Raw genomic sequence first — 144,179 nt, forward strand, 5'->3', positions numbered from 1 at the left:
ATTTCTGTGGGCGCAAATGACAAGCATTTTGGAACTTTTAAAGAATTCATAGATAATGGCTAGAGAGTTGGCTCAGCCTTTAGGAGTAATGGGTACTTTTCCAGAGGACCCTTGTTCAAGGTTCAGGGTTCACATGTTGATTCACAAGCTTTAACTCCATTCCCTGGTGTCCTGATGCCTTCTTCTGGCCTTTGTGGGCATTACATGTACATGGTGCATAGACACACATGCAAGTGAAGACTCTTACACAAGAAATAAAAATAAAATCTCGAAGAAAGAAGGAATTCGTAAATAAATGCATGGATGGATGATTAGAGCAAAAGACTGTGGTTGATGAGGTTCATTTACTGTAAGAACATTGTAGTGGTTTGCAGGAGAAATGTCCCCCATAGTCTCAGGTATTTGAACATTGAACCCCAGTGGGTGATGCTGTTTGGAGATAGTTAGAAGACGTAGCCTTGTTAGAGGAAACGTGTCACTAGAGAGAGGCTTTCAGAGCTTATAGACCCTCATCATTTCTCTGCTTCAAGCTTTGCACTCTAGTATATGAGCTCTCAGCCCTTCCAACCATCCTGCTTAGCCTTGCTACCATGCTCCTGCTCTGCCATCATGGACTCCTATCTCTCTGCAAACAGCTCTTCCTTAAGAATGAGCTTAGATACCTTCCAAACTTGAGAGCACGTCTTCTAGGAAATAGCAGTCCAAAGAAGCAGGGATTGTGCTAAATCCCCAGCTGAGGAACTCTGGGGATGTGATGTGCTCTAAATTTTCAGGTTTGTAGTGAAAACCCCAAGCCAAAGCTTCTCGCCCCCTGCAGACACCTGCTTGCTGGTAACTGCTGTGGGAAGTTCAAGGTGCACTGAGCAGGAGTTACAGCTAGAAATGCTTGCATAAGAAGAACTTGTTGGATGAGTTTCTGGCTATCTGTAATCTGAGCTTCCCTGGTGTGTTTCAGATGAAGAAGGGTAAACTCTTAGTGGGTGTGGCTTGGAGGTCCCAACACACACCCAGGAAGCTCTTTGGAGGAGGGAGAGATTTATATAATTATGCTAGTTGGTTAGAGGCGGGTCTACAGCAAAGAGGCGGGAACAATGCTTTCTCTTTGAGCTGCAGGCGCTTCCTCCCTGTCTCCAGAGCTCTTGTCCTTTCACAATGTGGCTCTGTGCCCTGGTCTGGGCTTCTCTCGGCACAGTTTGGGGTAAGTTCTTCTGGAGATCTGTTCTGGACAAAGTGGGTGAAGATGTTTACAGGACAGTCACAGAACAGTGCAATAACTCTTTCTCTGCAGGGGCTTAGACTGGATACCTTAATGCCTCCAATCAGTTGACTTTCAGTTTGCCCTCTTAGGCAAAGATATTTCTCTTTATCATAGTATCATGTCAGAAGGAAATGAGACCTTGGAAGATTCAATTCAAGACACAAGCCTAAAAGTGACAAAACCAACCATGAATCCAGGTCTGATCTTTCCCCTCTGATGTGCCCTCATGTTCTCTTGTCCAGCAGGGCACCCGTCCTCACCACCCGTGGTGGACACTGTTCATGGCAAAGTCCTGGGGAAGTATGTCAGCTTAGAAGGATTCACACAGCCTGTGGCCATCTTCCTGGGAGTCCCCTTTGCCAAGCCTCCTCTTGGATCCCTGAGGTTTGCTCCTCCACAGCCTGCAGAGTCCTGGAGCTTCGTGAAGAATGCCACCTCCTACCCTCCTATGTAAGCCGCTGGGGTGGGCCCATTTCAGTGGGAATGTCTATCTCAGGTGATCCAGGATGGATTCAAGGCAATACTCTGATTAGCTGCATTAACAGCAATTACTGGTACCCCTAAGAACACCATGGGTCCTCAAAAATGGTCTAGTTACTAAGTAATTTTCATATTTTTTCCAAGCCCTTTATTTGGCACATACTTTTGAGAACCTGTGGTGAACCAGGAATGTTCTGGATTTTCAGAAACCATTAGGAGGGGAAAAAATCCATACCTTGATAAGCCTTTTATCCTATTGGTGGAAAGAGAAAATGAGAAACCCATGGATTAGCATAATATACTAAACTACGCTAAATTTCTTGGAAAACAGTAATTGATTAGGTGAGGGAGACTAGAAGTAAGATGCTACGTTTTCCTAATTTGAACCTTGGCATTGCTTGGGAGTGGGATGGGTGTAGGACTTGTGGGTGAAGAGAACAGGGAAGGTGACTGCATGTTCTCACACCCAGGTCTACCTACCTACCTACCTACTCACAAGCTAAGCAATTACCAAAGGGTGATGTGTACCACATCACCCTTGTAACTGAGTGAAGAAGCCCAAGAATTCCAGACGGCCTCACAGCCACCACCACAGAGAACCTCAAAAATCTATAAATCAGTTCAGACAGCATTTGTGTCCTCAGCAAGGTTCCTCTGAGGATTTCCAGGATCCCCATCCTGCTTGTCTTCTTAACATTCCATGCTTTTCTTCTACAAATAATATTCGCTATGTTTATATTATGTTTGCAAAAATAAGACACAAATATTATAAAAAGTTGGGAGATACACAAAAGTGAAGGAAAGTTTAAATCATGTATAGTTCAACAACTCAGAATTGCTGCTAGCAGTTGAGACCATGCTTTCCAGTCCTTTGTGTGTATACCTCGCTTTAAACAGAGATCATAAATACAGAGAGTTTGGGTGACAGCCTGACGCATTCATAAGCATCACAACCATGTCAGACCATATATATAGCAGCTGAGCATTTATTAGCTGTGCTTAATTGGGTACTAAGTTATTACTTACTCTATCTTCTATTCTGGTTCATTAAAGTACTTTGGTTTTCTTGACTATAAATAAAAGTTTAATGGATTCTTGTTAGCTACATCATTATACACAATCATAAATATTTGGGGATAAGTTTTCAAAGGTAATAATCCTGAGTCAACAACATGAACTTTGGGTACATTTGTCTCCAGAAACAACCAAATTCTGTGTGATTCTCCCATGGATGCATGAAACCTCCATCTCTGGGGCCTTTACCCATGCCATGGCTTAGTTGGTGAATTTTTCCTGTGGCATTGGGTAAACAAACTGAGATAACAATAATAAATGGAAATTTGCTCTCTATACTGAATTTTTTCTAAACATTAGTGAACTCAAATTCTTGTATCCCCATTTGACATTTGAATTTATGTTTTTTATGAATATTGTGCACTTACACTCAGTGATGTAGAGAAAAATTACCCAGGATGGAGATTTAGGAGTCTCTGCTGTTCTACTTCTGCAGTTTGTGTGACATGCACAGCCTCACTCTGCACACCAGGAACAGGGATGTCCAGCCTTCTCATTGCAAAAGGACCCAGAATGTGGCTAACTAATCTACTTGGAAGTATAAGTACTACCTAACATGATCTTCCTGGCTTTGTGTCCTTGGGCCACCTGACAATCCTCTCTGTGCCTCCAATTCCTCACCTGTGAATAATAATATTTAGGAATATTAATAAAGGAATAATAATAAAAGGTACAATAAAGGAATAGTAATAGATACCTGAGGCTAAACTGACTCGAAATGGCTTTGAACACAAGGAGAACTTGAATCCCTTCCTCATACTCTTCGAGGACTCAGTAACTGCTATCAATCCCATGCTACATTGTGCTTTTAAGACCCTTTATCAAGAAGCCAATGGTGGTTGTTGGAATAAGAGGATGTTGAAACTTGGCAGGCGAGGCAGCAAGAGCTTTGGAGACTTTACTTACCCTTCCTGGACCTGGAGGCTTGGGACAAGAGCAGGAAAGGAATTCCCCATGAGCCACACAGCACATCATGTCTGAGATAGGACTAGAATTCAGTTCTCACACAAGATGCCTGCCCCATCTCAACTTTCAACAAGCTGCCTGTCATTGTAGCTAACTGCCTTGGTTGATGGACATTTTCTGAGAACTACAGCATGTTAACCTGGTAGAGGAGGAGGGTCAGCATATGAAGCCCAGAAGGGTAAAGCTCTGTTCAGTCACTGCAGGAAGTGACATCTCCTAGGGCACATAATCACCTTTCTCATGGGTCCAGAGCATCCCAAACCTCCAGGAAGAAGAGAGGTACCAAGTACTTCTCCCTTCATAGGACTGAGAGACCCTAGAGATCACTGTGGCTGCCACCTCTCTCCCACAGCAACGACTCCAGTAAAGCAACAGGAACTTCTGTTCTAGGCTCAAACCTCTCAGTGCATGGTCAGGCCCAGACGACATGCTCAATCTGTCTGAGACTCTCAGATGTTCTCTCCCCTCCCAGGTGCTCCCAGGATGCAGTTGGAGGTCAGGTGCTCTCAGAGCTCTTCACCAACAGAAAGGAGAGCATTCCTCTCAAGTTTTCTGAAGACTGTCTCTACCTGAATATTTACACTCCTGCCGACTTGACAAAGAGCAACCGATTGCCTGTAAGTGCTGGCTGGGATCATTGGTCCAGAGTTTCAGTCTGAGCATGTAGCTCTTCCCTGGGACTAGAAGAGGATGAAGACAGCAGGGGTCAAGGGCACACAGGCAGGAAGTGATTTGGGAACCAGAGCTTCCTTCAAGTTTTCACTTGCGTGTTTTTCCAGTGATGTCAGACTTTGGTAGAGATCACTACACAGCTGACATGTAATTTCCCAAGTCTTCACAGGACAGAAGGAAAAGAATGGCTAATCTTACTTAGGAGAGTCTTATTGTTGGTTAAGTTGGCCCATGGCGGCCATGTGGATGGAGGAGAGTGCTGGAGAGGAGTGCTGGATGTATCGGTGACTGAAGAGTCACAAGCCATGGTTACCTTTCTAAAGCTTTATTGAGAGAGAGAGAGAGACAGAGAGACAGAGAGAGACAGAGACAGAGACCGCACGACGGAGGGGGGAGAATACAGAAGGAGAGAGTGCGGAAAGAGAGAACACAGAGATCATACCCACTTTTTAGGCTGGGACTCTGTTGCAGGCTGGTGATGTAATTAAGGACATAATCCTTACACTTATCCCTGTAGCAGCCAAGTCATAACTTCCAAAATAGTCACAACTGGTAGGAATCTTAGGGGAAAGTGAACCCAACATGATGCAGGTAGAGAAACTGAGGTCCTGATGGGGGAAAAAAGAGTACATGGAAGGGATGCCCACAAGACTCAGGGCTCCTGGTTTTCATATGTGTGCTCTTAGATGGGGTCTAGGGGAAGATGTGTGATGGCTTTATTCTCAGGTCACCTGCGACAACTGTCATTGCCAGATGAAAATTTGCACTGTCCATGAAGGAGGGAGGGAGGATGCTGGGCCGGTCTCCTAAGCATGTTCCCTGCCTGTAGACAGCAACCTGGGATTTGACTGTAGATCGTTTCCATGTCTAGCTGCCTTTGGCACAGTCTAAGGACCAAATGAGTCAGCATTTCACATGGAAACATGGTGCAAGAGTCAGGCAAGCTGCCAGGTACAAGTCACAAGGTTGGAGGAGAGTTTTCTGAAAAAAAAAATAATAATAATCCCTGGGTTGTAACAGGTCAGCACCCAACAAATTACCAGAAGCCCTCTACATTAAATCCAGGACTGGGGGAGTTGTAGATACATATGCTAAGATATGGTGTTAACTGTACCTATCAGTCACAGAGAGAGATAGGGAAAAAGTCTCAGTGACACCCATTCTTTACAGCATCTAAAGAGCGAGCATTCTAGGAGGCAGCCATAACTGGTCTTCTCATTGCAAAGGGACCCAGGATGTTGCTATCTACTTGGAAGTATAAGCACTACCTAACATGATCTTCCTGGATTTGTGCCCTTGGGCCACATGACAACCCTCTCTCTGCCTCCAGTTCCTTCTCTGTAAAGTATAAATAGCTATAGATGCCTGAGGCTGATCTGTCTGAAAAAGCTTTGTGCACAAGGAGAACTTGCATCTCTATTCCTGACATTCTGCAGGGAGTCAGTAATTGCTATCAATTCCACTAAACCTTGGACCATCGAAACCCTTTATCAGGAAGCCAACAGCGATTGTTGAAATAGGGAGTGGTAGAACTTTAGTAGGCCAGGCAGTGAAACCTTTGGAAGTTTTAATCAACTCCACCTGGACCAAGAGGTTCAGGTTCCTAAAGGGTCAAACTTGGGGTCAGAGAAAGGAAACATTTAAGCCATGCCCACACAGCTATGTTTTCAAGGATCATTCCAACTGTTCTACATAGGTACATCATAATCTCTTCAAGACATCATTGCCCACCACCCTTGGACTTAGCCTTCACTCTTAGATATCCATGATTCCATCTCTCTTGGAGGTTGCAGGGGTCCAGTGGGAGGAAATGGGGACTTGAGATCGTGGTTACGGGAGATCCTATAGCTGTGGGCACAGGTTCTAGAGCCATAAGGTCTGAATATAAATCATGGATCTCCCTTTGACAAGCTGAGAGAGCAGAACCTTTTCTTAACCTCAACCTGTTTCCTCACATGGGAATTGTCATATGAAAGCTCAATGACTCACAAGCTGCATCACAGTTCTGCCTGGTTACACACAGCCATGCTGACATGCTAGTCAGACCTGCAGGAGGGACTGTCTCCTGACCCAACAGCTGGCTCACTGCACTGTTGTCCTGAGCTGCAGGGATTAGGCAGCTCAGCATCTGGATGCTGGAAAATAGCATCAGGATCAAGCCCATCCTCCTCATTGGCTGCAGTTTCTCAGCAGAAAACAAGTTTCCCCTCTGTTTCTTATCTGCCACACAAGACAGTATTATTCCTTACTATACAAAGCTGTCCCTTGCTCATGTTCAGTTGCCTAAAAAGTCCTGTCGTGAAATGGTGTGATTGTGGGCTGATGACAACACCCTTGGGCCTTTTGGGTACCATGATAATCTCAATTCTGTGTCTTCGAAGGATGTGAGAAATGAGAAGTAAGGTAAGGCGTATTGAGTGGCGTTGCATCCTGGACCTTATCTTGGAGAGCTGGAAACAAGAGAGTCGGCCTTTTGCAGCCTTCCCAGGAACTAGTATGGTTTGGGTGATGACCTGGAGTCACAGCCTAGATGCAGGCAACCAATCCAGATGAACTTGGCAGTCTTCCCAAGTCTTCAATGTACTGCCTGTGTGGCTGTATTATTGTCCAGGTGATGGTGTGGATCCATGGAGGTAGACTGATGATAGGAGGAGCATCGACCTATGATGGACTAGCTCTCTCTGCCCATGAAGATGTGGTGGTGGTAACGATTCAATATCGCCTGGGTATTTGGGGATTACTCAGGTAAGACACTAGATTTTCCCCTCTGCATGTTAGTGTTTACTTTGGTTGTCTTTCTATTAATAAAACAAATGTCTGAGACTGGGTAGCTATAAGAACACAGATTTATATAAAACAGTGTGGAAGACTCCAAGTCCAATATTGGGTAGAAGACCACTTGTGAGATGCCTTGGCTAGGAAGCAACATAGAAGAGCAGACATCAGATTTTTTCGTGCAGAAGAGATCACATGACAAGGGAGGAAGTGAGTGATGGGAGACAGTCTTGCTACTTTTTACAACAAAACAGCCCTGGGGAACTAAACAAGGTCCTATGAGCACTACAGAGATCCCTCTTGAGGCTGGCACACTCAATGACAAAATCACCTTGCACTTGGCCTCATTTTTTCAGATTCATTCACTGTTCATACTGACTGCCACAGTAGAGACCAGAACCCAGCACCAAACTGTGCAACCATTATTACCTTTTGCTATTTCCATAACCAAAGCCCTATCTCTCTGACATTTATAGTTTCCATAATCACTTGTTGTTCTAAATGTGTAGTTTTAATACAATAGCTGCTCCAGCCAGTGGCCTGAGTGTTCTGTGAGACAATGACTGGGTCCTACCATGTCTCTGCACAGTGGTCCCCACTTCTAATGATATGAAAGACCCTATAGAGTCTCTGGTCTACTTTCATCTCATACTTCTTACATTCAAACATCTATTCCCATGACCTGGGCCTTTGTATCTGCTGCTTCTCCTAACTAAAATCCCTTTTGTAATTACTGACGAGACCCATGTGATCCTTTATTCCTCTTTCATAGTGTTACTGCTTCAAATAGGATTTTCCCAGTTGAAACACCACCCTACACCCCACATTGACCACATTGTCTTTTTCTGACAGCTGACATCTCTCTTCTAGTCTACTTGATTCAGCTCCCAGCATGAGCTGGGCATAGTTGTAATATACATTACATAGTCTTGTAATGGGATATTCTTTAGCTAGCTATTAGGGCAATGTAGGATGTATCATGGATCCTCATCGCAGCACATAATTGCTAGATGAGTGTGCAGCCCCACATAAAGCAATGCTGTAGAGGTAACAGGCAAGTGAAGTCCCCATGTCAAAGATGTAGCATCCAACCTGATTCTGAAAAGCTCATTGAATTTCCCCAGGCCACCTGAGCTCTCGAGAACCCTGTCATGGCATCTCTACCCCTATTACACCCTGTCATCTTGCAGCACAGGAGATGAACACAGCCCTGGGAACTGGGGTCATTTGGACCAGGTGGCTGCACTACGCTGGGTCCAGGACAACATCGCCAACTTTGGAGGGAACCCAGGCTCTGTGACCATCTTTGGAGAGTCAGCAGGAGGTGCAAGTGTCTCTGTTCTTGTAAGTATTCTTGGCACCAGACCTCTTGCTGGGGTTTGATATGGTTGCTGAGGAGACCTGCTGCAAAGCAGCAAATCTAGCACAATACCTTTGCATCCAATACCTGTGTTCAGGTTGACTCCGTTTGTTGCACAGCATCAGATGGTGAACAGCTTCAGAAGCAATTAACTCTGTTTTGCTAAGCTTACCATTCAATTTTTTGTCCTGGGGCCATGAAAATCTCCAGCTTCTCTTCTCTCTTAGTGGATAGCTTTCTCTTTCCTAATAATTTTAGCATTCTGACTCACTGGACAAGTCCTGGGATACAGTGATGTGGAGGGAAGCAATGAGTTGGATCAAGCATCCTTGTTTGGGTTGAAGCCACATCTACACATTAAGGAAATTCAAGACCCGAAGTCAGACTGGGGCTTCCTCTGAGGTTAAAAAGGCAGCAGCAGGACATCTTAGGGGTGTGAGGAAGTCAAGAGGTGAAGAAGAAGAGCTGGAAAACTCAATGGGGAAGACTAGGGCAGAAGATGTGGGTCACAGGCACAGACTGGGCATGTGAAGTGTCTTGCTGGTGCATGGAACTGAGCCATGGGAACAGTGAGGGAACTAGAGGATGTTCTGGGAGCCATAAGAAACCTTAGCTTCCACAAAGATGAGCAGAAATTCAGCAATGGAACTAACACATGAGCTTCATACTTGAATTCCCAGAGGAAGAATTTTTAAGTAAGGAAAAAGAAATCTATAAAACATCTAATGAAGAATAAAATCACCCATAACAACATACCCAGGGATTGTCACTTGGCTATTGTTACATTTATTTTTCCAGACTTTTCCTAAAATTATAAGTAAAAATACATATATATACATATATATATATCATTATTTTTATCTATTCATTATGCATGCATCCATCTATCATCCATCTATGATCTCTTTTTTTCTATATATATAACATAACAAATATTTTCCTTAATAGTAAGCCCTCGTCCACATTACTACCTTTCTGTGTGGTGTCTTTCCAAGTACGACAGAATTCATCGGCAGAAACTTGCACAGTATCTTGACGAAAGTGCGTGAGATGCAGCCTGGGGCAAGCCCCTTTGGCTTTGGTCAAGCATCTGGGACTTAACTATGGTTTGTTTTTCTCCCTAGTGGCCTTTGGCATGGGCTGATGACCCAGGGAGTCAGCATTCCTGTCAACAAAGGCCCAGAGATTGGGCAGGCTGCTAGTTACAGGTCCCAAGAATGATGCAGCCATTGTGATGCAGCTTCCAGCTTCAGCTAATCTGATATAGAAATCCCTCACAGCTGTGCTTAGAGGTTTATCTCTACGTGAGTCTAGATCTGTTTTCAATTGATGTTAACCATGACACCCATCTTGTGAACATAAAATCTCTCCTCTCCCCTGCCAGGTGTTGTCTCCTCTGGCCAAGAATCTCTTCCACAGAGCTATTTCTGAGAGTGGTGTGGTCCTCATTGCAGGCATGGTCAAGAAGAACACCAAGTCTGTGACTGAAGTAGGTCCCAATCTGGACAAGTTCTGCATCCTTTTCTGAGCTTCCCTGGGGTCGTCACTGGTCTTTCTGGCTGTGGGATGCAGTTTAGGTACTCAAACAACTCTAGAAGCAAGAATAGCTGGGCAGAAGGTCTGCTTTTTGGCTCACAGCTAAGACACATCCTGCAATTTCTGAAGTGCCTCCACGTGAATCATGTTACTCAGACACCCTGTGATTCTGCCCAGAACCTGAAACATGAAGAGATTCTGTAGCTCACCTGAGGACAAGTATTTAGAGTGGAAGAGGTAGCATTAAAAACCAAACGAATTTTATCCTTCATTTCCAATTGCCTCTTTAGAGGCATTCAAGTTAGAGAACATTGTGCCCAGTGTGTGTGTGTGTGTGTGTGTGTGTACATGGTACTTGGGGTGGACTCTGTACCCATTTAAACAGGGAAAAGCTAACAGGGGTGCAGATATTGATTATGTAATCAAGACATGCCGTTATTTCAATTAGTAATAGAGGCAATATTCTGCAGGATCCACTATCTACAACTGGTATTTTAGAGTAATGGTTCTCAACCCTCTGTAGCATGAATCTTCAAAGTTCTGGCCAGCTTCTCAGCTGGTCTTGTTTCCTCAGACTGTAAGCCTCTGTGTCCTCATATCCGAATGGCTCTCAGCTGAACTGTGCTGCTCAAAACCTAAAAGCTTAACCAGCCAGATGCTTCTAGTTTCTGGGTCCTCACGCCTTATATCTTTCTGCTTTTTACCACCACTTCCTGGGATTAAAGGCTCGCTTTCTGGGATTAAAGGCGTGTGTCACCATGCCTGGCTCTTTCCAATGTGGCCTTGAACTCACAGAGATCCCAGATGGATTTCTCCCTCTGGAATGCTAGGATTAAAGGTGTGAGTGCCACCATTTTCTAGCCTCTGTATCTAGTGGCTGTCTGTTCTCTGACCCCAGATAAATTTATTAGGGTACACAATATTTTGGGGAACACAATACCACCTCAACCCTCCTAATGCTGCAACACTTTAATATAGTTCTTCATGTGGTAGTGACCCACAGCTGTAAAATTATTTTCATTGCCACTTCATAACTGTAACTTTGCTACTGTTGTGAATCGTAATGTAAATATCTGATATGCAGGATGTATTTTTATTGTTACAAATTGACCCAAAGGGTTGCAACCCACAAATTCAGAACTGCTGATTTAGAGACTTTACAAACCCTCTGTAACCATAAGAAACTGGGTGTGCAAGCCAAATATGGTGATTCATGACTATAATCCTGGGGAAGAAAAGATAGGGGGAAAAAACTGATGCAAGACTGAGGCCACCCTGGTCTACATTCTAAGTCCTGGGCCAGCCAGAGATACTTAGTGAAACTCTATTATAAAAACACAAAAACAAATAAAAGTGAATGAAAGAAAGAAAAGAAGAGGAGAGAGTCAGGGGGAGAAGGAGAGGGAGAGAGAAGAAGCAGAAGCAGGAAGAAGATGGAGGAAGAGGAGGAGGAGGAGGAGGAGAAAATTGGGTATAGACTAGAATCCACTGTCTACATTGATGGAGGATGTAGTCATTACTCTTGACCTCTGCTGTTGCCTGTGATCTTTTTCAGCTAATTGCTACTATTTTGGGGTGTAAAACCACCACATCAGCTGTCATGGTTCACTGCCTGCGCCAGAAGATGGAGAATGAGCTCTTGGAGGTCGCACTGAAATTGGTATGTGGGTCCATTCTACTTGCCTCTATTCTGAGTCCTTGCCCAAACTCTATTCTGCTGTTCTTGTCCTGGATAAACTCTAAGGGGACAGTTTCTCAGCTCTCGGAAGAGTGTTGGCCTCCTAACCCCAACTGAGAATTTCATTTATTATGAAACACCTTAAATGTCAAAAAGTAGTCCAGCTATATATTCCATGGTGAGGAATTGCATGTAACTCTTCCAAGCTTGCTTTTTGAACATTCTTGTCACATTCCCATCTTTTTCTGCATTAAACTTCCTCCTCTCCTTAGAGTCCCCTTTCCCAATTTTTCTATCAGTTCGGTTGTATCTTGCTATTCCCCTTTACCCTCCCCTCTGTTTCTTCCAAATGCACTTCTCTCCCTCTTCCTAAAGGGTCCTTCTCCCCCATTTCCCTGACCAGGTCACTTGTACCCTCCTGTTCCATTCTCTATTCCTCTCTCAAATTCCCTATCCTGTCAACAGCTCTGTTTTACTTTCCTGGTTTCTGTGGTTACTCCAGGTTATATATTCACATCTGGAGATTCAGAGCTAAGATCCTCCAGTGAGAAAGAACATGTGACATTTGTCTTTCTGCATCTCTGTTACCTCACTTAATATGATCTTTCTAGCTCCACCCATTTACCTTCAAAGCTGTTCATTTTTCTTTGCAGCTGAATAGTACTCTGTAATGTATATGTACCACATTTTCAGTATCCCTTTGTCAGTTGAAGGACATTTAGGTTGTGTCCTTTTCTGGCTATTGTGAATAGAGCATCAATGAACATGGCTGACAAAGTCTCTATAGAGTAGGAAATCAAGTCCTTTGGGTATATGTGAAGTAGTGGTATAACTAAATCATACGGTAGATTTACATTCAGCTTTTTGAGAACTCTGCATATTGATTTCCACAGTGGTTGCCCCAGTTTGCAGTCCCATCAATAGCAAATGGGTTCTTTTCTCCCCACATTCTCTCCAACAGTTGCTGTTGGTTGTTCTGTTGATCTTTGCTATTTTGACTGGGATAAAATGAAATGTAAAAGCTGTTTTGATTTGTGTTCCCCTAATTATTAGGGATGATGAACATTTTTTTGAGATATTTAGACATTTGCTCTTTTTTTGAGAACTCCCTATTCAGTTCCCAAGCCCATTTTTGAACAGGTTATTTGTTCTGTGGCCTCATTGTCTGTTGAGTTCTTTGAATATTTTGGATATTTTCCCAGATGTATAGCTGGCAAAAATCCTCTCCCATTATGTGGGCTTCTTCTTCATCCAGTTGGTTGTTTCTTTACCAATTTATACTTTTTTGACCAATTCTATCCATCTATCCCTCATTCCACCCATCCATCCACCCATCCATCATTCAAAGTATATGGAGGAGGTGTGAAAGGAGAATCAGTTAATGTATAAACTAAACCCCATCCCTTCTCACAAATAACAATCCAAAGAGAGAAACAGCCTTGCACTTATTAGGTTAAGCCTGATAGAACTGTCGAAGAAGGGATCTATTAAACACACTCATCATTTCTCAGGGAAGTGATTTGATTAATGGACAGTTGTGAGAGTCTACATCATGGGATCCATCCAGGACAAATATCCAGAGGAAAGAGCATCAGGGTCACGAGGAATACCACTTTTGTGAAAGAGGAGTTGATGTAAGCCCAGGAGTCATCTGAGTTCTTGCCTTCTCTATATGAATCACGGACACTCCAAAACACTCCTGGGTCTCTTGGGCAAGCTTCTAGCATTGTGTTCTTTTTGAATATCCATGGGTTATGCTGATATGGCCTTAGGGCTTTGGTCATAAAATTCAGAAAAGAGTCCAAGATGTTCAAAGACTTAAAAGAGTTATTTCTAATACCAGAAGCCATCAAATATTCCTGGTGTTCTCTATGTGACATAGGACAACCAGATGACACAGGAATATCTGATGACTCTAGAAAACTCAGAGACTAAGATCCCAGCACAATCTGAGATTATTTGAGATCTTGAAGAAGTGCTTTTATGATTATCCACTGCCCTATCTCACACACACCCACACACGCACACACACACATACACATGCATGTGTTCACATACACACATGGATATTGCATCCCTGGGTGGTAAAGATTCAACTCACAATGAAGGGTTCCTAGCAATGGCTTCCCCCATATATGAGAGAACCAACAGCTAACAAGCAGTGTTATAATCACTGAAATTGTAGGACACAACAAAGAAAGGAATGTGCAGAAATAAGGGTCACTGAGCTTGTGGGTATCAGGATTTTGTTATGCAAGATAAGAATAATCTTCAAGAATTCCTGAACACATTATTTTTTCTCTTTTTGTTATTTTTTGTTAGGAAGCATTTTAAATAAGCATCATGATAATTCTCTTGACATACTCTAGTATGCATCTCTAAGAAATCCGGTCTTTTTGTTTATTTTTGAGATTGTAATTCAATTGCAACTTTTCTTCCTTCCTTCTCCTCCTCTTAAACCCTTCCATGCTCTCCTCAAATGCATGGCCTCTTTGTTCACTAATTGTAATTACATGCACATATTTGTTGTATATACATATATATCCCTAGATGTAACCCCTTAACAGAATCTTCAAGTAACTCTAAAGTTCAGGAGCAGAGAGTTCATGGCATGGCTGGATCCAGGTGCTGTGATGGCATTATTCAGTATCAACCTCTCTCTTCCTTCGTTTTCCATTTTTCTTTCTTACCTTCTTTCTGAATATTTTTATCACATGTTAATGCCTGGACTCAGGAAGTGAGACTAAATAAAAGGGACAAGGTCCTGTCCTGATATCCATTTCACTTCCAGCCCTCTTGAACCCACACAGTCTTGGCTACCACTTCCCCTCATTGAGCTGTTGTTCCTGAGGAAAACTGAGCATTGTGGCCAGAGAGCTGAAGTTGGGGTGGCATTGGAGAGGAACACGGGCATAGGCAGCAAACACGTTCTCCAGAGTTTCGGGGGCCCTGACTCTGGATCCCAGGGCCTGCCCCCTTCAGGTTGCCTCCTTTCCCCATCCTGCGCTACCCTGTGTTCATACTCAAGGACCCCATGTAAGACTCAGGTGGGAGAAATTGATACTCCGGGGCACAGCTCCAGGCGTCATCATTTATGGGGGGAAGGTTCTCAACGCATCCTTTACCTTTGTGTTCATAGAATCCTTTTGACCTGGATGAGAATGGAGACCCCAAAGAGGTAAGGAGCTTTTTCTGGATTACTGGTGTTGCACATTAACAGCAATAAATTCTAGTTAACTATGAATGAAGGGTTTCCCCAAGGCTCCAAGAGAAGTCACTTGCCAGTTAAAATAGGCAGATGGACCAGAGGCAGGGCTGACTCCCTGTACAGTGCTCTCAGTCAGCAACTTTACCCTCCTGGCCCAGCTCTCCTCATTCACAGTTCTCAATATCAATATGGCCTGATGGGAGAAGGCATCTGAACTTCCACTATCAGGAAACTAAGAGAACTGGCTCACAGTCTCAGTAGTCTTTGGAGTACAGGGCTGGAGTTATACAAAGAGGAGCCTAAGACATTCCATTCTGAGGACAGCACCCTCTGCACATGACCCAGGAAACTCACAGTGCCCACAGCCTCCTCTTTCCTGCCCTGCCACCTCCCAGCACTGGCCTGTGTCTGGTGTCATTAGCCATGAGCATCTCCAGTCTTGTCCTGGGCTCCCTCCCTGGAGATTACAGACACTCCCTGAAGACCCTGTGAGGATGAAGTGAGACTCTTTCAGTCAGGTTTTACTGTGTGATACAAGTGGATTCACAGCTACGATAGATAAAATGTTGAAAAAGACCATGGTCTGTGCCACCCTCCTGCAGCAGGAGAGATTTAGGGTGGAGGCAGTGAGAAAGGAGCAGGCTTGAGGAAGTCACTAAGGTGGGAGGTGCAGTTTCACCCAAAAAGGTTGGATTATGATGCAACACGAGATAGATGAGCAGATGAGCTCTGAACAGTGGACTGTTTTTTAAATGTCTTGTTTCTATGTTTTGGTTCCAGACAAGGTCCTACCACATAGCCTAGAAATTTGTGATCCTTCTACCTCAGCCCCCCAGATGTCGGTATTCCGGGTATAAGTCATAACACTGAGTAAAATGTAGAAATGCACTGTGCAGACTCGGGGCAGGGAAGGTACAGGAGGGTGGGTAGGAAGACTACAGTGCGGGCCTCCTGTAGGTCAGTCAGGTCAGGGACCGAGCTGTGGAGTGATGAGACATGACTAGAGTGCAGATACTCCTGAAGGACTTTCTGACTGGACTCACTGACAAGCCAGTTGTGGAGAGTGAGATAAATAGAAGCAGAAAGATGCCTCTGGCTTCTCTGACTCAAAAATGCAAAGCATGTAGCCTCTAAGTGCAGCTGCCAATATTCCTGAGCAGCAGTAGTACTTATTGTGGGCCTCAGTGGCTGCTATCAGAGTCTTCCTTAGAATCCCAGGTGCCAGTCCACGCTGGTCCTTACAGATATGATAGGATAAAAAATTAGAGTCAATAATTTACCCTTTTATCCTATCATATCAGGCGTGTAGGAGAGAAACTTCTGCCTACACCTTACTATCTGTCTGGAACTTTTCTACCTCTGCCTTTCCTTCTCACTCTATTCCTCCTTGAGAATACATACAGGTTAGACCATGCCATTTCCCTTCTTAAAAGCCTGACTTTGCTTTTAATTCCTTTGCCTCCACTGAGATAGTACCCACAAACAGCCCTGAGTGCCAGGAAGGTGCCATATGTATTTCTCTTTTACTTTCCTTTCTGTTGCTGTGACTAAAATACTCAGACCCAAAGCGATCTGGTGGGGAAAGGGTGTATTTGTGTTACATGACTAGGCCACAGTCCACCACTGATGGAAGTCATGGCAGGAACTCAAGCAGGCCTGATCAGCCAAGGGAATCAGTACAGCAGAATCCATGGAGGAAGGCTGCTTGCTGGCTCACAGCAAGGCTCATGCTCAGCTATGTTTATTATATAACTTAGGACATGTTCCCAGGAAATAGTGCTGCCCACATTAGGTAAGCAAAACATTCCTCCACAGACTTGCCCACAAGCCAATATGATCTAGACAATTCTCCAATTGTGACTCCCTACTCAGGTGACCCTGGGCTGTTAAAGCTATATCTACATTATTACATATTACATAATATATTACAATGAATTAGGTTTTATTATGAAAGTTTTCAAATAATTTGTTTTTGTTGTTTTCTGCCTGCCCATGCCTACATTTATTACCTCGCTATTCATAATCTCAAAGAAACAGAATCACATGTCTGGCTATCAACAGAAAGATGGCTAATGAAAATGTAGCATGTTACACAATGGAATTTTAGTCAAATGTAAAGAAACATATGTCACATGTTGAGTCCCACTCTGTGACCCTTTTGTTAATACTCTCCCAGAGAAGTCCCGGAAGTCCAGGCCTCAGGGACTTTCCTGGGATTCTCCCTGTACACAGACTCCTCTGTCACTTGATGCATTTCATCCCCACTGCTTAGAAATGTCCACACTTTTCTTTAGTTGACTATCGTGTTCTTGCAAAGAAGCCATTCCAGATATCAAAAAGACCAACTTTGTGTGGCCAGCATGTCACCTTTCTTCAGATAGGTGGCTCTTCTTGCCTGCTGCTAGAGCGCGCTCTCTTCACTACTCAGCTTTTCCGAAGTGACAGCAATCACCCCCAGGTGGCATTCTCTATTGTTGGATTTGGTGCTTGATGTGGTCTTTATTTCTCTAAATAGGAACGTGGTCTCAGTTTAGGCAACTCAAAGGAGAAGTTCAATACCTCAAAGCCAAGCATATCCCAAATCTCCCAGGTTTAAATATGTATAGGTAGATGCATTAATAAGGGAGAATTATTAATAAGTAGCCCTCATTAATAAGTGAGAATTCTCCTCTCCTCAATTCGCTACCACCATCACATTGCCACTGATGACCCCCAATTCACAGTACTGACCTTGAAGACTCCTAGATTCAACCATTGTTCTTAGGACATTGGGTTTCTGTGGCCATAGTCACAGGGTCTTTATGCTTGGCAAACTCTCAAACCCCAAATAAGGGGATATATGGATGAAATGTAGGGTAGGGTATTCATAAGTGCTGTATTTCTATTTTCCCCAGGACAATACCTCCCTGTGCACTGTCATTGATGGAGTGTTGCTGCCAAAGGCACCGGAAGAGATCCTGGCTGAGAAGAATTTCAACACTGTGCCCTACATGGTGGGCATCAACAAGCAGGAGTTTGGCTGGCTCGTCCCGATGGTGAGAACGTACAGACCTCTTAGATGCACTCCACAGAGGCTTAATCACCATCCTCCCTGCTCTGATCAAGGGTTGTGCACCCAGATGACTACATTCCAAAGAAGCTTCAAACTCTCCAAGTAAATTTGCATTGAGAGTCCCTGATGAAGCCCTTTGCAGTGACAATTTACACCTCATGGGGCAGAGGAGGGATTAATATTTGGAAGCTTTCTAAAGAAACTACTCAAGAAGGCCTCAGGGCCTTGCCTCCTCACCATAAAGTTTTCCACTGGTAAGGCTGAGCTCTCTAAGCAGACATTTTAGGGCCCTGGTATCAGCCTGGGATATGACTTTCAATGCTAGAAGACATGCTGAAACCAGACCAGAGCTCTGAGTGCAAACTTGGACAGGGTGAGCATATTCCAGAGTTCTTCAGCTCTCATGCAGAAGGGCTTCAGGGAGCATCACAGGGACACAGACATACAGGCATACAGATATAATGCTTGGTTTTGCTTCCCCTGTCCCCTGAGTCTGAAGAGGCATGGCCTGTGTCCTCTGTCCCTGAGCCCTTGGCTTCTACATGACCCTGGCCTGAACGTTCCACTGCCTGGAGGAAGGTTGTGCCTCCCAATGTAATAAATACACTCACTTGGCTGTCCTCTGTATTGCTTAGATTTATTCATGCAGTTCCCTTTGCTTCCTTTTTTGTTTTTTGTTTTTTTTCAGAATCCTAAACTCTCATATCTGTTAACACCCCACCCCTACCACCAAGCACCTTCATTCCATTTGGTTCCCTTGATTGGCCTGTTGGATTCTTCTTAATTTACTGGGATTCACAAATGTTTTACCATTTGTTTCACAGACGATGGGAGATCTGTTCTCTGAAGACAAAATGGATGAGGAAATGGCCAGTTCACTCTTGTGGAAGTTCCACTCTGCCCTTGTAAGATTCCAGGGAATCATGGGAGTTGGTTGGGAAACAGAAGTCAGTGGCTTGCATTCATCACAGACACGTGCCGCGGCTGTAAGCAATCGTGGTGACTGGGGTTCACCTCCTACTCTTCTACTCTTCCCACCTTGCACCCCAGTGTAATAAATTCACCCTCATTGTTCACCAATCAAAGTCCCCCATGGATCCAGGACAAGTTGCCAGGAGAAATATTTATTTGGAGAGCTTTATATTCAAAAAAGATTGATTCCATGGCCAAGAAAGACCATCAGATTTATACATCGAAGACCTCAGACCAAGTAGTTAGAAGGCACATCAGAGAGGTGGGCCTGTGGCAATTACAAACTGTAGGTTTCCTGCTTTTCTGATGCATAGACTTCTGTTGTCTGTAGATCACTGGATAGATATCCTGGGTTCTGTAAATCCAAATCAAAATATTTTCTGGCTAGAAAATCTCCTGAGCCATGTATTTTTCATTTCGTTTTCTAGGAATAGCTTGTTCTAAGTTATTTGCTATGGTACAAAAGGTGTCTTTCTCTTAGAGATCGGGGGAGATACTGAAAGTGTAATTCTCTCCACAGGAGGCAGGCAAAAGCATTTTTCCTCTAGAAACAGCTGGAGAGATAGCATTCGCTAGGCAACAGTTTCCAAGATGTCAGGTGGTACCAGGCAAGAGGATCTTTTCCAACACAGCCAATGGGACAACATAATTTGCAGACACCTGACTTCTAAGCTTAATGACATCCTGCAAGTGGGTCTAGGGAATCCTCCCTGGTTTGGCACAGAGCCCAGGTGGTTCATGAGCCATGAAGTCTTCTTAACAGTCTGCAGGAGCCTCACTGATTACCAGGTGGGAGTGGCTACTTTCTGATCTATTTCAGAACATCTCTGAGAATATGATTGCAGCAGCCACTGAGAAGTATTTAGGACAAACAGACGACCCTGTCAAAAAGAAAGGCCTTCTCCTGGACTTGTTTGGAGATGTATTTATTGGTATCCCATCTGTTCTCATGTCCCGTGGCCTCAGAGGTGAGTCTCACATGAGTTGAATGAGAAGACATGGACTCGATAACAAGTCTCTGATTTGCCCATTTCTGAGTCAGGCATATATATATATATATATATATATATATATATATATATATATATATATATATATATATATACACATACCCATATGCACATGCATATATGTATGTATACATGTGTATATATACATATTTATGAGTGTGTATATACATAAACACACACATATTCACACACATAGTACATAAGACTAGGATGTTGCTTAGTTAGTAGAGTGCCTGGCTAGAATGCAGGATGCCCTGAGTTCAATCCTGAGTACCATATAAGTCAGACCTAGTGGTACATATTTGTAATTCCAGCACTTGGGAGGTGGGGAAGGAAGGTTAGATCTTCTTTGGCCACATAGGGAGTTTAATGCCAGCCTGGGTTACACAAAACACTTTCTTACAAACACAAATCAACAAAAAGAATAAAAATCAAATGTCAGGAATAGGATTGGATGGGAAAGAGCTGCTTCTAGATGAGAAAGTCCAAAAAGAGAGAGCATAAAGACATGTGAGGAAAGGAAGTATAAAGACCTTCAATTTCTTTGGTACTCCATTATCCCTCTTGGTACTCACTGGTTGGAGAAGGTGAGAATTGGGCTGGTATCTAACACAGGGCTGTCTGTCACTCACTTAGGCCTGGACAGATAGCATGAGGTTACACATGGATCTTCCTAAATTAAGCAAGATTCTCTTGTGCCTATGGGTGCTCTATTCCAGCAATTGTTCTGTTGGTGCTTGGAAAGAATGCACATTCTGTTGGGGTTAAGCTGTGCACTATTCTAAGTATTCTTTAGTTCCATCATGGCCTCTTGGTCCAAAACCTTTGTTCAAGTTCAGTGTTTTATTATGAATTTTCTGTCTATGTGACATGATCATCGTTGGAAGTGAGGTACTGCAATCCACTACTGCTTTGGTGTTATTCTCTCTCTCTCTCTCTCTCTCTCTCTCTCTCTCTCTCTCTCTCTCTCTCTCTCTCTCTCTCTCCCTCCCCTTTCCCTTTCCCTTTTCCTCTCTTTCTCTTTTCCTCTCCATCCAGATACTTCGATTTTTTTTTATGTTTATGTACTGTGCATTAGAGCTGTGTTTATATTCCATTGGTGAATTAATTTTTTGTCAATATATTATGTCTTTATTTTTTTCCTTTATATATATATTATATTATATATATAATATAATATAATATATGTAATATTATATTATAATATATAATATATATATTACCTAAACTCTATTTGTGAGGTAACTATTATTCTTTCTTTTCTCCTTTGGTTCCTCTTTGTGCATAATATCTAATTTCGCTTCATGTGCAGTCTGTGAAGGTCTTAAAAAGTTGGAGAGTTTGTTTTAAGTCTGCGTAAATTCAGATCCTTTAAAAACCCATTCAGTCACTCCATACCCTTTATTGGAGAATTTATATTGAAGAGAATTACTAACAGACAAGGACTTACTAATGCCCATCACTTTAGTTATTTTCTAATGGTTTTGTAAATACTCCCTTTCTGCCTCACTCTCTTGTCCCCTTCCAGATGATTGGGTGGTTTTCTGTACTTACATGCTTTGAATCCTTTATTTTTTATTGTGTGCTTTGCTAAAAAATTTCACATTGTGGCTACCAGGAGAATCACTTATAGTGATGCCTACTTTAAGCTGATAACAATATAACTTTGATTTCATATAACTGTACAATTTTATCTACATTTCACATTGTTATAAAAATTTGCCATTTTTATTTTATGTGTATGGATATATTTGCCCGTGTATGTCTGTGCACCTTATGTGCACCTAGTGCCCACAATGGCCAGAAGAGGGCATCGGTTCCTTGACCTTAAGTTAAGAGTTGCTATGTGGATGCTGGGAATTGAACCCAGGTCCTCCGTAAAAGCATTCAGTTCTCTTAACCACTAAGCCATCTATCCAGCCCTACTTTTTACATTTTTTGTGCCAGAATTTATATCATTTTGAATGACTATTTTACCGTTAGTTGTTAGCAGTGTTTTTATACAGAACCCTTGTACTATGAAGGATAAAATCCCCTATTATGATTACAGTTCAACAATATCCTGAATATGACTTCACAAGTTTACATCACTGACTTCCATGTTATTAATTAGTATGTTTAGCTTTCAGTTTAAAGGACTCTAGCAAATTCTCACAAGGCAGCCGAAGAGACAATGAGTTCCATGAGCATCTTTGGGGGACTTGCTATTTCTCCCTCTTCTGAAAGATATCCTAGTACACTGCTCTGCGCTGCTGACTGTTGAATGAATCCATCTGCCCTCCCCTGGTCTGCAGAATTTCTTCAATGGCATCACACATCTTTATATGAGTTATCTCTTGATGCCCCTGGGTATTTCCTTTGTCGTTGACTTTGGATGGTTTGTTTTCATCTGGTTGAAATTGACTGGAGACCTCCGCAGCCCCTGAACATCTTCCCCAAGGAAGGAGCTTGTTGGCCAGAACTTTTTGAAATGTACTTTGTCCCCATTCTTCTTCTCCCCAGCTACTCCCATCCCATAAATGTCTGGTCTGTTAATGGCGCCCATTGTCTCTGTTTCCTTTGTTGTTCTTACAATTACCTAAATGTATGCCCTACTTGCTTTTAAGACATATAATTACAGGAATTTTATAAATGCCCATGGTTCAGGCACACAGTTCTAAAAATATCTTGACAGCATACTGACTAAAATACACTCTTTCATTCACAAAAGTTCTTTGTTGTAGAATTGCAGTCTGGCCTCTTTTCTAAAATGAGTGTCAGAGCAAGTGCAAACACTCTTTCAGTACACTCTGTGCTCTGGCTTTCTTCTGTATCTGTGATAAAAACCAAAAGCAATGTAGGGGCAAAAGGACTTCGGTGCCTTATACTTCCATGTCCTCATTCTTAAGGGAAGTCAAGGCAAGAACTTGGACATTGACTTGAAGCAGAGACCATGGAGGACGAGTTTGCTGGCTTCCTTGTTCATGCTAATTACCTTTCTTACATATATCAGGACCACCTGCCTAAGGACCTGGACCTTTCTAGAGCAATTAATGATCAAGAAAAATTCCCCACAGTGAGATTCTCCTCTCAGGTGACTTTGGGCTGTGTCAAGTTGATCATTAAAGCTAACTTGGACACTGCTTGACCCATGAGCCTGTTGAGTAAGTGGACCTCAGAGGAACAGAAAGATTGCTTCTCAGGGTGCAGGGATGGAGCCTGTAAGAGATGATGAAACAGATCATTCTTCATATTCATGTTAGAATAACTTATGTTACAAAATTATTTTGTGGACAGGTATATAATGCTACAAAATACTGATACCAGTGTATTAAAATAACATGCACAATATTATCCCAGTTTTATATAAATCAAAATCATATGAGTCAAAATGTGGAGAGGCTGTCTCTGAGTTGTGGAAGTATGAGTGCTGGGCTTAACCCTTTTCCTTCATGGAGAATTGTTGCATAATTTCTCTACTAGATTAATTTGTGATCTTACAATTTCCCTCTCAGTCACTCTTCTGTGGATTTCTATACCCCACTATGACCAATGGATAGTGACAGACTCCCAGTCTGGGGGCTTGTGAAAGAGAGTGGTATCCATGAAAAAGCAGGTAACTCCAATGGTGCACACAGCAGGAAAAAGGGTCTCTTCTTGGGGCTTAAACAGGCATCTTTGCTGGTGAGAGAAGATGGGCAAGCTTGCCTTCCTTCAGAGTGTTCCTGTTTTGCCTCTACTTTAACATCTTAAGAATGTAATGCTCTCAGGTCCAGCAGGAAACAAGGTAATGAAGGTGACTGAAGTATGAACTTCAAGTTCTGTGCTCTCCTTAAACCCAAAGGCAGATTTCTGTCTTCGTATACATTTGTATGTGATTATATTTAAATATCCTCATATTCCAACAAGCAACTTGGAATGGCATCATCCTACTGAATGATTGAGGAAGACACTGGGGATACTCAAAACCAGACTGACTAGGTGCTGATTTCCTCAGAATGAGCAGGCCCTCACTGTGTGTTATCACTCAACACTTCTAAGCATTCACTGCCTGCATTACATCTGCTCATTTTACATTCCATAAACTACTGGCTCAGATCCCAGGTCTACCTCAACCAGCTGTGCAGCCCAAAGCAAGTCACTGGGCTTTCCAGAAGCTGCCTTTCTCCTGTACTAATAACCAGCAGTTTCCTTCAGGGCTGGAGACCTCACTGCCACCCAGGTGTCTGTCTGGCAACATGAACTGTGCATGAATCCATGTCTCCACAGATGCCGGAGTTCCTACTTACATGTATGAGTTTCAGTATCGCCCAAGCTTCGTATCTGACAAAAGACCCAAGATGGTGATAGGAGATCATGGTGACGAAATCTTCTCTGTATTTGGGGCTCCATTTTTAAAAGGTATTGGCTCTGTATCATGTGTGGTCTGGGAGTCAGGAGGACTGAATTTTATTCTTGGTTTGAGGGCCTTCAACAAGTTTCTCCTTCTCTCCTGAAGCTAGTTTCCTGGCACTCTATAGCAGAACTGAGCTGCATGAGGCAGTCCCCAACCTTTCTCCTATTCTAACACACATGAAGATGGCTTATGTGTCCCAGTCATGGTCATTCTCTGAATCATGACTTGTGGCATTAGTAAGAGAGGTGGTAGATCACCCACAAGACTCTCTCTGATTTAAGACTAGAATATCACAATTTGATTTCCCACAAAACAACCTCTGCTTAATGTCTTGCTGTGGGTCTCTATATTTGTTCCCGTCTTCTGCAAGATAAAGCTTCTTTGATGATGGCTGAGCAAGGTACTGCTCTATCAGTACAGCAGAATGTCATTTGGAGTCATTTTATTGCTACATTTTAATTGTTATTAATTTTTTATTTTACTTTTTACAACAGTAGTATTTGCCTTTGCCCTAGGTCCCTGGGCTATCTAGTCTCAGGTTCTCAGTCACTCAAGCAGTGTCAGGTGTAGGTTCCATGTCCTGGAGTGGGTCTTAAGTCAAGTCAGATATTGGTTGGTTACTCCCACAAGCTTTATGGCATCTTGCAGGAAAGACACCAGTGTAGATCAAAGGGTTTGTGGCTGGCTTGGTGTTTCCATTGCTCCTTTGGTAATGTGCCGAGTACCTTCCTGTACCAAAGACAGTAGAATGTAGGGGTGAAGTCTCTATGGAGGCACCAGCTCAACTTATCCAGGTTCAATGAGTTATATAGTGATGTCTTCAGCAATGAAGCCTCCCATCAGTCTGTGGAGAGCAACCTATAGTCTTGTTGACAGCCTAGGTTATTCGGGATCTCCCATGGGACCTCTCGGACCAACATCTCAATTAGATGTGACCCAATCCCAGTACTATAAGCTTCATTTAGTGACAAGAGGTGGCCAGTTGGGGCTCTGTCTCCCCACTTACTTATCAGCAATTTCATTTGGATTGACTTTCATATGTATTTTAGGAAGCTCCTACTATATTAGGTTTTCATACTACCCCTCAAATAAATAGCCCTTAATTTAGCTGTCTCTCCCCGTATTTCCCTCCTTGTCCCCATCCCCCTCTTTCCTCTCTTTCTTCACTTGACCCTCCTGTTCCAGCCCCTCCCCCCATCCTTCCATAACTATCTATTCTATTTCCCTTGCCTCGGGAGATTAGATGGCATCTTCCCAGGGAATCTATGATATATGAATTAACACATTTAAGTGTGTGTGTGTGTGTGTGTGTGTGTGTGTGTGTGTGTGTGTGTACATGCATGCATGTGGAGATCAGAGAACAACTTGTAGGAATAGTTGCCTACCTTCTACTGTGAGTCCCAGTAACACGACTCAGATTCTCAAGTTTGATGGCAAGTGCCTTGACCCACTGAGCTATCTCCAGTCCAGTAACATGGTATTTAAAGAAAGCCTTTGGCACATGTCTTCAGTGCCTTACCTCTCAGCATTTGCACAGGCTCATGACCCCACCGCATGGCTCCTCGTGGGCATTTCCTAGCTGGAACGCTCCTCAGTCCTTTGTAATTCTGATATCTTTTAGAGTCTATGGAGAATATTGTGTCTGAGTGACTGAGAAAAGACCCAGAAGCAATTCTCCTAAACAGAGACGTGCTGGAATGTGACATTTTGGTCCCGAGAAAGGAAGGAAGGGCAGATGAACACAGACAACGAAGGCAGCTGGCTCATGGCACACATGTTCCCACTGCTGAATAGGACATCAACCTCTCCCTGAATGTACACAGTAATTAGCCAGGACCTTCTCACACTGAAGTGCTTGACTGAATGGTTGAAGGATGAGCACTCGGTTTTGCCTTTCTAACTCTGGTCTACACTTAGAGTAACAAAACACATTTTCACCTTCCCCACAGAGGGCGCCTCACAGGAGGAGACCAACCTCAGCAAGATGGTGATGAAATACTGGGCCAACTTTGCTCGCAGTGGGTGAGGCTGGGGGCAAATGTGGAAAGGGTGGATGGGGTGTGGCCGGGCATAGCTTTCAGAAAGGGTGAGTTCTGAAGTCAGAGTGACCAAAGTCCTGACCATTTTGTGTGACTATAGTGCTCTATAGTTAGAGTTTTATAGAACTGATGAGCTATCCCAAAATATGTAAGCTCTCTGTCTGTGGAGGTTGTCAACCTCTCCACCGAGATAAGCCAGGGATCCATTCAAACTTCAGAGGAAGGGGCAGGCACAGAACAGTCTTGAGAAATTCTATTTGATCATATTCCCAGGAACCCCAATGGGAAGGGGCTGCCACACTGGCCAGAGTATGACCAGAAGGAAGGGTACCTACAGATCGGAGCCACCACCCAGCAGGCCCAGAGACTGAAAGGGGAGGAAGTGGCTTTCTGGACTGAGCTCCTGGCTAAGAAGCCACCTCAGACAGAACACACTGAGCTGTGAATGGGAGTCTCTGGCAGCCTCAGGACCGGAGGAGCCAAGATGGGGCTATTCCACAAAAGATGTTGCTCATGAAAGATGGATCTTACAGAGGAAACTGCAGGATTGGATGGTGGGGATGGACAGGGGCCAAGGAAAGGGAATATTTGTACCTCAATTTAGAAAATAAAATTTCTTTTGGAAGTCAAAGCAGGAGTTGTGTCTTGAGTAGCAGATGACTCCATCCTTATTGAGGGGCAGAAGGATGAAGAGAGATCCCAGCATAGAAAGACACCCTTTTAGGGAAAGGTTTGGGGAATGGTTGCTGGAATCTGAAGGAAGGCAGCTGGTTGGAGGGAAGGAGGTGGGGCGTGCTTATTCCCTTGTGATTTACCTGGAAGTTGGCAACATTGTCACACTGCAGTGTTAATGGCCATTTGTTGGCAAGTGTGGGAGTATAAAGCCCTGTTAACTACAAACCCAAGGGGGAGCTGGCATCCATCACAGACTCTCCTCCATGGACACACGCCAGGTATTCCCCAGTAAGAACGATAGGAGATAGCAAAGTCAAACAAAGCCTGTCTCTAATAGTCCAGGAACAAAACACTGCACAAACCCTTTTACATAAAGAAAAAAAAAAATCCTACAACCTCTACAGAAAAAGGATGGAATCCTCTCCTCCCAGAGCTCTGGTGAAGACCCACTGAGGCCAAAGAAGCAGAGCTGTGATGCTCTAGTGCCTTAGAGGAGTACAGGACACGGTCCTGGGTGAAGATATTAGAGATCTTTCAGGACTGGAGAGAGTCAGGATTGCTGAGGAGACCCCGCCTCCAAGACTGGGACACAAGGTCTCCCTAAGGTTGGTATTCGATCAGAGCTAAAGAGATTACCCACAGATACTGTCACTAAGTCAGCAACCACCAGGGACCACCTACCAGAAGTCTACTTGTAGTGGAAAGTTAATGTGTGGAGAGAGACTCCCTATGAGGGACAGATGAACAGGCTGAAAAACATATGAAGAAAAGAGGACAAGGATGTGTGTGGGTGAGGGCAGAACAGCTTGACCACAAAGCTGCCATGACAGGCTTAGAGGCCCAGACACAGCTTCTGGTGGGTAATACCTGGAGCCAGGAAAAGCCACAAGCTGACCTCACCCAGTGGGGCCTGCATCTGAGAGGAAATACCTGACATTCCAAATGATCCCTACACCCCTAGACAAATGTCAGTCAATCAAGGCCCTGAACCCTAGAAATCCCCTCACCCCAACCTCTGCTATGATAAAATCTCTACTCTGCCTGTGCTCTGGGCTCTCTGCTCTCACCACTGTGTCGGACAGAGAGTCGAAGCTCTGAGCTCGAAAGTACAGGCTCTTTTCTTTTACATATGGGATTTGGTCTCCATGGTGGTCTTTTGGAGGTCCCTGTGATCTGGACCTAACAGATGGAAGAGAATACTTTATAGTAATGTGCAATTTTCCAACTCATGTTATTGATACTAAGCTGCTTGAAGATAGAACATATACTATCGAAAGGTGTGGTATTGTATACATATGGCAATCAATCATTTTTTTTACAGTGCTGGTCATTAAAATTTTTTTTAAAAGAAAGGTCTATATAGTAAATCAGTGTTGGAGATAAAATGGAGATAAAATTGTCATTCTCAAAGCAAGCTGACATGGAAAATGGAACAAGGACTAAATGAACATTCAGAAAAATAATGAGTAGAGTTCAGCTTATGAATAATTCTGCTAAGTAAAAAAGCCTTAAACCTATGAGTTAACAAAGACCTTGAGACTGGGATTTAAAAGACAAAACCCAATTATGTGCTGAGTGATATGGAGTCTGGCTCCACTTCCTAACCCTTGACTGCTGGTAGCTTGTAAGTCTCACCCTCGCCTTCCCCTCTTGCCCCTTATCTGGAGAAGCTGATTAGAAAGCCTGGGCACTTCCTCCTTTGGTGCCAGAGTAAGATCCAAGCCTCATAAGCTCACCCTGGCCCCACCCCAACCACAAAAAGTCCTAAGCCAGTGAGTGGCCTTTCCTTCCTGATTAAAAGCTCTATCCTGTCCCCCACACTGAGGCCAAGACCTCTACTCCAAGTGTTAGAAGACTGTACAGTTTTCTCTGGGGGAGGGAAGGTGTGGTTAGTATTTACTCTCAGTGGAGAAACACTGGAAAAGACAGAGATAGGTACACCCAACAGATACTAAAAGAATGTGTGATGGCTATGTGAACATCAGGTTAACAGATACCATGAGGAAACATGGGGACGTTATAGAATAAAAACATGACATGGCAGTCCTCAGTGTGTGTTCACACAGCCATAGTGTCACACAGGTCTGTAGCAGGAATCTTAAATGGTCTTATTAATAAAATCAAACCTGCAGCTAGGTACTGGGGTCAAGGCTGAAAGATCAGAGAAGCAGAACAAGCCATAGCTTCCTCACCTCACAGTTCCTCAGCTGATCCTGTTTCCTCAGACTGGAAGCCTCCGTGTCCTTATCCAAATGGATCTCAGCTGAACTGCTTCTCGAAAACCTGAAAGCTTAACCAACTCTAGTTCCTGGTCCTCACGCCTCATATACCTTTCTGCTTCCTGCCATCACTTCCTGGGATTAAAGGTTCTTGTTACCACGCCTGGCTATTTCCAGTGTGGCCTTGAACTCACAGAGTTCCAGTCGGATCTCTGCCTCCAGAATGCTAGGATTAAAGGTGTGTGTGCCACCATTTTCTGGACTCTGTATCTATGGCTGTTCTGTTCTCTGATCCCAGATAAGTTTATTAGAATGCACAACATATTGGGGAACACAACATCACCACACAGGCCTTGCATGGTATCTTTGCATGCAAGATATAAACACACACACACACACACACACACACACACACACACACACACACACACACACACAAATCAATCCCAAGACAAATTTGAGTCCTGTTGTAATTTCAGAAAATACTCAAGTCATGGAGGGGAGAGACCAATAGGTCAGGGGTCAGCCATCGCAGGAGAGGGGAGCAGACTTCTAGCGGAAGAATGAGGCAGCCCACGGGGAACCAGCAGGAGGGGATATAAAGTGGTTGGAGTTCCCCAGAGGAGAGCAAGGTATATGATGTATGTATCTGCTCCCACCTACATGTGATCAAGGGCTGTTTGGTGGACCTAGGAAGAGAACCGAGACACATGAGGGAAAGCTGGGCAGCCCATATATACAACTGCCATGTTTTTGCTGTTCACAGCCCTAGCAGTCCTGGATATGGATCTCTTTTTCACAGGTGTCTGACCAGGTGCCAACATATGAATAACACTTATCCAATTTTCTGTTTTCTTGCTTATTTTAAGATTTTTCTATCAGGTAAAAGTTGAAGAATTGCCTTGGGGCTTTCCCAAAACCCAACGGCCATGTCAGAGCCCATTTCAACTGACTGGAATCTTCCTGAATGGGACCTGGGCATCTACATTTTTCATTTTCAGGCATTCTGACCCAAACTTCCTACTGAAGATCACTCACTGTCTGAACAGAATAGTATACATGTTGCCTAAGTTTCTAGAAGCTGTCCAAATCCTGCTTTAATGTCCTTGACATTGAAGATGCCCTTTAACGAACAACTTTAAAAATGGTACTTTCATCCTTCAATGTGATTTCAGGCATCCAGATTTTCAGGAGATGGGGTGTGTCCAAGGCTAGACCCCTTTCAATCATTTCTAAATCCTGCAAGCACATGTCCCCAAAGAGTCTCCTCACTTCATCAGGCAACAGCTTGTTGTATTTTCCATCACTGTGGATTTTTTTCCTCAGAAAGCTCCCCTTACCCACAACTGGCATTGTTCTTGTGTGCTGTTCCATGAGATCAATCAAAGTCACCACCGCAAACTTTCATTGGCCTGAGTATTCCCCATTGTCCAGCAGAGGGCAGCACAGGAAGAAAGGATCCTGCTTCTCTCTGAGGAGCCTGGGAGGCTGTGGCTCTGGCTGAGAAGGTGCAGTCTTGAACAAGAATGGAAGCCTTAGGAAGAAGATCAGTCAGAACTAAACCTTGGGTGTGGTGGCACACACCTGTAATGTCAGTACTTAGGAGGTGGGGGCAGGAGAATCAGAATTTCAAGGCCATCCTCAGTTATGCAGGGAGTTCAAGGCCAGCATCAGACCCTATCTCAAAACAAAACAAAGGATAGAAACCAATATCAAATATGTTGCCTGTCTTTTCTGGAACATGTGGAAGTGAGGGAAGTGGCAGACAGGCCCTGACCTGAGAAGAAGTTTTTCATTCCCAGTCTTTGCATTTTGTTTTACTGTGGAGGGAAATAAATTTGGCAAATGTTTGAAGAATTACAAGTGACTAGGCAAGTGGATGATTAGAGCTGGAGACTGTGGAGATATGGAGTTGGTTTAACATAGAAATATTCATCCTAAACATGTTAAAAAGTAGTGAGTTTTCTGACTGTAGAGGTGGATGGTAGCAGGCCAGGCCACTTGGCAGGAACATGAAGAAGTAATTTAGGTGTCAGGAGAACTGTGTCAAACTTAACTTCACTTGCAGACTTGAGAACACTGAATGCTTTGACACACTAGCCCAGAGAAGTCACAGATGTGTTCTAAACTCCCAGAACAGCAGCTCTGGAGCTGTGCATTGCTATAAATTTTCCAGCCTCTCTGAGGGTCTCAGACAAAAGCTGAGCCCTGCCTGAAGGTGCTGTTTGTTGTGTCTGCCTTTGAGAAACTCTAGGTGGACTGAGGTTAACCCCAGGGAGAGACCTTATGTAAGAAGTTGTTGGTCCAGTTTGAGATCATCTGTAATCTGATAGCTAAGTCTGGAACCAATTATAAGAGCTTGAACTAGACAGGATCTGGCCTGGGTTGCCATCAGACCCCTGGGAACTCTGTGGAACAGTGAGAATACCTTTCATCTCATGACCAGGCAACTGGACTGCATATGGATGGGTGTTGTCACAAGATCTCACAATCTAAGGGGTGATATACAAAACCCCCCAGAAGAGCTTCGAGACCACCTCACAGGGACCCAGAGCAGCTGGGCGTCCACCATGTGGCTCTTTGCTCTGGTCCTGGCATCCCTCAACACTTGCATGGCTTTTGGTGAGTTCTTCTAAAATGTAAACACTGGAGGAACATTTGGAGCTCCTAGGCCTAGGCTGAGGTGAGTGGAGATGGGCATAAGAGAATATATGACGGGCTCCATCTGCGTCAGTGCTCACCAGCTGGACTTCAACATGGGCTGGAAGCATCAGAGTCCAGCAAGTGTCATCCATCACAGAGATGCAGGGAAGGAAAAGCACCCTGATACCCCAGCTGCAAGTGCCAGAAAATCAAGCTAACCCCCTGCCTCAACGTGAGGAGTTAAGGGAGCCCCAAGCTATTTCCTAGGTCTTATTCCAGCCCTAGTCAGATGTGGAAAGAGGCTCAGCAGAGTTTGAACAGCATCGAAGGAGGAGTCAGAGTGCAGGATTAGAGCCTCACTAGCCCTTCTGAGCCCCAAGCGTGGCCAAGACCCTTTAACTATGCAGTGCTTGCGTCGTGAATCTAGAAAATAGGAAAATGATTGTACCTTCCTCACTGGACTGTAGTGAGGATGGAAGAGGTGGTTGTTTCCATAGCACTTAGCATGGTATCTGGGCTAGAAGCACACACACGCCAAAATAATAGATGGATTTAGAGAAGTGGTATTTTAAATAGGGTATATTAGTAAAAACTTGAAATATGGTCAAGTCAACATGTTAAGAGCCAATGGCTACAGAAAAGATAATTTGCTCCTCAGTTCCCAAGAGGTGTTGGGGCTGAGCTCTGTGCTGGGTAAGAGGATGAGTAACAGGTAGCCTTAGATGCAGGGCCCTGACCTTGTAGGGGAAGGACCATAGACACACCTAGATTAGAGAGGGAACAGGAAGGAGCTACAAGGAACTGGAGGAGGGAGTGAGGCCTTCAGATCACCATGGGGAGCTGGGACTTGTCCTGTGGGGATTTGTAAATAAGGGAAGGTGGAAAGGAGTTATGTAAGTGAAAGAAAAAGGTTCAGAGACTCAGATGTCAAAATACAAGCCTGGTCTGGGAAGGATAAATGGGCTGCAAATGCTGCTAAGGAGAGTCCTTGGGAAGTGGGGGTAGGGCTGCCCTGAAATATCTAGGTGCATGATGGGAAGGATAGCAAATTCCTAGCCAAGGGAATGAGGTTTGCTTAGTGGACAAGTAAACATCAGGGACCATTCTGGAGTCAAGAATATTCTTCTAGCAGTTCTTAACATGGTCACCCTAACCAGGCTCCAGTCTACCCTGTGTGCTCCATTCTTGTGAAGAATACAGTCCGTCCCTAATTCCCTACAGCTTCACCCCTGTCTTGGTCCTACTTGGTGTGGCACTATAAAAAGCCAGCATGACCCTCTGTCATGATGCTGAAGGACTTTGCTACTCTTTATTTATTTATTTTTTATTTTTTATTAAGAAATTCTCTACTCACTCCACATGCTATCCACAGACCCCCCCTCCTCCCTCCTCCCACCCCCAGCCCTCTTTCCCAAGCCACCCCTCATCCCCACATCCCCCAAATCTAGGTCTCCCATGGGAGTCAGACTTTGCTACTCTTAATGACAGCCATGGATCATGTGTCCTCCTGTGTGGCTTCAGGGTGAAGGCAATATCTCAGAGCAGGCCTCCCAGAACATGATTCTACTTTCTCATCCTCCAGTGGCCCCCATTTGAATACAGACATTATGTCAACATCTCCACTCAAGTGTGTGGGTCAGAACAAAATAATCGTTCAAAATTGGTTAAAGAACAGCCAATGGCCGTAGAAGGCTATTATAGGAAACCAGGTTGGAAAGAAGTATCAGTGTCCAATTCAAAACACGAAAACAACAGCCACAGCTGGAACAGCCACAGCTGGGAACATCCACCAAAGTGGCGGCAGAAGGAAGGGCGAAGCAGTCCAGGGAGAAGTGGAAGAGGGGCTGTAAGAATACCAAGGCAACATCTGAGCCAAAATCACTAGCCCATGTTAGTTCAGTGATGCTCTTCCAAATATGAAGTAGGTAGACGCCAGCAACCAGGGTGGAAAGTGGACCACTGTGATGGGAAATATAAAAGGAATGCAAACATTACAACTTACGTCAGCTGGAAGGTACACATATGGAGCATTTACTATGGGCCAAACGTGCATTCCAGTTGCTTTACATTACTTCCCAAAGAAGCCTTGAACAAACATGGCCATGTTACAGATGAGGAAACCAGGGGACTGGGAGAATCTGGAAAGGACTTCTTGTAGATGGAGTTGGGGTGAGGTTTCTGGGATTTTCTTCTGGTTTTCCTCCAGCACCAAAAGAATGCTCCATTCCAGATTGGTTTGTTCTCATTCTGCCTTACATTCAGTATTGGATCTGCCACAGTGTCTCAGGGCCAGAAAGGAGACAAAATCGAGACACGGTGAGGTTGTCTGGCCTCTAATAGCAAAGCGCTACCTCTGAATTCAGAAATAATCAGAGCACAGTTTAGTCAGTAGCACTGGGGTAATACATGTCCTAAAGAGTCCTGCTTTCTTAGCCTCTCAAATGGCATGGATTTACATTGAAGTCCTGAGCTGTCCTGCAATAAGCATGGGTTGAGGCTTTCAAACACAAAGCCTTGCCGATATAGAGATGTTGTCACAGGGTCTAGCTCTAGCTCAGAGGCTGTACCCCAGCCATCTCCAGTATCAGTTCTTATAGCCTACACCTATTTGACTTAAATACCCAGAGATAGGCATCAGACAACTGAGGGCAGCCCATGAGCTCCAAAGAATGGTACAAACTAGCTTCCACTACCCCTGCTCCTCTTTCTCCTCTTTCTCACAATCCCTCTGCCTCACCCTCCTTACTGACACTCAGTCTTTCCATGGTTCATTCAGTGGTAAGGAGCAACAGTAGTAAGGAACAAGGGCCCACCTCTCATTCATGATCTCACCCAGCATCCAACACCAACATCAAACTGAGCTGTCTCCCAGCCTCCATGGGATGCATGCTTTTCAGCCTCCAGTCCTAGTTTACCCCTTTTGACAGTCCACTGAATTGGGAAGGATGGTTTTTCTCACCTTAATTTTAAATTAGAAGTGATTGATGCCTAACATGGCTATGGTAGCTGATTCATGACCATATACCTAAAAGCAGAAAACAAGATATCCCTTCTGGTATATTCTTATTTCTATTCCATTGTCATCAGGGTACCCGTCCTCACCACCCGTGGTGGACACTGTTCATGGCAAAGTCCTGGGGAAGTATGTCAGCTTAGAAGGATTCACACAGCCTGTGGCCGTCTTCCTGGGAGTCCCCTTTGCCAAGCCTCCTCTTGGATCCCTGAGGTTTGCTCCACCAGAGCCTGCAGAGCCCTGGAGCTTCGTGAAGAATGCCACCTCCTACCCTCCTATGTAAGCCGCTGGGGTGGGCCTGGGTCTCTTTCAATGGGATATCTGCCTCAGAGAGCTGTAGGAAAGAGTTGAGATTGTTCTCTGACTGATTACACTTTGTTTATGTATCCTTAACATACTGTAAGATCTCAAAGACAGTCCATAACTGTTAAAGTGTCCTAGAGTCTTTTATCTGTTGAGCACCTGTCATATTCTGGACATAGTCTGGGTTCTGATAATGCATCAGTGAACAAAATAAAGATCTCCTACCTTCATAGAGTGTGTATTCTATAAGAGATACAGACAGAAAGACAGACAGGCAGACAAACAGAACAACTGCAAAGCAAGAAAATAAATTTTGTGGTATTATAATAATTAGTGACTCACTCATTGGATAAAAATGCTGATAGGAAGATAAGACACAGGGATCCTATATCTCCTGTCTTTAACTTTACATGGATGAAGCTGCTAGTGTCAGGGGTTAATGGAATTTTCCCAGGGACCTGCCCTGAGAAGATTCCTCCTAGGGTCCTAGGAAAGATGCTACAACAGGTAGCATCTGAGGGAAAAGAATCTATGTGCACCATGCTCTTTCATCTGTGACTTTATTTCTCTAAGACAAAATTCTATCTATACAGCTTCAGCTCCGTCCTCACATACAGCTCCTCTCTGTACCTATGGGGCCTGCCTATCATAGTCCTAACTAAGCTCCTGTGCATTTGACCTCATCTTTGTCCTCTGTTCCTTCATCCTCCATCTTTCCTTCCTTGCTCCTTACCCCTGGCTCTGAGAAGCTCTGCCTTCCTTTCTTCTCTCTGGCCACATAGCTCTGCCTACCATCTATCAAAACTGCTTTGTCCTTTCTCTCTTGGCTACATGACTCTGCTCTGCCCAGGAATCCTGCCCCATCCTTCACTCCATCTGGACATGCAAAAACCTCCTTTGTTCCGAGTCATTGTTCTGGAATGCCATTTTCCCTGTCTGGGGAAGGGAGGTCTGAGCTTCATTTGCACAAGAAACAAGTTATGCATCTACAACCCATACATCTCCTAGGCCCTGCAGGAGTGTTACCTAGTGGATCAGTAGTAGATCTGAGAAACTAAACTGTTTGCCAAATGGCTTAGTAGTATATGGGCACACAAGAATTCCATAGCAGAAGACAGCTGATATATATTAATAAGCTAAACAACACTAAATATTCCTTGATAAATGGCTTCCTCTTGAAAGACACCTTGATCAGTCTTTTTATATAAGGTATAGCTTATTATATACAGCTGGATCTCTGTAATATATTCTTGCAGCTTGCTGCAGGGGGTGAAATGTTGTTAGTGCTGCAGTTGAGCCCAGAAACTCAGGGTGCCCAGGTAGCCTCTTGAGTAAGGCACCTAGCTTTTACCCTTCCCTCCTCCCTTTCCTCCTTTTCATTGTCTCAGCTTTATAGTTCAGTGGTGTCTTCACGTGGTATCCCTTGAGCTTTTGACTTTGTTTCAGTGTCTCCATGGAAAGCTTTTGTTTTGTAGTCACTAGGGAGCTTACTGCAAACACCCTATGCTTACAGTATTAACCTGACAGCACCCTTCCTTTGACCACAAAGCAAACTAACACTCTAAATTTCAGCTCTTTCCTTCCACTTTGAATTTTTGATCTCACATTTTTTGTCTTGCATATTATTACCAAATTCAATAGATATTATTTTTATTAAGTAAAATAGTTTTGTCACTTTAAAGATAGGTGTGAATACTTAGCATGATTATGGTGCTAATACAATTGGAACTGTTTCTGTGTCTACTGCCAGTGAAGGTTAACAATCCCTGTTATTACATGTTGTCTTCTATTTGGAAACTTAAGTAGTTCTTGTATGGTGGAGCTGGTAGCAATAAATTCCTTCCCCTTTGTTTATCCAGGCATAAGAGAACTACTTTATGTGTTACTTGCTTTTCTTACTGGTTTTTTTTCTTTTACCTTTGATTGTTGAGTTTGTTTATAATATGTCGTAGGTGATTGTATTGGGTTTGAACTTGTGACATTTGGACCCTGGCATCTCCCTCCAGGCTGAAACAGTCTCCATCATCCTCCTTGAATACGCTTCCCTGCTGTCTGTCAACTGTCTCCAATAACCCCTGTGCTTGCTCCTTTGAAGTTTCTAATGGCTCTCATAAGTTTTCTTCCTTCATCCACATTCTTTTCTCACTGTGTGTACTTTCAAATAGACTGCCTTGGGACTGTGGTTACAGCTCAGCGGTAAAGTGTTTGCTTAGCAAGTTCAAAAGCCCCTAGGACTATAAAAACGACAAAATGGGAGCATCAAAAGGCCTGCCTTCAAGCACCGGTTTACTGTCTGGTGCCTTTGTTGTTGGCTCATTTTTCACTTTATTCATTGCAGTTTCCAGCTTCACCATTCCTGTTTGATATTTTTTAACTTTTAATCTCAGTGTTAAATTTCTATTATGACAATATCAACTCTATCTGCTAACAACAAGCAATTAGAAATATCTCTATATAGACAACTTTACTCCTTTCCAAACAAAATTTCTATGATGAACTTATGAGTCATTTCTTTGTGTTCCCTTGAAGTCTGTTGTTCTTCCTTAAAACAGACAGAAAAAAATGCTGTTTGGAGTCAGCTCTGGGAGATCCCACATCTCTGTCATTGTGGAGTCTTGTCTCTGGTGCCCTGTTTTGTGTATTTACTGAGATTATTTTGTCCTGAATGTTCCAGATACATGTGGTCATTGTACAATATCTACACATTGAAGGCCCAAGTGTCTACTAGTCTCTGCAGTCACTTTTGTTACCTAAACTCTCTAAGAGTAGATTGGATACTGTGTTCCTTAAGCTGGTGACAGTTGTACCCATCTCAGCAGTTCAGGACACAATGACCCAGGCTTATTGTGAGTCCTGAGGTTTTCCAGATGAGCTGGACCCAGAGCACATATGAGGAGAATTCCAGGACTGCATGACTATGCTTCCCCATGAATTCAAGCCTGGAAGCATGCCCCAGTGGCCAGGCAAGGATATCCCCCAGAACTTCCCCACATGGAGGAGGCAGATAGATGCCTACTGCAGCTGAAACTGGGACTGAGCCGCCTCAGTATCTGTGTGAGGTAGATGCTGGAGACTCTGCCTCATTGGATCTGATGGGTATCCATCCCCCTGCAGTGACCTGAACAGACATGGTAGCTGTTTCATTACAAGAATAAAGCCTAGTGGATGTTAGGTTCCCTTTGGATCTGATGTGTAGCCTCTGCATGGTCTTCATGGGGTCCCAGGATTCTTGCCAGGACTCCCAGGTAACTTCCTACCCACAGCATAGTCTTAAGCCTAGTAATAACACAATTTGTGAGCCTAAATCACCTAGTAGAAAGTCCTCCCCGGGCTTTATTTGACTCTCACTTCTTTCTCCCCTCCTCAGGTGCTCCCAAATTACAGGGGTGGGGCCAGTGCTCTCCGATGTCTTCACCAACCAACTGGAAAATGTTCCTCTAGAGTACTCTGAAGACTGCCTTTACTTAAATATTTACTCCCCCACTGACCTGACAAGCAAAGGCAAGCTGCCGGTGAGCTCTCAATGGAAGTCGGTACCCTGGGGCTTCAGCATCCTGGATTTTCCATTGCAGTTTAGAGGGGGTGAGGGATGCTGACAGTACAGGTATTGTTAGCCAGGCCTCTGACTTTCCTTACCACGGGAACATTTGTTTCTGTACTTCAGTTTTCCCCGGTGATGCTAGCCATGTGTGGGAGACTGCAGTGTATCTGGAAGCACATCCTAATTCTTCTGTGTTCTCTCACAATAGTATTAGGGAAGCAATGTTGGTTGTCTTAATTCCTGTTTAAGAGTCTGATCCCCGAGGAATTAAGATGTAATTTCCTGTCAAGTCAGAAGTGAAAAGAATCCAGACCCCAACATTCACCTAGTTCCACTTTTATGGACAGAGCAACCAAAGAAAAGATGGAGGGAAGCTGTAACTTAGGGTTGATGGACCCAGGACTTGGGTCCCCTGACCTTCAAACCTTTTAACATGAACTTGGAAACCACATAAGCATGTGGCCTTCCAAGAACACCAGGTTCCATCTGTAAAAACTTTGATGGTTCCATGACGAAGGTGTGTGGGACGGAGACTGGGACAATCCCAGAAGCATTTCCTTTGCCAAACATCTGGGAATTCACCATAATTTGTTTCTCTCCTTAGTTGCCTTTGGCAAGGACTAACGACCCAATGAGTCAGCATTTCCGTATAAACAAAGGCCCAGAGATGGGGCAGGCTGCTAGTTACAAGTCACGGGATGGAGGTCTTCTGGAGAGGGTGACCCTTGGGATGGAAGATATCACATAGCTTCTTCAGTTTGTCATTTCCGACCAACCTTTGCACTCAGCCTTCACTCTGAGATGACCTTGCCTCAGTCCTTCCCTCGAGGTGGCAGGGGCCCAGAAGGAGGAGAAACAGGGGATGGATGTAGGAGTCTAAAGGCAGGAAATGTTCCAGCTATGGACACAGGTCCTAGAGAAGAGAGTCTGAATTAATCCCGGGAGTATCTTTGAGAAGATGAGAGACCAGGCTATTTCTAACTTTCTTACCCTCTGTTTCCTTGAACGGGTACCACTCCATTTGAGCAGACAGTGTTGACTTTCAAGCCATGCTTCAGTCCTGGATGAGCACACACAAGGCAGCAAGAGCATCTGCCCTTTGCCCTATTAGCCCGGACCGCTAACTCACTCAGCTGCCGCTGTGGGCTACGGAAGTTAGGGCTTGAGTCAAGCCTTGCCTCCACCTCTCATGAGCTGCAGAACCTCAAGCAGACTGCCTATCTGTTACATGGATAGGTTATTTTAAAGTACTTTGAACAGTAGTAAGTCCACAGTTCATGAGCTCTTTTACATTTTATTAGCAATGTTATAGTATTTTATCCTTTTAGTTCTTCCTTGAAATGTGACCTCGGGAGCCAATAAGTAGAAATTGTATCCACTCCCTTTTCTCACAATCCTTAATTCATATGGCAGTGCCTGGTGGGTGGTAGGCTCTCAGGTAAAGTCAGTATCTAAAGACTTCTTGGAAAGGTAGATGGTAGCTAGGCTTAGGAGCTGGGGAGGTTTGAGGAAGGCTAAGGGCAGACACCTCGGGAAGAGGCCCCACTAAGGACATGTGTACTTCTTGAGACCATATTTCAGTCACAGGGAAAGTTAGCTTACCGCTGTACTGAGGTGAGGCCAAAAGGCAAGCACCGTCCCTTATTATGTCCAGACTGAGGTGGGTGGTGTGCTGGGGAGAAAACAACATCCATCCTTGGCTTTTGCTCTTCCCATCATATAACATTCTCGGTTGGAAGACCCACTGAAAGACAGGGTCCCTGAGACTGGTGAGAAGGGTAACGACATTGAGTAACTAGGCAGCACTGAGGGGGATTGTGGTCTGGGGCCCAGCTTAGAGAGTTGGGAAGGATATAGGCCTTTTGTAGTCATGACAGACACCCGTGGGCTTTGGATAATGGCTTCTTTAGTCATAACCAAGAAACAGTTAGGAGATCAAATGTCTTTCCTTCTCTACTTCATATAACCTGAATGGTTTCTTGATGTCTGTCCAGGTGATGGTGTGGGTCCATGGAGGTGGTTTACTGTCTGGTGGGGCATCAACTTTTGATGGACTGGTCCTGTCTACCCATGAAAAAGTGGTGGTGGTAGTCATTCAATATCGCCTGGGCATCTGGGGATTCCTCAGGTAAGATATTGGACCTGTTCCACATTACATTAAGACCCCCTTGTCAGGACACTAGGACCCATCCCTGGTAATTTCATCTGCGTTCCTTAAAGCATCTATGTTTCTTCAGTTTAGACCCCTCCTATCCTCTCTTTCTTCAACCACACTTGTTCACATGCTCTGGGCTTTTGTGTCTACTGCTCTCTCTGCCTGGAAGGCCTGTTTCTAAGCTCATTCATCTTCCAAAGCCTAGCTTTTATTTCATCAGTTCTGAAACACGTGTCTCCTTTCACCTGGGCTGTCCAGCACATGGCATTCCCAACCGCAGTCCCTGACCAGCACAGCATCTCAGTGTCGCACATCGCACATCTCCTCCTAGGACAGGAGGCACAGAGAAGTGTTCAGAGAATGCATGTGTTGTCAAGCAATGAGTGGCTGGGGAGGATGGGAGTTGTCAGAGGATCTGACCCAGGAAACAGTGTTCCCTGGAGAGTGTTAGAAGGCACGCAGCTCACTTCCTTCCTAGCGTCTGGCACGTGCAGGAGTCCAGGCCAGAGACTCCATCAACTCTGTGAGGTCAGGACAGGGTTTCCTTCACTATTGCACTGGGAACCTTTCTTGCATTTTCCATACAGCTCTGAGATGGTTGCTAAGTAGTCTAGCTGAGTTGCAGCCACCACTGAGGAGCCTGTGGAGCTGGAAGATGGCTCTGGTCTGCCTCTCAGCTGGTTGCTTTAGGCTTCTGCCTCAGGAACAAATGCATCACCACTTAAGGTACCATGTCTCTTTCCCGGGATTCTGTTTTTCTCCTTTCTAGTTCATTCAGCCTGCCATAAGTAGACCCTCTACCTCCTCTCTCCCTTTCTCTCCTCCACCTATGCCTGGCAGGCTGTGCTTCCTGAAGCCACCAATGACCTCTCTTCTCCCCAGCACAACTTCCTGACCCCTCAGTAGCCGCCCAGTGAGCACTTGTACTTCTGAGCTGCTTCTTTCATCTGGCCCTTGGCCACCTTCCACCTCCTTGACTGCTCATGCTCAGCCCTATCTTGTTCCTTCCCTCTGAATCCTCAGTCCTCTGTATGCCTCCCCATCCTTGTCCAGTAATTCCCAGAATTCCCCACTGTGGTGGTTAGAATGAGAAATGGCTCACATAGGCTCATATATTTGAATGTTTGGTCCCCAGTTAGTGGAACTGTTTTTGAGAAGGATTAGGAGGTATGGCCTTATTGGAGGAGATATACCACTGGAAGTGGGCTTTGAGGTTTCAAAAGCCCATGACCGCCCCCATCTTCCGCTTGTGAATGTGATGTAAGCTCTCAGTTACTACTCCAGTGCCATGCGTGTTTGCCTGCTGCCACACCTCCCACCTTAACAGGGACTGCTGGCCCTCTGAAACTGTCAGCAAGTCCCCAACTGTATCTTTTTTTTTATAAGTTGCCTTGGTCATGGTGTCTCTTCACAGAAATAAAACAGTAGCTAAGACACCTGCCTCTCTTAAAGTCAAGATACCATCTTTAACTGTGTCCTCCTGTCTCCCTGGATGTCTACCTAGTACCACCTTACTTCACAGAGACAGTGTGAACTGCATAGAGCACAAAATCTCACTTCCTGTTTCCATAAGGCCCTCTGTGGAGCTGTATTCAGTTTTATACTTTTAATCGTTCATAATAAAGTCCCTGTGAAAGTCTAGACTCTTCTTTATCTCATACCCCATACCTACATGGCCCACAAACCTCCTAGCTCTACCCTTCAAATACAGTCAGAGCTCAGGTATTCATTTATTCCTTGCTTCTACCAAAATCAAAGCCCTGTGTCTCTGGCCTACATTACTGTAGTGAGCATTTAATCTTCTCTCTGCTTTCCTGTAATGGCTGCTTCACATTGGGCCAGAGTGCTTGTCTAAGACACTCATCCACAGAGGACCTCCACCTTCCTAACATGTGTGTTTATAGTTCTTATGGCTGGAGATGCTGCCAGCCAGGAGTAAAACCCTGAGATAGCTTTAGGTAGGAAGTCCAAGAAGAAGTCTTGAGTTCTTTCCTTGAAGTCATCATATCTTAGGAGGCCTCTGTGCCTGTGGTGGATGGTCTCCTGATAATCTGCCTCCTGCAGATCTTGTTAGCAAGTGATTTCTTGGCTCTACCCATAAATGCGTTGTCTCTGTTCCTTCTCTCTCACGAGATAATTTCCCACAAATTTCTAGTCTGTTTCCCTTTGATCTTCAGCCTCACTGAAAATCTCACTACCAGCCATCAATGATGTCCACACTGTGTCCTGAAGGCCTTGCTGTTCAGAAATTGTTTCCACCATGTCAAGTGTTCTATCATTCTTAATTTTAGCCTCACCTAAAGCTTTAGGGCGTAGGTGTGGCTTTGCCAAGTTGTCTGCCAAGATGCACAGAGTATTCCTTATTCTAATCAGTTTGCACCTGAGTCATCTATGGCACGTCACACATGGCACTTCAGGCTGACAAGCCTGCTCCTCCATATCCTTTAGACCTTCCCCAAAGCCACTTCCACCTTTTCTAGTACAGTTATGCCAGCAGACCAACTCCTCGGTACCAATTTTCTGTATCAGGCTGCTTTCCATGAATGTAACAAATACCTGAAGCGTAGTATTTTGTAAAATCTGAGTTTGGGCTGCAGAAATGACTCAGTGATTAAGAGTGAATACTGATCTTGCAAAGGACCCAAGTTCAATTCTTAGCACCCACACTAGGCAGCTGACGATTGCCTGTGACTTGAGCTCCAGGGAGATCGCATGCAGCTGGCTTCTGGATCTACCTACCAGCATCCTCAAAAGAGCGCGCGCGCACGTGCGCGCACGCGTGCGTGCGCGCACGTGCGCGCACGCGTGCGTGCGCGCACACACACACACACACACTAAAAAATAACATAAATTTAAATTTTTAAGTGAAATTTATTTATTACCCAGCTTCAAAGGCTGAAAGTCCAAGCAGCAGGGTGTCAGCTGTGACAAAGACCTCTGGGCAGTGTCACATTAAGGCAGCTGGTATTGTGGCAAAAGGGAGTCTCAGAAAGCCAGAGAGCAAGTGAAGGCCAGGCTCGGTCTTCTATAACTTTTTCATAAGAACTAACCAGAATGCTACTGGAACTACATCCATCCTAGTGTCCTCAATAGACCAACCACCTAACAATGGACATCCCCTCTTAAAGGTTAGAGCACCTCCCAACACCCCCATATTGAAGACCAAACTTTAAGCATAAGAAACATTGAGAGACAATCCTCATGTAGCCATGGCCAGCTCTCGACCCGTCCTAGCCCATCTATGGCATCTCTGACTCCTACCCTTACCCTTCTTTTACAGCACAGGAGACGAACACAGCAGAGGGAACTGGGGTCACTTTGACCAAGTATTTGCCCTACAATGGGTCCAGAACAACATTGCTAACTTCGGGGGGGACCCAGGCTCCGTGACCCTCTTTGGCGAGTCAGCAGGAGGAGAAAGTGTCTCTGTCCTTGTAAGTATTTCTGGCACCAAGCCTCATGTCCAGGGTTGATGTGGCTGTTGACGAGACCTCTTGAAGACCATTCCATCCAGCCACAGGCACTTTGGCTGACAAGACCCAGATTCAGACTGACTCATGGCTCACCATCAGGCAGTGGAGAAATAAATACCAGGAGCTCCCAAGCTCAGACCTCAGCTTTGTGTCCTGAAGCCAAAAGAACGTGCCGCTGAGCCTGAGACCATGGCAGTCCTACTCTTCTCATTTGGTCGAGTTCTCTCTCCTCTTCCTAATCATCTTAGCTTTGCCACTCACCTGACTTGGGGGTGGGTGTGACGTACAAATGAACAGATGCTAATGGTCAGAAGAAGGTCACTGTTTGGCTGGAAATCAGCTTTACCGGTATAGAGAAGGTTAGCCCTGAAAGAAGACAGGGTTTCCTCTGAGGCTGTCCTGTCATGACTAGGGGAGTGGGCAGCAGTCTCTGGGCCTAAGGCACCGTGCTTTAGGGGAAGTCAGTGAGAGAGAGAAAGAGCAGAAGGCGTAACAGAGGGGGGTAGGAAAGGGGGAGGAGTCTACAGCCTACAGGTGCAGGTGCAAATGGTCTTGCTCGTATAGAGAGATATAGAAACGGGGTACATTGAAGGAAACTATGCAGGCACCGGGAGCTGTTCAGAGCCCTCCGGCCACCCCAGAGTTGGGTCGATCAGCCCCATTATCCTTTAAACATGTACCCATTCCATAGCTGAATACTCACAGGATAGTGGTTTCTCTTTTTAAAGTAAATTTAAAAAGTGAGAAAAAGAACAGACACCAAAGAAGAGAGAAAGAAGTCATCCATGATCCCGCCCTCCTTTGTCTTTTTCCTACAGTTCTAGCTCTCTCCCTGGCCTCTGTTTATCATCTACCTATCCTGTCTCTGTCTCTTGTATGCATCACACAGCTTTTTAAGAAAAACTTTCTTCAGTATTAGACTGCCATAAAAACTCCCTAAATGCTAAATGCCTTTCCTTAATACTTGCTTTTACTACAGCATAGTGTTCTATGGTGAGCATAAAACATTGTTTATTACCCAGAATTACAACATTAGAGCCTTATGTTGTCTCTCAGTTTTATTATCATATACACCATGAATTTTATTTATTTCTATTTTATTTATTTTGTATTTGTTGGTTTTTATAAAATATTTTTGACACAATGTATTTTGATCATATTCTTTCCCCTTCCTCAAGTCTCCCCAGATCTCCTCCCCTCTCTAATCACCCAACTCTATGTTCTTTCTTCTCAAAAGAGAAAAAACAAAACAAAAATCAAAGCAAATAAGCAAAACAAAATGGAAAATACAAAGAACACCAAAACAAAACAACACTAAAAAGCACACACAAAAGTCATGCAGTCCATTCTGTGCTTGCCAACTACTGCTGAACATGGGGCCTGCCCTGAGTGATACACACTTGATATATCCGGTGTCATTCCACTGGAGAGGCTGATTTTACCCATCCCAGCAGCTTTCCACTATGCATAGCTTGATTGGAGTGGGACATTGTGCCCACTTTCCCTTCTCTGTGCTCAGACTTGGTCTGGTGTGAACTTGTCAGTGCTATGAGTTTTCTTTTTAAGAAAATTTTTGTTAAAATAGAAGATTTATTGTATCTAAATTCTTTCTAATTACTTTCATTACTTATTTTACTTTTGAGATTATAATAAAATGACATAATCTCTCCTTTCCCTTTTCTCCCTCTGTAGCATGAATTGTTAGAAAGTCTTATTAATAAAATCAAATCCGGAGCAAGGTATTGGTTGGGATGAATGCTGGAAGATCAGAGAAGCAGAACAGGCCACAGCCACCTCACCTGGCCAGTTCCTCAGCTGATCCTCTTTCCTCAGACTGGAAGCCTCTGAGTCCTCATCCAGATGGATCTCAGCTGAACTGCTTCTTGAAAGCCTGAAAGTTTAACCAACTATAGTTCCTCATCCTCATGCCTTAAATACCTTTCTACCTCCTGCCATTACTTCCTGAGATTAAAGGTGTGAGTCACCATGTGGCCTTGAACTCACAGAGATCCAGGTGGATCTCTGCCTCTGGAATGCTAGGATTAAAGGCGTGTGCTACCACTGCCTAACCTTTATGTTTAATATTGTGGCTGTTCTGTTCTCTGACCCCAGATAAGTTTATTAGAGTGCACAATATTTTGGGGAACACAATACCACCACATCCCTCTAAACCCTCTACCCCTCTTTGCTCTTTTTCAAATTAATGACTGGGCTGGAGAGATGGCTCAGCCATTAAAGGATAGGCTCACAATCTAAAGTATAAATACATAAGAGTTCAAATTAGTGGCCTTTTTCATTAATTGTTTTTGCATGAATATATGTATATGATGTATATGTACATGTACATACATGTACATTCCTAAATACAGCCTGTTCATTCCTTATAATGTTACTTGTGTGTATGTTTTCGGGGCTGACTATTTGACACTGGACAACCAGTTGATGCACTCTCCCCTGTAGAAGACAATTTCTCCCACACTCAGCGTTCCTTAGCTCCCCCTAGTGCTTTGTGTAGGACTGAGGCCTCATGGTCTTTCCACTGTCCACTTTGGCATGGCTATTGTTGTTGTCCTGGTTCAGCTCATGTTTAGGCAGTCATGTTGATGAGACATTACAGGAATTGCTTCTGATGTTACTAGAAGATAGAGTCTCACGGCAAGCTCCCTGATCTTAAAATCTCTCCACCTCCTTCTACGCACTCTTCCCTGGGTTTTAGATTCCAGAGCTGTTTTGTAGATGTATCCACTGGGACTGGGCTCCAGAAGCCTGCAATTGATTGGCTGTAGTTTTCTGTAGTGGTCTCTGTTGAAAAGAAAAGTTTCAGGTCTCTATTTTCACTTAAGACCTTGTTTGTTTGGTTGGTTGGTTTTGGTTTTTTGCAAGACAAGGTTTCTCTGTATAACCCTGGCTGTCTTGGAACTCGCTCAGTAGTCCAGGCTGGCCTCAAAAGCACAGATCTGCCTTCCTCTGCCCACTGAGTGCTGGGATTAAAGGACTGTGCAACCACTGCCCTGCTAAAACCTTAACAAAAGGGAAATCATGCCTGGTACTGGAAACCAGCCAACTACCCAGGGCTAGTGAAGTCATGGACCTTGGAAGAGAACTATCCCTCTACTAAAACAACACAATCCCTAATTACATTCTAAATATCTGTCCTTATATCCACAGATAAGTATACTCATCAAGGAAATGTCTTGAAATTTTTTTATGGATGCTCATTATCATTTTTCCCAGAATACTTTCTGAGTAATAGAGACACTGAAACAGAATTTGCCGCTAGGAACTGCAAAACCTTTCCTTCCAGTGTTTTTGACTGTCATACGTGCATGCCACATACTCCCTACTCTATTCCTGGCTCTGAGGAAAGCTGGGGAGCAAGTGGAGACAGGGAGGGAGCTGTCACATTTGCTGAAAACCAAAGTCTCCAGGCAAGGGGCACACGAGGAAGGAACCTTACAAGATGAGCAAGTCACTGGCCATCTCCCTTGAGCATAATTCTCCTCCCTCTTCCTTCCCAGGTTTTATCTCCCCTGACCAAGAACCTCTTCCACAGGGCCATTTCTGAGAGTGGTGTGGCCCTCACTCCATGTCTATTCAGGGAGAATACCAGGCGTGGGGCAGAGGTAGGTCATTTGGGTAGCCCATTCTAAGATCCTCAAGAACCTTCAAGGAAGTTTCCTGCTGTGTGATCTAGGTGATATCTCCAAGTATTGAAAGAACAATAGAGACCTCACTCATTCTCTCAGTTTCTAGCTAGGAAACTGGATTACAATGTGGCCTTGATTCATCAAGGTCACCAAGTGATCAGGGTCAAGTTGAGACTCAAGCTACAGACAGTGGACTGCCAGCTCAGTGTAACGAGCACTGAACACACTAATCTAGTGTACCAAGGCAGACTGCTACACTGGACAGTGATCAGTGGCCTGTAATTACACATGTTTTTGTCAGAATCTGAGTTCTAGTGCTCTGCATGTGGTTTATGGATTTGGGATAATTATTCCTCCCTGAGGCTCTGGTAGCCAACAACAAAGATCTTGAAATAGCCCTTCTCTCTGTGTTCACGGAGGGCAGAGAACATTCCATTTAACTCTATGGTTGCCTGTGATCTCTGCAGCAAGTCGCCATTGCTACAGGATGTGAGGCCACTACATCAGCCGATATAGTTCGCTGTCTGCGTGAGAAGACAGAGGAGGAACTCTTGGCAACGACATTGAAAATGGTAGGTGTGTCTGTTCTCATGGCCCCTACACTGCTGTCCTAAGTGCAGTGGCCCTCATGTCCTCAGCAAACTATGTGGGGACCTTTCATGGACAGTGTCAGCCTTCTGATACAAGTTAGATTTTTTTTTATTGTGAAATAGTTCCAGTGTCAAAAATGTCCAAAAATAACTTGTTGAAAAAAAGTAAGTTGTATATGATTAACAATACCCCAGCTTTATCAAAACAATGATTTTAGCATTATTATAGGTGGATATATAGGTGTTCTAGGATTAAGCATTTTCTATTTACAGAAGTAACAACCATTTTAAGTTTTAGGGCTGGAGATACTATGCACAATGGTTTTCAGAAGTGCTACAATTTGTCTAACAGTTGGTTAGTTAACTTTTGGAAATAGAACTTTGCAAGAATTTTTCCTAATTTCTATCTTTTCCTCTACTCTTTCTGTAAGTATGTAATCAGGAGGAATCCAGAATGGAGATAGTTAATAAGGAAAAGCAAAAAACTATTAATTATAAGTTAGTAGTGTTATGATTCTAGGGTAATCATACATTCATCCATTCATTCATCTGTTTATCCATTGTCCATTGATCCAGCCATTAATCTATCTGTTCCAACATGATGTACTTCCACAAACACAATATCAACTCATTTATAGTGCTTCATTTATCCTTTCTTGACAATTTTAATACCTATACATTATCCAGCTACTGTTTATATATAATCCACAATCCATTTCAACAAAACAATAATCTATTATCAATTACCTGCTCATTATCATCCTCTATGAATGAATTCATCAGGTTCACCAATATGCAATGTGCTATATGACCACCCATCCATTCAGATGTCTATCCAGGTACTTAATGGGTAAGATGGGGTGAGAAGACAGAGAGTACACATTCATTACACTCAGCTAAGATTTGTGAAAGGAGGCTGACACAGAAGACGGATGATCATGATGCTCTGTTATCATAGGGAAGCTTGTCAGAACAAACACCAAGAAAACACAGCATCCCGGGCCATGTGACCTACTCCCTTCATTGGAAAGGTGTGAGTGCAAAGTCAGGGGAACCTGAAACTTTGACTCCCCTGTCCCTTGGTCTTGCTTTCATTCCTTCTCATCCCTAAATGCTGGAAGATACTCCTGGACCCCATGACATCCCATTAGCATGGGGCACTGCCCGGATATCCTGGCATACCAGGCTCTCATAAAATGATCCAACAAGATATAATGGATTTCTAAAGCTTAGAGACAGATGTTTCAGTGATTCTCCTGGTGACACAAGAAGAAAGGCATATAAGAGAAGGTAGGCACACCGAGAGTATGGACTCCAGGGCCAGGAAGCTTCACTCTGGGTCCCAGGGTCTGTCTCTTTGTTTTTGCCTATTCTGCCTTGTCTTACTCCATCATCATGTACTTGTGTGCAGTAGCGCTCAAGTCTTCCCACACTGGGCCAAGCCAAGGAAGACCAAGACAGAGAACCTGACAACTCAGGAGCGTAGCTAGAGATCAGTCTTTGTAGAGGGAGGCCTGCTCACCACATCTTCTGCCTTTGTCTTCACAGAAATTCTTTGCTCTTGATTTGCTTGGAGACCCCAGAGAGGTAAGGATCACTGCTTTTCCATTACAGGTGCATAGTCTTAACACTTTTAAGCTCCAAAATAACTATGAAGCCCAGAGTTCTCCTTGTGAAATGGTAGCTATACTCTGTGGGCATGTTGCAGGGGCCCAGAGAAGGTAGTCACTTGCCAGAGTAATGTAGCCAGGAAAACCACATGCAGTGCTGTTCCTCACAGCGAGTGTGCCCAATAAACAACTCAGTCTCCTGGGCTCTGGTATCCCCTTCTCATTTACCTTTCCTGCTCACAATATGATCCTGTAAGAGGAGGATACACTAGAACCTTCCACTGTCAAGGGGCAAAGATGTTTGGGTTAGGATCTTAGGAGCTGTCACTGAGGACCTCTGGGCTGATGGATGCACTCAGCTGAAACTCCAACTTTGCCCTCCCACCTCCTCGCAGCGGCCTTTGTCTTGTGAAACTTGCTACTTGTCTTGTGCAGTGTCTACAGTTCTGCCTTCACATCTTGCTTCTTCCTTGTCTGGCTGGCAAGTCCTGACTCAGCCTTCCTCTCCCCAGAATTCACCTGGTCTGCTTATCCCGCCTACACTTCCTGCCTGGCTACTGGCCATTCAGCACTCTATTTATCAACCAATCAGAGCAACACATTCACAGCATACAGAGTGACATCACCCATCACATAACTGATCTGAGTGCTTGTGATTTGCCAGCTATTGTGCAGAAAATGGCATCTGCCCTGTGACCCTCTCCCTAATGCTCTCACTTATCCATACCCAAGTTTCTTGGCATTTCTGGGGATAGCCCTGCAAAGTAACACCTCTACCCCTTTCCGTGTGCCCTGCTCACTATTGAGAAATCCCATTCCTTCTTCACCTTTCAGCACTCTTCATTACTGAAGTCCACTGCGAAGAACAAAAGCACCTGCTCCATTCACACTATCTGCTCCTCTGCAGCCTCCCTTATTAGCCCTCTCTGCACTCTACACCTCTTCTAAGACAGCAGTAGTTGCACCCAGAACCTGCTCTAAACTGTTATAGCATGGATTAGATTCTGGACCTTTGTGCTGGTCTGCTTTGTTTTATTGAACTGCACTCAGCAAGAGCTAACCAGTCATTCATTCATCTTTTCAGAGTGGGCATAGGTCCTTGAAACCATGATCTGCAGTCTAGGCATCTCCCAACTCCATCTGGTCTCCAAGGAGGGAAATATTGTGCATGGAACATAGACCTAGAAATATGGCACAAAGAGTAGTGCCATAATGACCCAACTGATAAAATAACTCTGCCAGTGAAAATAATATCTAGTACTTATTGAACCTTTTCCAGGGACAAGTACTGTGCTGAACATTGCCTGTGTTCAATGGTTTACTTCATGTGGGTCCCACCATACCAGAGTTCTAGATCAGCCATTTAATCAAACCTATAACCAGCTTCCCAGCTGGTGACATACAAACCAGTCTCCACTTAATCTTCTAAATACTTTTCATCAATGGTAAGACATAAGATTAAAATGTCTGTCGATGTAGTCTGAGTCCTTTCCAGTTTCTGTGGCTCTCGGAAGACAACTTGGAGGTAAGGGGCTCTGGTCCTCAGGGAGTGAGAGCTCACATTTAAGTACAGACAGGTGGGTGAAGTTGATCTATCTCAATCCTGCATTCTGTACTTGTGGCTGAGCCACTTGTAAAAATGTGTTTCTGAGTGCCCAAATAAACTGGAAGCACTTTGTGCTCACATAGAGCAGTGAATGGCCAGGTCACATGATACCCAAATTCCATCTTAAATCAGAGCAGCGCACTGCTTCCCCCATCTCCCTCACTCCTTTATTGTCCATTTACTGCATCATTTCCCTCACTTAGGTGCTGTCACCGATGTCTTGTTTAAAAGGGATCCGGGGAATAGGGAAGGTGTAACTAAACATGCCAGCGCTATCGTGTGTGTGTGTGTGTGTGTGTGTGTGTGTGTGTGTGTGTGTGTGTGTGAGAGAGAGAGAGAGAGAGAGAGAGAGAGAGAGAGAGAGAGAGAGAGAGAGAGAGAGAAGGAGGAGGAGAGAGGTGAGCATCCTTCCGGTTCAGTTACAGAACTATTGGGTATGAATCTAGTGACAATGTCAGCAATACATTAGCTCCACAAGAAGAGACTTGTCTACAGGTAAGTGGGGCTGTCCTGCCAAGTGCTAATATGATACCTGTAATATCTGATGGAGCTGCAAAAAGAGGAGAGAGAAGCTGAATCTGTGGGTTCTTGACACGAGGAAGAATATTTAAAACATGTAGTAGACAACACGGTTGTGAAAATGAAGCCAGAGAAGTCTCCATTTTTATGTTCCTCGAGGCACCTTTCCCATGGCAGTGCAGAGTGATCCGCTTCTTTAAACAGCGCTATGCTCCACAGCCCCCAGTGTTCTGAGTGCCGACGTGGTGCCAGGAGTAAGAATTCCACAAATGGGCTTCCATGGCAAGTCACAGTCAAAATGTATTAGATGTCTTCAAACATCTGTGAGAGAGCCAAGGAGATGGCTTAGAAGTTAAGAGCACTTGCTACTGTTGCAGGGACCTGAGTTTGGTTCCTAGCACCAGCCACCTGCCCCTTCCGGCCTCTGTGAGCATCTGCACTCACATGCACATAACTAAAATTAAAATAAGTCATTAAAAAGTATGTCAATGAATTTCATGTTTCTACTTAGATCCCAGCTTTATAGAACTTCATTATGTATATACAAATATTCCAGAATTTACCACCTCCCCATCACCTTACCAGAGACATCCATAAGTCAGAGTTCTATCCCCTCACAGAAACTTAGTCCCTTTGGGGTCCTTGAGCTTCTGTGGCCACTGCCCATGCTCATGTAGTTTGATAGTGAGTGTGTGACCACCAGACAGACAGCAAGGGGACAGAGGCGTTTGGTGAAGTAAACAGCCACGTGCCATTTTGTTCTCCAGAGCTACCCCTTCCTGACCACTGTGATTGATGGAGTGTTGCTGCCAAAGGCACCGGAAGAGATCCTGGCTGAGAAGAGCTTCAACACTGTGCCCTACATCGTGGGGATCAACAAGCAAGAGTTTGGCTGGTTTATTCCCACGGTGAGAAAGTAGCAACCTCCCAGGATTAACCCCAGGGCCCTTCATCACCTGCGACCAGGGCTTCTTCCTCTTCTGAATGTCTCTTTGAATCCAAGGAAGCTGTTCCCATTGTCACGGGTGGACATTTCCATGGAGACGTTCTCCAAGATGGTCCAACTGTGACCTGGGAAGTGCAGCCCTGGGAGTTCCTCTCCCCATACTCTTTGCCTTTCCCTAAAGAATCCTGAAAAGCTCCGGGTGAGAGATCTGTAGTGATGAGAACTGTCCGGATTGCTCTTGATCTTAGCCCCAAGGCCAAGAAGTGATGGAAATTGTTCAGATGGAATAACTAAGGACACCTAGGAAGGGAGGAAGCTAGAGTAAGGAGTCAGGCTGGGCTCGGCAGCTTCCGCCTTGGAGTTGAACTCACATGTCCAGAGATTTTCTTGTGTTAAAAACAAACAATGAACAATACACATTCAAGTACAATATGTAGGGTTCATTTAATAGTATAAGTGTGCTAGAGAAGAGACCAATACAAGGTTAACTCTGATCCCTGGCACCAATAGTGGGAGAGGTTTCAAGGCTGTGATGTCCTCAAAGAGCCTCTGTGATAGGAAGGGTGAGTCAGTGTGGCCAGATACAGAAGTGTTAGTCCACACCCCTCTGCAGGAGAAACATCCTTCTCTTCACGGAAAGATTCGGAGCTGGAAGTTGGCGTTGAGCACTTATCGAAGTTAAGGCTGATTCCTTCCAGAAAGACTGGCAGAGAGAACAAGTACACTCTCCCCAAATGTTTTTACTTTATAGAAATTTCAAAAATCATAGCAAATCACTCCCTGGTCCTTGAGGAAACTGTTTTTGTTGAGGCATTAATATCTCAAGAGGCATCATAACGTTTTTTTAACTGCAAGCTTTCTACAGTAGCTGCTTTAGTAGAGGTCAGGGGCAGTCTGCATTAACACCAGGTTTTCTCCCAGCAGCACTGAGCTTCCCAGGTAAGCATGGCATGGGGACAGGTCATGCCTCTACAGCCATGCTGATGTTAGGTTGTCTCTAGCTGCAGAGGTTTGCACACATCAACACATGATAAGAGTTCTGCAGCTCTCAATACAGAAGGTTTTCAGAGATTAGCAAACAATAGTCATAATGGTTGCTTGTAGATTTGGTGGTGGTATGTCTTGTGCCCTCTGTCACTGAGTTCTATTCAACTTCTGAATACCTGGGCTTAATGTTCCCTCACTGTGTAAAGGATCTTTGTGTATAGTCCAGCTTGATAAACAAACAGATACACACACAAACACACATACACTTACACACATTCACACACTAGACAGGCACGTACATGCACACACAATCAGCTTCTGCTAAACATGTTTTTAATCTCTTTTGTGTTCTTTCATTTTCTGGATAAATCCACCAAGTTAACTATTATTGTCTAATTCATCAAAACCCATGCATGTCAAGGCCCATGAATACCTTCACTCTGCATCAGTTTGATTGACTGGTCAGCCTGTTTGGTTATTCCCATTAATTCCGAACAATTTACTAATGACTGACCATTTCTTTAACAGATGATGGGCTATCCACTCTCTGAAGGCAAACTGGACCAGAAGACAGCCACATCCCTCCTATGGAAGTCTTACCCACTCACTGTAAGTACAAGTGGAATCATGGGAAAATGTTGAGATTCAAGGAAGGGCTGGGAGCTTTCCCTGAGTCACAGGTCAATTAAATGGTAGGGCAAAGGCAACTGGAATCTGGAGTTTGCACCCCAGAGTAAGGATTAGCACAGCACTGGAGAATGTCATAGTCAACAGAAGTCTTCTCAATGGGCTGGAAAAATCACATTGCTCATTAGTGGAGGTGGGCTCTTTCTTGATTTATTTCAGAACATCTCCAAGGAACTGACTCCAGTGGCCATTGAGAAGTATTTGGGAGGATCAGACTGCCCTAACAAAAAGAAAAAGCTCTTTTTAGACATGATGGGAGATGTTTTATTTGCTGTGCCATCTGTGATTGTGGCCCGCTACCACAGAGGTGAGTCCCTGGGGCTGGCCAAAAGACGGACACTGACTCCCAGCGTAGTCAGATGTGGAAACTGCTGAGGGTCGGGACTCAGAGGCTCACTCCATGTGGCCCAGAGGTGGTGCAGGGTATGTTTTACGTTGTTTTTTATCACATGAATCTCTGAAACAGGGCACAAATGCAAGTAGTCAATTTGGAAGTCAATCTCAGTAAACACTCCTAGGGAGGTGAGGATATGATACTGGAAAGAGGCCGGTCAGTGGTCCACTGCCAAGCATGTGTCTACTATGGATAGATGGAGCTGAGAGTTCTTAGAACCATGCAGAGGGCACATCTCGGGGTTATCCCATCTGAGGATTGAAGGAGCTAGTCACACCCATCAGCATACACTTGCTATTGGTGGAGAGCTATTTCAGTGTTGTGGGACGTCTTTCTGTACACTGGGAATATGTGTTGCTCTGATTGGTTGATAATAAAGCTGCACTGGCCTATGACAGAGAAGAATAAGTTTAGGCAGTACATTTGAACTTATGTGATGATGTGAGAGGTGTGTACAGAGATAAAGTGTACACACTTGGAAAGTTTGGCATAGTCTGACGAGAAACTGAACCAGTGGGATATAGATAACTGATAGACAGATGAGAGGGGATATATTGGGGGAATTGACTTGTGGGATTATTAAGGCCAAGAAGCCTAGGCCAGAACAGATCAGAGACCCTAGGGTTCTGGCAAAGTGACCACAAGGTGGAAAGCCTCAGGGCCAGAGAAGCCAGTGGTGTGCTTCTCGGTCTAATCGAGTTCAGAGGCCTTTGAGGACCCCTGGTGTAAGTCTCAGAGTCCAAATGTGAGCATCCTGGGGTCCTGGGCAGGAGTTCAGGGGCAGGAGAAGAAGCTCCAGGAGAGAGAATATTACCTTCTCTCTGCTTTCTTCTCTGCGATGCCCAGCAGATCAGAGGACACGTGTCCTCACTAAGGGTAGACCTTCACCATTAGTGCACCAACTCATATCCCAGCCTCCCCTGTAAAGACCCTGCTCACACCCAGAAATTATGCTTGATGGTTTTCTAGTAGGCCTTAATCCACTCAAACTGATACCTGAAAGTAACCTTCAGAGAACCTGTTCAAGGTCAGAGGTTGCTGTAGGGTATCTTGTTCACAGGAGTGGAGCTGGAGAAAAAGTAGAAGGAGCCACATAGTATCAAAGGCTAGGCAGGACCCAAAGTGCAGAGACAGAGGGTGATAGGACATGAGGAGAGGTGGTCTACAGACGATTGTTACCCATGCCTACCCTTTGTCCAACTCGGTAATACAGGTGTGGGTAGACTGAGGGCTGAAGTGGATCTTCTCTGGGACTTTCCAGCACTGTCCCACGGCTGTGCAATGCAAGTAAGGTATGATGTCATGAATGCATTAGCCCACCTGAAAGTGGGATTGCTCTCCCGGCACCATTGGGGAGCCTCCCAGGACCCTTTGTTGTTACCAGCTCATTTGCTTCATTTCAAGGAATAGTCCAGGAAATATTTCTCTAGTTTAGACTTCCCTTTCTTCTTCTTCTTCTTCTTCTTCTTCTTCTTCTTCTTCTTCTTCTTCTTCTTCTTCTTCTTCTTCTTCTTTTTTTCCGAGACAGGGTTTCTCTGTGTAGCTTTGCGCCTTTCCTGGAACTCGAACTCACAGAGATCCGCCTGCCTCTGCCTCCCGAGTGCTGGGATTAAAGGCGTGAGCCACCACCGCCCAGCTCTAGACTTCCCTTTCTAACCATTCAGTTTTTCTTTTTAATTCAGGACTTTATAAACGTATGCACTGGTATCTTAGTTAGGGTTGCTGTGGCTGTGATGAAACACGATGACCAAACACAAGTTGAAGAGGGAAGGGTTTATTTGACTTGCACTTCCACATCACTGTCCATCACTGAATGAACAAGAACTCAAACAGGGGAGGAACTTGGAGGCAGGAGCTGATACAGAGGCCATGGGGCAGTGCAGATTACTGGCTTGCTCCTCACGGCTTGCTTATCCTATTTTCTTGTAGAATCCAGGACCACTAGCCCAGAGATGGCACCACCCACACTGGGCTTTGCCCTACCCTATCAACCACTAATTTAGAAAATGCCCTACAGACATATTTTATGGAGGTATTTTCTCAGTCAAGATTCCCTCCTTTCACATAACTTTAGCTTGTGTAAAGTTGACATAAAACTAGCCAGCACAACTACCTACAATGAGTGTCTTGGATAATATTGTCCCAGTTTTATATATAGAAAGATACATGCTAAAACATCAAGGGACTGCCAGTGGTGAAATTATGAGGAATTTTTTTTCTATATTTTTCACAATTCTTATTGAATGCAAGCAAGGGAAAGGAGACAGATTTTTCCCTGATTTGGAGCCTTATCCTTCTCCTCTAGAGTCATTCACTCCTCTGTGGGCATCTATGCCCTACCATGACCACTGGTACTGAGGTCCCTGGAATGCATGGATTAATACAGAGCAGAAGTAATTAGCTGATCCAATGATCCAGTGGGCAGGAGCCATGGTACCGTGGGCTTAGACATGATGTCTTTGCTGGTGAGAGAGGAAGGCAAAGGAGAGAGGCAAACTCACTTTCCCCTCACACCTGAAGGCCTTAACACTCCCAGCCAAGCCTGCTCAAATAAGAATCCCAAGTTCCATGGATTCATGAAGCCTAAGAGACAGAGTGCTCACTCTCTTCATAGACTCGCATTCAAATGGCCTCATGGTCAGGCAGGTGGCTTGGATTTGCATCACTCCTTTCTGCGTGACTGAGGAAAACACTGGAGATGCTCAAAACCAGACTGACAGAAGATGCCTACAAGGTACAGAGCTGCTCAGAGTGAAGGAGCACAGGATGTCATCACTGAAATGCATCCAGGCACACACTGCCTGCACTGTATTCACTCTGCCTTCATTCAGTGAAAGCCTTGTTCAAATCCCAGTTCTGCTCAACCATCAGCCTCAAGCAAGCCCTTAGGATCCCCTAAAGCTCTGTTTCTCTCCTAGCTGTGCATGTGGGGGTGACAGGAGGGTTGCTGCACAGATAGAGGACATTATATCACCCATGTATGTCTGGTAACATGCACTGTACATGAATCCATGTCTTCTCAGATGCTGGAGCCCCCACCTACATGTATGAATTTACGTATCGTCCAAGCTTCGTGTCTGACATGAGACCCAAGACGGTGATAGCAGACCATGGTGATGACGTTTACTCTGTTTGGGGGAAACCATTTTTAAAAGGTAATGGCTATCTGTTGGCTCGAACTTCAAGTTAGAAGCCTTGGGTTCTAGTCCTGGTTTGGTGGCCTTAAACAAGTATCTCTTTAAACATTTCTGTGGCAAAATGCCTGAATGAAGCAACTTCACCAGAAAGGGTTTATTCCCACTTACGGTTTCAAAGGGCCACAGTCCACCATAGTGAGGAAAGCACAGTGGCAGGGGCATGGCTGGTCACATGGCATTAGGAGTTAAGAAGCAGAGAGGGACCAGGGAGTGGAGCCAGCTATAAACCTCAAGGCTCACCCCGGTGACCTCCTCCCTACAAGTCTCTATATCCTAAAAGCTCCCCAGCCTTCTCAAACAGTGCCATGAGTTGGGGACCTAGTGTTCCAATGCACGAGCTTAACGAGAACATTTCACATCCAAACTACAACAAAGACAGAACTATCTCAAGCAGTTTCCACTGTTTCTCTTCCTCTATGATCCTAACCTGTGATATCAGTAGGTTAAGTAGAGTACCATCTGTAAGGGCTCTGCCTCAGGCAAGAATATCACTATTTGACTTCCAATTGCAGGAGCCTTTGTGAGAGAAGAGAAAGTTAATGCTGGTGTTAAGCATGGGAAGGGTCTAATATATGTATTTCCATATCTCTGCCTATATGCCAAAATATCAAAAGTTTATAAATCTTAGTAACATAATATTTAAAGAAAACTTCTCACAAATGTCTTCAGCACTCTGATGTCCAGCGTGTGTAGGTGACCTATGACTCATATCATGGCTATTCATAGCACGCCAGTACCTCTGAGTGTCTCCTACTTTGGTGACCCCTTGGAACACTAATAGTTTTGGTATAGTTCAGAATCTACGCAAATGAGAATGGATCCAAGTCAGCAACCTAGGAGCCAAGGGAAACTGGGATTTAGCACTGTAGCCTTGAGTAGGGAGGGAAGAAGAGCAGGTCACCATGAGAAACAAGGGCAGCTCATGAACAGACTACATGTCCATTTGTGAATCCTAGACTAGTCATTTCCAGGCTTAAATAGAACACTCAGCCTAACTCTTCTACAAATGAGGATTCTGACTCAGCAGGTGTATGGTAAAAGTGAAGACTACATTTCTAAACACCCCAGCCTATGCTAACACTGCCCATGCCCTTGTACTATGATCAGGAAAGGACTCCTGTCTTCTTCCCCACAGAGGGTGCCTCAGAGGAGGAGATCAACCTCAGCAAGATGATGATGAAGTTTTGGGGCCATTTTGCTCGAAATGGGTGAGGCTGGTGAAAAAGATGGAGTGGGTATGGAGGGTAATGTGGGGTGCTGGGGAGACTCCCAATGGGAAGGGGTGTTTTCTAAAATATGATTGACCAAAGCAGTGGCCATAGTATTCTGACAGCAAGAACTCCCTAAGAATGGCTGGGCTGCCCCCAGAAGATGGGAGGAGTCTCTGGCACTCTAGGACCTCTCGGCAGTGATACGCCAAGGAATTCTCATAACCCTCAGAAGTGTGAGGACCACATAGCAGCTCTAAGGGCCTTTGTTTGATTCTGTTCCCAGGAATCCCAATGGAGAGGGACTGCCGCACTGGCCAGAGTATGGCCAGGAGGAAAGCTACCTGCAGATTGGAGACACCACTCAGCAAGCCCAGAAGCTGAAAGACAAGGAAGTGGCTTTCTGGACTGAGCTCCGAGCTATGGCTGTGGAGAAGCCATCCAAAGGAGACACAGAGAAATGAGTAGGGAGCAGTGTAGCCCTAGAAGCCTTTAGCAGCCACAGCAAGGTTCTTCCACAGAAGGTGTTTGTAATTCAAAGAGCTTTCTCATCACTTACGCTGGAGAACTGTGCGTTGTGAATGGGCAGAAGCCAGGGAAGAGAAATAAATGTTCATTTTCAATTTGTAAAATAAATGAAATGTTTTTTGTGGGGGGAACCAAATCAGTGTCTGTGTATTGAACTACAGATGAACACCTCCTCCTCAGATAGAGAGAGGTGAAGAGCGAGGTCACCATGAGTGGGGAGACTGCCCCTGTGGGAACAGGTTGGCCTGTGCTGAATCCCAACATGCTTGGAGGTGCTAATGGGTACTTTGGATATAGTCAGCACTGAACAACAGAATATGGGAAATGGTGTATGACAGAATGACAATATGCATGTGTTACGGGAAGATCTCAGTTTCCTCTAGTGTAGCTGAAGTTTTCCTGGTCCTGCCTGGCCCATGGTCAGGACAAATCTCTCTCACCCACCAGTCCCACAGCCAAGTAAACACACAGAAACTTATATTACTTATAAACAGTATGGCCGTGGCAGGCTTCTTGCTATCTAGTTCTTCTACCTTAAATTAACCCATTTCTATAAATCTATACCTTGCCATGTGGCTCGTGGGTTACCAGTATCTTTACGTGTTGCTTCTCATGGCGGCTGCTGGCAGTGTCTCCTGACTCAGCCTTCCACTTCCCAGAATTCTTCTCCTCCTTGTCCCGCCTATACTTCCTGCGTGGCTACTGGCCAATCGGTGTTTTATTTATTAACCAATCAGAGCAACACATTTAACATACAGAGCATCCCACAGCCCTCTAGTCTTGACCTCAGCACCAATCTCTGTTCTCATGTTCCCCAGTGAGATTAAGTCAGACAAGACACAGTAGTAGATCATGTAGTCAAGAGTTTAATTACAACAAACAAAGAAACAAAAATATACTCTAGGAAAATTGTGAGTTGAGCTAATCAACAATGATCCCAATCTCAGCAGACAGAGGGCTTATATCTCCCCTCTGACCACTTCTCCTCCTTTTGCTTCCTCTAGGGTGGGCACTTCCAGGAAGAAGGTGGTTTCTTCTTGGAAGCTCATTTTACCAGAATTCAGTCTGTAAGACAGAAGAGTATGTATGGGGACTTAGAGTTCATTCGGGTACAGGCTACAGCACTCAGCCCATGGTTCCCTAGTGAGGAAGTCCCTGATTCATCCAGAGAACATGACCATCTATTGTTCTTCATGTTCTATTCTTGAGGAACCCTGAACTGATCTGTCCTGAGTGACCAGGTGACCACCACCATTACCTTTATAACTTGTTTCAGGGTCTTGAGAAAGGCCCCTATCGTCCTTTATGTGCTACTTTAGGGACCTTTGGTAAGTCCTGCCAGAGCTTACCTCCTGCCTAAGAAGAGGAAGCTAGAGAGACGCTGTGGTGACTGTGGCACCCTTGCTTTGGTTCTGTGACCCTTCCATAGTTCCTCAGTCCCTTCCTGAACATAGCCTGGAGGCTATTTCTTCTAAAACTGTTCTGAACCTTTCTGTATCTGAAATAACTTCCTATCCAAGCACTGACCAGTGCAGTAGTTTCCTAAAATATAATTCCAAAAGGATCTCAAGAAAAATCTGAGAAGAGACTTCTGGATTCTCTGGGATATGTTCACTCCCAGGAGCCTCACTCTATCCTAACAGCACAAAAAGCTATATTACCACCCAAATCCTTCACTGAAGGGCAGAAGTTACAGGGCCAGTGATTACCCAGAAGTCAAAGGGAGGACAGGCAATCTGGAGGACAGATAGAATGCCTTACCTTCCCACTATGGGGTAGAATATGGGATCCATCACGCTAGGGATGGGGCTGTATGTAGAATCTCTTTTATGAGTTCTTGATGTTGTAGATAAAGGAACTTAAAACCAGGCACAGAAGGGAACTTGAAAACAGCTAATAGGAGACAAAGAGGTGGGTGGGTGGGGCAAAATATAAATCCTTGAGCAACACCACATCCCAGGAATCATAGAATCCCAAGACCTTAAACATATTCAGCTACCTCAAAGCTATTCAAACCCTGATCATCTGCTTCTTCATTAGTCATGAATTCTTAAACCACTGCCCATAAGTGATTCACTCAACCATTAATCCTACTTCCTTCGCCAGGAGACTAGGCCATGGAGCCCTAAATACCACCCTCTAATCCTGTCTTTGTCTGTAAATCATACTAAAAACTACAAAAATATAGTATCCTGGGGTTTCTGTTGCTGCAATGAAACACCATGACCAAAAAACAAGTTGGGAAAATTTATTTGGCTTACACTTCCGTATTACTGTTCATCATCAAGGACGTCAAGACAGGAACAGGGCAGGAACCTGGAGCAGGAGATGATATAGGGGCCATGGAGGAGTGCTGCTGATTGGCTTACTCTCCATGACTTGCCCAGCCTGCTTTCCTATAGCACCCAGGACCACTTGCTTGGGGATGGTACAACCCACAATGGGCTGGGCTCTCCCACATCAACTACTAATGAAGAAAATGCTCTACAGACAGATCTTGTGGAGGCAGTTCCTCAATTGAGGTTCCCTCTTTCAGATAACTCTAGCTTGTGTCAAATTGACATAAAACTAGTCAGCGCACATAGCTCTAGTGATTAAGTTTTATACCATAAAACAGGAATGGAGTCAGGAACTACAATAATGTCATAGAACCACAGATCCAAGGAAGAGTTGACATCTTAGAAATTCTTCTCCATAGACCTTTGTTGGGTGGACACTCCGGGGTATAGGCATGAAGCCCGTGACAGAAGAAGAAAATCCTTCAGCTATCTTGTAGAGAGCAACACTCCAACTCTATTACTCTTAGTGGGAAAGAGAGAACTGTCCTGGGTCAAGGTCATTAAAGATATTTCAATGTTGCAGAGGGGTATGGTCCCTGAGAGGGTCCTGTCTCCAAGGCCCTACTAAGGTTGAAGTTGGACCAGACAATAAAAACTAATGCTACCACTGAGTAGGTAGATAGTGTGAAAGGCATATGCACAGGGCAGCCTCAAGGTGAAGGTGGAACAATGCGTTAAGAAAACCCTTCAGAAACCAGCCCTCATACAAGCACACTAAAACACGTAGAGCGTGGGGTGATACTAGAAAATGTGAATCAACTTGCACTTCAGATACCCAAGGCAATAGGGATAGAGTACACATAGCACACACGCATATGCACATACAGTCAGCTGAGCAGAATGGGGGGGGTGTCTCTACAAATGCCACAGCCAGCGGTGTAACAATCCAAGTGAGACAAGAAGGAAATCCAGCTCAACACAACTCAGTAGCTGGCGTTGGTTCAAACTTCTCAAGTCTGACACTGGGCAGTTTATTTTAGGCATGTTTAAGTATAATCCAGGAAAAAGTTTCTTAGTATAACACAATTCCATGTGCACAATGGGGCATAATTACATTGAAACTCTTCTCAAAGTGCATGTCACTTCTTTCATGAGGATGGGTTCTAAAGATAGGCTACATGTGCTATCTTACAGGCCTAGGGGAGGATATGGTGTGGTCTCTGTCATGCAGCTGGCACAGAGGTCATCTAGACTACTAGCTACCCCTGGTCCTGGTTGTGGGAGCTTGAGAGAGCTGTTGGCCATACAGACAGCTCGAAGGGATCTGTTGGCCATACAGATAGCTCAAAGGTCACCTAGACTATTAGCCACCTGGTTCTGGTTTAAGGGAGCTTGGGGGAAGCCAGCTGTGCCCTGGCCTTACAAACAGTACAGAGGTTACCTAGGCTATTAGCCACCTCCATTCCCAGCCTTCTTGGGGGAAAATAGATTATACATCTTTTTCTGTGTCTTTTCTAAGTCAGTCCTATGTGTTTAGCATTCCTGGTTTCCCTAGTTCTACCTGTGAGTTCAAGGGCCTTTGTCCTCCCAAGAAGAAGGCATGTCTGTTTCCATTCATACAGCTTGATCCCATTTCCACACTCTTAAACATGATGCAAAACATTTAATGCAACATTGAGAACCCAGAAAAGCAAGGAAGCACCCATTAACAAGAGACAAATGAAGCATCAGAAGCAAATGCAGGGTGAACCTCACCCCTGTTGGAAGTAGGGCCTGGGGCTGGAGGGTTAAAAGGATCATTTGAAAAGCTTACGTGGACAGGTGATAGTGAAAGCAGCCAGATGAAAGAGCCAGAAATGCAGAGTACCAAAGAAGGGGTTGTGGCGAATTCTTTTTATTTAATTCCGTACATGAGTTATTTGCTTGCTTCATTTCCACTCCACATGAGTTAGTTACTTGCTTCATTTCCACTCCTCTCTCTTTCCCCTCTGTGTCCTCTCATGCTTCCTCCCTCTCAAGTTCATGACTTCTTCTTTAATTATTATTGCTACATATATGTGTCCTGACTAGTTTTATATCAATATGACACAGGCTAGAGTCATTTGAGAGGAGGGACCCTCAACTGAGAAAGTGACTTCCTAAGACCAGGCTGTGGGCAGGCCTGCAACACATTTTCTTAAGTAGCTATCGAGAGAGGGGGCCCCAGCTCATTGTGGGTGGTGCCACCCCTGGGCTAGTTTCTGCAAGAAATTCTAAGCTGAACAAGCCATAAAAAGCAAGCCAGTAAGCAGCACTCCTCCACGGCCCCCTTCAACTTCAGCTCCTGGCTCCAGGTTTCCGCCCCGTCTGAAGTCCTGTCCTGACTTCCTTTGATGAGGAGTGCTGTGGAATCATAGGCAAAATAAACAAAACAAACCCTTTTCTCCCCAATTTGCTTTTGGTCATGGTGCTTCATCACAGTAATAATAACCCTGATTAGGGCAATATGTTTGTATATATTAATATTATAACCTAAAATCCACTGGGCTCTTTTAGTGTTGTTCTTACATGCATGTGTTTAGGACTGACCATTTGATAGTAGATAACCTGTCAGGGGCCTTTTCCCTGCAGAAAACTGATTCTCTCTTGGCAGCCATTGATCACGTAGGGGCGGGGCCTTGTGAGATTTCCCCCATCCAGCCTAGCATGTCACCTGGTGTTGTCACTGGGCAGGTCTTTCTAAGTGACCATTGAGATTTCGTGAATGCAGCTTCCCGGTCATGTCTAGAATACACCAGCTAGCAGAAAGTGTCCTGGGCCTCTCACTCGCAGTCTTTCTGACCCCTCTTCTGTGATAATACCCGAGTCTACTCTAGGGTGTGCATACGGCTGTGCAAGGGCACCCCACAATCAGCCTCTGCATTTTGGCTGTTTATGGGTCTCTGTTTAAAAAAAAAGAAAGAAGCGTCTTTGAGGAGGGTGAGAGCTATACTTAGCTGTGGATATAAAGATACATGTTTAGAATACAGTCAGAAACTATATTGGTTTAAGAAAATGGCAGTAGTGGGCTCTTCTCTGGGGTCTATGACCTCTCCAGTCACGGGTAGTTGGCCAAGTTTGCAGAACCAGACATGAATTCCCTCCTGTTTAGTGGGCCTTAAGTCCAATGAGACAGCTGTTGGCTACTTCCCAAGATATAAGTTTTTACATTGCACTTGGGGGCTAGCTTTCTGGACCAGTTATTGCTGTGGTTCATAGACGGCTGGGTAGGACTACTTACTGATCGTTTTTCTCCCTTGGTATCTTGCACAGCTCCTTGGACCCTGTGAGCATTAGGAGAATACTAGAGAGGGAGCTTCGGGGTCAGATCCAGCTCAGTGCTTCCAAGTCTTAAGTCCAAAATGTCCCCAGCAATAGGGTCTTACCCTCAGCTTCTGGGAGGCAAATAAGGGCAATGGCCACAGCCTATGTTGTTTTAAGAATCTCTTGGAACACCTTTCCAAGACTAACATCTAGAAGGGTTCCCATGCTCAGCACTGGGATTTTAAACAGTCTATGGCTTTTGTGGGGGATCATTAAAATATTGAATATGATATAGATTAAATGAATTACATCTAGTATAACATATTAAATGCAATTACACTTAATAGGTGTATGATATGTATGCACTTAAGTAAGCTTATAAAATAATGTTGCCCCATGGCCTTTTCAAAATCCTCACTACTATTACCTCCCCTCCTTCCTCCTCCCTTTGTGTCATCTCCCCTCCCCTTGATTTTTCCCTTTTCCCGTTCATAGCACATTCACCCTGCTATCCCTCCCTCTAGAGATCCCCCTCCCCCGCGGCCCCTTGCCGCCTTTTCTGGCTTCTGAAGTTACTCCAGGTTAAATACTCACCACTAAAGACTTGGAGCTAGGACCTACAAATAAGAGAGGACATGTGACGTTCACCTTTCTGGGTCTGGGTTACTTTACTCAGTATTTTCTAGTTGCATCCATTTGCCTGAAAATTTCATTATTCCCACTGTTGTGTAGTATTTCACTGTGTATCTGTAGCACATCTTCAGTGTCCATTCATCAGCTGAAGGGCATTTACAGTGTTTCCATTTCCTAGCTGTAGGACATCTTCAGTGTCCATTCATCAGTTGAAGGGCATCTACGGTGTTTCCATTTCCTAGCTACTGTGACTAGAGCAACCACAGACATGGCTGAGTAAGTGTCTGTGGAATAGGATGCTGAGACCTCTGGATATGTGCCCGGGACTGGTATAGCTGGGTCATTATTAGGTAGACCTGTTTTTAACTTTTTGAGAGTTCTCCACAATGATTTGCATGGTGGCTGCACTTGTCTGCCTTCACCCACCCGCAGTGAATAAGGGGCCTCACTTCCCCACGTTCCCACCAGTACTTACCGTCTGTTGTTTCCTTGATCTTAGCCATTCTCACTGGGGTAAGGCCAAATAACCAGACAGTTTTCATTTGCATTTCTCTGATTGCTAAGGATACTGAACACTTTTTTAAAAAAGTATTTCTTAGCCAATTTTGATTCTCTTGGGAATTCTCTGTTTGGATCCATGGCCCTTTTTAAAATGGTCATTTGTTTACTTAATCCTTTGTTTTTTTGAGTTCTTTGTATATTCTAGACATTAGTCATCTATGTACAGTTGGCAAAGAGTCTTGCAGACTCTATGCATTTCCTTTACACTAGACTGACTGTTCTTTGCTGTACAAAAGCTGTTTAGTTTTATGAGATCTCATTTGTCAATTGTTGTCATTAGGTTCCTGAGTGGAGAGAATCCTATTCAGAAAGTCCTTCCTGTACCTGTAACATGGAGGATACTTATGACAGATTTGTATTGTGAGTAAAAGTTCCTAGAAAGAATCACAGCTTACACTAAGCCTTCTACAATGCTGATTGACAGATAAGAAGTTCAATGATGTGGAGAGGTTGGAATGTTACAAGTCGAGAGCCAAGTTATCTTGGGCCAAACTTTAAACTCCCTTGATTTATTTATTACCCCTTCTGTATGTGGCTTAACATCTTTTGGGGCCATTGGGTGAATCCTTTAGAATACAGCAACAGAGCCCTAGTTTCCACCAACTAGGAAGCTAACGGTCTACATGGTCAGGTCATGGCTGAGGCCTATAACTGAGATTTTTCCTTTATGCTGTAACTCACTGATGTTTCCACCAATGTATCTTTAAACTGCCTTGACATGTGAACTCATAGAGGCTGTGACAGTATGCACAACACCCACACAATGCTACAAAATCCCAGCACAGTGAAGGGGAGGTGGGTACAAAGGCACACTACGAAGTAAGATGCTATTTGAAATTAATTGATAGCTACAGGGAGAAGAAAAATTAATTTTCTTCAATGGAGAGTCACTGTGTTTATCAACCACACTCCGGGGCAGGCCTTACACTCGGAGGTAGTTGGCCAGCACCAACAGGGACCCATGATTCTTTTGTGTGTGCTTTTGTTGTTGTTGTGGTGGTGGTTTGGGTTTTGTTGTTTTGTTTTATTTGTTTGGGGGAGGTTGTGTGTATATTTTGTTTTGTTTTGTTTCCTTTGTCTTTTGGTTTGGTTTTGGTAGTTTTCCAGAAAGAAAGAGAAAACATGAAGATGCAAAGGTAGGGAAGTGGGAAGGATATGGGAGGACTTGGGGAGGAGGGAAAATATGATCTAAACACAGTGTATGAAATTTTAAAAAATAAAAAGTGCCTTGATTATGGCTTTCTTTGTTCTGATGCCACAAAACTTTCATCAAATTGCTACCAGGTTGGAACATAGAATTTAAGATAACCTGGATCTGTGTTCTCAGGCCATGGTCACTCATATTTGGCTCCAGAATGTGCTATTTTTTTTATCCCTTTTGAGGTGAGAGTTGTGTTTTTAAGTTGATACTAAGCAACTCACAAAATACTAACTCAGCCACTTTGTAGGGCTGAGAGGAAAGATTTCATTAGGCCCAGTGACACAGGCTGTAATGACAGCTACATGAGAGGCTGAGGCCGCAGTTTAAGGCAAGCCTGGACAACTTGTCTCACATCAAAGAAATGGATAAACAAATAAGCAAGAGTTTTGAGGCTATACTCAGTGATAGAGTGCTTACCTGACATATACGAAAACCTAGACTCAATCTCCAGGAGGCCTGGGGATTCAACTTGGAATTATAACTCCATAACAGCTGATAGCTGGACAGGATAGGATTAGGCAGGAGCTTCAAACAGAGAAAGCTGGGATGAAGAAGGGTTGGGTAAGAGGAGTTGCCAGCAGACACAGAGAGAAGCAAGATGAGCATGCCATATGGAGAAAAGGTATCAAGCCACATGGCAAAGCATAGATATGAAATATGGGTTAATTTAAATGTAAGAGTTAGCTAATAACAAGCCTGAGCTATTGGCCAAGCATTTATAATTAATATTAAGTCTCTGTGTGGTTATTTGGGAATGACTTGTGAGACAGAAACTTCTGCTAACAAATGATGCCCAAATGTTCAGCAACTACATCCACATAAAACTTGAGAGCTTGGAAAAGGGTTCTAGACACACAGAAAAGGAGCCAAGTGTTGCTTCCTAGTCTCATACCTCTTATGTTGGTCACAGTACAGGGACACATCTCCTGGCCATTGCCCTGGGGGCCTGAGCATCCAGTGCATCATGAGCTAAGCCACTTGGCAGGTTCTTGCAGTCTCTCATGCTGGCCACAGTACAGAAGAGTGTCTCCTGGCAGCTCTCTATGGAACCAGCTGCCAAAACAGAGGCATGCCACTTAGCAGTCTAAAGGCTCATGAGGTCAGAAAAAGATACAGATATGCACTAAAAACAGAGTCAGACCAAAAAAAAAAATCTTCTAAACATGTTACAGTATGTTTAAAATCATACCCAGGCTTGGGAGAGAGAAGCAAAAGTGTATATACAGACATATTTAAAAATAAAGTTTTAAAAATAATAAAGCAAATTTCTTAAAAAAAGGAATAGAGTAATAAAAAATATAAGCCACATAAAGATAAAAATATGCAGAAAGTCTGGATTCTGTATGTTATTGTGCTGTCTTTAGATTTTCTGATTGATAAAAAAGGAAGGACAGTTGCTAAAACACATTGGTTTATGAAAACTGCTTGATTAAAACCAACATATATATTTTTCAAATGTCAAGACTTCAAAATGGAAATCAAAAGATACTTTACTTTGTGGAAGAGGTTATGTTTTTATTTCCACAGAAAATGAGATGCTATGGATTCATTCAAGGTTAAAGATGATTGGATTTGATCAAGGAGGACCCCCTGAAAATCCTGGCTACAGACATAAATAAATAACTATAGAAAAACTACAACAACCCCCCCCCCCAAAAAAAAAACTATGCCGGGCGGTGGTGGCGCACGCCTTTAATCCCAGCACTCGGGAGGCAGAGCCAGGTGGGTCTCTGTGAGTTCGAGGCCAGCCTGGGCTACCAAGTGAGTCCCAGGAAAGGCACAAAGCTACACAGAGAAACCCTGTCTCGAAAAACCCAAAAAAAAAAAAAAAAAAAAGAAAGAAAAACTACAAAACATGTAACATATATTTTACCTGCTTAAACATAATACAAAAATTATCTTTGGAAGAATTGTGTACAATGTAGTCTATACTTTATTAATATAGACATGTATGTTACCTTTAAAATTTTGTGTATTTTCAGAACAAGGGACCAGACACCAATAAAAATGGATTGCTCCAGCATCCAGAGCAGCTTCAAGGCTTTTGACTGAAATAATTCAGCCTCACAGAATACTACAGTCAAAACTTAACAATTATCCTAAATTTTCTCAGGGTCCAAATATTACCAAAGCCCCCCAAAACAGGAAGTATCTAGAGAATGATGCCCATATTCCCAGAATACTGGTTATAATGCTTGTTATCATCTAAGGGGAGTTGGTTACAAATTGTTATTGATAATTGTCAAAAGACAAACTAAACAAAGAAGATTAGATCTTAGGGATCTTTTTCTGAAAAGGAAAAAGGGAAGTACAGAAATGATAGGATGAAAGGGTAGATAATTGAATCTACTTTTAAACCAAGGGGGGGGAACCCCAACTATTAGTCTTAAATATTTTATATTAATATGGATTTTTGTATATTAATACAAATTTAAATTTTGTTATACTGTATGTATATTTCTACTCTTTGTTTGGGGTATTGTATTCATGCAACTCTTCTTAAAATGTAATTTATAATTAAGAAATACAAGTTAATATTATCTATAATGATCAAACTTATAGTCATATTAGGTATGTTTTCAAGGTCATACACAGATATATTTAGATAGATAGTCGGTCTTCAAATACTTCAAAGACCTACAGAATGTGACATTGAATATGTTTAATAATCTAGGGCTTTTCATGACAGTGAGACACGTCTGCTCCTGGCAGCATCAATCTACTTCAGAGATGATGGGCATTGAAGAAACTCCATATGGAATTTATTTTCTTTATGGCAAAAACTAGTCATTTGGACAAAGAAACTGCCCTTGCCTCAATTGCTGACAATATACTGTCCAAACCGGACCAGCAGGATGCAAAAAAGTGGCTGCCAAACTTTGCCAAGACAAGATAGAACAGTCCTTCAAAATTCTCTGCTTCTACGAAATTTCTGTCAGATATATTAGGCCTGTAGGCCAAAGCTTATCCAGAAGAATCTGGGGTTACAGAAGAATCTAGGGTGACTGTCTGGGCAGCCAGATGTCCCTGTCCTTAGGTAATATTTCACTCTTCTGGGGTCTTTAGCAGAGTTGAAGAGTCATACTTAAAGTTTTAGTTAGTTATGATAAAAGATAAATTAGGCATAAAAGTTTAGGTCACAAAGATAAGATAAATAATAGAGTATTCTCTCTAAATTTGCCAAATACAAAAGAAACTGGATATTGTAATTATAATTCTTACTTAATAACTGTTTTGTTGTATATAATTTTACTATGTTAAAGTTAAAACCTTCCTTTTTAATTAGTCAAAAATGGGAAAATATGGAATATTCCTTTACATTGTGTGAATATATGTCTCTGTGATTGGTTTAGTAAAGAAACTGACTGGCCAATAGCTGGACAGGATAAGGTTAGGCAGGAGAGCCAAACAGAATGCTAAAAAGAAGGGTAAAATCAGAGGAGTTGTCAGCAGATGAAGAGAAAAGCAAGATGGACATGCTGTACTGAGAAAAGGTACCAAGCCATGTGATAAAGCATAGATAAAAATATGGGTTAATTTAAATGTAAGAGTTAGCTAGTAACAAGCCTGAGCTATTGGCCAAACATTTATAATTGATACTAAGCCTCTGTTTGGTTACTTGGGAGCAACTTTCAGGACAGAAACTTCTGCCAACAGACCTGTAAAATAAGAAATATTAAAGGAAGATTCTCATGCAAAAGAATATAGTACAAGGCAAAATGTTTAAGTACACTAAATTTGTCCAGTTTGGTTTCTATTGCTGTGATAAAGCACCATGACCAAAAGTGATTTGGGGAGGAAAGAGTTTGTTTTATTTTACAACTTTCAAGTCACATTTCATCACTGAGGAAAATCAAGACAGGAACTCAGGGCAGGACCTGGAGCAGTAGCCATGGAGAAACACTGCTTGTTTACTGACTTGCTCTCCATTGCTTGCTCATCCTGCCTTCTTACATAACTCAGGACCACTTGTCCAGGACTGAGCACCCACAGTGGGCATGGCCCTTCCACATCGATCAGTAATTGAGAAAATCACTCCATAGGCTTGCCCACCAGGCCATACTGGTGGAGGAATTTTCTCAGTTGAGGTTCGCCCTTTTCAAATGACTCTAGCTTTTGTCAGGTTGACAAAAAGAAAAACTAATGAAATAAACAAACAACAAAAAGTTGTTTAAAGTTCAAAAGTAAATGTAACTTTTTCTTTAGTTTAATTCATTAATTATCTAAAGGGAAAAACAATAGCAATGAAATGTGGGCTTAAGGAGTATGTCACATCAAAACATAAGACAAAAAAAAGAGGCGACTCAACAGTTAAGGGCATTGGTTGCTCTTTCAGAGAGCCAGGTTTGATTCTCAGCACCCACAGGCCAATTCACTCCAGTTCCAGAGGACCCAACTCCTTCTTCTGACCTCCATGGGCACCAGATGTGCATGTGGTGCACATGCATGCATGCAGGGAAAACACTAATGCACATAAAGTAAAAATAAATAAATCTTTAGAAAAATGCCACTGGTGATGGGAGCTAGGAATGTGAACTATTATTACGAGGTCCTTATGCTTGCTGTAATTGGTACTATATCTGAATGCAATGAATGTCAGTTTACTGAGTGCAGAGCTAAGACCAAGCATCATCTAGAACTCAGTGATGGAGAAAGGTCTTTTCACCTGCAGAAGACAAGGAGAGCTTGGGAGTCATTTCCAAAGCCGTGCCCTCCTGGAAAGGTGGGGATTTTATTCAAGGAACCCATACTTATTTATATAGGAATCTCTTTAGAGATAAGCACTTCCTCAGCATACTCAATTTAGAAGCACATCACTGAGCATGCTCGAGTAAGAAGCACATTGCTAAGCATGCTCAGTTTAAGGGTGATTCCAGAAGGAAAGATCTTGGGCACATTTTGGAGCATGATTCAATCAAGGTCGTAGGACAGATGTTAGAAAGATTATCATGGTGGACAGGAAGACATTAGCATCTCCTCTGCCCCCAGTCATGAAAACGGCAGACAGGAGTACCTCTTGGTATACACAATATTCACCAGAAAAGTGAAACAAAAAGAAAGTCTCTTTGTCATCGCTGCTGAGAGTATTGTGTTATTTGAAAGTATAATGTGCTTAAACATAGGCGTGTGCTGTGTACTCATAGTCAACTGGAAAGCCTACTTCAAGAGGTTTGAAGACAGGCCCAATAGTGGGGATAAAATGAGTCAAAAACTCTCACTCCAAAGGCAAATAGCAAGACAGGAAAAACAGAGCAACACAGCAAGAATCAGAAAGGGGTGCTGACAGATCTTAATCCACTCATACCAATAATTACCTGAAATTAAAATGCTTAAGCGTATTAACCAGGGGATTTGTCAGACCAGATTTTAAAAGCAAGACCCAACTCCATGCTGTAAAATGTGGAATGTGGCTCTGCTTCCCGACCTTTGACTGCTGGTAGATTTTAAGCCTCACCCGTCGCCTTTCCCTCTTGCCCCTTATCTGGAGAAGCTGATTAGAAAGCCTGGGCACTTCCTCCCTTGGTGCCAGAGGAAGATCTGAGCCTCATAAGCTCACCCTGGCCCCACCCCAACCACAAAAAATCTTAAACCTTTCCTTTCAGGCCTTGTTGGATTTGAATGAGAGGCCTGCCCTGGACCTCAATAGTATATGTAAGAAAACCCTGTATAATATAAATGTAAACACACACACACACACACACACACACACACACACACACACACACACATTTATATGTGTATATTTAGATTTAAAATAGGAGAAAGATATACTACATAACCCAGATACTCAAAAGGCAAAATTGGGTGGTTCTATTAATATTCCATGAAACAGAGTTACAAAGGAAAAGAGGGGTATATAGATATCAACGGGTCAAGTCACCAAGAGGGTACTACAACCCCAGTGCATTTACAACAGCTAATGGAATCTCAGAGGCCCAGATATTTGGGGGCTGGATCCCCTCAAGAGTAAGTCCTAAGTGCAGTCATACTGGGGTGGATGGGCGATAGTTGCAGAAGCACTGGGAAAGGAGTGGGAAAGAGACCACGATGGGAATCAGCTCGGGCAACTGTGGAAAGAGACTTCTTAGTGGAAACTGAGCCACTCCCACTGGGGACCAACAGGAGGTAGCATAAGACAGACTCAGCGTTATTCCTCCAGGAGAGCTCAGAAGGGGGATGTTTGTACACCAACCTCTAGTCCTTGCTCGTAGGTGGCTTCTTTGCAGCCCTGTGCCCTGCCCCATGAGACACTGCAGATGACCATTCCAGGTGCTTGGAGAGAAAGCATCCTAGTGTGTAGGAACAGTGAACGGGGGTTGGGCAGAGAACTAATAGTGTCCCTTGCCATGCTAAAGCTAGAAGGCCACTGAGTCATCACTACATGGTAAGGCAAAGAAGGAAAGGCACTGACCCAGAGTCATTGCCAAAGCCAATGGAGCCACACGGAGTCCCTTCTCCCTCATGGGGTTCTTTAGCCACACTGGTCAAGCTCAGCCTGACCCCACAACATGTGGACGTGACATTCTCCTGCCTGTCCCACCCCATGGTCACAACTGCTTCATTTCTTTCATGACTTCAGGGTGTGACACAGACACTCAAACACACATTTCTCCTCGCAGAGCATCTGGGAGTCCCTGGGCTCTGCAAGTTCTATCCATGCTGACCAATTAGGAGAATATGCTGCTGAGCTGGGTTCTCATCCCAACCAAGTCAGTACCCATAATAGAGATAACCAGAAAAGGGGAGGAAAGGAAGGGAAAGGGAAGGGATGGAAGGACAGAGAGACAGAAAAAAAAAGATTTTTTAAAATATATATATTATATTGTGTGCATACATATTATATGTGTATAGATTTATATATTCATTTATATATTGGAGATAAGAAAATACAAGAAAGACTTCAGAAGCCAAAGTCTTCAAGAGACTGAGACATCACTGAGAAGTTCCCCACCGCAGTAGCACGGGGCAACTTTGAAGATGGGCCATGCCCTGATTCTGATTCTTGTGGACCAAGGACAAACCTGGATTCAAGAATGTCAGCTTCTGCATGCACACGTGGAGTGGAGGCAGGTGGTTGGTGTTGGTGTCTTCCTCTTTCTTGCTCTACCTTATTTTTTGACACAAGTCTCTCATGGAACCTAGATCTCACCACTTTGCCTACACTGGCTGGCCAGCAAGCTCCAGGCTTGTGTCTGTCGCCACACACATGCCCGGGAGAGACAGTTACATACAGATGTCACCACAGTGGCTTTGGCGTGGATGGCGGGGATCTGAAGTCAGGGCCTCATGCCTGAACAGCAAGCACTTTACCCACTAATCTGTCTTTCCAGCCCTGCTTATTCCTTTATCATTAAGTTTTCTGGTTGGAGTTTGGTTGTTGTTGTTTATCTGTCCATCTCACCAGGTTCTGGGACTCTGTACAGCTCTCTCAAGCAGGAGAGCAGGCAAGGATTCTGCAGTGAAGAATATGACTGTACCCTTGATTTATGCAGAGCCCAGCCTGCACGAAGCTCATGGACAACACACACTGGCTCCTCGTAGATACTTCAGCTCCTCATAGATACTTCAGCTCCTCATAGACACTTCAGCTCCTCATAGATAGAGACTTCAGAGTACCAGGAAGAAGCCTCCTTCCCTTGCCCCCACCTAGCCTTCTTCCATCACTGGATGTGATGGAAGTAGGAGACCCCTCCATCTGGTCATACCCCTCACACACGCAGCTCCTCACGACAAACTACAGTGTGTTCACTTCTTTAACAGATTTGAGAGCCTGGGAACAGGCAGGTTTATTAGGCTGATCCTCGGGCGGAAGGAGGGCAGGTACTATGCCTCAGAAATGCAGGCATGGGCCTCTGTTTGTAAGTCTTGATGGTGATCACTGTTGCTCCTCCTAGTGGTCATGGGCTGACTCCTCGTTAGGGCAGCATCAGAAGCAAGAATGAAGGCAAGCTATCTGTGTCTAGAGGGTTTCTGGTTAGACCGTAATCCTTGGACCACAGGCCATTTCAGAGCTCTCTTTATCACCCCTAGCAAGCACTTTGCCATGGGACCAAATGGGTTGACTGGAGCTGCCCAGCCAGATGGACCTTCTGAGGGCCTTGTACTATTCCTTTGAGCCCTATAATAATAACAAGAAGTAAATGTTATGATTTTTTTAATGTGTTAGAAAAAAGTTCACATTAATTCAAGCAATCTTCAGAGCAAAGCTAAGAAATGAGTAGCTACTCACCTCCCATGAAAGACAACACGAGGCGCAAGGAAACTTTCCTGCTAAGTGACAGGCCCAGCCACGCGCAAAATATGAAGTTGAAACACTAGTAGTGGTAGTGGTAGTGGTGGTGGTGGTGGTAGTGGTAGTGGTAGTGGTGGTGGTGGTGGTGGTGGTAGTGGTAGTGGTAATAGTAGTGGTACTATTTTAATTTTTATTATAAATTTAAAAATTATACATTTTAAGACAGCAACAATGAGGCATTAAAGCAACTATGGAGGTATTCTAAAAGCACATCCCTGTGACCACAGAGGTCCCACAACCACAGCGCTGGTCCCAGGGACAGAGCTTGGATATGAATCTAGAAACCTCCATGCATAGCTTGAGTCCTTGAGAGCAAAGCAATTTTGCCTTGCTCAGATTTCCAAGGCGCCCGTCCTGCTGACAGCGCTTTGCTGCCCTCTGGTGGCCAGTTGGCAGACAGCGGCACTTGTTTCCTGGAAAGGATCCTGGGGCCTGGGGCTCCCTGCAACTTCCCCATCCTGGATTGTGCCTGTGTTGACACACCGGGGAGAGCGTTAAGATGATCCTCACCTCATCTGGCATCTGCAGTTATAACTGTGAACATGCCAGGTCGATGAGAACGTCTCAAATCTCAGTGACCTACCAACTGTCCAGTCTCAAGACAGGGTGAATTTACCTCTGGGTATCTCAGGAGTGTTTTCTGGAAACTCTGAAGTGCTCGCGAAACTCTGATTAGAATTTCTCTACAAAGGGGCTCTCCTTTGCCTAGGTTGATCCAGAATAAGGAAAAGTCAAGTGTTTCTCCTCTCTGTGTTCCTATTTGCAGCTACCACCAGATGTGTGGATTTCCCCACACAGCGATCCTCCAACAGACCATGTTGAGTGTGCTGGCTGGTTGGTTTTTTAAAACAGGGTTTCTCTGTGTAGCTATGTCTTTCCTGGAACTAATTTTATAGACCAGGCTGGCTCCGAACTCAGAGATCCACCTGCCTCTGCCTCCCAAGTGCTGGGATTAAAGGCGTGTGCCACCACCACTATAGAACAGTCTTAAAAGGCTGCCTCCATGCCAGATGCCAGTCTCAAGTTCAGGGTGTGACTGAAGCAGTTCTGTGCTGCACTGACACCAATCTGTCCCTCTCCAGTGGGACAAAAGGCTCAGAGAATAGATTCCAGGCAGCACTTTTGTCACGGACAAGTGTAGAGACAACGGAAGTCCAGAGTTTGTGGTGAACGGGCTCCGTAGGGCCCCTGTCTGGGGAAGTCTTATCTATGTGTGCCCCTACTTGTACCACATCTGAGAGACCCCAGAAAATAGCCTTCGCTTGGTTTTATAGACAGAGACATCAGGACACGGTGGGCTGAGCTGTGGAGGGACTTCCCGTTCTGGGAGCGACGGAGAGGTGACCCCCAACCATAAAATTATTTTAGTTGCTATTTCATATAACTACAATTTCCTTCTGTTACTAATAGTAATGTAAATATCTGTGTTTTCTGATGGCCTTAGGTGACCCCTGTGAAAAGTTTGTTCAACTCCCAAGAGAAGTCACGACCCACAGATTGAGAATGGCCTGTACAGACTGGGATTCTCATCAGTGAATAAATGAATGAATGATTGCACCCAAGGAACAATAATATGAAATCAATTGATCTTTTGTGTGTAGATAAGACACTAGCTGATTTTCTACACTCAAATAAACTCTGAGAAGAATCCAGAAAAAAAAAAAAAAGACTCCAGACAATTCTAGACTTCCTTCAGCTGCTGCTTAGCTTGGGAGTGTGTTTGGTGCCACCTAGTGATTGTTTATATTTTAACCAGCTCTCTTTATTGTCAGGGAAGTGGAGAGGGAGCTAGAAAGAACAGACATCTCACTGAGCTGACATATCCACTCAACAGGTCAGAGGGGCCTCTGTAAGTGCACCCCAGATGTGTCTGCAAGACCTGGCAAGACCTTCGAGACCTGATCCCTGAGTTTCCTCACTAGAGCCCAGGAGTAATTGGTCCCAAAAGGTAGAGTAAATATAAGGGTCCTTTTCTGTGGTCCATCAGTCCTGGTGCTTTACAAAGGGCCCCTCATTACCTACACATGCCAAGCAGAGACTCAGCACCAAAGAACTGAGAATAAGGGACTGCTGAGCACTCAGCCCTAGGCGTAACATCATCTCACCCACCATGAGGCCCAGGAAATATTGCAGAAGAAGGAGTGGAAAGATAGTAAAAGCCGAACAGAAGGGAGCACTGAAGAATGCTGTCTCTGCATGAAACACAGCTGTTGTCATCAGGGACACACTGTAGCTGTGACCACCTGTGCATGAGTGTGGTGGTATTCTAATTGTACTGAAATGTGATTTTGATTGTATGTTAATAAATAAAGTTGCCCGGGGGTCAGAGCTATTAGAGCCATAGACAGTGTGGCGGTGGTGGCACACGCCTTTAATCCCATAGATCTCTGTGTGTTCAGGGATACAGCCAGCATTGGAGACATATGCCTTTAAGACCTAGGGGGCTGTACATTCAGACAGTGACGAGGCAGTCACGTGTTTGGGTTTACAACCAATGAGAAGGTAGAATGACTGGAAAATCGACTTACACACAGGAAATAGCTCTCTTTCGGGAAGCTGGGACAGCAGGAGGGTGAGATTTTAGCTCTGAGCTCTGACCTCTCGGCTTTCTCTTTTACATTGTTTCTGTGTTTCTTATTTAATAGTTATTTAATTAGTTACATCTACACATGAGGGTAGAGGGCAAGGGACTGGGAAGAAGTGGGACCTTGGCAGGGGTGGAAGAGGGATAAGAGAAGATCATGAGGGAGGGAAATGTGATCATAGTGCATTGTATGCAAATAAGAAACTGTCCAGTTAAATCTGATCTATTGAAAAACAGGTGAGTCTTCATAATCCCTCACAGATGTGCCTAGAGGCTTGTCTCCTAAGCTGTTCAGGATTCTGCCAAGTCCACACTAATCATCACATTGTTACAAGACATTGTTACAACACACTGTTACAAGAGATTGTTACAAGAGATTGAGGGGATCCCTTTTGTTGAGAAATTATAGCTACATTTCTGTTATAGTCATTTCTGTCCTATTATGTATGCATGCATACTATTTACAACTATGTACATCAGTGTGTGTGTGTGTGTGTGTGTGTGTGTGAGAGAGAGAGAGAGAGAGAGAGAGAGAGAGAGAGAGAGAGAGAGAGAGAGAGAGAGAGGCTTTCTGGTAATGAACCTAGACAGAATATCCATCTGAATAAAGACTCACAGAACATGTAATTGGAATAGATTAGGAAAAACTAGTATAATCATTTTTCCTGTGAAGTTGGAGCCCTTGTTTCAAGCTGATCTCTCTAATTATGTGATTTGACATGAATTATTTGCTTTCTAATACACTGTAGACACTTAGAATATATATATATTTACATGTCTATTAAAACATGCATGCATATACACACAATATAAACTTATAAATTGTATAAAATGTGTATACAACTTACATATTTATGCAAATCAATAACCTTATTTACATATGCATACATGATGTATTTGTAACTGAAGACAGTGTTGGGACTAGATGAGAATCATGTTCATACTGTGGCTAGTGCCAGGAAACATGGCACATCGGAAATCTTAAAGGCACAGAATGGGGCCACGCCTCCTGGGCTCAAATCCCAGTGACAACAACTTGTAAGTTATTTTCTCCATTTGCACGTTGGACCACTGCAATCCCCTTCTTCTCTCCCTGTCCTGAAGCTCTTTGTCAGATTCAATGAATCAGTATTTGTAAAACAGAACAATAACCAGTACACATAAGCCACCTGCTTGTCCTGCCTGTCCCTTGGCCTTGTCCAAGCTATTGATGCTCCTGGGCTGTCTGTCTTGGGAGCCAGAGGCTAATGTGACTGGACCTAAGCTCCTTCTCCTAACTGAGGCTTCAAATGAACTCAGGCACCCTTGTGTCATGCTCCCCTTCCAGTTCCAAAACTTAAGGAGCAGGGCTCTGTAATTGTAGTTGTGAAGTTGTGGGTCTCTTGTTGGGTCCACAATATGCCTTGACCTAACTCTGCAGCTCACTTGAGAAACCAAAGCTGCAGACTCTGAGTGGGTGTGCCTGAAGGGTCCTCCCCGGGGACAGGGGCCTACGGAGTGGCTGTAGAGAAATGGGCTGAAATTCAGTGGCAACTACAAGGAAAATCAGGTGTGATGCAATATGAGAAATTTAGTGGGGTCCTAGGAACAAGCTCAGATCGAGCAGCAAGCAGATAAGCTGTTGCTGAGCTGACTACGTGTATTAGTTAATTTTTCTAATGCTGTGATAAAATACCATGACCAAAAAGCAACTTGGGGTGGCAAAGGTTTTCCAGGGAGGTCGAGGCAGGAACTAATGCAGCTTGCTCAGCTTGGCCTGGAGCTGTGCAAAGGATGTTCTTCATCTAGTAGCTAGCTGCCCTCAGCTGAAGACTCCATATATCTGTGCTCCTAGTATTTTCAGGTCATGGCATCACTGGGACCTTTTCTGGAGACAAGTGTGGCCTTAATGTGTTTCCTGCAGCCCAGCCTTTACTTACCCTCATGTCCTGATACTTTAGCCCAGCCCACCCTCTCCAGGCCTGAAGTTGATGAAGCTGGTAGCTGATAATATCACTCTAGATCCCAGCTGGCTGCTTAAGTAGTCTCACTTTTTGGTGGCAGTGGATATCAGCACTGGCACAGGGAGTATCTCCCTTGCCAGCAAGGCTAGCAGGGGCTGATAGTGGAGAACTTGTGGGATAGTAGGGTCCTAGAAGGAGGCAAAGCCCAGGTATACCTTGAAGTTCAACCTCATGTCCAAGCTGTCACATGTCTGTGGATCCAGAAGGACTAGGATTTGGTTACCCAAGCCAAAGGTACCATCCAAAAGAGAATTGAAGGAACATGAGCACAGACACTGTTCTAGCCACATGAAACCCAACAATCCAGCTAGGATGCCTTTGAAGTGAACTGCAGGGTCATATCAATGTATACCAGAGTCCAGAGAAGAGACCCACAGCTCCACAATTACAAGGTTTCCTGCTATGGCCTGATGAAATGAGGGTGAAGATCTAGGGACTGGCTTGGGTATGAAATGTGTCCCCAGAAGAGGCTGGCTCATTGAAGGCTTGGTCCTCAGATCATGATGCTATGGAAAGCTGATTAGGTCATAAGAGCGCTAATCTCACTAACGGATTATTATATTGGTAAGTTCATAGCTGAATGGTCTAGGAGACAGAGGCCAGTTGAAAGAAGTGATTGACAGGAAGCATGCATTCCTGGTACATCTTGTTCTTACATCCTTCCCACCTCTCCAGGCTTTGTGGCTGCCATGAGACAAGCAGGTTTCCTCCCTTTCCACTACAAAGATGCATCAGCATTCCTGCTGGCCTAAAAACAGTGGTCATTGTCTGAAATGATGAAGTAAAATAAGTCTTCCTCCTTTGAGTTGCTTTTCTCAGGTATTCATTATAACTGTGGAAAGCTGGCTACCACAGAGAGTTGAAATCAGAAATGGGCATTGCTATGAGTACAATCCAGAGAGAGACGGGATTCTATCAGGAACCGAACTAGAATCTCCTCATGCTGCATTCTGACAATAGCTTTGCCTATATTTGTTCCATGCCCAGCGAATTTGTGGAAGCCTGCATTTAAAGGTGACCACCTGATTAATTTCCAGACAATACAGCTAGCATGTGTATTACTGGCTGCCTTTAGCCAGATCTGCAGTGTGAACACAGAGCAAAAAGCAGAGCAGGAGGATTTGGAAAGTTTACAGTGTGCCCAGAGAAGGGACTTGTTTAAACTTAGGTCAAGAGAAGTGTAGTTTCTAAAGATATTAGTGCCCATAAAGAGATGCCACAGTTAAGTGTGGTAGTTCATTCCTGCAAGCCTAGCACTTGAGAGTCTGAGCCCAGAGTCTTGCAAGTTCTGAATAATCCTGAGCTATATATCAGAGCCTCTCAAAAATCCATAAGGAAAAAAAAGGGGGGGGGAATGAGGAGGAGAATGAGAGAAATCTTGAAGGAAGGGGAGGGAAAAGACATCTTAGAGAAGTCTCAAGTATGGATGAATACTGTCCATTCTGGATCCAAGCATATAAAGAAAGGCAAAAGCTCATCTGAAAGGCTTTGCTTCTGGGAGGGGCAACACAGACCTGTAATCCCAGAATTTGGGGAGCTGGGGTAAGAAGTATGTGAGTCTATGATTTCAGAGTCAGCCCATGATGAGGCCATCTCAAAACAAAGAAGAGAAAAAGGAGAAGGAGGACGAAGAGGAGGAGGAAGAAGAAAAGGAGGCAAAGAAGAAGAGGGGGAAAGAGAGAGAAGAAGAAAAGCCAGAGTCAGCCTGGGTTGCATAATGAGACTCTATCCTAGAATGAGGGGAGCGGAAAGACTGAGTTTGCCTGCCTTGTGGAAAGAGTTTTGGGGTACACAGAGCCACTTAGAAAACAATTTCCCACATTCAGTTATCTAGACACTTGGGATGGGAGCACTGCTGCTGCTTGAACCATTAGCACACCTTGGCACTGTCCATGAGACCGATCTTACAGGTTTACATTATTTAAGAGTCAGGGAATCCCAGAAGATTCTGCTCAAATTCCAACAAAAGGACTAGGAAGCCAGGCATTGTGTACCAGGCTCAGAATCCCCTTCTGACAGGGCTAGAAGTGACACTGTGGGAATGATGCTGAAGATGAGGTGGGGACCCAGCTATGTGGAGCAACGGCCTGAGAAAACCATCGGCATCCAGCCCAGGAGAGAGGCTGTGTGAGCACCAGCTGGTGACATCACGGACTGGGATGCCCAGGGTCTCTGAAACCCACATCCTAAGAGCATGTGCCAGGTACTGAATGGAGGATTTAATGTTTGCCCTGCTGGGTTTTAGTCTTGCTTTGTGGGCCCCATGTTGCTCTTTGGGGATGGAAATTCTTACCCTGCCCCACTATTTTATGCTGGAACTATGAAATGTTCTTTTTGTAATTAAAAGCTACAAGTTGCTTTGAGTCTCAGCAGAGATTTTGGACTTAAAACTTTTTTTCATATATTTAGTGTGTGTGTGTGTGTGTGTGTGTGTGTGTGTGTGTGTGTGTGTGTGTGTGTACATGTGTGAAGGAACTTTCAGGAGTCAGTTCCCTCATCCCATATCGGTTCTGGGGATCAAAATCAGACATCAGACTTGGTGTTGCACCCATAACCTAATGAGCCATATCAACAGCCCAGACCTGAGCTTTTGAGAAGTGCTAGAATCGCTGAGATGATAAGAACACTTGGAGATGGACTAAATTTATTTTGAATTACAATATGGTCATGAACCTTAAGCAGCTAGGGGTAGAACGTTTGATGTGAAATGCCCAAAAAGGCTCATGTGTTGAAGACTTGTTCCCTAGATGGTGGCACTAATAAAGGGTGACTGGATCATCAGCATGCTAACCTTGCAAGCAGTCTTCTTATCTTCCTAGTAATAAACCTCACTCAGCTCCAGGGCCCGATGCTCACTCATCCGCCATCACAGAAGAGGAGGCACTGACCAAATCTTCATTTGACACCAAGTCCTCTAGATTGGCTACTGGATGATTTTCATTAAGAACAAACATATTGCCTGATAGAAAAGACTGGGGAATAGCCTTGTACTCACTGGCACAGGAGTACAGGCACTACCATCAACAATTAATAAATGGGACCTCCTGAAACTGGAAAGTTTCTGTATGGCAAAGGACACCATTATTTAGACAAAGTGGCAGTCTACAGAATGAGATGTTTTTATCAACTACACATCTGATAGAAGGCTAGTATCCAAATACATAAAGGACTCAAAAAACTATATATCAAGAAAACAATTAACCCAACTTAAAAATGAGGTCCAGATCTAAACAGAGATTTCTCAAAAGAGGAAACTAAAATCGCTGAGAAACAAATGTTCAACATCCTTAGTCATCAGGGAAGTGCAAATCAAAACTAGTTTCAGATTCATTTACGCTCACCAGAATGGCTAGGATCAATAACACAAGTGACAGCTCTTGTTGGTGAGGATGTGGAATACAGGGAACACTTATCAGTTGCTGGAGGGAGTGTAAACATGCATAGTCACTATGAAATCAATATGGCAGTTCCTCAAGGAGATGGGAATCAATCTGTCTCAAGATCCAGCTATGTCACTCCTGGGCATATATGCAAAGGACGCTTCTTTCTACCACAAAGACACTTGCTCAACACGGTTCATCACTGCTCTCTATTCTGGATAGATATAGGAAAGAACCTAGATGTCCTTCAACAAATGAATGGATAAAGAAAATGTGGTACATTTATGCAATTGAGTATTACTCAGTCATAAAAGAAAAAAATGAAATCAAGAAATTCACGGGCAAGTGGATAGAATGAGAAAAAAAAAATCTGAGGTGGTCCAGAACCAGAATGAGGGACACAGAGCCCCAACTGGCCATCTTTTGTCCCCAGGATTAGGTTACATCTAATTGAGATGGTAGCCAAAGGAGTCCCACAGGAACTCCAAAATAATCCATGCTGTTGCTGAGACTATAGGTTGCTTTCTACAAGCTGATGGCAAGGCCCCATTGCTGACAGCAGCACCTACACAACTCATTGAACATGGAGAAGACAAGCTGATCCCCATATAGAGACCTTACCCCTACTGGCTACTGTCTTTGGTACAGGAAGGCACTCTGCACACTAGCAAAGGAGAAACATAAACACCAAGTCTACCACAAACCCTTTGGTAGCACTCCACTACTGTGTGAGTAACTAACCAATATCCAATTTGACTGAAGGCAAATCATTAGGGTACTCCATGAGATGGAACCCGTATCTGACAATGCTTGGGTAACCAAGAACCTGAGACTAGATAGCTCAAGGACCTAGGGTAAACCCAAATAATACTATGATAGATAGATAGATAGATAGATAGATAGATAGATAGATAGATAGATAAAATATAGCAATAAAATGACTCCTAATGACATTCTGCTATTCTCATAGATCAATGCCTTGCTCAGCCATCATCAGAGAAGCTTCCTCCTGCAGCAGATGGAAACAAATACAGAGACCCACAGTCAGACATTATGCAGAGAGTGAGAGACCTTGACCCTGAAGGGGATGTCTACAGCAAATTCTTCTTCTCAGTGTGCAGGAAACCTCACTAAAGAGGAAGCAGAAAGAGTATGAGCCATAAGACACCAAGAAAACAAGGCCATCTCAATCAACATGATCAAAGTATTGACTTCACAGAGACTAAGGCAGCATGCACTGGGCCTGCATGGGTGTGTAGCAGATGGAGTGCTAGAGTGGAAAGGAGAAGTGGACACATGCTCCCATCCCTAACCCAGAAGCAATCTCCAATTGATAATCATTTGCAAATGAAAATTCGGTTTCCTCCAAAGGCATTTCCCTGGAGATACTCTTAAGGGTAAGCTGCATGCCCAGCAGTAGATGGCCAACAGAAAACAAACTCAACAGCATAATTGGAGCCTCTTTGTCTCATAACGTCATGTCGGAGCTTTTCTTTTTGTCTTAGTTTTATATCTTTTCCTCTCTTTTTACCCTGTAGGCCCTTTGGGTAATATATCACTGTTTCCAGGTTAGTGCTTTTATGGGATTCCTGAGTGTGCAAATGAGTGGGTCTCTGCCTCTGTGTCTGTTTCTTGTACCTTTCCTTGGTCTCTTTTCCTTATGTTTTATTGTTTTGTCCTATTCCAATGTGTTAGTTTTTGTTCTGTATTATCATATTGTATTTTATTATTATCCTGTAGAGGCAGAACGGGGGTGGATTTGGATGGGAGGGGAGGTGGGGAGGAACTGGAAGTGTGGAGGGAGGGGAAACCACAATCAGGATATGTTATGGGACAAAAACATCTATCATCTATTTTCAATAAAAGGTGGGAACAAACATATTTAGCTCACAATTTCCCCCAAACAAAGCCAGCATGAGCTCCAAGGGCTTGAGTGTGAATAGTACCCTCTGCCCAGAAAAGTCCACATCTGCACTAAATTGTGCATCCAGTTCAATCCAGCAGCGGTTCTGGATCATTAGAAACCCAGGCCTAGCAATGACAAACAAAACAAAATTAGACGCCAGGCATGTTCTCTCATGGCATCCACTTCGTATTTAAACAAAAATGTGTGTCGGGCCAGGGGTGTAGCTCAGCAGGGGGGAGCGTGTGCGCAGTGTGCTCTGGGACTTGGGTTTGATTCCAAGTACCAGAGAAGAACAGAGCAGCGCAAAACAGAAGGAAAGGAACAACGCAAGGAGGAGAGGAGAGCAGAGGAGAGCAGAGGAGGGCAGACGAGGGCAGAGGAGGGCAGAGCAGAGGAGGGGAGAAGAGTTCAGAGAAGAGGAAGGGAGGGGAAAGAGTGGAGGGAAATGGAGAGGTAGAAGGGGAGGGGAAGGGGGGAGGGAGGGAAGAGGATGCAAGAGGAGAGGGGAGGGGAGGGGAGGGGACAGGAGGGAAGAGGAGAGGAGGAGAGGGGACAGGAAGGAAGAGGAGAGGAGGGGAGGGAAGGGGAGAGGAAGGGAGAGGAGAGGAGAGGAGAGGAGAGGAGAGGAGAGAAGAGGAGAGGAGAGGAGAGGAGAGGAGAGGAGAGGAGAGGAGAGGAGAGGAGAGGAGAGGAGAGGAGAGGAGAGGAGAGGAGAGGAGAGGAGAGCCAACCTTTGAGCTAACACCACACACTCAACCCCTTTTTTCCGTCTCTTCCATGGGTTCTCAGAGCAACTCTCTGGATGAAAGGTGGGCTGCTGCGTCCAAAATCTCTACTAGTTGGTGGCTCATCAGAGACAAAGTCACTTGCTTTCATAACTCATAGCTTCACATGCATGGAACAGCACTCAGAACTCTACAATCGAATAGACAGCACAGGCAATGTCCTTTATTATACTGTACACCTATTTTTTTCCATGAAGAGAACAACTTTCAAAATAAATCCAAAGCAGATGCAGACATTTGCATGATACTTGAACAGTCCGTGACATGAGGAAGATGGAAACAACCCTATTTACACAGAAGAAGAGACTGGGACGAGGACAGGCACCCCATGACTTCACATTCGCCAGCCAGGGCCAAGCGCACTGCTGGAGGGCAGAGCTGTGGGTACCCAGACTTGCAAACACAGGCAGAGTGATGCCCTTCACCTTCTCAATACCACCCAAGCGTCAGATCGAGGGGGCTGGACTTGACTTCGTCTCAGAAACCAAGTCTTTCTGGCATCAACTGGAAAAAAAATAGCTGCATAAGAGGCGCTACTAGACATAAAGAAATACCAAAGCTCTGCCGGCCAGAAATCTCTGTTTCCAAGCCCGGTAGATGGTCAGTTATGGGGTGACATGCTTTCTTCATTGTAACCTCAGCACAAGGATGTGGTCACGCTTTGTTGTGGTTTGTTTTTAATTGGATGCACCCTTCGATTGATTACCTGGTCAAATTCCTGATTTTAGAGACAAAACCCCCTTGAAACCCAAAGATGTGAAGCTCCTCTCTCAAGCCACAGCGAATCGGCTGCAGACCCACCGCTAATCAGTTCTAAATGCTGTGCTACTTCCACCACGCCAAACACCCACTCTGATCACTTCCCCTCTGCAGTTTTCCAAAGAAATAAACAAATATATGAACTAGCTTAATGGGTTGGAAATGATTTCTTTGGTAAGAACGTGTCAGTCTTACATTAGCAGATCTTGAAAATCTAGACTGGCTCCCACGTGGGCAGGAATACCCTCTGAGAATTAAGGCAGTTAGGGACCTTCGTTGAGTAGGATATCTGGGGTGAGTTGGTACCCTGTATCCCCTCTGTCTCACTTGAATCTAGAATGAAGACTGACAGGTAAAAGCTAGATACCACCAATGTTCTTAAGCAAACATCTCACAGGTCATAGAAAGTAATTCTCTAAAAATATGATAAAATATCAAAAGTGTCAAGTGTCATATACAGTACTCAGGAGCACACTGGTCCTGGGTGAACCCCACTATTAAAAAAAAAAAGTCACAACCAAGAAGTCAAGCATTACATGTGATAAAACATTAGCCCCCATCTGGTAAGGGTGGGTGTGAAGGTGGATGCACTGACCTCCTAGCACCTTCATGGGGCTTTCTGGGTGCCACACCCTTCCTCCCCATCAGAGCACCTGGGCTTGGAGCCAAGAACCCCTTGTCCCGGTCTCAGGAGCCAACTCTGCCACAAAACAGCACCTATGCTTTAGTTTGGGGGTCTTTCAGCTAGCACCACGTCTCAGCTTCACCCCAGGGACAATGTCTGCAGGCAGAGGGACCACACAGATGGCAATGAGAAAATGGTGGGCCAGTGCTGACCTAGGGCACCCCGGCTTTCTGAGTGTGTGCACTTGTGACAGCTGGGGGACTTGCTTCTCAGGACTCACTGTTCAAAGGGTGACGATTGTCACTGAAGAAAAGGACCTCTCAGGGAGCCAGTGGGATGAGCCCCTCTGCTCTTCTCCCGACACACCGTCCTTCTGTAAACAATACTGCTTTCCTCTTCAGTGGGACTTTGTGTACTCTGCGTTTGGTGACAGCCCTGGGTGGGGTGAACAGGGCTCCTCAGGGTTAGAGTTTTCTTTTTCCTTTTCATCACCAAAAATAAAAGCCTGTAGAGTGGAAGTCCACTATCACAGTGACAACCTACGATTCTAGATTTCAAATAAGGGCAGAAGAGACTCAAACCATAAACATAAATCCCTGGAAGATGCCGTCTCCAGTTTCCAAGCCATCCTTTCCCATCATGAACCAAAACTAACCACCAGAGGGCACTAGGTGAACCTAGAAATTTCCTGACCCCACCAACTTGTTCCCTCCAGTCAGAAAAACCTCCCTGGGCATGAGGGGCTGTGCTGTGCTGTGGTAGGGCCCATCATGCCCTCCAAGGTGCCAAATCTAGTCAGTGTGAAGCAGGCCATTTTCAGAGCCAAGAGACCCCACGACTCAGGACCCCTCCCTATCTGCTGGGTGTCTAGGCCAGGGAGGCTTAGGAAGTGTCTGTGGACCATAAAGAACCATGGCAGCCTACCAGGTTACCCTCCCTCGGGTGCCCACCTGGCCCCATGGGACAGAGATCTCTGTTATGGGCTCACATTTCTGACTTCACAGGGGCCCTGCCTCAATCCCTAGGAAGGGGTCAGGAACCATCCATATATGAACAGAACATGACAAAGGTGTGGCCTTGGCAGGGGTGATTCATCCAGCTGTCTCTGCCATCTTTCTGGGATATCTGACTTTGTGCAACTTCCTCACTGGTGGTCTAGCCACATTCTCCCCCTAACATCATGGTTTGGGACTATCCAAACACCAGAAGCTAGAGTAATGTTCTAGAACATCCCAAAGCCAATCTCAGATTAACTAGAAAACTAAGTCAGGGGGTTTCTTCTCAAAACCCCTAAAACATCGACCAGCCACACTTTAGCCGCAAATAAACCCCAGCTCCCACACAGAGACTCAGACACCAGAGTGGTGACTGGGTGGAAATAGAGGGGTAACATTGGCTCCCACACAGACCCCATCAGGCTTTGGTTGAGCTTTTGATCTCTAACCAAATGTCAATCTTCTCTCAGCCTCGATGAATCACAGGTTTCTTCTATGATTTGAAGTGCAAGCACATTCGGGAAAGGGTTCTGCCTGAGCCATGAACCTCAGCTCAGGTGTGCACTGAGATTGTCCTCAAGCCAGAGTTCCAGAAGCCATGTCCCATTCCCTCCTTCCATCTTCTTCCTCGAGGCTCACTAGTTCTCCACACTCGCTGCCTCCAGGCCCAATGAACAGAAGGTGAACAAAACCAGAGTCACGGAATCATTAGTAACTGGGAAAACAAGAGGGATGGGAAAGGTTCTTCCAGGATAGGAATCCCAAGGCGGTGTCCACTTGGGGGTGAAGAGGATGCCCTTGGCCCGGATGTTGGCCCGTGGGTTCCTCCTCCTCAGGGCCAGGTTCAGATAGCCAGCCAGTGCCGCAACTGTGATGAAAAATAGAGTAGTTGAAGACAGAGTCAGTGGGGACGTGGAGGACCAGGGGCCAGCTGGTTGGGGCAGCAAGAAGCAAAGGCGAAGCAAAGCAAACAGCCTCCTTCCCAGCACAGACCTCAGAGCACAGTCCTTAAATGGTGCTGATGCTGGATGCAAAGGAACCACCCAAAAGAGGGAGCTCAGCAGGCACCACCCTCACCCCTGGAGCCAGGAACTCATTACTAATGCCCTGCAGCTATCTATGCTTTCAAGATTCTAAAATGCTCAGCTTAGTTTGGTGACACAGATTTGACAGCTCAGGGGCAGAATAAAACTAGGAACATTCTAGCACTCGGGATCCCTCGGCATCCCGGGACTAGGAAGCAGCATCAGCATCAGGAGGCTGACTGGGCACCCATCACCTTAGCCCCTAAGCTGAAGCTGGTCACCACCCAGATTTTCCCAGCTGTGATCCTGCTAGGGCACCCCACAGAGAACAACCAGAACCCACCCTGTCCTGCCCCACACCCCAAGGTCAGCTCTGCATCTACCTGGAACTGTCTCACATCTCTCTGGGCCACCAGGTGGTGCTCATTCTCCGGCGTGATGCCATAGGCTACTCTCTGTGAAGAAGGGAGGGAGAGAGTCTCACTGGCCCAGACCTCAGATGTGTCCAAAGCAGTTCAGATGTGAGGTCTTTGCCTTACAAAGTAAGGACACTTGGAAAGACTACCACCACTGGTTTGTATGGCAAAATAAAAGTCATAATGTAAAAGGCACCTCTGCTCTGTGTGTGTGTGTGTGTGATGTGTGTACACGATGCATACATGTAAAGGGAAAGGAATCATGTGAGAAACCTATGGTTTAGGCTGATCATATGATTAGAAAAATGGTAGTGGGCTCAGACAAGGAGAGATGGGATATCTGGGGACATAATACACCTTAAAGGGGGACAGGCATGGCTGAGCTTTGCCTTCTCCTGTGATCAGTAGAAACAGCCATGGTACTGATGGGCAGCATGCAGGAAGCACCTCCCATGGGCTAGGTTCTTTATTTAGCACCCAGGTGTTTTTCCCTTCCAAGATATACTGTATTATTCTCAGGTTACAGATGTGGAAACTGAGGCTCAGGATGGGTCATCACTTGGTAAATGAGGTGGGTATGCTGACCCTAAGTATTCTCTTATCTCTCTCTCACCCCAATATGAATGCCACCTCCCCTCTTACCCCACAGTAGCCATCCCGGAGCTCACCTCCCAAAGGGAGCCACGAATGCTGAAGAACTTGTAGATGACATAGGCAGGTACCAGGGTCATGGATGAGAGGGCAATGCCCCACCCGACCCAGTTGGCCCAGGGAGGATAGACGTAGTCATCATAGGTGAGCGGCTTGAAGTTGATGATACTGACCACCACGACAAACTGGAGGAAAGGGTGGGGGCAGGGAGAAAAGATGGAGTTGGGATGGAGAAACAGCGAAAAGAGAGAGGAGGGAAGGAGGAAGAGAATAGCAGAGATAGAAACGAAATGAGATGACCACAGGAGGAAGGGAGAAAGAAAAGAAGAGGTGTTGAAGAGGTATGCAATGGCAAAGACGGGTGGGGGGGGGGGCGGGACACAGGTGACTTTGTAGCCAGCACAGCACGGAAGGGGTGGGGGTGGGGAGGAACCTGGCTGGACACTCACTAAGGTAGATTACCCCCACCCCTGCTAAGGATCCCGCCTGCATGGACAACCAGGCTTCTAGATTCCAGCACCTCCTCCCCTAGGGAATAAATACGCCCACCCTACCCCCACGGTGGTACCCCAGCCACACCCTACCCACCAGGAGGAAGGCAGGGCTGACGAACTTCCAACACAGTCTCCAGTACAGGCCTGGTTTGAAGCCCATCATCTGCTGGATGTCATTACTGAACCTGTCCACACCTGTGAGCACATAGGGCAAGGCTGTCACAGAGAGCCCACAGACGCAGGACCGGGGTCTCCCCTGACGCCATTCCATGAGGTCCTGGCAGAGTGGCAAGAGACTGACACCCCAGAATGCGGGAGGCCCGGCAGGCTAATGGCGAAGAAGGGAGAGGACAAACTCGGGGAGCGTCACCTTTCATGTGCCGCTCTGATTATCTTAAAAGGGGGAATTCCGCCAGAGCTCAGAGAAGGGAGGACTTGACCCAGACTGAGGAGCCAGGCCTTGACCCCAGCCTGGCTCTTTCCTCTTGCTTAGTCTTTCTGTGAAAACAGCTTGTCTATCCATACGTGCACACACATGGACACCCCCCCAACCAACCATAATTTGAAAGAGACCATCAGACTGCAACCTTGTCCAGAAAGAGTAAGAAGAAGATTAACTTATTACCCTCACATTAAGGGGAAATGTACAATGATAACACATGTGACAGTTTCTTTCTCAGCTCAGCTCCAGAATGAGTTCAGTGGATAAGATACAGGGTATTTGTTTAAGTTTGAATTTCAGACCCGTAATGAAAGAAATCGGCATCAGGAGAGTCCATGCAGTATTTGGGTCATGCTGATCTAAAAATATGTGTTCATCGTTCATCTGAAGTTCGAGTCCAGCAGGCATCCTGGTTTGTTTGTTCAGTCTGACAATTGCACTGTCAGGTTTGGTGACTGGGGGTCTGCAGCTCGCTAAGGGTTCTCTTTCAGCTGTTGGCACTGGGTGTCTTTCAGGTCTCTGCTCACTTCTGGAGATCCAGGTGGCTGTCCTGGATGAAAAGCTCTTTCCCCTCTCCAGGTAAAACCGACTCCTCAAGCTCTGGGGACCAAGGCTTGTGACAGCCTCACTCACCATAAAACCAGGAGACTCCGATCGCTTCCATAAGCACCGCAAACAGAATGGAGGTGCCTGCTGCGAAGGTGTCCAGCAGAGTCAGTACGTAAATTCCTCCCTGGGGCACAGAGAGAAAAGGCTTGAGCCAACCTTGGCTATAAACAGTTACCGACTATCCTACCTGTCCTACAAACCCTACCTATCCCTATTCACACATGCTCAGAGCCCTGTTCACAAGCGTGGGTGGCAGGGTCGTACAGCTAAATAAATGTGTCTGCATTCTAACCAAGGGCTCTGGGAGCCACTGGCTGAAAGAGTTACACTTGATAAACATCACAATAAGTTTCCAAAGAACTGCTGCAGGTCCTAAGTAAATAACAGCAGTAAATAACAGTGCTTGGAAATCATCAGCCCCAGGGGTAGCAGGAGGCAACAGTGATCTCCTCTGAGTGTGAGAACAAAGGGTTCGGGATAGCAGAACCCCTGTGCTCAGCCCCACCCAACCCAGCCCGGTACCAAGGCTGAGAATGTCTAGATTCTGAAACACAGTCCTAGAAAGCCCAAGATTGCCCCGTGGCCAGCCTCACCTTGGTTATGCAAAACATGGCCAGAAGGAAGGTACTTATGGTGACACCAAATGTGAAGAGTTTCCGGTGCCGCTTCAGGACCTGGAAGTCGTCAGCCAGTCCAGTGATGACTGCTTCCATGCCTCCCATCTGTAGAGAACCAGGAGGGAGGGCAGGAATGAAGGACTCCTGTAGTTTAGTATCAGCCTCAGTTACATCAGGGTCTTCAGAAATTGGCAGGCCCTGCCTTCCTCCCAAGCGTTTCCCCCCCTTTTCTGTCCCAATCTCAACCAAGCCCAAGTTATATGGGACGGGGAAGAGTTAACTCTTGCCTGCCTCTGCAACACGTCCCTGACCCCTGACCCCTGACTCACTCAGCCTGAGTGGGTACTGATGGGAAATAGAGAGCGAAGGGATATATTGCCCAGATGACATATCTACATACAAATAGAACCTTCTGGAAACATCAGCTAAAGGACTTCTCCGGAGTGGGAACTTCATACCACAGCATATGACAAGGGTTCCTTACTGCTTTTCTAATCACCAAAGTGGTCACTTTAAGTACAGAATCTGTGATGGCAGACAATAGTCACGCATGTCCCTTGCTCCTCTCCACTGCCCTTGGCAGGCATTGTCAATCAACCTCAGTACTCTACCCTAGGGTCTGGAATCAACCTCAGAACCCTTTGCAACAACTGCTCTGGCAGATCCACCAAGTAAAAAGCAAACAGTGAGATCTGCTGGCCAGCCCCTCCCTAAGGTATTTCGGGTGGAAACACACATTAAAAAGATGTCAGGAACTTAACTTTGCACATAACTAAATAATAATAATAATAATAAAAACCAGGGATCTAGTAACCTAACAGGGTCCAAAATGTTTGGGTTGGTTGTCAGTAATAAAACATAATGATAGGGAAAGTGCTGGGTCACAGGACATTCTATTCATGTCCTGTGGGAAGAATTCTGGCTCCCCATCCACAAAAGCAGAGTGTTGGGCTGGCTGGTCCGAGGCCCTGTACAATGTGGAGTTCCTGTAGGTTCCTGGCTTTGACCTAGACTATCATTTTGAAGGACGACTCACTTCATTGTCCACATTAAAATAAGGCCCTTGGAAACAGACCCCAGACAACAGCAGCCCTGCAAGCTGAGTACTGGTATGGATTACAGTGGTGGAGAAAGGTGTTCTGGGAACCATCACTCACTGAGCTGTCCAGACCCAGAGCCAGGAGCATCAAGAAGAACAGGACAGCCCAGAACGTGGATCCCGACAGAGTGGAGATGGCTTCTGGATACAGGATGAACACAAGGCCAGCTCCTGTAAGAAACATTAGGGTCTGATCAATGGTTGAGATCTTCAATGGGGACCTCACAGGGCAGGGGAGCTCCAGCCCAGCCTCAGGACCCTTGATCAGTTATGTGTGGGCAGCACAGACTCAGGATCTGGGCATGAGAGATGGAACCACAGTATAGCAGCTGTGCTATTGTCCAGATCTGTAATGTCCCCCAAGCAGCCCTGTGTCAAAGTCCTGATCCCCAGCTGGTGCAGTTTCAAAGTGATGGGAACTTCAAGACACAAAGTCCAATGTAGTCTTCTATTTATTGAGGATGCACCCTTGTAGGAGATATTGGGACCCAAGCTCCTCTTCCCTCTATCCCTTTTAGAACTTGGCCATTAGGTGAACAGGTTGTTCCACCATGTGGGCCCAACATAGGCCCCAAAGCAAGAGTGCCAAACAGTCATTGACTAAAACTTCCAAAACTGTGAGTCAAGTAACCCTGTCCTCTTCCTAAGTCAATTGTCTCAGGGATTTTGTTAATAGTGATACAAAGCAGATGAACACAACCTCTGCATCGAACAACCAGGCAGAGAGAGTGGCACGTGGCCTGAACTGCTACAAGCCACATGTGGTAAACCCCACTCTCTACTCTGTAGGAATTAACTCTGATTCTCAGAAACTCATACATAGTTTAAACCCAAATCACTCGACTTTAGAGAAAATCTACTGACCTCGCAGCTTTGTGAGAAGTGAAGGTATGCTGCTATGTTTGGAACATAGTTTGTCCCCACTGAAATTCATGCTCAGGCTTGCTCCCCAGTACAGTAATGTGAAGAGGATGAGGAGCTTAAAGATGTAACTAGATGTTAGCGAGAGTAACCCCATTTTAGGAGTTCTTACTCCCTAAGAGTTGTGGGCTCTCATGGAGAGGCTGTCTACAAGCATGACTCTTGACACACAGGCATTTCTACTTCTCTATGATAAGATAAATAGCGTATGACCTACACCAGAAGCCTACTGGACAACTGATCTCCATGCTCTGGGCTTCCAGAGAGGGAAGCTAAGTAAACATCTTTTGTGTATAAATCATCCAGTATGAGTACCTAATGCTACTTCCTGCAGACCCAGAGCTATAAGGACTTCAGAACTGGAATAGATTTGGTACTAATTATTAGTTAATTAGCACAAAGGCTGGTGCAAAATGAGCAGCCCAAAATGTGTTCCTCTTGGGCCCATAGAGGAATGTTTTTGTTATCTAGTTAGGGCCCATGGTTGCCAGGAATGTTCAATGATGGCCCTAGGAGAAAATCCAACAGTTGGAAGTCCAAAAACCTCCACAGCCAGGACCTTCACAGTCCTCCAACCATGGAGGCACGATGAAGCCAGCTCAGTCTTTCTTCCTTCAGCTGGAGACCCACCTTCAGTGGCAACATCCTCAATCTTGACCTTATGCTCATGGGCCATGTAACCAAGGATGGAGAAGATGGCAAAGCCAGAAATAAAGCTGGTAACACAGTTGATGGTACTGGTCAGCAGGGCATCCCTGGGAGAGAGAGAGAGAGGCTGCTAGTGACAATTCAAGTCCACCTTGCTCCACTCACACTCTGCTCTCAAGCCGCTGGCCATCTATGGAATCTTCAGTCTCATCCGGTCTCAAAGGCCACCCCTCCTTCCCATTTCCTTGCTGTCATGTCACATGGGCCCCAGGGCCTCACCACCACTGAGTTGGTACCTGCTGGGGCAGTGTGTCAGCAAAGAGCTAACCAAAGGCTTGGGAATAAGAGTTCCTCTCTCCTTAAGCAAACTCTCCGTGGCTTACTATGTCTCCTAGCTCCCTGTGTTGTCATTTCAGAGCGTTGCTAAGATGATCCACCCTTCCTTCTTGGCTTATTCCTCGTGACTTCTAGTGTACACTCTTGGAACAAACAAAGCAAAGCAACTCGCTGATCCACTGACACGCTGCCTCCCTGTCTTTGTCCACGCCATTCCTTAGCACACACGCCATCTGTTCCACACCTGCCTACCATAATAACCTCAACTGTCCTCCCAGGCTTGCTCATCAAGTTCACTTCCAGGCTCTTATTGGCAGCGCCCTACTAAGGGGATGACCATTCCATTTCCTGACTTCCCTAAAACCTCTCTTGGCGGCATATCCATCCCGTTCTTTCTTGAATCAAACACAGTGATCCTGCCTTGATTGTTAAATGGAGTGGGAGAGGTAAGCCTAAGTCTGCCCCAGCTCTGAAGTCCTCATAGCACAGGGTCTGCAGGAAGTAGCATTAGGTGCTTACTGGTCCAAACTGGAGACGATCTCCTCTGTGTCCCATCTACCCTGAAGTCTTACTTCTGACCCAGCTAGCCCTCACTAGCCTGTTCATTCTGCCCCTGCCTCACAGAGTATCTGATGGACAGAGTCAGGCAGCTCCATCCTCTCTGGAAGCCATGCCATGTTCCTCTGTCCCAGTAATCCTTCCCCATAGGCTCCTATTGCTGGTGACCTCAACTTTCCCAAGAGTTGTCTTCTAGTGAAGTATGCTCCTTGAACCCCATAGACCACATTGGGATTCCCAGAATGACCAGGATGGTCCATAGAAGACCATTTATCTGACTTCCTGTCCAGATAAAGCCCTCTGTCCATTCTTATAAGGACCAACCCCAGGATTCAAAGCATTGGCAAGTTCTAATAGGGTGCTTACCTGTAACAGTTGTTGTCAAATTTATTGTAACTGGCAAATGCAATCAAGACTCCAAATCCAGCCCCCAGGGAAAAAAATATCTGAGTTGCAGCATCAATCCATACCTGAAACCAGTGAACAAAAGTCATCACCATCTCTACTTCCTACAGAACTGGACTGCCTCCTAGAGAGTGCCATAGACCAGAAAATGTGGTCTGAAGCAGACGTAGGCAGTACAATAACAGACTTGAATTTCCCTAGCATCTCCTGGCCTTGGGTACCAGAGTAATCATGTCCCAGGGGGAGCCCAGTGGATCCATTTAACATCCAGATTTTCAAGAAAGTTAATAAACTAAAATTTCTAGGCTAGAATGTAATCAGGGCAAGACCAAAGGGTTCTGGCCATCTCGGGAGTTATGAAGATGGCATCCTCAGAAGATAATGTGTCTTCCAGCTGCAGACACAGGTAACCAATGGGGGCCTGTGGAGACAATGGAGTTGGCTTTCCAATCCCCTCTCCCTGGTGACAAAAGCATATGGCTGGTGGACTAAAGATGTGAGTCCTTCTCCAATCTCTGCGTCATGGTTTAGCCCTAGTCAGTCTCACTTCTCCAGCATCATGCTTGCCCATACATATGTATATGTAAATATATATAATAAATACATCCAGCACACCTAAACTAAGGCATTTGAATGTGATGATGCCTGCCACATCTCTACTTGTATTATTCTGGATTTCCTCAACCTTCCATTACAATGGGGAAAGGTGGATCCACTCACTGACACTACACTAAGGACTCAGTTTCTACATATCTGGGTGAATGAGGGTAGCTGAACAGATGGAGACCATATGGAAGCCTGCTGTGCTTCATAAGTGACCCATGACCTATGGTCTATCATCTTTCTAAGCATTACACAAGGAAGAGGTTGCTTCTTGGTCCTTGCTCTATAGCGTAGTGGTAAGCTGGACACTGAACCAAGAAAGAAGCATATTGAAATGTACCCTTCTTAAGCCTGCTACCGCACCCATCACCACCTGCCACTAAGAAGCCTCCCACCACCTGGCCCAATGCTAGGTGGCCACTGGGCACTCACCGTGGCCTCTTTGAGGCGGTAGAAGTCAATGTGCAGGTAGGCGTTGATGCCATTGGAGGCACCAGGCAGCGTGACACCATGGACCAGGAGCACAAATAGCACAAAGTAAGGCAGGGTGGCTGTGATCCACACGACCTGAGCAATCGACAAACTGGATGTGAGAGTCTCGCTCTGCCTGTGACCCGGGGAGGTACTAGGTCAAAGATACTGGGTCTTTTCCCAGAAAGCCAAACATGCCCCCCCCAGCTTCCTTCTCCTAGTGTTTGAGGCACCATCTTCATCTCAGGGCCAGGTCCTTGGCCAGACTCCAGGGACAGGACAAGGAACAGATGCAGGGCTCCCTGAAGAGGCTCAGAACTGATTGAGTCCGTCACTTAGAGAATAGGGCTCAGACAGAAATGGCGGTCACCAGGGACGAAAACTGGCCTCTCAAAGCCCCAAGACCTCTTTGTCAACAAAGCTGCCTTTCCCAGCCCCTTTAGGCTACTTCCTATGGAACTGAGCACACCACCCAATCCCTGTCGGGCTTGCCTCCGTCACACCACAGGCACTGGCTGCTGCCCTCAGCTTAGAGGCGGACTATTAAAACGCCCGGTCTCTCTCCCTCTCTTCTCTCTCCATTTTCCTTCCCCTCCTTTGCCATCACCTTTAACACTTTCTCTTCTTGTGTACATGTGCTTGTATTTCCTTCAGTGTTGAGGATAATACCCAGAGCCTTCCACATGTCAAGCAAGTGCTCTCCCACTGAGATGCATCTTTTTTATGAGACATCAGCTCACTTGTGGCCCAGAATCCCTCAAACTCACAATCCTCCTGTCTCAGTCTCCCAAGTGCTGGATTACAGATATGTGCAAAACACTTAGCTTCTCTCTTTGTCTTTATTCACATTTAAGTGCCTTCTCTCAAGTCTGTGGTGCATGGGAATGGATAGAAAACAGAAAAAATTCTCCACCTCAGTAGGAGCAGATCGAAACCAAGACAAATTATCTTTGCAGAAACACAAAAGGAAAGAGATTACCTATAGAATTGAAGCAGATAGCCACACCCAGCTCAGCTTGCAGGGACAGAGAAAGAAAGACATGACTAGGAGGGTTGGTATTGTCTCTGATCCTTCATGCTCTTGGCTATACACTACAGTACTCAGGGGGAGTTATATACAAGAATGTAGAGGAGAGTTCCCAGTCTTGGGACTTCTGGTTCAAATGGCCTAAGGTACAGCCTCAGCTCCAATATTTTTTCCCAACAGAGGTCAATGGGCAGCCAAGGTTAAATGCCTTCACTCTTGATGCAGCTGTGGGCTGTAGCATTTTTCTTTGTGGAGAAGTTGGGCCCCGGACAGAACACTGAGCTGGGGCCAAGGAAAGCACCACTGAAACATGAGTGGACATATAGCTTAAGGAACAGGTGGGTTCCCCCTACAGCACTCTGCCCCCAAAGAGTCCATACGCAACCCTAGAGGGAACGTGGAAGACATGACTAAAGGTAAAGTTCTTTGCCAACCTGGAAAGATATGGGCTCAAAACAAAGATTGATATATTAGTGACAAATTTACACATTTTCTATATATGTGTTTAGAAACTGGAATTCACCTCCCTTATTTCCTTATTCCTGGTATATATGGGTCCTTTGAAATGTCTGTTAGGTGAATGAGTGAACATTCATATAGAAGAAAGGTTGTGTTAGAAGATGGGATGGATGGGTTTTTGGTTAAATGAATGGATGGGTAGCTAAGTGGGCAGATGATTGAGCGGAGGGATAGACAGATGCAAGAGCAGGTGAGTTACAAACCAGAGCCTTAGTGAATGACAGAGTTGACCAAAGAAAGGATGAAAATATGGGCAAAAGAATGGGTGAGGAAACAGAGTAGGCCCATCAGTGGGAGGGGGCACATCTGGTTCAGAGGAAACCAGAAAGGCTCCCCTGTTAAACGGCATCCAGTTAGCCACTCCGCAGTTCTGTGCATGTCTTTGAGAACACAAACTTCTGTGTTCTTTGAGGGGCTGTGGGTACAGAAACATGGGGGACAAACTTGATAATAAGTGGGGAGAAAAACATGCCCTTGAAAGTGAAGCTGTTGCATCTGGGTGGCCTCTCATTGGTCTCAGATGATTCAATCTCTCCAACTGGGACAAATGGATCTCATCCCTTGGCAATTGGAACAAAGAAGAGCCATCATCCAGCCTTATTCTAATAGCTACAGTCTCCTACAACTCATGTCAACAGCTGTGGCCCAGCTGCACTGTCCTACCCAGCAGGCTGGGTGTGACCACACTCCTCCCATGGAAACAGCACCCAGTGTTCCAACCCAAGGAATCCCCCAAGGAGTCTGGAGGTGGTCCTGCACTGGCCATGACTGAGGCCCCAACACAGATTTAATTTGCCCAAAGAATGCACCAAGGTATAATGGAGACCAATGTGAGGGCATCAGGCATCAAGGAAGAACAGCTCCCCCCCCCCCCGCCCCCCCCCCCCGCCCCATGATTATACATTCAAAATTAAAGCTTTCGGTGGCAAATGTGTTTTCAGCCATCTAGAACCTTTTGTCAAAGGCTGGTGGACAGCTCCCTCACATCCATGTGTGCCCCTGTGCACACAGCAAAGGAAGAGCCCTCTGAGCTCTGTTATCTCCATCCCAGGCCTCATCTTAAATGTGAGATAAAGGACAAAATGAACAACTAATTCCTTTTTCTCTATTCTGTCACTTTTTGGGTTGGGGTTTTTTGTGGTTTTAGTTGTTACTATCTTTTATTTTTGTTTTGCTTGTTTGTTTTTGTTTTGAGACAGAGTTTCACTAGGTAGCCCTGGCTAACCTGCTCTAATAGATCAGGCCGACCTCAAACTCTGTTTTCTGAGTGCTGGGATTAAGGGCCTGTTCCACCTTGTCCATGCTTAAACATAAATTCTTATCCACTTGGCTGTGTCTATGGATAATATCTGAAGTTCCACAGTAACAAACTCAAACCAATGGCTGATCATAAAAATGAAGAGGACTGTGGCTCATAAAGGAAGAGCCCCAGACGGCAGAGCTTCCTCCCAGTGGTGTGGGTATTTATAGCCTCAGTGTCAAAGCACAACACCAACTAGAACTTCTCCAACTGTGGGTCTAAGAGGACCCTGAGGGGCACCCCAGTAAAGTTCAGATGTTTGCCCCTTCCTGGAGAGATTCTAATCTGGTGTGGGTGGGTAGGAGCTCCCGTTTCTAATGAGCTTCTGAGTGACATCAATGGTAGTAATCCAGGGAACTCACCCTGACCAAGACCATTCTTGGCCCGATGCCTGGGTGCATAGCTAGGCTTGCATACTTTCAATAACGAAACAGCAGCATCTCCCTGGACACACCCACTGGGAGGAAGCTCCCTACAGTTCATGGCCAGCTAGCCTAGCCTACTTGCCAAGTGCCAGGCCAATGAGAAACCTTCTCTTAAACAAAGAAACAAACAAACAAACAAACAACAACCACAGTGTACAGGAATGAAAATCCATAGTCTTCCCTCTGGGCTTCACATGTACACACACACACCCAAATACACATGTGTCATCCACACATACAAAACATACACGTGTGCACACAAATAAGAATTAAAATAAATAATAAAGAAAATATCCACACTGTATCTCTGTGAAACTTCATTAACTTTTCCAGACTTAGGATTTGTGGTCTTTGAACTGAGTTCCAGGGCCATTTTCACTAACAAGGAAGATAATCTTTCATACAGAAGAATGTGTAGGGCATGGCATAACACTAACATTGCTTAAGAAGACAGCACGCTATACATAGTTTAGTGTAAGCATGGACCATATGCAAATGACTCTGTTGTGTGTAACTCAGTCCATAACTTAGTCAAGTTGTGAAGTCAGGATCAGCTTGTACTGACACAGAAGTAGGAAGACAGCTAGAATTATGACCTGACTATAAATGCAGATACAAGCAAAAAACTTTTTATCTACTAAATATTCTAAAACTCAGTTAATCTCTGAGTTTGTCTGGCTTTCTGTCTCTTCTCAATTCCACCACCTCTTGCTAGAATTCTGGACGTGGCCTCTATGTTCCCACCTTCCAAACTGCCCCAAGGCCGGCAGTGCAGTAGGTAACAAATGGCTGGTCCCGGACAGCTCTGCCACCTCATCTCATGTCGCTGGAAGAGGGGCCTCTGATGTTTCTCAAACTCAGTGCACTGTGTAAAGATTGGGTGGGAACTTGGGTGATGGGGAGGTGAGTGAACGCTGCTTCTGACCGCCTTCTATTCTGAGGTGCTCACCAGGCCAACACAGCTGTCACGGAGTGTGTGGTCGGGGTATCCCCCTCCCCTGGTTCAGACTCCCACCTTCCCAAGAGCCAAGCAGTCAGTATCTTTCCAAGTCATCTTCACTTGCACATGTTTGACTCATGCGTCATCACAGGTCCCCTCTGTGACTCTGGAGGCGGACTAAGAAGAGCTTGTGTTCTGTCTTGGAAAGAAATAAGCAATACTCTTGGATTCCTCATCGGCCAGTTTATAAAAACAATTAAAGACAGCACCGGAAGTGTGCCAAGTGAAGCCAATTCTGGAAATGTCCTCCCCTGAGGACCACCTGCGACCTCTGTGTTCTAACTTCAGAATTCTAGGGGACTTATACAAATGGGGGTCCTGGCTTCAGCTGACCCTGCAGAGCCACTCATGTCCCTCTTCCTGTTCCCACATGGAGAGCGCTTTCCTGGGGAAACACTCCTCACCTTAGAAAGCACATTTGGCAAGAGGAACTGGGCATGCTCAGCCATTCCTTCTCCTGCTGATCTCTAGGTAACACAAGTCTCCCTCTCTGCAGCTTATGGTCTGCTCATGACTATGTGGAATAAGCTTGGGTTGCCACATTAGGATACTGATGGCCCCACATCCATCTTCTGCAGCTCTCTGGATGGGCTGTGAGGCCTAATCCTGGTACCAAGAGCACACAGAGAACCCTAAGCAGGGCTTGTCTAGGGCTTCCACACCTCAGCAGATTTGCTCAGTTTCTTCCAGTGAGAAACTTTTCCTCCTCCTCACTTCTACCCATGCCTGTCCTAACAGGTGTAGCACAAATATCACCTTCTCCATGGCCTTTGTAGAACTTCTCAGCTGAAAAAGTATCCATTGTCCACAAAGCGGCATCTCAGGCTTTTTGACCATGACACACAGTAGGAAATATTGCCTATCTCATCAAAGTACAGGTAAACATACACGTGGCTACATCTGTCTGTCTAGATGTAACTACCTGATAGGTTGGCTTAATAACAGTCTCAGGACCTACAGTTTATAGTTTTATTCAGGTATAACTGAAAAAAGAGATAAAGCTGGACTACTTAGTATGAAATTATTCTAAGGTAAAATTAAGTTTAAAATAAAAACTACAGAATAAGGACAAGTGTAGTTTGTGGCTGCTGGTATTTATTTGAAGGAGGCTGCACATAGATAAATACTGGACACCTCTGCTGACCCCAAGTCCATCAGGAACACAAATAGATGAAAGCAACTGAGGGCATAATCTGTCCTCTATTTGTGTACTGCTAGTCCTAGCCTCTAGGATAGCACATAGTAGGTGCCCATAAAAGCTTAATAAGTTGAGCTAAGCACTTCATAAAGTCCCTTAAACTTAGCCACCCATCCTTAGCCCATTACTAAGCATTTACTGGAGACCTGCTGTGTGCCGATCATCAGGACGGTAGTGATCCTGGACTGGTTTTGACACTGGGGCAAAGAGCAAGCATGATGTAAGCAGAGACTGGAAGAACTACTGCATGTGTGAGTCTCTTCTGCCTGGAGTGTGCTCCGGGAAGTGAGCTGTCATGATGTGAGATGTCCAGGAAACACGGAAAAGCTACGTGGAAACAATCCTAAGCCCTCAGATGGACAACTCCAACTCAGCTCCCAGCCAGTCCCGACCACCTAGGATGTCCCAGTCAAGGCTCCAGACATGGCCCAATATCACACAGTCCATTCCCAGAACTATGAGACATGATAAAATATTTACCATTATAACTCATTATATTTTGGTGTGGCTTGTTCCAAAGCAATATCTAAATAAAACATTAGAAAGAACACTTTCTAGCTCTATTGTCTTTAAGTACAGTAGAATTCTAGGCAACATAGATTCCCGGTAAGGTGGTTATCCCCATGTTATTCCCCAAGATGAGAATCAGCTGGAGCCTCCGTAAATATTCACCATCCCTGGAGCTGGCCACAGGAGGCAACATCATCCAAGTTCAGAATGCCACCTTCACTCTCTAGCTAACCTTGTGTTCTCCTAAGTATCTAGACAGTTGGGGGGGGGTGCCCCACACTGTATTAGAACAAAAACATGCATCTAATTATCTTTCAAAACATCTTTCTCCCAAAAATTTAGCATGGACTTATTCATAGTAATGCAAATTGTCCATTTCCTGAGTACAATGCAATGTTTACATGCAGTTTCAGATGAGAATTAAAGGTCAAAAATCTTTAGCCTTGGTTTTAGGCGATGTCCCAAGCCCCGGCCTTTGCTATTATGGAAGCTTCCAAGGGAAAGTATGAGTAGGCCTGATCTACTTGCACCCCTTGATCCTGCTGTTGGGCAGAGTCAGGTTTAGGGTAACAGATCTGTCCACACAGTGGTAGAGCTGAGGGGATGCCCTGAACCTGGGGTCCTAGACGCACCGATGTGCACCAACCACCTGGTTGTAGCTAGGAGAACACAAAACAAGAGGCGTATTTCCAAAGCCATCCCCCCAGCTGCAGAGGCATGGAGGCATCACCTTTCCCGACGTCTTCACGCCCTTCCAGAGGCTGAAATACAGGACGATGATGACGACCATCAGACAGAGCAGCAGCTGCCACTGGGGCAGGCCAATGTCATGGATCCCACTGCTCTCGTGCAGATGAAGAACGCCCCGCCTGTGAGCAGGAAAGAGGACAGTGTCAGGGAGGATGGCCAAGTGCCTAGGGATGGTGACAGGACCCGCCACTCAGCTATGGCCAGCACCCAGGATGGCCTGCTGGAGTGCCACTTACTGGTCCTGAGAACATGATGACAGGACAGGGAGGGCCCCTGTTCTCCAGAGTTCACTTTCTAAGCTGGCAGTTCTCAGTAGGAGAAAGAACAGTGCCCCCCCTCCACAACAACAACAACAACAACAACCCCTAAAAAGTAAAATCCACCATTAGTAGAATTAGTGTTCTCACACACAAAATAACCCCCAAAACAAAAGTCCACCAATGGTAGAATGGACAGAGTGTGGCCTACTAGGAAGCATCTATGCCCGTGGAGATGAGCCTTTCACATCTTAGGCAGACAATCAAATGAGCATTTTCTGTCTGATTTCATGCATATGAAGTTCTGTGAAACATGGAAAATTAATCTAGATGGTCAGAAGTCAATCTGGGCTGGAAGTGAGGATTGCCACCTAGGGAAGGACCCACGGGCATTCCTAGGGACCTGTTTCCTGAGCTGGGTGCTGGTCACGTGGCTGTGTTCAGTTTGTGACAGTCACCGAGCTGTCTTTTTTTGATATGCATTTCTTTGTGCTATGTAACCCTTCCATAAATTGCATTTTTAAGCAACAAAAACAGACAGAATAAGCATTCTGAAAGCCTGAAACCTCGCGTACCACGTACAGTGAGGGGATGAAATCAGGACAGTAAGCAAATGACCATTTGTTAATTAGAACCCAAAGTCAACTAAGACAAATAGATAACGTAGTAGCTCAGGTCCCAGGAACTGGGTGTCCCACAGGGTGCAGAGGCTCACAGACAACTCCACACCCTAGGAAGTCAGCAAGGAGGACAGAGAGTGCCTCAGTGGGACCTTTGACCACACCTACGTCATGCATTCCTCTGGAAAGGTCGGCTCCAGGCTGGCCTATCTGGACCACAGACACACCTGGGAGGCCCCTGGCATGCAGTCCCTGCCTTCATGGGGTTATATCCAACATCGGCAGTGGCATTAAGTGTAAAATCACAATAAAGAGTCGCATATGCTGTGAGTAGTCAGGGAGCTACAGGGGGCCCCCAGGATGGTCTCCACCTACCTGCCTCTGAGTGCCACACTCAAAGGCCACAGCTGGCCGACAAGGCTGCCTCCAATGTCTTTTCCTCCAGAAGGATTCACCAATAACCCTTGCCATATATCTTTAACCCTTTCAGTTCCCATGGCTCCTGACTCATCTGCCAGAAGAGCATCTACTTGGGACACCAAGGCTGACTGCATAGTTATCTCTCAGTATCCCTGGGGGATTGGTTCCACAACCTTCCACAGATACTGATAAGCTCCTTAGATAAAAGGGCATTGTACTGGGTATTTCATACACAGCTCCTTTTGTGCCTTCTATATCATCTCTAGATTACTTTAACTACCTAGTGTCAGCACACGTGCTATTCTGTAGCACTGCAGAGATAATGTCAAGACACAGACATTGGTCTGCACCTGTTCAGAATAGACACATTTTTCACAGTGTGATATCGAGGTTCATCACACAAAGGTCTTCCAGGAGAGAGGGGTAGATAAATCGCTCCTGGGTTTCCAGGGCTGAGCCCAGGTCTGGCAGCTACGTGTTGTATTCAAAACAGACAAATGTTCTCAACTCTTCTAGTTAAACCCAGCAGTCCGTCTTCTGCTTTAGAAATGAGGACCCAGAACCACTCTAGGAAGAGCTGGGGAAGAAAGAAAGGTGAGTCTCCGACATGCTGGTTCTTCCTGTAAGTCCTCCTTCTCCTTGTGGGAAAGCCCAGCTCTCCAGGTCCTTCATGCCGCCCAAGGCAACCTCCCATTTCCCCACATAGGAATTTCACTTCCCTGTGTGTCATTCTGCAAATGTCTGTGTTCAGCTTCAGGGAGAGGCTGGTTATAAGTCACACTGAAGTGTTACATGCAAGCAGCAGGTTCCTACGCTATCCTTCCTTAGAATAAAACACTCATTCTAAAGGATACACTGATGGCAAAATCTTCATACATCTTTGATAGGAAGACAGTTAATTGTCTAAAATATATCTATATAAATATTTATATTTATTATCTAATATTTATGTATACATATGTGTATCTGCCTTCTCAGCACCCTCTTCCTCTTTGTCCCCCCAATCCTTTCTCACCCTCCTTTCCTCTTCTTCTCCCCTAGTTTTCTTTCTCTTCTTCCACCTCCACCTAAAGAGAGTTATGGAATAAAGGCTTTAATTTGAATATAACTCAGAACCTGCCAGGGGCACCAACTGTGAGCGCAGCTCTGTCTCTGAGCATTTTTCCCCTTCAGGAACAGGATTCTCAACTCACATATTAGGATTAGTCGTCTAATGTCAAAATAAATATTTCTCTTTCTTGTTGCTGTTGGATGTTCTGTTTCACTATGTAGCCCAGGCTGGCCTGGAACCCACGGCAATCTTCCTGCTTCAGTCTCCCATGAGCCACCAGAAAAATCAATCTTTTAAAAGATGTTTTATAGCATAAAGAGATCTGCTGCTGTCTATTCACTCTTAACCAATTAAGTCAGAGCCTCTGGGGAGTTGGTACTTGGGCAGTAATGTCTTTGAATGACATCCAAAGATTGAACCTACTACAACAGAGGCCTACCCAAATGACAGGCTTCTGCTAGACCAATTTGAGCCTTCCAGAAACTGTCTACTTTACTGGTATAATACAATTGGCTTTCTGTACTTGAGGAAGAGAAGGCTCAGGGAGGCTTCTGAGAAGTGGGCTTGTAACTCTTGTGGAAGCCGGGGTGCTTGGAGGAGCGCACAGGTAAGGGTAATGGGAAGTTGAACCACCTTGACTAGACCAGCTCAAAAAATCAGGCTCAGTGCTTCTGAGAGTGTAGACTCCCAGTCTGGAGATCCACCATCTGAGGAATTAACACTTGTGAGTGGCCTGTGAAAGTGTGAAGACCACTGCTAATGCTTTCTGCTTCATTCATTCATTCAGTAATTCATTCATCCCTATCGGATGTCTAGTATTTGCATGAACATGAAAGGAAGTAGAAGAACGTGGCACAGAAGCTTTTCAGGCTCCCACAGTGGGCCCTGTCCCTGGATCCTGTTTAACCTGATCCCATACCTAGACCCAAGCTCTCTGTAGCTCTGCTTTGATCCAGGCTGTGTGTTAGAGGCTGGTGACTCTAGCCTGCATGAAGCACCCGGGATAGGGCCCATGCCAAGAGGCTCATGCTAACATCTTCAGCAAGGAGTCTCATGAGGATTCAGTTGCAGAATGTGGGCCATACCTTGAGCCCAGGAAATGCTTCACAAATGGCAGCTGTAGCTATTACCACATCTGGGGCTAGGCTTCGGGAGCAGTAGCAGGTGTCTGCAGAAGAACCTGAAGAGCATTCACAAGGCTCCACAAAGAGTGTGGGCAGGCCAGGCTCTTCTGACAAGGCTGCCAGCAGCCAGGAGAGCACAGGATGAGCTGGGCGCAGAGGTGGAAGACATTGTTTGTGAATGATGAATGAAGCTGTGTGAGTGATCAAGACCTATAGAGACCCACATCCCCCAAATAGCCAGTCTCTGAAGCCCCAGGTCACCCAATTTGGCTTCATACTGCTCACCATGTCTCATATCCTCCTAACAGTCCCTATGTCTGGCCCTTGGTAGTCCTGGCTCTGGTTCTCACTAGCCTGTCCCATATCAGACCCCTTATCCTCTCCCTCTAAGACTGTTGAAAAGGTTACTGGATCCCTCAATCCTGGTCTCTCTGCCTCACACTAGCTCTCTTAGATCCACTCTCTACTGCTTGGAGATGGCACCTGTGCACATCGGTCTAACTCTGTCACTCTTTTGTCTCCAAATCCTCAGAAGCCCCCTATCACCTAAAACAGAGCTTCTCACTGAGACACCACTTCCTGTGTCTGGATCTAACACATTATACATGGAGGGAAAAGGCTGGTGCTGGTATCTACTGAGTAGAGGCCAAGGACAGACACTGCCAAAGATACAGGACCGTGGCTACCCCACCCCGCTCCCCAGAAAGAATCATCCTACCCTAAATTACGCATGTCAAGTTGTGAAGTCTAGCTCTAGAAGGTACATAAGCCCACAGCATGAGGCAACCTGCAGAGCTCACCACTGCCAAGTTCATGCCTCCCTTGCCACACCTGCCTTTTGTTCCTGGCAACAGCAAGACACTTGTCTATACTCTTCAGACGCTCCCCGGACCCTAGGCAAGGGTCTGGGAAACTTCTGTTCCTGCATCCTAGAATACATTTCCCAACCCAGTTTGTCAGCCTGGCCAATCTTTGAGTCCTGCTATTCTCAAATCAGAAGTGGTTCCCTGACTTATAGCCTTTATTTCCAGAGAGAGAAATGATGGAAGGTGGGAAGGGAAAGAGAAGAGATGGGAAGAGAAGAAAGGAGAAAAGGAGGCAGTGAGGATAGAGGGGAATGAATGGCTGAATGTGACCAAAAATAGAATGAACAGTCTAGCCTCACTTGATACTTAATTCTGCTTCATGTCATAGTTTTATGAGTCCAATGTGTCAATTGTCATTTGGCTAATTTGAATATTAAAAATCACACACACACACACACACACACACACACACACACACACACACACGTGTTAGCTTTCTCTCTCTCTCTCTCTCTCTCTCTCTCTCTCTCTCTCTCTCTTTCTCTCTCTCTCTCTCTGCAGAGACTCACCCCTGCTTGCCTGAAACTTGGGAAAATGCCTGAATGTCTAGTCACACAGCTGAAGTTGCTCTCATGGAACATGCTTCCCCACATGCATTTGAAGAACCAGACTCCAGAGCTGATCATGGAGAAGAGAATTGAGGGCCAACCTCCCAGGCTGTGGGGTTGGCACAAGTAACTTGGGTTTGTATTCCTTTTCTGGCAGCTTAATGGATGTGAATCATCACTGAGGGCACCATCCAGGTTTTCCTAAGCCTTCGGGCCAAAATGGCTCCATTTCCCACTTGACATTTAAGCGTGAAGGGTTAGTATTGGGGAGGAGGGAGAATTCCCTTCCTCGCCAACGGTGTCATGGGTAAAAATTTTCTATCCTGAAACATTCACTGAAGGTGTCTTTTTTAGATAAAGACCTTAGTGGCCTTCAGCTGTGTGGCTTCAGGCCCAGAGTCTGGGGAGAGGAGCAGTTTTGTTCCCTTGAATGATATGTTCAGTCTGTCGGCCTAAATGAGTACAAGATGGCAACAAACTTGACCAGCGTGCCTGGGGAAAAGAAGGAATTACCCAACCTCCACAGCGCTGGCACGGGGACTCACATTTGCTGGCTCTCCAGACAGAGTTGAGTTGTCTTAAAAGCAGAAGTATTTCAATAAAAGGGAAATATACTACAGAAAATCCAAAGGCAGCCCATGACAATGCTGTGCTCTGGGAAGTTTATAGGCAGGACTGAGGAAAGGGAGGTGTGAGAAGCACTCCTGACTACCAGCAGAGGCCCCTTCTCTCCTGAGCCAGACCTCTGAGACGAGAGCCCTGGGGCAGACAGCCGAGGCCCAGCTCTGCCTCAGACCTAAAGCTGGGCCTCTACTTAGCTGTCTGACCATGCCACTCATTTCCTATCTCCACAAATGGGGAGAATAAGGTAGGGTTCAGATGTGAAAGCTTGCTCAGAACCCAGTTCAGGGTAATCATGAAGGCTTGTGGGAGCAGGAGACAGAGGAGAGGAAAGGAGAAATCTATAGAGCGGAAGGTTTCCGACATTCTCCCTGCCTTCTGCTCCCTCCCCTAGGCCCCCAGGCCCCTGTGTAACCTTAGACAAGAATGTTCTCCCTCCACCACATGGCTGGGCCTGGAAGGAGCTCAGAGCAACAATAGCACTAGGTCTCCTCTCCCTCCTGCTGTGCGTCTCTGCGGGAGCCGACATGCTGGCCACTCAGGGGAGGAATCAAATACTAACCAGACCAAGATGGGGGGCTTTCATTTACCACTTTAATTTATAAGAACAATGACTGCCAGGAGCTAAAGAAAAACAATGCTGTTTGCTCTGTGAGAGGAGCATGCCGGGAAGCATGGATCAGCACTACCCCCCAGCCTCCATTTTTCACTGTTTCCCTGTCCAAACCACACTCATAAAATAAGAAAGAACTCCCAGAACTTTAGCCCACAAACTCTGCTACAGCTCTGGGGTCTGAGTCCATGCTCCTCTGGAGAAGAATAAAAGAGGTGCTAGATTTTCTATGGCATGAGACCCCACAGGGAGAGGGAACTGTGAGGACTAATCCGGGGGCTTTCAATGATGGCTGGATGGTAGGATTCTGGGGAGAGACTGATAACAAAAGTCCATGTGCCCTGGATGTACCCAGGCTGGTAAGATCCTGGCAGCAGAGCCTTTTAAAACTCCCCAGGTGACTCTAATGTGTAGCCAAGATTTCACTTCACCACACTAAGAGCTTGGTCCTTGGACCATGCTAGGGACAAACTCACTTCCAATGCCACTTCGAAACTGGGGACCTGGGACGAGGCATTTGCTGATTTGCTCCCATTTCCTCATTCATAGAGCAAGCAACATTTTAGGTCACAATGGTCATAATGAAGAGATAGTACTAACCAGGTTCCATCCTAATGGGAAGGTCCCCAAGCAGAAAGGTAAACAACTCAAAATAGTTTCCGGAAGTCCTTGAAACTGACCAGATCAACTAGGCCACTGAATGCCAGAGTAAGCAATAGAAGCTGATGATTCTTCTGAGAACAGAGCTGCAAAGAAGACTCTCAGAGGAGAGAAGCTACAAAGATTCTGAGACCAGCTCAGCTGCCTGGAAGAAGCAGAAACCAGCGGATATGCCTAGAAAAGCTTTTGACCAGAGTCTCTTGAAAAGGACGCTCTCCAACCTGCTGAGCTGCCTGCAGATTGTGCAGTGTGCTCCAGGATCCCAGCTTTGGGGAGCTGTCTATCACCCATGCTGGGGTGGGCTTTGGTGATGCAACTGTCCTCGAGTCACTTCTGCTCCAGTAAGCAACCAACCCCTTACTGACTTCCCTGTAAATAACCCCAATAAAACTCATGGTTCACCAAGTTGGACTTTGATGGTATCTGTACTTTCGTCTGTTGGGATTTGTGTATGACCTGGGAGATAAATCTACATAAGTGACCTGAAAGCCTCTGAATATATAATCTATGTTTTCGTTTAGCAGAGTGTGGGGCTTCTGCAATGGATCACATGAGCCTTGAGGATGGAGCGCAGTGAGGTCTAGCTGTCCTGTTCCATGCCTGTGGTCTGGACTTTGTGCTCAACCACCAACATGTGTATAGGGTATTGTTCAAATGAGGCTCACTCGTATTGGAGGGAATAGTTGAGGTTGTCTTCTGAGGACAGAAACATACTAAGTTGTGTGACAGAAAACAAGCCAGCCACTCACTAAGACCTAGGAAAACAGAGTAGAGACCAAGAGGCTAACAGGGTCCATAGTGATGGCTCAGGAGTCAACCACAGATCAAATAAATATTCAGGATCCCATTCTGATTCAAGTGAGTAAACTGGATTAAATACATGAGGGGAAAAGCTGGTCTTTACAGGAGGGCTCTACTCAGTTATTCTAGAAGGAATGATGGAAATAGCAAGCGACAATTAAATGCTATAACAGAAATCCTTACCTGCAAAAATTAATAATAGGCACTATGGGTTAAAGTATGAAAAACATGATACTTGCATAACCTTAAAGTACCTCGCTGAAAGGCAAAAATTACCAAAGTAAAAATATCTCTATCCTGGAAGACGCTGGCAGCTTCCACCTTTGCCACATTCAAGGTTAACATCACAGGTAACAAGACAGATTGGCATCATGTCCTCCAGACAAGGCTCACTGAGAAAAGCGCCACAGTGCCTCTATGGTGCCCTTGACAAAAGTGTACAACCTCAATCAGAATGTGAGAAACCAACAAATAAATCCATCTTGACATATATTTCATGGATTCACTAGCCAGTACTCTCTAGAAGTGTCAAGGTCAAGAAACCCAAGGAAAGCACAAAGAACACACCCATATTGGAGGGGACTAAGCAGATGTGACAACCAAATATCATAACATGATGTCGGAATGTGAACATTATTTTTCTGATTTCCATAGTACAAAGCGGCTACCCAAGGTATCAACATTAGAAGCCGGGGAGGAAGGGCCCCATGTACTGTTCTTCCAGCTTCTCTTCTTTTGAAATTACTCCAACTGTAATGCTATACTTTTTAAAAAATATTCTCTCCACTGCCACCAGCCAATCACACACACACACACACACACACACACACACACACACTCACCACACACACACACACACACACACACACACACACACACACACACACCAGACAGCTGTAGATTCCAGTCATGGAGCCACTATCTACCAGTTCGCTTCGGGATATGTTCTTGGCTGACGTCATCAGTTCCTGCAGTCACTTCCTCTGAGTAGCTGTCCTCCCTTTGAGCTCCCTTTCTTTCACATACTTAGTTTTAGTTCTTCAGTTCTCTCCAAAGTGCCCTTTATGTCCTACAGACCACACACCATCTTTAATACCATCTTGCTTCCTGTCCAAATGCTGACATCCTGGCTCCCAGCCTCCACTCTCCTGTCCTATACCAGAGGCTCCACCAGGTGCTCTATACACTCCTGTATCTTCTGTTCTTAACTTGGCATCAAGCCTGCACCTTTCAAACGCTGACTGCCATGCCCCTAGCTGGTCTGTAGTTCTCCTGAATGCCTGGCACAGCTCCTGTCCAGGCCTGAGTACGCAGGTGAGGCACCCATGACTTACTCATAAAACTCGGCAGCCGGTGTGAACTTGTATTTGGAGTATTTGGTATGGTCTCCCAGCACCGAGGCGTTGAGGAGTTTGGGGTCAGTGCAGTTGGGGCTGTTCCAGGCATGGCCGCAGTTGGTCCAGGGCAGGTTCAAGGTGAAGGATGCAAAGAGGTAGTAGAGTGACCAGGCAATGATGACATTGTAGTAAAAGCCAACATAGAGGGCAATGAGGATCACTGCGTAGCCCACTCCTGTGTAGGGACAAAGAGGTCAGGCTTTCGTCCCAGCCCCAAGGCTCTCCCTCTCACTCCTGGAAGTTGGCTCCAGCCACAACACACTCCTGCACCTTCCCTTTTCTGGATCAGATTGCCAGAGCCACACCCATAATCTTTTGCCACTGCCGCTCTTTTGGTCCACTCATCAGGTAAACTGCGATGCCCGGGCCTTAATATTATATCAGGTATTGGAGTGTAAACACTGCAACTCCCTCGTTACTCAATCAGGATAACACAGGGGTGTGTTTCACATCTCTCTCCCTACCTGCAGTGAAACTGGCCAGGGATGGGCTCCTTAACTAGAGACGGGCTCCCAGTCTCCAACTGATGTTCCCAAGACCCTGTCACCTTCCCTGGTGACTCCTTATGTGTAAATCCTTCCCCAGGACCTGCTTCTAGGGAAGCTCCAACCAAGCACTCCCTGACAGGTTCTCAGCAGTGTGCTCACGGGGTCCAGCCTCCACCAACTGTGTCCTGTGTTAACACACTGACTGAAAACTTACGAAGCTCCTGGAGGATTATGGCTGTGGCTCTTTTTTTTTTTTTTAAAAAAAGAGTAGAAAATTTTCTTACACATTCATTGCTTTAAGGGATTATCCTCAGCATTTTCTTTTTTCTTCTTTTTTTCAAGATAGAGTTTCTCTGTGTAACAGCCTAGTTGTCCTGGAACTTGTTTTGTAGACCAGGCTGGCCTCAAACTCACAGAGATCCATATGGCTCTACCTCCCAAGGGCTGATATCAAAGGCATGTGCCACCACACCTGATGATCCTCACTAATTCTTAGTGCTGAGATTTAATCCCAGCTTTCTTGATACAGTCTTGGCTAATCAGAGTGTTGCTTCCCTGTAGCTACACTGATTGGTTAACAGACAGTCATAGGACTCAAGTCAAACCAGTGAAGCTTTTCTCCGGGTCTTTTTAGTGAAGCCATAAGTACATAAGGATTTGTCATTGTTGTTTTTGTTTGCACATATGTTTGTTGTTTTCAACTGTTATATTTGGCAGAATTTAACCTTGTAGCTGCTAGTGGTCGTCTTTGTTAGCAGTTGAAAAGAATGCACCTGGGAATGATGTCAATATAGGAGAAAATAGACCTGAGACAGAGAGATTCCAGACCAGACAGTACTGTTTGAGCACCTGGATCAAGTTGCACCTGACCACACCTGTAGCAGGAATCTTAAAAGTTCTTATTAATAAAACCAAACCTGAGGCGAGTTATTGGGGTCCATGCTGGTAGATCAGAGAGACAGAACAAGCCACAGCTATCTCACCTCGCCGGATCCTCAGCTGGTCTTGTCTCCTCAGACTGGAGGCCTCTGAGTCCTCATCCGGAATGGGTCTCAGCTGAATTACTGCTCAAAAGCCTGAATGCTTAACCAGCCACATGCTTAACCAGCCAAATGCTGCTAGTTTCTGGTCCTCACGCCTTATATATCTTTCTGCTTTCTACCACCACTCCCTGGGATTAAAGGCTGGCTTTCTGGGATTAAAGGCGTGTGTCACCATGCTTGGCTATTTCCAATGTGGCCTTGAACTCACAGAGATCCAGAGGGATTTCTATCTCTGGAATGCTAGGATTAAAGGTGTGAGTGCCACCATTTTCTAGCCTTTGTATTTAGTGGCTGTCTGTTCTCTGACCCCAGATAAATTTATTAGAGTACACAATATTTTGGGGAACACAATACCACCACACACACCCAAGACTTTAACATAAGCCAATAAGTCAAAGTCTAATGGTGTATATATATACCATTATATATATTATTATATATTATTCATGGCTTCATTAAAGAACCCCGAGAAGCTTTCACTGGTTTGATTTGAGTCATATACATATATATGAAAATTCCATAATGAAGGCCATCACTTTGTATGCTAAGTTTATAAATAGTCAAAATTTGTAAAAATATAAAGAGTACTAAAAGCCATATTGAGTTGGATTTCAGGTAACTAAACAGAAAATATGCTAATCCATGTATTTTGTAAAACCTTTATGTCAACCTGTCCTTACCAAGGACTGAGTATATACAAGGTGCTGAAGAGACTCTTGTCACTTAGGAAGAGGCTCATGGGAGACATATTTGTCCTCAGTGTCACTATTTTTCTAACCAGTGTTTGAGAGATACTGGCCTTGCTCCACACCCTTCTTCCAACAGTCTAGGGGATGGAGACTGGCAGTTGTCACGGTTACTTCCCACAGACCTGTTCTAAATTCAAGTACAAGTTCATCTTACAGCCATCATGGCTGTTGTAAGCTTTCTAAGGCAGCTTTCTGCTTGAACTTGAAGGCATCCATGATCAACTTATTATGCCTGCCATGGGAGAAAGAGGTGAGAGCAGAGGTATGTGTGCTGAGATCCCTGCTATCTTTGTATTTCCCATATATAAAAATACTCTGTAGTCATTCACTCAACAGTGGGGCCCAGCCTGGAGTCCAAGTTTAAGGCTATACTTGATATAACCTAATTTCTTTGTGTAAATTTAAATGGTGGACAGTCTTGACCTTGTCAATGCCTGTGAGCCCCATGTGAGAATTGGTCTGCCTTAAATCTCCCCTTCGGAGCAGATTCTTCAGAAGGCACCAAGTAAGGCTTTGGAGAAAATATTTGACTTCCCTCAGATCATCCCTACCTTTGAAGAAAGGGCAGATCTTCCACACCGTGGCTGCCCCTTCCCGGTTGTACTGCCCCAGAGCCAGCTCCATGTAAAATAGTGGCATCCCAGCAATGATGAGGAACAGCGTGTATGGGATCAGGAAGGCACCTGCAAAACATGGACACAGCATTAGACCTACAGGATAGCTGTCCCTTAAAGGGCTGCAGTCAAGAATCTACAATAGCTGTGAGGATCCTGTTCATCTGCTTCATCTGGCAGTTTCCCAGGGCAGGTGCATCCTGTGGCAATAGAGTTATAAAGAACACTTGATATACATATATCAGCAAACATGGCAGTCATCGTGTTCATAATCATAATAATGCGTATCTACAGCCGGATAAAGACAATCTGAGTGAAACAGAGCTGAAGAGCTGCGTTTCCCCAGCTTCTCATAGACTTCGGTGCACGGTACATGCCACGCAGCACCACAAGATATGGCCTCTACCAAACTAGTCTAAACACAGAACCTTTCCTTTCATGAAACTTCACTCTGGAACCTTCGAGGCAAGCCCAGCCTTTCCTTTCACAGGCAAAAACGAAGGAGACGGAACAAGGAGAGACAGCACAACCAATATCATGGGAGGTCTCACATGGCTTCCCAAATCCTGATTTTACTGCTTTCCCATTGGAATGCCACAGCAACCCATGACAAAATGATGCAGTCAGGGTCTGTGTGTCTCCCGGGGGACATTGCTAGGCAGAGAGAGAAGTCAACGCTTCCTGATAGCATTGTTGATAAGTGACAGAAGGATTCTCCTTCCGACTTCCTTCCTGTCCATGGGGCTCACATGTATCCTGCTGTAGCTGCTGGAGGAAAAAGCTGGTACAAAGAGGCCAGAAGAAGCCCATTCCCTGGGGTAGAACCTGAAGGGGGTCCTAGGCCACAGGAGACAATCCTGGTGCGATGAGAGGAGTCTCAGTGCCAGGGCTAAATCTCTGTGTGCCCTGACACCCTTGACAAGCTTCACGGGTTATCTGGCGCCATGACTCAGGGATGTATGTATGGCAGGCCAACAGGATCCAAGCCAAACAGCAGCTAGCTCCTTTCCTAGCACAGGCAGCACAAAACCAGACTCCCCCGGACATCTGACTGAGATGCTCTAACAGTGGCAGTCTCTGACGCATCCACACCAGGAAAATGAGCCATGTTGAGAGTGTGTAGAGATGACGGCACTGAGGATTTTAACACATCGCTCAGCAGCTCACTCTGTCCAAGGCCCTGCTGTGGCACGGGCACCTTCCATGCAACCTCACTGTATCCTTGTGGCATTTCTACAGAGCTAAGCTCATTGCTAACTCCATTTTATGAGTGGAAACTGAAGCTCTTCACTAAAAAGAACTGGAGCAGAGGTACTGTATCCAAGGCAAGCTCACCCAGTGTCTGCCTCCTGCATGGAAAGCCTGGGGCTTTCAAGGATAAAGCATGATGTGCTGGTCCTGTTGTTACAAGACCCAAGTGATTTCCAGCTAGACATAGGTCCAGGTTGGAGAGTAGCAGAAACTACTGCATATTCGTATCATACATATCGTGCAATCGCAAGTATCTGAGTTCAGCTGTATTACCCAGAACCCCTCTGGCAGCAAACAAGTGCTGTGATCGCTCTCCAGAGAAGGAGACTGGGGTTCGGGTCAAACCAAGTGAGCTGACCAGGCTTATATACCTGGTGAGTTATAGATATACAATTTGGGCCCAGATATGCCTGGCTTCTGAGTCCTAGGCCTGTTCCCAACATACCCTGCAGATTCTAGAGGGTTCTAGTGCAGATAAAAAACATGAGTCTGGGGCTGGAGAGATGGCTTAGTGGTTAAGGGCACTGACTTCTCTTCCAGTTCAATTCTCAGCACCCACATGGCAGCTCACAACTGTCTGTAACTCCAGTTTCTGAGACCCAACACCCATGGCAAAACACCAATGTATGTGAAATAAAAATAAATAAATTTAAAATGTTTTAAATTAAAAAAAAAAATGAGTCTGAATAAGATATGGGATGGGGAGTGTTTGTGGATTGGGGACAAGCCAAGCTATCTGGTCTGTTTTTATAGGCTAACCCAGCACTCCAAAGTCTGCTCCAGGCTGGAATTCTTTGAAATGCCATGTATCAAGGTCTCCTTTCTTCCATTTAACTTCCGCCTTGCCCCCTCTCTCACAGGAAGACCCCTTCTGGCATTTGTTCACATAGCTGGCAGGGATAGTGTTGATAAGGACGGTGCTGATGAGTGGAGTCCATCGGCTTAGTGAAAATCACACGTGCCCTTTAATGGAAACCTAGTCTGTGCCAGGCCACTTGGGTTGTACTTATTAGAACTACCCCTGAGAGATAATCACCACCACTCTGGCTTTACAGGAAAGGAAACCGAGACTTAGAAAAATCAAGTTGCTTGTCCATACTAGTAAACATTTACAACTTAGGTTCTAAGCTTGATTGGCCTGTGTCCCACTTGGCTGTCACTTGCTACATCCCATGGGGGCCTGGAGCTTGGATCGGCAGAATAGGGAGTTAGGTCCTAAACAGTTGGATAGACCTGAAGACTGAAGTCAGTACCCCAAGGGGGAAGGGAAGAGGCAGATATCAGTGTTGGATGCTGGTTCTAAGATTTGCCAACAGACAGTCCACATTCCCTTCTACCTGGTCGAGGCGAGAGACTCAGCCAACTCATCACAGGTCTGCGTTTAGCCAGTGCTCTTAACTCTAACTTCCAGATGGTAGCACCGACGACGACCACGACGACGACAATGACGATGACGACGCCACAGTAAATCACTCAGTGTGCAGCCCGTCTCCCCTGCTGCTGACTCCAAGTCACAGCAAGGTGAGCAAGTGCAGACATGGAAGGAGCTGCAGGAGCCACAGCTCTCCACGGTGAGTGACTCTGATGTGACCAACAGAAGCTTCATGGAAAGCAAATCCCAGAAGACTCAAGAACAGTGACACAGGGCACATGGGAGGTTGGAGGGAGGAAATAGATGGAGTGTGTGATATAAATATAAATATAAATATAAATATATGTTTTTTGAGACAGGTTTTCTCTGTGTAGCTTTGTGCCTTTCCTGGAACTCACTCTGTAGTCCAGGCTGGCCTCGAACTCACAGAGATCCACCTAACTCTGCTTCAGGAGTGCTGGGATTAAAAGGTGTGAGTCATTACCACCCGGCGTGTAATTATATTTTAATTTAAATGTTTTAATGGATATATGGTGAGTATGAATGAAAACCAGAAAACATCCAATGACCCAACATCTCTGCTAAAAGAGAACATTAACTAGCACCCAGTGTGAGCTCTCTTACAAAAAGCAGAAATAGGGCTGTGGCTGAAGGGTTAGGAAGGGGCTTCAGGGTAGCTGTGGCGGGCTGAGGACATCTCTTCATAACCAGCTTAGCAGTAGCATCATGGAGTTAAAAGCTGCTTATAAATGCACCCGGTCTGCAAGGGACATCACTGTCATGTCCTTGTGTCCCTGTGTGTCTCTCGTATGGCTGTACATTGCCACAAGCCTCACACAGGCCTTGAAAATCCAGAATCCTGTCACAGCTCTGGAATGCCTGGGTTGTGTAAGTGTAGGGCTCACTAGACAGACCTGGGAAAACTGTAGCAGGACACCCCCAGGAGCTCAGCTTATAGGAAGTCCCCCCAAAACATAGGACTTCACGTCAGCACACACCCATACATACTCATGCAATGCTAGGACTAGACCTTTGCACGCACACACACACACACACACACACACACACACACACACACACACATGTTCACACCACATTACAAGGAAGAGAAGTATCCATTGAGAAAGAGACTCTGGCCAAAGGGCCTTTGTATCATTTTAGTAAAAATGAAAAAGGATTCATCTCTCAGGGCCACTTATCCTGCCAGATATCTCACCATTATAGAGCAGCTCCACTGGCACAGGAGGTTCTGGAATTTTCCATGTAAATGCTGGTTCATCAGGAAGAGAAGCCAGCAGCCTCTAAGGTCACTAGATAGCCATCTGGGAAGGTGAAGGGGATCTGAGGAAAGGCGGTTGGGGCCAGGGTAGGAAGGGGCACCCAGAGGAATATGATGGCCCAAGTCTGATGAACCAGGATGAGGTGTAGGGAATGTGGTCCCTGGAAGCTACAACCAGAGAGGAAGGTCATCTAGACCAATCTCCTGAGGACAGACTTCCCTCAGCATTCTGGCCAAACTCTGGTGTGTTCAAGGAGTAAAAATGCAAAGAGCAGCTTCCTGGATGCCTGCAGCTCAGCTGTGGGCTGTCACTGCCTCAGGCTCTCATCAGGCCCAACAATGCCTAGGCCAATACCTAAAATAGCCAGATTTGGCCCCCTGCAACATCTCAGGGACTAGTATCTAAGTTCAGCAAGCTACCCGAACTCTTGCAGGCCTGGGACACAGGCCTCTTGTCGACATAGCTCAAAATCACAACTGCAGGCACAATCCTCACTGAAACACATCTTCTTCCTTCTTTGACAAGAGACCTTTGTGATAGTTCTGGTAAAAGCTCCAAATTTGGAATTCTCAGCTCTTAGAGCTCTAGATTGAACTCTGCTGGCCAAGGCCTTTAGCTCCTTCTCATTTTCAGCCCCGCTGGCCACATAAGAAGCCTCTGGTATATGCTGGTGAGCTCTTCTATCCTGTGTCTGAGTTCTGTTCCCAGGCCCCTATAGGCAACAAGGCCTTGCTCATTATTTAACGTGTTTGGGGTCATTTGCCCAGGAAAACCCAGAGCCAGGTATCTGAGGCTTGGATGGGTGGAGGGACAATCCCTCTCTCACTTTTGTGTTGGCTCAAGATGACCTCTTACCTGAGCCTTGATACCCAAGCACAGCTCCTCACAAGACTCACACCACCCTGGCAGAATGAGTCAGCTCCTCCCAGAGGCAGTGGGGGTGGGATTTAGGGAGACAAGTTTGGGGGCTACTCCTTTTCATGCAGCACCTCTCTTTGCACTGGCACACCCAAAGATATGACTTGTCTTTGGGGATTCTGGTTCCCATCTCCTCCATTCCAGTCTCTTTAAGATGAACAACTCTGAAAGCGTTCGAGATGCTCAGAACTGTATTACTACAGGAAATGTGACCCACAAAGAACTGAGTAGGACCTCACCTTCCCCATTTGGAACATCCTTGGAATATAGTATAATGCATCATGAACTTCTAGACTATCTACAGTGGACTACAACTCCTTAGAGGCAGGGATTGTCTTCCAAACATCTCCGTACTAGAGGTTGGCATTAGCCAATGAGTTTCTGCTGAAAAAACAGGTCTCCGCTATGAATCACCTGGAGGGTGCCACTAATGAAAGCCCTGAGCCTTCCCCACTGGTCCTAGAATTTAATCCTCACTTAGGCAATTGGGTTTGAGACTACAGGACAAGATACAGCATTTTTCTCCATTAGACCCCACTTGGTTGGGAACACCCCTTCAGCTCCTTCTGGCTAGCTCCGAGTAGTGAGCTCTTGGATGATAATAAGCCCAGATCAGTACCTTACTCCTTCGAAGGGGAGGAGAGTACAGACTCCACTGCTCAAGCACCATGCTGCTTGGCTCCTTGTGCATCTGAGCTAAACAATAAGTGTCACACTATCAAGATCCATATGTGGATGGCCCTGTATCCAAGCTAGACATGAAGATATCAAGTTGGTAAATCCCTGATGTCTATATAAACACCACTCTCAGTAGTAGTATTGAGGATCCTAGGCATTTGGGCAGTGAGGGGAATATACTGGGAACTTAGAATCCTAGCATCTCATGGAACCCCATGCAGGAATGCTAAGCCCACAGTCCAGGTGGGCAATCTACAGTGGCACGCTATAGTCTGTCTGGACATGGACAAAGCCCAACTTTTGCCTACTAAAGCTGCCACAATATGGCCCCAGGTTTAAGGAGTTCTCTTTGACCTTATCTCCATCAATTTCTTTTCAGAATAAATTCTATTTGTTTTGGAATTAGGACTTCATCCTGCACCTATGTTCAGCACGTAACCAGTATCATCAAAAATATCAAAATGGTAGCGTTTCTACTGAGCCCCTGTTACGTGACATTATCCCAAGTACTTTATCTATATTGTCTGATGTTATCTGGCCCTGTAGAAAGGGCTTTCTTTTTTGCACAAGGAAACTGACGCTTAGAGACACCATATGGGTTGTACAAGGCCACTTCTCTAGCAAATATCAGACTCTGATTCAAAGCTGGGCATGCTCAAACCCAAAACTCCACAGTCGCCACAAGATCCAATGCAGAATGTCATGCGCAGAGGATAATCTACAGAGGCCACCTCCAGAAATGAGTACTCAGTCACCTACACATTTGTTCCTTCCCAGAAACCAACACAGACCCAATCTTGGGTTCAAAGGGAGCAATCTGGAACTCACATCCTGTCATCACAGCAGCTGGTCTTCAGGAAGATGTTCAGACAAGCTGATCTTTGACAGTAATTCATTCATAAAATATTAGCCAGGGGCATAAACTATTGGAACCTTCATCAGTTCAAAACATTCTCCAGTCTAGGCCAGTATAAACACTCAGACTTGGAGAGTTCTATGTTAACACTGGCACCAAAGAACACAAAGACCCAGAGCCAGGCTGCTAAAGGACAGGATGATGAGGCCTGGCTTGTGTCCATCTGTAGTCGGGGCATCGGGGAGCAATGGATTGTGGAGATCATCTAAGATGGTGCCACTTTATAACAGAAATTTTGATGTCTGAGGTCACAGTGAGTGGCAGGATTGGGATTCAAACTCGCCCATCCCTGGAGCTGAATTTAGAATTACTGAAGGAGAATGGGCCCACCAAGAACAGGGCCCATCTCCTCTCTCTTGGGGGAGATCAAGGCCTGTCTGCGGGGGCAGCCGACCATCCCCGGAAGCAGGGATGGGAGTACTAAATATCAGACTGCTCTGTTCTTCCAGACCAAGGGCTCTACTACCCATCCCCAGACCAATTGCCAACCTCCTAACCAGCAATGGAAATTCACTGGTGTAGCGGCCCTTCCCCCTCAGGCTAGCACCCAAGGCTTCCGCAGCCCAGCCCTGACTTGCCTCTCAGCCTTATCTCTCCTGGCTTGCCCTCTAGCCAGCTGAAGTTGCTCTTCTGAGGAGCCTGTCCCAGGTGGATGCGAAAATACTGTTTGACCAAGCCCTCTCTGGCCAGAGCAGCTGAGTTCCAACCAGAACTCACTTCCCCTGAGTCACTGCCCCTCACTACCACCTGCTCAGCAGCCCCCCCTTAAACCTCTACGGCACCAGTCACTCCCTGATCCCTTCCCTATGGCATCCCAATGACACTGATAAAAGCAGCAGCCACTCACTCTCTCTACGCCACATGCACTAGGGCATTTAGTCCTTGGCCGTCCTCTTAGATGAACAAGATTATTGGACAGAGGAGGAAACAAAGGCCTGGAGAGTTGCCCAAAGTCATACATGTTAGAAACTGGAGCCTATAACTTGACAGCCAAGACTCCCGATGTCTAGGCTACGGCCCCCTGCCACACACACAACATCTCCAACATTGTGCTTCTGTCATGGTTTGTGAAATTGGCAATGAATCTCGGAGAGCTTGGGTTATTTTTATGAATGTATTTGTTCAATACAAGTGTGTAGGAACCTTCGACTTCATTCCTAGAATTTGAGCCTTATTGGAGATTAAAAACCTAGAGTACGGACCTCAGCTTTCCCCAGCCTGCTTGGAAAACTGGTCCACAAAAGATAAATTGTGGAACAACTCTGGATAGGCCACTCCATGACCAGGATACCCAGGAAAGGGAACTTCCATCATTTTCAATGAAAACTTTACATCTGTGACAAATTTGCTGTACTTTGTCCCTAGGACCCCAATCTATCATCCAGCACACAGCAGGTGTTCTCTCTGCAACACGACAGTGGCCACGCGGACATAGTGTCAATGAGAACCCTGGAATATCTATTTAGTTCATGTGTCAGGTTGTCCATCTGTGTTGCTTTAGTTTCAATGGGCATATAACAATAGATAGGACATATCACAGCATGGCAATGAGGACTTCTGGCCATCAATGCTCCCAGCAGGCGGAATGGTGGCTTATACATCCAGGTAACCCCTGTGGAGCCTAGTATTATGCCCTACACTGAGCTAACCCAGAGAAATATTGTTGATTGATGACAGAGTGTCTGGTGTCTAGGGCCAAGCAGCCTCAGACGGTCACTAAGGACATGTGACTTGTCCTAAGGGCTCCCAATTTGTCATTTACTCTTTATCTCCCCGCTCGCTGCAAATATAGAAAATCTACCTTTTTGGTTGTTGCTACCGTTGGCCCCTAAGGGCCAGAAAGCTCAAGTCTGCCCAGAGTCCCCGGCGGATCTGCAGTCACAAAGCATGGAAAAGTTTCACCTTCAGATTGTGTTCCTCTTTCTTAGCTTTCGCTCTCTCCCCCACCAGCATCTATGGGTCAGAGTACTGAGCCAGAAGAGTAGCAGCAAGGGCCACCAGAGACCAGGAAGCAGCATCTCCTGACACTTGGGACTTTTGTCCCAGCTGACTTATCTGGAGTACCTAATGGTGACAGACAGACACATGTCAGGAAGGGAACACATGGCTGCTCATCAGTTGGCTCTAGTTTTGACTCGCTTTCTCAGTGAGAGCTGATGCTTCTGTATGCAACAGGATCAACTTGGGGCCACCTGTTCTCCTTGGTGGCCACACCCTCTTTACAAACACTGGGTATTGCTTATCCCAAAGCAAGTGTCCAGAGACAAAGAGCTATGCATCTTCCACTCTGGGGGAAACAAAGTCACAAGCTCCCCCAGCAACCCCCTGTAAATTCTCACCCTGCCTCTAACTGACTTCCTGTAAATTCCAAGTCAGACTTGTCTTGTAGTATCAGGGGTGGCCCAATGTGTTCCTCTAGAAGCTCATGTCCCTAGGTTCTGTGCAGGGCACCCCTGAGCTTACATCTCCATAAAGAGGGTGGGACTGGGGTGGCTTGGGCATCTTAGGCTCCAAGCCCTTCAGGGAGGAGCTTGAGGCTGCTTCCATGGAACTAACTGTATGTGACCTCTGTGCTCTCATTCCAGGGCAGATGGGTCAAGTGGCAGTTCATGAAGAAGAGGACAAAGGAGTTTGTCTGCTGAATGTCTACTCCAGGCTCACCTGCACCCCATTCCACAATGTAGTCAGAGCCTATAAGTTGAAGAGGGCACTCCAGTCTCCCAGGCCTCCTGCCTCAAGGTCCAGCTCAGCTCTTGGAATCCAGTGGCCTAATCTCACAGGCGCTATGTGCACTTCCCCTTGTAGCCCTCTGGTGATCCAAAGGCTGTAATTCTACTTGGCCTAGTGAACTAGTGAACGAGCCCCAAGGCTAACAGTGCTGGAATTACCTTCATCTCATGTCTGGCTGGAACATCCCAAACTCTTCGGGAACCCTTTCAAGATCTACATCCCTTTGCTGCAGGGGCAGCATTGACTCAAGAGTTCTTCACCCAACCAGGTGCCCCCTATTCTGTCCTGGAGCCCCTGTGGGTAACACTGTCCAAGGTTCTGCCTCGATTTCCCTAATGGAGAGCACTCCGATCTTATTTCCCGGCGCCCTCAAGAGTTCTTTCCTGAACACTAAATTTGTTTGTGTGTCTCCTCTTCTCCTCCATGGGTATCCTTGCTCCCTTCCCAGCTGATGCTACACGAGAGCAGGCAGCCACCCAAGTCCAAAGCCTCAGCCAACCCTGCGCTCACCACCGCCATTCTTGTAGCAGAGATAGGGGAAGCGCCACACGTTGGCCAGGTCCACTGCGAAGCCGACCACGGACAGTAGGAAGTCGATCTTCTTGCCCCAAGTCTCCCGAGGCTGCGCGTCGCCGTCCTGGGACGCCAAGAGGCACTGGACCCCGTTGCGCTCCTTCACCACCAGCAGATCCGCGGTTTTGCAGGGCCGCAGGGGCTGCTCAGGCAGCGGGTCCGCCCCGCCGAGCTCCGGCTGCACCTGCGGGTTCATTCGTGCCAGAAGCATGGGTGCGGCTGGAGAGAGGGACTTCGGAGGCACTGGGGACACACCGAAGCTCTGCTTGTATGAAAGGAAAAAAAGTGGTCACCAGGGCTTGCAGTCTGTTTGCACTAACTGAGACCACCCAGGGCAACCCAGGACGCTGGGATCCGTGCGCTGAGCAGACTCCGGCTTCCTAGAAAAGGGAGCACATGAGTTGGAAAAATTTGGAGACAGAGGTTGTGACGTGCGTCCGATTGAGACAGAACTCATAGGTGGGGACCTCCTCGGGCCGCCCTGTGGGTCGGGCTAAAGACCCTGCCGTCTCTACCTGGGTCATTCTCTGCGCCACCCTCTCCCCGACACACCCCTAAATGGCAAGTTTCTTGCGGGCCATTGGGGGCCCCGGAGTCGACTCGCCTCTCCCATCCTGCTCCAGGGAGTAGGGACGGCTCCCAACAGCCCTGGGAGCCTTCGGGACACTCTAGCGGGTGCTGCCGCTCGCGATGTGCTTCGGGGAAGGCGGCACACTTACCGGTCCCGCGCGCAGGGCGCACTCACGTGGTGGGCAGCACGGGGATCTCAGACGCCAGCCCGGGCTGAGCTCCGCCGCGTGGCACTCAGGCGGGGCCCCGGGAGTTCTGCGGGCGCGGGGCGGCCAGCAGGACTCGGGCTGGCTGGCTCTGGCCGCGCCCAGAGGAGGCCGACCTGGTAATGTAGCCTGTGCCCCAGGTAACGCGCCTATTGCATTAGCCCCGCGCCCAGCCCGCTCGGTCTGGAGCCTGTTAGCGCTAATGCAGACTGACAGCGTGGCCCGGACTGGCAGAGGCGGGGGCGCAGCTCCCACGGGCTCCGAGGTGGCGGGAGCCCGACTCCCTCCCGGGGACTCGTGGAGACCTGGTTAAGTACTCTTTCAGTGTCTCTCTCTCTTCAGCAGGAGTAGCGAACGCGGCTCCCAAAGACACCTGGCTCTGATCTCCCAGCAAAGGAAGAGAGCCAGGGACTCCCAGAACTGGATCCTACGTCTGTCAAAGTGGGGCTGGAAAGAATGGGGGGAGCAGCCACCACTCCAGCTACACCAGCACTGTCATACACCCACTTGATCTTCTTGATGAGAGTTTTCTCCACCAGCAAAATGGGAACTTGGCCCTCCAAGATGAGTACTGCAACTGGTGGCTGTAGGGCTGGGCAGGGCCAGGCCCTTGGGCAGTTTTCTTTGGCCAGCTCAGCTTATTGAAAGGTCACGGCCCAGGATTTTACTCCTGGCTCTGTTTGTGACTAGCAGGCTAGCAGGCTTTGGAGGCTATGACCCTGTTCTCCTTGGAGGCTGTGACCCTGTTCTGTAAGGCTGAGCACTGATACTCATCTGTCTTACAAATGCCTCCCAAGTGCCAAAGGGAGCTTTTTTAGTTTCCCACAAGGGGACAACCTTCATAGAGCTGGTTGGTTCAGTCCCGGAAGCAGGAGGAAAACAGGAAACACGATCGATAAACACATAGGATGGGTGAGAAGACTGGTGTGGTATGGGCTGGTCTGCGTAAAGCACAGCAAGAGAATGTTTGGGAAAGAGCAGGGCTGCCATACATACTGTTCACAGTACCTTCTGTCCTGTTTAAGGGGTAGATTTTTGGACCTCGGAGTTTATTGAACCAACTTGTGCTTGCGTCTGAATCGACGCAGCTAGGAGAGCCATGGAGACAATCCCTGACATCCGGGAGTTCCCAGTCCAATGTGTAAAGAATTGCCATCGGGACGGGTTGTGATCACTGGAGAAGAGGAACTTGGAGAAGCCAAATCAGTAAAGGCAGGAATGTCAGGATGACACTTACACAGCATGGGAAGACTTTAAATAAGCTTAGTCACACTGATCTCTCCACGCTTTCAACATTCCCAGCGCAAAGCTACCCCAGGGCCTTTCCATTTGCTCTTGTTTCCATCTGAGTTAGTCAGGTCTTAGTGTGGAGATTCCTTCTCATACTCTTGCATCTAAAAATTTGCGCCCCCGACCCCGTTCTCCATCAGATCACTGACCTAACTGACTAATTCACTAATTAATTTCATCTCTCCTTGAATGGCAGTTGAGCTCCAGAAGAGCAAAAGCATTGTCTACCCCATCCACCTCTGTATCTCTGGCACCTGCAACTCACTAGACACATACTGATACACAAAATGAGTGAATGGGTGAGTAAAGGTATAGCCGATACATGGGGACTTTTAGAGAATTTTTACATACAGGGCCAGCAACACAGGTATCCTGTGGGGAGGATGCAGAGAGGAGAGGAAGGGAAACCCAGAGGGTGCTAGCTTCACCTTGACCTCTTGGGGACTGATGACAGGAAACAGGAGATTAGGCAAAGGGTGGACCTGAGGTTTCAGGATGAGAACTGGAGACTACAGGTTCCCTGTCATCAAGGGTGATCATCTCTGGTCCTCTGGGACAAGTCTGTGAGGAAGGAACACATGTAATCCAAGGTTCAAGAGACCTGTCTGAGGTCCCACATGTGGGAGGTATCAGAGCTGAAAGGGAAATCCAGATCTCCTGGTCCCCATTTTCTGGTCTCTCTACCTATGATGGATAAAGACACCTGGATCCCTCCAGCTGACCTGACATGCTCTCCTCTGCTCCATGCCTGTCTAGCTGGTCATTAAACCCTGATACTTTCATTCCTGAATGCCTATGAAGTCCTGCCAATCCTTCTATAGCCCCAGAGGATTCCCATTACCCCTTCCTGCTCACTTATTTCCCTGTCTTTCTAGCCACACAATCATACCCAGCTGCCAGAGAAATTCTTGAAACTCAAGTCCAGTACCTCACCTGAAATCCCACTGAGACATACCAGTATGACCAAATGAACCATAGATTTAAAATAATCTCATTTTTTCTTTTCTGCCACTCGGTATCTATCCACCTACTTTTCTACAATGAGCATTTGATACTTGGGCAATCAGAAAAGGATAACTCACAATTTCAAAAGGTCCTCCTGTCTCTTCAAGGTGATGGTCAAACAGCATCAGTGGCCCAAACAAAATTCTACTTGTCCATTTAACCATGCTTTTGGTCATTAATTCTCTCCTTACTTTCCCCAAGCCTTTTCTCCTCCCTCAAAAGATGCTTGCTAGACCTGGAGAGATTGCTCAGCGGTTATAAGTACTTGCTGCTCTTGAAGAGAACTTGGATTCGGTTCCCAGCACCCCACACAGCAGCTCACAACTATCTGCAACTGCCATTCCCTCTTCCAGCTTCCACAGGTACCAGGTGTGTATATGATGCTTATATATACATGCAGGCAAACACTCATACACAAAAAGCAAAAATAAATCTTCAAAATATATTTTCTTCTCTAGCAACATAGGTGATACTAAAGAACTAATATTATGGTTTTACATGCTGCCCAATTTTTAATATGCTCTTTCTGTCCTTTTGTCTGGGGAATTCCTGTTCACCCTCCCATACCTCCAAAGCGACCTCCAATTCAAAACCTTCCCTGACAAGCAGTGCTCACAAGAGTGAGGTCTCCTTTTCATATGGGCTTTGTGCATTTGTCTGGTGTAGTTACATGTGTCACTTCCCTATCCAGGATAAAGATGGCGTCTGACACAACCTGCTACTGCAGAAACTCATACCAGGCAGAAGCAGAAGAGAGCTTGTTCCTTGGTTGGGATTAGTTTATGTTAGAGTCGCCCAGAAGCAGAATTTGAAACAAAAGTCAGAGTATGTGCGAGAGGGAACTCCCGGGAACCCTTTAGAGAGTTGAGCAAGCCCTGTCAGGAAAGGATGTGAGACCAAGAGAAGGTGGCTTAAAGAGCAGCTCATGGCATGGGCTACTGGTGTCGTCCTGCGGGGACCTCGGAGGCACAGTATACGCCTTGGAGCTGCAAGCCCAAGGAGAAAGCTAGGAGGTTTACCCATGAAAACTGTTCCCAAGTACTGACTCCCCCGTGCTTCCAGTCTGACCTAAGATAAGCAGGTGTCTGCTGCCAGAGAAGGGTCTCAGCAGAGTCCCAGGTCCTGGCAACAGGGAAGAGCATCAGGGCGGGGTCTGCACTGAGAACACAGTGAGTGACAAGGAGGATGGGCAGGACCCTGGAAGTGTCTGTTGCAGGGGTGGAGAGAAGCATTCCTCTAACTACATGGACATTACCAGAAGGCTTATTGGCAAGTCCTCCGAGTTCCCCCTGTGGCTTCCAAGACATCTGGGGGACACAGCTGGCCTGAAGGAGAAGGCGTCTCCTTCATGTCCGGCCCAGACTCCCTGCTCATAGTTCTAAGGGCCATTGGGGCCATGTGGCTTCTCTCGTGCTCTGCATCCTGCCCCACCGGGTAGCCTGAGGGCAAGCGGTGGGCAGGAGGCTGGAGTATTATCAGAGCTAACATGGTCTCTGGGGAGGCGTCACTTCCACTTACCATGGCACTTGGTGACACAGGCCATGGGATGCAGAGCGATAGCTGGTCCTGTGAGTCCATCTTTGGTCATCTCCCTGCAGACACAAGGCCTTGACAAACAGAGGTTGGGCTGGAGTGCATCTAGAATCCAAGAAGCTGAGTCCTGAGGGCTCTTTCACAGTCTATACCTCCAAGGCATCATAGGAGCAATTACGGCAAAAGAGAAAGGGAAGTCTACCTGTACATTTTTCTCTCTCTCCCTCCCCCCTCCCTTCCTCCTTCTCTCCCCACTTCTTTCCCTGTCCCTCCTCCCCCATCTCTCCTCTTCCCCTCTCTTTTAGGATATTAAATCTCTTTCATTGAAGCTGGTCTGCCCAGGGTTATTGGTCATTGGTCTAAATTGTGTTCTAAATACAAATAGCCTAACAAGTCTCCTCAAAACAAAACCCACATGAGTTGAAATCCATCTCCACCAGGGTACTTCCCACTAAAACTCCTTGAGGTTTCTGAAGCTTCTTATCTAGGAAGTTATGTCTCAGTTCTTGGTGTCTTCTCGAAGCCCAGCTGACCCTCTACAGTCACTGGCGTTAGAGAGCAACTGTCCCTGGTTGACCCTCACATTTACGCCCTCTACCTGGACCTCTGCTCTGGTTGACCCCCACATTTACGCCCTCTACCTGGACCTCTGTCCTGGTTGACCCCCACATTTACGCCCTCTACCTGGACCTCTGCCCTGGCTCCAGCACTCTGGCTTCCACTACAGTCTAGGCAGCTCCACCTGAAAAACCAGAAGCATGGAACTGGCCATGAGCAAATCAGAGCCCCTGGTGCCCCGTCCCTAACTTACACATAAGCTTCCCCTCCACAGCTGCCCTCAGCCTAGGTTACAATGTCTCCCTCTTTCTGGCTCCTCAAACCACTGAGCTTGGAGTCAGCCTAAACTCTTCTTGCTCTCGTCTCTAACCCTGCACAGCTTCTGTGGACTCTAAACCGTGTCCCATCTCTGCACATTGGAAGTGACTTCCCTATTCCAAGCCATATCATCTCCTGCCAGGCTGGCTGTGACAGTTTCCAGGTGGCTTCCCCTGCTTCTCTCCAGCTCTCTGTGACTTGAGTCCTCTAGAACTGCCAGGAAGACGTTTTGGCAATATGTTCATGCCTCATTACCCTCACTCTCTTCCTCAAATGGCTCCTGTCTTATTTGGGACAAAATCTAAAATTCTTCCCTAACCAATGGAACTTGCTTATACCCCTCTGGGAAAGGCCTACAGCCCCTGCATCAATAAGGGACAGATGTTCCAGAGGTGAGGAGAGCAAGAATGGCAGGTGGTACAGCAGAAAGGTATCTGAGGCCTGATTGGGCGCTGCCATGGTGGCCAAGGCCATCAATGAGATGAGACAGACCATGAGAAGAAGAAAAACAACACATATAGGAAGAGAAGAGCCAGGAAAGAGAATGGAAAAGGTATATCCAGAACACACGGTGCAATCTCCCGGAAGGAAGAGATTTCCTCTGTGCCTGCCCAGACACATGCTCAGATGGCTTTATCATGGTCATGAGGGTTAGAAGACAGAGGGCTCACACCTGGCTCCTGGCTCTCTCCAGGGCAGAGGGCTATGGTCAGCTTGGCACTGGAGCTTTATCCATCTGGGAGTATCAAAGCAGATGGAAGCTCAGAAACCATCATGCAAGTTGTACAGACAGGTATTCCATAACTAACCGTCTGCAGCATGGACTCGCTTCTCAGAAACAGCATAAATGTCCCATTCTTGATTGAGTGTGAAATTCATTGAGCATAAAAACCATAAAAATGTTGTGAGTAGTTCAGAGTTTATAATATTTATTATATGAATATGCAAGAGTCCATTCAGTCCTCCCAGGTAAGTAGCACATCCCATGTCCCACAAGCACATCTCCTCCAGGCATGTGTTCCTGCACACATAGTAACCACTGTCCTGAACTTAGAAACCATTGTCCTTACCTTTTCCTTCATGGTATAACCAGCCCTGAATTTATTCCCAAATGATGCATTGTTTGGTTTTATCATAGTTCATAATAATACTTTTTTAGATTTATCTAGGATGATGGCGTTTGTCATATTTTTCTAATTTTCATTGCTGTATATATTTAGTCTGTTAAATAGATGACCACAATTTATTTATTTATAATAAATAAAACATGAGGCTTAGAATTGTTTCCAGGGTTTATATGTGTGCATGGGAGTGTTGGGAAGAGTGTGTGAATTTCAAACAACCCACATAAACGTGTTTACATGTCTCTCATCCACATTTACAAGAATTTCTCCAGGGAGTGTTCTTAGAAGTGAATTGTTGTTTTCTAGGTTATGCTCAGCTTCACGAAGTAATGATACACTGTTCTCTGAGTGATGGAGCCACCTACAGCTCTCTCCAGCAGCCTCAGTTCTTCCCTTGCTGACATCTGGGCTGTTGACTCTTGGTGACCAGAGGATGAGATGGTATGTTACTGTGGTTAGTTTGCACTTCTCTAATTGTTCATCATACTGCACTCCCATGTCTGTGGGTCCTTTGTGTGTCTTTTTCTTCTGGAGAATCATGGCACATAGACCCAATTGTCTATTGACTCTTTGTTCTTAATTCACAGGGGCTCGTGAAGTATGCTGGCTGCTCATCTTTCTGTGTTACGTGCAAGCATCTTTATTTGGTTGTGCTTTACTCATGACTTGATAGCAAGTATTGGTTTTACTATCATTAAACGTATCAATCTTTTCTTACTGTTAATGTGTCTGTGTAATTTGAGAAGTTCTTCCCTTCTGACATTTTCCTTCATTGTATTTCAAAATGTGACAGTTTGGGTTCTTCATAGTTATGTCTTTCATCCGCTCCATGGGAGTTCATTTGTAGAAGGTGTGGTAGGAATGTCACTTCATTATTTTTGGTAGAACTATCGAGTAGTTACTTCTCTGCTTTGATTAGCAAAGAATTCTCTGTCTTAAACAGTTTCCTTCTGTGGTTGGGCTTCTTCTGGGCTTTCTCTTCTGCTCTACTGATCTATTCATCTGTTTGTAAGCACCAAATACCGCCCTTGCTTAATAACCATTACTTTACTTTTTATCTAGAGAAAAACAATCCTCCAGTCCTTCTTCATTGGAAGTGCCTTGGGAGGGTGGGGAGGGGGGTCATTGCAGGTCAACAGTGATTGCATTGAATCTGAGGTCAGTTTGGAAAGAGTCAACCTCTCCAGAGTGTTTGATCATCTCATCTGAAAATAGAGGACAGGTCACCTATTTACATGTACAATGCATTTTAAACACTATGTGGGGCTTTGTGGGAGACGCTGAATTGTGCAGGGGCTAAAGTGCATGCCTAGGAGCAATGTGGCCTGAGTTTTAATACTATCCCACTACTAAGTGCCTGCAGACTCTTGGCTGAGTTCCTTTGTTAGCCCATATCTCAGTTTCCTCATCCTAAAAGTGTGTATGATGATGATGCTACCACTGCTGCTGCTGCTGCTGATGACAGTGGTGGTGGTGGTGGTGGTGGTGGTGGTGATGGTGGTGGTGGTGGTGGTGGTGGTGGTGATAGTGATGGTAGTGGTGGAGGTGGTAGGGTGGTGGTGGTGGTGGTGGTGGTGGTGGTGGTGGTGGTGGTGGTGGTAGTGGAGATGGTGAGGAGGGGTGGAGGTGGTAGTGACTTACCTCATGGAACTGTTGAGAGGATTAATGAGTAAATAAACACAAAGCACTTAAAATAACACACACACATGTATATATATGCATATATATATATATGCATATATATACATGCATATATATATATATATATATATATATATGTACATCAATACTTCCCCTATGGAGGCAAAGCTTTTTCCTGAGAATTTTAAGTTAGGCCTACCTAGCTTCAACCCTCATGACCAGAATGAGATAGAAACCATGGGCTGTTGTTATTGCCATGAGTGCAGCTTTTGGAGTTAGAACTAAAAGCTGACTTCAGAGCCTCATATCATTGTTTGTTGGGTGATCTTCAGATTCTGAATCTCAGTTTCCCCACCCATAAAAGGGGTATGATGATGGCACCTATCATGGAGTTTTAGGCTCTGTGGTACCAGTAGGACTTATGGTTTCAAGGCTCACCATGGTTGCCTATTTGCCACTTCTCAAGATCTTACCATTCTAGCAGACTCCCGGGCTTTGTTCTAGACCACTGGGTTGAGTGAGCCTGCAGCTGAGGCCAGGAGTCTACACGTTTGTAAAAACCAGAAGCCCCAGCCTCCTGCCTTCCTTGACATAACAAGCCAGCGTAGGAGCTTTCGACCTTCCTATTAATAACATGGGATTAAACCTGGGCACCCACTTACCCTGGGGCTGCTGGGTAACTTGGTTTCTCACTTCTGAAACAAGATCATGATGGAATCTATCTCATTGAGTAGCCATGAAGCTTAAATGCTGAATGAACACTAAACACACAATGGATCCCAGTGAGCGGTGTGGTACTTCTTCATCCATTGGACAAAGTGACTCTAGGCATTGTGCTGAGTCTGCTTCACATGACATTCACTATTGGCATTAAATCCATTTCACAGATTAAATAGTGGGGCCAAAAGTGCCTTGTCTTGGGTTGTGGGGCTGGAGTGGGACTGGGTGGGATTCGAGTCCAGGGTAGATACTCTTCACCAGGGGCCCAGCAACTTGATGGCTCTTCCTGTCCAAGTTCTCCATCCTTTGATTCTCTGCCTGCTCATCCTTTTTGGCTAGTAACCTTGAGGCTGATGCATTTCTGAACACAAATAACATCTACCTGTCAGTTACTGCCTTCTCCATCTCTCTTCCTTTTCAAGGTTCACAAGATCTTCCCAGGCTCTTAGGCCCATCTCTTCCACTGTCCTTAGAACCTACCCCAAATGCTATCCTCTTTATCCCCTTTTCTTCCTCCCTGGGCAGTACCCACTTGCCAAGACTTTGACATTTGAAGACATTCTCTCCTCTCCATTTCCCTTTGCTGCATCCTCCTCCTCCAAGGATTCTAAGAAAAAGACCCCACACACACACTTCACCCCACCCCAGGTTGTATATCCACTCTAGGTTGGCACAGGTTATTCATGACTCTTAAGACCTCAGATTTTTGACCCCTGACACTTCAAATGAGATCCTCACCCCACCTCACTCCACCCCTGTCCTCACGTGACACTCATCAGCCACTCATTACACCAGGTGGGCTGGCTGTAAAGGGTGGAGACTCAGAAGAAGAGTTTATAGGTCCAAGCAGAGTCTTGACAGCAGCAGGTGGAGGAGGGTCCAGATTAGGCTGATTTCTCAGTGATAACGGAATCACGGTGTCTCTTCATAGGCCATTGTGGCCTGTACTGAGAGGTCATCCAACGTTCACACTTCTCTATGAGGAGCTCAGCTAGTCCCATTGCCTCAGTGGGGCGAGGTGGTTAGTTAATGTCAGTTCTAACTCTCGGTCCCAGCATCGTACTAGAACACACGTTTCTATGGGAAAAGTTGGGAGAAGGAGGAGGTGAAGGGCCTGGGATCTTAGGAGATGACCTAAGGGCTGTCCTCAGGAGTGGATATGTAGCCTCCAAGGATAGTCACTGCAAGTAGATCCTCTGTGGCCTGATTCAGAGGCTACTACGCATAAATGTTTGTGCAAATTCACCACATGTTAAATACATGTAACGTATCCATATTTGTGCAACATATATTATACATGGATGTACATAATATACCTACCATGTATCATTACATATACATATGCATATATATTCCTAAAATATGTGAGTTGCCCTAAAGTTCTATATTATATAGATGTATCAGTGTATATGACTTTACACTCAAAGAAAACTGAACTACTTGTCAATTAACTTTTCAACTAGTAAATATACCCATTTAACTACTAAAAGGACACTAAAAAGAAATAAGCAACCTTACAAAAGTTACCCTGTCAACACTTCTAATGAGCATCCCCTCCCTTCTGCCCAAAGGTAACCTTTACCTTGACCTCTGATGGCATGAATCCCTTTTGCCTGTCTAAACAATAGAAAGCATCACTTCGAGTATGTTGGAAGTTTATGTAAACGCTATCATTCTGCATGAATCCTTCTGCAAATGTTCTTGAGATTTTGCCAAGTTGATATGTGAATTTCCTTTCTTTAAACAAATGGGTTTGATTAGGGAAAGCAAATTGATTGGGAAGAAAACACCAAGAGCACTCCAGGACAAGTGGAACACAGAGTACCAGAGTCTAGGTACCATGGCACCTGACCTCACCATCATTTCCTTTTATGAGTATGAAAACTGAGGCCAGGGAAAGCAAGCTGTGCCCCCCGGTCATCATGTGTGCTCCTGTCATGCCTGGAATGAAATTCCAGCCAATGTCTGTGGCCAAAGAACTTTCCTATTATGTTATGTTGACAAGAAATGTTGCCCTCTACTTCATCCCACCCATCATTGTAGACATCAACCCATTTCCGGGCCAAAGTTATTTCTCAACCTTCAACTGCAGAAAGTAAACTGTTTTGTTGAATCAATTGCTTCAGCATTAAGCCTGAAGCAGGGGTGTGACTGAATTGAGGGGAGACCCAGTCCCGCTAAAGCCACTGTCCAGCCTTCAAAGTTATGACAAGTTTTCTATCAGCAGCCCACCTCAGTGACCTATATTTTAATGTGAGCTATTAGATTATTGCTAATGAGACATCTTAGGGATAAAAGAATTATGCTCGCTGCTCAGGCCATGGTAGAAGTACAATTGAATTAAAGGCTGAAATCGTTTAGGACTCTGCTAGACAAGCTGTCCCCCAGGCTGGGCCTGAATGCAGATATTAAGCTTTGGAAATTACACAGGAAAAATAAGTATAATTGATCCAAGGTAACTTCACTCGTCTAAATTAAATAATGTGATTGTTACAGGCAGAAAGGCTCGGGATGAGGAGCGAGGCGGAAAAGGCTCCCTATCTGCAAACAAAGTTATAAGTAAGAGCCCCAGGGAATTGACTTTTCCATGATGGGCTGAACCCCCTCCTGGAGGCTTCTGAGAGTCCACTTGGTAGCAGCAGGAAGGGAACCTTGTCTGGGTGTCATTGAACCTGAGGCTGGCCAGGCACTTACACACACACACACACACACACACACACACACACACACACACACACACCACCCTCACTCTCCTTCCCCAAACTTGAGTCTGTGGTAGGGTCTTCACAGCCTCCCCCTGGTGGCTGACAGATTACATTTCTGTAACTTGTGTCTACCCATGGGGATGCTCTCAGAGATGCCACAGGCCATTTATTGTCATCTCACCTCCTCGGAGCAAGCTTCCCCCATCCCATGCCATCATTTGTCATGTGACAGATATGTATAAGTGCCAACCCCTGACCAGCTCCTGCCAGTGAGTCAGAAGACCCAAGATGTCTTGGAGTTGTTCTTTCCTCAGGCCTCACATCTAGTACCCCAGCTCTGTCTCTAAATCTATTACCTGAAGGAAACCCTCCTCCTCCTGAAGCAGTTCAGGCAATGGCCAGTGCTGGCATCAGACATCTCCCAGGTAGGAACAGGCCCACACATCTGTGAACTGAGAGTTCTCACCTGCTGGCCAGTCTCTCCTCTCTTGGCCTCTGCAGACCCTACATGTAGGCAACACAGTGGTCAGCCTATAATGTGGTGGTTCCCCAAATATTTTGCTTGCTGCAAAATATTGCTGCTCTGGGGTCTTAAAGGTCACAGTTAAGACTTGTAAGTGTCACTCTCTTGTGGCCAAAACCATCTGGAATGTCTACAGATTCAAGAGATTTCCTCTCTCCTCTGTCCCTCCTGCGATGGCTGTTCTCAGTTGCCAGCCTGACAGGACTCAACATCAGTTAGGAGACATACCTCTGAGTGTGTGTGGGGCTGTTTATAGAGAGACTTAGCTTGAAGCCTGGAAGCCTTAACAGAATAAAAAGAGGAACAGGAGAAAGCCACATGAGTGCCCACAATTCCCGTGGTCTTTCTGACCTGCCTACATGTAAGAAAGCTCCTGCTGTCACAGCCACAAGGTCCTCCTGGTACCAAGCCTTCCCCTAGGGGACTGTGTCCTCAAGCCATGTGCCAAAAGAAATTCTCCCTTGAGTGGCTCGTTGTCACTATCTGGTCACAGCAATAAGAAGAGTCACTAATGTCCTTTCTCTTCCCTCCCTTCCTTCTGCCCTGCCTTCCTGCCACAAACATTCCCTGATCTCCAGTCCTGGACAAAAACAGTCCTAGGAGTCAAAACTAGAGTGGCAAATCAGACAGCTCAAGTCCTTCCTTATGCTCAAAAAGAAAGAAAACTCTAGAAAGAAACAAGCAAAATAATTACAACATGATGATATACTGATGGGGGTGCTGAAGAAAATACTGAAGTATGGACAAGCCATAAAAAGCCCTAGAAAGGCCCTTGGCTGGTGCTCAGAGGCACCTTCTCCGAGGCCTCTGGAGCTGAGAGACAAAAGGATCAGGAGGCCTCAGTCCTGTGGAGAGCTGAGGAGGATTGACTGGGTCAGAGGGAACAGCAGCATCCACCAGTGTTGCTGGGCAGAGGCTGAACACGAAGAAGGCCAGTGCATGGGAGGTGTGAATAAAGAGAGCTGAGCGGAAAGGGGAAGTGGACGGTGGCCTGGTTTTCTGGCTCCTTCTGGCAGTTCTGAGGGGTGTGGCGTTTTCTCTCAACTTAGTAAGAAATCCGGAGAGTTTTGGAGCTGAGCAGCCTGAATCTGTGTTTAAAGGGTCTGGCCAAATGCATGGTGCAGGGACAGGGACACAGAGAGATGGAGCAGGGAGTCTCATCAGCAGAGTTGTCCAGAAGGGACAAAGAGAGGAGGGAGAGAAGAGGAGGACAAAGGATGATTGTGATGATATTCTAAAGCCCACCACCCAAGGACAATCTGTGACGTTTTCAGACTTGAATATACATAAGGCAATACAGACAGGCTGTTTCTTGACCTTCAGAGATACGATCCTACTGGCGTGGAAACCAGTGCTGCAGGGAAAACCTCTTTCCACCTTTCAAGCAAGGTCTATTCAAAGGCTGCCAGGCCCTGACCAGCCTGTGAGCATTGTACATCACAGATTCTGGCTCTTTCAAGTACATATATCCCAACCTTGATCCTGTCAGTAGAAAGCTGACTTTTAGTGTATGGAACAGAAGAAATGCCTTCGTTTGAGAGGGTTTCCACGTTAATTCCCACAGGCAATATCTTTAAGGCAGAAATTCAAGCTCTGCCTTTCCCAGCATCAACTTTCCCCCTTGTTAATTAAAAAGAAAAAAAAAACTAATGCAGGTCCCACATGTCTCAAATCTCCCACTGCATCTGCACAGAATCACTCTTTGGGCCTCAGCTTTTCCTGCTGTGTAATGGAGCGATGGCTTCCCAGCATTCACTTCTCCTCCATCCCAAGTTCTTTCTGTAGAAAGTCACAAAGGATGGACATACAGCCTACAATGTGGGAGACCATTTCCCCAAATGGTGTGTGCCTCCGGCCCCACTGTGTCCGGGAACACAGTAAGGAGGAGGAGAGCCAGGGGCAGGGAACCTGCCTGCCACAGAGGACTCACACATGTAATTACAAGTCTCCTGTTTCCCCTACTGTTTGGTCACTTGGGTCTTTGTGAATCCTTCATTACTTTCTAATTGCTTGATTTCCCTTTCCTTCTTATTTTTTCCCATGTTACCTTCAGAATGAGTTTAGTTCAATGACTCATCCATTTGACTTCCTTATTTTTTTTTATTAAGTTACTCTTGGATAATTTCATACACATATATAGTACACTGTGGTCATAGTTACCTCTCCCACCCTCTCTTATTCCTCTCCTACTCCCATCAACTTCTTTATCCCCAAATGTCTCCCTCCCACTAAGTTTCTTTTGTTTATCTTTGTTAATGAGCTCCCGGACTTAACCAGGACTACCTATGTGGTTGTGGGTGTGAAGCTGTCCCCAAACAGTGACTATTGAATGGGAGATTGGATGCCTATTGTGACAGATACACAATGCTTTGGAAGGCAGCCCATCCCACTTTTTGATATCATGATTGATAGGTCAGGATTGATTTTCCTATACCCCTGGCCTTAGCCCTCTTCTCCAGACTAAATGATAATAGACACCCAGATCAGTGGATTGGCATAGAGGCCCCGTTCTATAGACTGAAGGGCTGGTTACTCACAGCAGATGGGGAACGGTGACTTCTGCCCAGAGGATCCATAAAGGATCAGTGGATTGGCATAGAGGACCCAGAAGTACGTCCAAGCAACTACAACCAGCTGGTTTTTGACGAAAAATGCCAGACGTACACATTGGAAATCACATGGTGTCATCAACAGCTGGTGGTGGGGAAACTGGGTATCAACACGTAGAAGAATGGAATTAGATCCTTACTTCTCAGCCTGCACAAATCGATGTCCGGCAGATTAATGACCTCAGTGTGTGAGGTTGGAGCATACTTCAACGTATGAGCAGAGGCATGCTTTCTGAGTAGAACCCTGGTTGTGCAGGAAATAAGACCAACAAATAAATAAACGAGATCTTAGGAAACTGAAAAACAAAAACAAAAAAATCTGCACGTGGCCAATGAGATAGCTCAACTGGTAAAGATGCTTGCCATGGAGCCTGACAGCCTGAGTTCCATCATCAGGACCTATAAAGGGGAAAATGGAGAACCTACTTTTACAAATTGTCCTCTGACCTCGACACATATGCTGTGGCTAATGTATTCATACGTGTGCACGGGCACATGCACACATTAATTAATTAAAATACTACTGGAAGTTTTTTCTTTTCTAAAACAGCTTCTGTACAGCAAGGAAATGGTCAAGGAAGTGAAAAGACACAGAACAGGAGAAAATCTGGGCCAGCAATATATCAGGTAGAGGGTTTACTTCTAGACTATACAAAGAAAAAGAGCCCCACTTGACATTCTATGAATTTTAGACTCCCATGTCCTAGCCACTTCCCTTCCTGGTTCATGGAAGCCTGCTTTATATTTAATTATTCTGAGGCGATCACAAATTACAACACTGTCAGTAACCTGCGTCTCCCTGACCCCAGGCCTCTAGAGTACAATACTTCTTGGTCTGTTGCTGTGCTGAGTGTCCCATTTCCAGAGACAGAATTTAAAGAACTCATGGCTGAAAATTAAGTGAGTTGGAAATCCCAAGCTGTGACTGTTAAGACAAGTATGACAAGGCACAATATTTCCAGGGCAGAGGGGACTCCAGGGCCCATTCAAAGGAGCCCTTCCCTCCACTTCTCTCCCCAAACAGTGACTGTTTAACACACGCCTGGATTCCTATGCACACAGAGTGGGATGGGTACTGAAATGCAGCCCATCCTCCCTTCAGACATCTGGGTTAGGTCGGGGTCTGCCCCCCTTGGTCCTTAGGGTCACACCAAAGAAGCTGATACCTGACCACCCTGCAGACATTTGAGGGTGGGAATGACACTCCTCCCTCTCCCCTCAACACACCGCCACCCACCCTGTTTTCTCTTCATCCGCCCTCTCTGTTTCTCAGCGTGTCTTAAGACTGGTTCTAGAACTGCATTTGGAACCCAGCAGTTGTCAGGATATCAAAGCTAACCACTGAAGAGGCCATGGAGACACATTTCATCCCTGCTTTGGCGATTGATTTTCTCAGGTCTTCTTCACCCAATGTGCTTTGATTGTATCCCTGTGTAAGATAAGCACATGCTCTTGTTCTACATCCTGAGAGATCTTCCCCCTGCTCTGTCACCAGGAACAGACCATAACCATTCGTGATCACTCAGAAAGATGGCCAAGAGTCACTAAGTGGCTGTGGCACTTCACAGTTCAGGGTAGATCAAGGGAGGACTTACACCTCTGTCACAGGAAATCACCAGCAGGTACCAGCTTGTCTGCCAGCTGGAGACCCAGGAATGTTTTATTGTTTCACCCAGGGCTTTTCAAGTTGAGAGATTCTGTATAAAACATCTGAGTTTCTGGATTCAGATAAAGCTGTGGGGGCTCTGTTTGGCGACCCTGAATTTGAGGGAGGGCAAGAGTTCTCCAGATGACCTCGGACTCCTCATTTCCCACATGCCTTGCTTCTGTGTTTCAGCTTTGAGAGGTTTGAAAGTTTGCAGCCATTTTTATTGACTTATCTCCCTCTTCACACCAGCACTGTCCCAGATCATGGCACTGTCTGAGTAAACGTTATCATTGCTTCTATGTGAGCTTTCAGGATTTCCCATTTCCACCTACCTCCTGGCCGTGACTGGCCATCCCCCTGCGTTCCTACCTACCTGAGTGTTGGCAAGCTGTTGCAAACAGTCCAGTTGGCCCTTGTCTTTGCACATCCCGCC

The 144,179-nt window shown here is 45.6% G+C and overlaps 3 protein-coding genes and 1 long non-coding RNA gene across 5 annotated transcripts; 3 read left to right on the plus strand and 1 right to left on the minus strand.

Annotated features, from left to right (window-relative positions):
- Positions 1 to 1,043: 1,043 nt before the first annotated feature.
- On the plus strand, positions 1,044 to 27,086 carry LOC143266744 (carboxylesterase 1C-like). Of its 2 annotated transcripts, none has more exons than XM_042277308.2 (14): positions 1,044 to 1,198; positions 1,501 to 1,708; positions 4,251 to 4,395; positions 7,062 to 7,195; positions 8,416 to 8,569; positions 9,970 to 10,074; positions 11,677 to 11,781; positions 14,939 to 14,977; positions 17,902 to 18,042; positions 18,884 to 18,964; positions 19,852 to 19,999; positions 24,290 to 24,421; positions 26,366 to 26,438; positions 26,729 to 27,086. In XM_042277308.2, exons 1-14 carry the CDS (start codon positions 1,153 to 1,155, stop codon positions 26,898 to 26,900), a joined length of 1,683 nt encoding a protein of 560 aa, XP_042133242.2. In that variant the 5' UTR covers positions 1,044 to 1,152; the 3' UTR covers positions 26,901 to 27,086. The 2 variants fall into 2 exon arrangements, with proteins under 2 accessions (XP_042133242.2, XP_042133243.2); XM_042277309.2 differs by having other exon boundaries at positions 1,047 to 1,198; positions 1,504 to 1,708.
- A 4,646-nt stretch (positions 27,087 to 31,732) lies between these two features.
- On the plus strand, positions 31,733 to 60,530 carry LOC102927036 (liver carboxylesterase 1). The gene is made up of 14 exons (XM_006984051.3): positions 31,733 to 31,971; positions 35,080 to 35,284; positions 38,676 to 38,820; positions 40,844 to 40,977; positions 44,285 to 44,438; positions 47,996 to 48,100; positions 48,592 to 48,696; positions 50,263 to 50,301; positions 53,217 to 53,357; positions 54,911 to 54,991; positions 55,229 to 55,376; positions 58,487 to 58,618; positions 59,796 to 59,868; positions 60,155 to 60,530. The coding sequence occupies exons 1-14, from the start codon at positions 31,788 to 31,790 to the stop codon at positions 60,330 to 60,332; spliced, it is 1,824 nt and encodes a 607-aa protein (XP_006984113.3). The 5' UTR covers positions 31,733 to 31,787; the 3' UTR covers positions 60,333 to 60,530.
- A 26,914-nt stretch (positions 60,531 to 87,444) lies between these two features.
- Positions 87,445 to 128,121, minus strand: Slc6a2 (solute carrier family 6 member 2). The gene is made up of 15 exons (XM_006984050.3): positions 128,016 to 128,121; positions 127,234 to 127,558; positions 117,516 to 117,647; positions 114,622 to 114,859; positions 105,687 to 105,825; positions 98,939 to 99,073; positions 97,865 to 97,968; positions 96,587 to 96,711; positions 95,094 to 95,206; positions 93,913 to 94,041; positions 93,344 to 93,443; positions 92,363 to 92,463; positions 91,792 to 91,959; positions 91,091 to 91,162; positions 87,445 to 90,550 (listed from the first exon to the last, which is right to left on the minus strand). Exons 2-15 carry the CDS (start codon positions 127,505 to 127,507, stop codon positions 90,527 to 90,529), a joined length of 1,854 nt encoding a protein of 617 aa, XP_006984112.1. The 5' UTR covers positions 127,508 to 127,558; positions 128,016 to 128,121; the 3' UTR covers positions 87,445 to 90,526.
- A 293-nt stretch (positions 128,122 to 128,414) lies between these two features.
- LOC121829707 (uncharacterized) lies at positions 128,415 to 134,624 on the plus strand. The gene is made up of 4 exons (XR_013051159.1): positions 128,415 to 129,661; positions 130,569 to 130,736; positions 134,207 to 134,341; positions 134,488 to 134,624. It is a non-coding gene; the product is annotated as an uncharacterized LOC121829707 (long non-coding RNA).
- Positions 134,625 to 144,179: the final 9,555 nt, after the last annotated feature.

This window comes from Peromyscus maniculatus, chromosome 5, assembly GCF_049852395.1.
Source record: "Peromyscus maniculatus bairdii isolate BWxNUB_F1_BW_parent chromosome 5, HU_Pman_BW_mat_3.1, whole genome shotgun sequence".
Lineage (NCBI taxonomy): Eukaryota > Metazoa > Chordata > Mammalia > Rodentia > Cricetidae > Peromyscus > Peromyscus maniculatus.

Coding starts and splice junctions, on each gene's coding strand:
- Slc6a2 (XM_006984050.3), bottom strand. CDS start 127,507: ATGCTTCTGGCACGAATGAACCCGCAGGTGCAGCCGGAGCTCGGCGGG. Junction 99,074..105,686: donor GCGTGAAGACGTCGGGAAAG/GTGATGCCTCCA, acceptor TCGATTGCTCAG/GTCGTGTGGATCACAGCCAC. Junction 90,551..91,090: donor GAGATGTGAGACAGTTCCAG/GTAGATGCAGAG, acceptor TTTTCATCACAG/TTGCGGCACTGGCTGGCTAT.
- LOC102927036 (XM_006984051.3), top strand. CDS start 31,788: ATGACCAGGCAACTGGACTGCATATGGATGGGTGTTGTCACAAGATCT. Junction 48,101..48,591: donor ATACCAGGCGTGGGGCAGAG/GTAGGTCATTTG, acceptor TGATCTCTGCAG/CAAGTCGCCATTGCTACAGG. Junction 50,302..53,216: donor TGCTTGGAGACCCCAGAGAG/GTAAGGATCACT, acceptor TTTGTTCTCCAG/AGCTACCCCTTCCTGACCAC.
- LOC143266744 (XM_042277308.2), top strand. CDS start 1,153: ATGTGGCTCTGTGCCCTGGTCTGGGCTTCTCTCGGCACAGTTTGGG. Junction 4,396..7,061: donor CAAAGAGCAACCGATTGCCT/GTAAGTGCTGGC, acceptor ATTATTGTCCAG/GTGATGGTGTGGATCCATGG. Junction 18,965..19,851: donor GGAAGTTCCACTCTGCCCTT/GTAAGATTCCAG, acceptor GATCTATTTCAG/AACATCTCTGAGAATATGAT.